This window comes from Bactrocera tryoni, chromosome 1, assembly GCF_016617805.1.
Source record: "Bactrocera tryoni isolate S06 chromosome 1, CSIRO_BtryS06_freeze2, whole genome shotgun sequence".
NCBI classification, from domain to species: Eukaryota; Metazoa; Arthropoda; class Insecta; order Diptera; family Tephritidae; genus Bactrocera; species Bactrocera tryoni.
In genome coordinates, this window is record NC_052499.1 from 5425589 (window position 1) to 5532454 (window position 106866).

The window sequence follows — 106866 nt, forward strand, 5'->3', positions numbered from 1 at the left end:
CCGCTCCACAATCCACACAATCATTTCAACCTGCCTATGTCTTCTTTACCCACCTACCTCCCTTGCTTTTAAAGCGCCGTTTTATATACACTTTGTATTTTAACTGAAATTTTATTAAAAAAAAAAAATTAATTGAATTTTAATTTATGATTTTAACATTTATTTTAACTAAACAATTTGAAAACAATACAACAATGTATTTTCCTTGCATACTGTAACTCGAGAAATTAATTGTTAATGAATGAATTTGTGCGCAATGAAGCATACACTATAGTTTTAATACAATTTTATATTTATTATTAGGTTATTTCGATATCGTTGGCGGCCTTATGGTTATGACGTACGTAATATATCTAGCCCTCAGCCACATCGAGGCAAAAGTTTTTCTTTATTATTTTAAGCTTTTATTATGCGGCTTTCTTGAATTTCTAAAAATCGTCTTTTGTAGAAAAATTACAAATTTGCTTATAACTTAGTTAAACCCAGCTGTTCTCATTGAAAATTGTACAAATTAATTTCAATGATTTTTAAATATTTGCTTTAATGCGCCAATTTTAAATGCGCCCATTCGCTTACAACACTGAAATGAGATATGTGAAGCAAACACGCATACGTACATACATATGTTTGTGAACACAAATGTGAGCGACTGTCGTCTTCCACTTACAATACTGCAATATTATAAATATTGCTTTTCTTTTTTTTTTTTATTTTAAACATATGTGCATTAATATTTTATACTTAAATAAATAAAAACAAACCTTACTTTTTGTGCTTTAGTAATTTTTACTAAAGAAAACTATTTGAGCGAATGTTTTCAACCAATTTTTAGTAATGTTTAAACTAAACTCGTTTGAAATTTCTTTTTGCAGCAACATTTCGAAAGAAGATTTTTTAAGTTTTAAAATATGTTTATTTTCACATTTTATTACAAACTTTGGTAATTATATATACATATTTCCTTGCATGCATTTAAGACTGTGTGACAATTTTTTTTATTCATTATGCATTGTAGTAAATATTATTATTTATGAAACACTTACACATATGCATGCATACTCGTATTTGAACACGCATACCGTGTACGGATTTCTATCGAAATTTTGTCTTGTAGTTAAGTTAATATTTTAGTTATCTTACTTTTTCAATAGTTTCTTCTTAATAAGTTAATAACAAAATATACTAAAGTCTCAAATACTAATGCCAACAAACTTATTGTTAATTAATATATACATATAAAACTATGCCTATGTAGTAATTTTTTTTATTATTTCTAAGAAAGAAGAAAAAATGTATTATCTTAAAATGTTTATATATCGAAACACAAGTGCATTTGCTTTAGTATCGTAAATTACAAAGCAAAGCTGTATGTTTTATCTTTTCTATAGCCCATCATAAAAACATATATATCTAAAGAAAATGAAACAAGTAGTGCATATAAAAATTATAAATGTGTTTTTAGAATGTTAAATAAATTTTGATTTTATGCAGAAAATAATTTTTTATGTTATTGTTTTATTTAAGCCGTTTGTTTGCTTATTCGAACCTTAGCAATACCCCCGGAGACAAATTAGCCTGTTTCATATATTTTTTTATATTTGTTTAATTGTAAAGTTTTGAGCTTCCCCAGCGCACTTTGGTTGTTAACAATTTTTAAATCAATTTGTTGATTTGGTTATAAAAATTTGTTACAATGCTCAGCCATTGCATAATAGAATATGCACATTAAAAAATATTTATTTGCTATAATAATCAAAGACTCATGCAAAACTCTAATAGCGCGAAGACATCCCAAGGTTTCAATTCATTATAGGAATTTGAAATTCATTCTTAATTTTTTTAAGCTTGCTGTTTACAATAACACCATTTTACAAACTGTTGTTTTTGTTATAATCTCTACGTTATATACATATGCGCAACATATAATAAACTCAAGAAAATGTGCCAAGCGGAGAAATACAAATACAAGTACGATGTAATTATGAAGAATTTTCTAATTAATAATAAAGAAATAAAATTTAAGAGAACTGGAATATGAAATATAAAACACAATCAAATATAACGTGGATGCATTAGCAATACTAAAAATCAATTTAGAAACGATTAAGCCCCTAAATAACACAAATAATTTGTAAATAAACACTTGGATTGTCAGCAAGAAAAAGGCAGATGTCAATTTGTGGTTGGTATCAGATGTTGTATAATATTTCAAACTGTGTAACTTTCAGTGTTGATATAAAGAGAGAGTAGACCACTTTTACTTTTTGAAATTTTTTTTATGAAACGTTTAAATCTTAAACCAATCTAAACCGATGCTACATTAAAGTTGAGTTGACTTCAAAGTATATTTCGTTAAATTTATATGGAGAAACTTTCAAAAATGCGGCAATGACAGCAATTAGGAGTATCAGGAGTACCTCGGAAAAAGTATAACTGCGGTGACACTTTTATAACATATGTACTTAACACGCGGTGTTACATCATCCGAATTCAAAACATCAGGTTCATTAATTAGCTAATAGGTTTTCCGAGAGGGTTTTTTAACTTTTCCGAAAGCATGAGGAATATTTTTGAAGTGAAAATGTAATTTTGTGTGAAAACCTCGGCTAATCTGATATTGTACAAGAATGTTATCAACAAATTTAAAAATAACTTTCCGGCGTTACCTTGTCAAATATGTGCAGGAATATTATACCATATCAGTGCAGTGGTTTTGAAGTTATGTAGAGCGAAATACTAGTAACTTCGTCAATTTTACTCCAACCAAACCTTTATAAATTCCTCTATGCTCCTCCACTTCTTTTGTGCCGAACTCAGGTCCGTAAATTATTTTTCTTAAATATTTGTCATTTTATCCTTCGTTTTTGATGGGTTTCAATCTGAATTTTTTTTTATCATATTAAAAATCTGCTCTAGTCCATATGCGTTCACTGCAAATCTTCGAAAGCTATCTTTTGAACTCATTGGGTCTTTAAGTAAAAATGTATGCGAATCTCTCTCCCTCTAAACAGCTTTAAAACTACATGTATAATCGAAGATGTTTTCTTAACGTTTCGCTGTGTTTATGTTTGCTGATTGAACAGAACAAAAATAACACAAATTCAGTGATGAGAAGCAAAAACAATTATGTATGCAATGTTTACAAAATTTAAAATATATAAAAATACACAAACTTTCTGAAACCAACTCATACTAAAAAACAATTAAATCATAATAACATACACATGCACATATCTGTATGTATAAATATATAAATAATATTTAAATATAATTGATTATAAATAATGCGAGTGCGCTGTACAAGAAAACCAAACCAAAGCAAATTACAAAACTTTTGGCGACAACCCTTTTGGATATGACGAAAAACAAAAACGACATACATGACTGCATACACACACATTAACCGTATGAAAACTGCAATTATTTAGCAAGAAGAGTGAAAAAACACAAAACAAAACCGCGTTTCGGACTCAAAATTCTAAAATTCAGGTATTACGAAAATAGTCTTGAACTATAAATCAAGGAAACATAATTATGTAATTTAAATGTAAGTGAAAGTGAATAAATAAATTAAAACTAGAACAAGAATTAAGCAAATATTTAGATACATCGTTTTACAAAAACCAAATATGTATTTTAACAAAATGTTTCCATGAAATAAAAACGATTAATATTAAGAATGAATTCATTACCAGCAAATAAAAATTATTGAAAAAAAAAAATATATATGGTTTGTTAAGTTCATAGGATTTGAAAAAAAAAGTAATAAAATTCAGCTACTTTCCTTGAGCTTTGGTAAATAATGACACTAAAGTCGGTTTAAAGGTTAAGGTGCATCGCTTTGGCTATTAAATAGTACACCCACGCCCACACATACACTTAACTTACTCAATAACTCAATGTTTGGAAACATGAACTGTTATACCACTTATGTATATTTATTTAAAATCACTCTCATATGCTGAAAAATCGTCGGCTTGTTGAAGACATCGCCACTTACCGGAAAATCCTTTAATTGTCTTGGAATATCCGTACTAGACTTACCCAGTTATTGGTCTCAAAATGACGCTCCGGTTTTTAGGGTTAAAAGGTTATTTTTAATTATTCAATACGTTAATCTTTTCATTTATCGAAACTGCTTGTAAGTTTTTTTGTAGGCAAACCCAAAACCAACAGACGGGATTTTAATAATGTACATTTCTGCTTTGTTGAAAACTCGATCTTTGTAAAGGTGGAATTGGAACCTAAAGTGTACTGATAACTGGGACATTGCCAGCCAGTTTCAATGTAGACAGTTTTCAAAGCTGCCGTTCACTAATGTTATTGAGAATGTTTTTATCGTTATTTGTTTTTTTTTTTATCAAAAGTTATTATCTGAAACGGAAAAAAATATCTATGAGCGCCTTCACTTGTCCTTATTCGCAATTGTAAAGTATTTTCTCTCGACAGAGTTGCGAATACATATTTTGAAATATAGTTAAATCTATTTTAGCTTTAATCAAATCCAGTTTAGTTGATTATTACATATACATACATATGTATATGTAAACACTCATACAAATGTATATATACTTTTAAAATATTGCACAAACGAAACTTAACAAATATACGTACATGAAAATAAAATAATTGCATAAATAATTGAAGATTGACGTAATGATGTGCATTTTAAAAATGAAAGCAGTAAGTGTGTTAGGAAGTGCATAACCTCACTTAAATTTACGAAAGCATAATACAAAAGAAAAAGTAAATAAATAAAATAATATACATGTGAAGGTATTGAAAACATAGATTATCTTCAATTGAACTTTAAATGAACACATAAACAAGAAGACAGACAAAAGAAAAACATATTGATTTAGAGTCAAGGTCATCTACATTTTTTAAATTTGTGATGTTTTGGCAAAAGCGCTATTATTTCTAAAAGAAATTAAAGAAACCAATTACTGAGAATATTACGTTCATGAACGAAACGAAAAATTGCCGAATGTGTTTGTCCCCAATTGCACCGAAATGTGTCTAAATTTGCAAACATCTTTCTTTAGATCTACAATAACATTGATACATACAAATATTGTATTTCCAAATTCAATATGAGTAAGACTACTGTCAAAGCAGAATTATTGCAATGAATGTAAATTGTGAAAAAAACAACAACAGTTATACATAATTACAAATATTGCATAGCATTATACATACATACATACATATATATGAAATAACTAATAAAAAAGAATGAAAATAAAAAAGAAAAATAATGAAAAAGTTTATATATATTATTACAAATACGAGATACTTAAATATAAAATTTATTCTAAAAAACAACGACTTTTAATTGCTTAGTATTTCATCTTCTCTTCTTCTTTACTGGTGGCGCCAAGCGGAGACTGGAGTCATGTGCAGAAGTTCACGCAAGTGAGGAAAGTTCTCTGATTGCCATTCACTTGGGAGTGGCCAGAAACGATTATTTTACTTATGACTCAAGCAATTCACGACCAAGTATCCTCTGGATAGCCAGAAAACATCCGTTTGAAGACGAGCTAAATTGAGAAGGCGAAACATCCGCTCCACAGGGTTGTGCGCTGGGTTTGGAACCCGCAACGTAAAAAACACCACCAATAAAAAATTTTTAATCACTTCTGCAAACAAAACTCGCGCATCATGTAGCCGTCAAAAATTCCCCTGTGTCTGACGGAGTGTTTTGAAAAAAGAATGAAGCTATTGCTCGTCTTTCTTTAGCGGGGAATAACCCCTATCAAGATTTTTTCTTACAATATCACAGCTCGTGTGCACATATTGAAACGATTAAGGCCGAGAGATGCATTCAATAGCAGGAAGCACAAGCATAATAGATCAGCGCAGACTTCAGTTCTGCTTATAGTAAAAGAATTCCACAACGCATTATGAGCTCAAATATTTAAAAGTAGATAACTCAACACAGGTAACACATGCAAAACTATTAACAATAATAAAGTAATTAGTATTGCCATAAATTCTGTTACAAGGTTTACAATGCGACGACAAAAGTACGTACAAAAAAGTATCGTTAGTTTTTATTATATGTAATTTGTATGCAGTGTCTACATACATACATACTTATCTAAAATAATCTTGTGAGTGAGGGAGTTGTGTACAGATAGTGGTGGTTGCAGCAAGTGGCAACGAATGAGACACTCCACTCTCGTGTGGTGCGCATGCCGAAACACGTCCCATCGTTCAATAGTGCAGTTAAACTGGGAAGCATGCAGCCTAATTGAGCTCCGTGGGATCGTATATGTTCCTTGTTGGTCACTCGGTTGGAGTGGCACCACCTTGCCTGAACTCGTTACACGGCCATTGAGCCTATTGTCGCATTACTGCGTTATTATCATATGGATCACTATGAGACTTAAGGACTGAGCAGGTCTTAAAATGGCTCCAACTATTGCATGAGTTACATCTAATCGAAGAGGAATTATGGTGGGTTTTTTTGCACAAACGCAGCAGAAAAATTCAACCGGGCACGGGTTGGACTCAATGCCAGCACGAGGAGGAGGAGGAGGATACGGAGCAACCCTGCCGCTAGATGTTGCTCTAATGGTGACAATGTTAAGATGTTACTCAACGATCCAAACGGGGTTAGTTCGTCGAAATCACAGCCCTTGAGGCAATTCCGATATCCTAGAACCGGCTGCCTTGGGAATTGGAATTACGGGGATATACATATGATGAAATCAGCTCAGTGTTTACTTTCGCTTATTAGCAATGGAAAGGGAGCTAAAGAAAATCGCATAGCGGTGATTACTTAACATAAGTATTTAACAAAGCGTGGGTGAAGTTCGTGATCTACTCAGGAATCTTAATTATGTCAAGAATGTCTGTTTACCGTACTATTAACCGATTCTCCCAAATGTCAATAATGGATAATAGAAAGAGAAGTGGTCGTCCTCGTGTAGATCGAACCAATTTAACTGTGGCGAGCGCATTCGCTGATATCCCATTAGGAAACTGAAATTGATTCGATATATTCTCCACATGAAAGCCTACCGTCGATCAATTGGTCATCTTTTGGCAACGCGCTTGAAACAAATTGAGCTCTGCCAGCGGCTTCTTCAGTGGCACGCGGTCAATAGTCATGAAAGTGTTTTTTGTACAGAAAAACATTTCACTGTGGTATAAGTTTTTAATAGCAAAACGAGAAAATCTACGCAGAAACTATCATAAAAGTAAACAATAGCATTCTATGGGTTTGATATGGTCACCATGCTCCTGCGGTAATGGTTTCCTGTAAAGGTCTAACGGTTCTCACTTCTGTAAAACTGGGGTTTAAACTGGGCCAAATTTTACCTGGAGAATGTTTAAGCGTTCTCTTCGATTGGATTTTCCAGCAAGATTTTGTGTCAGCACACAAGGCAAAAGGAATCAATATTTCTGGTTTCATAACTGCAGACAATTATCCGTCGAGAAGTCCCGATTTGAATCCATTAGACTACAAATTGTGGGCAAAGTTGGAGAACATGACCTGTCGAATACGCAACAGAGGCTCGAAATATCTTTAATTCGAATAACGTCCTCAATACCAATAGGAACTGCGCGAGCTGCTATTGCTGAATGGTTGAATCTTTTGAGGGCTTGTGTTAAACAAAAGGGACCATTTCGAATATAATTTAGTACATCGCTCATTTAATATATCAAAACATTATTAAATAAAATTAACTTTATTAAAATATATATTATAGTTTAATTTTTGTAACGATCTGAACTTGTAACAGAACTTTTGGCAGGACATACGAGTACTTAGTCCTGATTTCCATTTATTTAGCCATAATCAGGTACCTCATCGTTGACATTGCCCTCCACTGTATGCACATCCGTACGGTAGACATTTGGAGGGTCTGTAGTTGGGAAAGCAATACTAATATCTGCGCAATTAACAAAGGTTTCCTGCGGTCCACAACCCAAAGCGCCTGTACCATTTCCACAAGGACCCCAGTTATTGCCTGAAATAGTGATAAGGCGGATATTCAATTAGGTCTTGCGACTGATTATCCTCGCTTTTGAGCTTACCACCGGTATAAGTCCAACGCAGCACACAATGCTCGCAATTCAATTGTTCGGGCCAAACGAGGTCTGCAACAATCAAGCCTCCTGTGCTACCAATATAAAGACGATTAGAGCCATCTACAAAACGTAGTGAATACTTTGCGAAACAGTTTTCGGACTCGTCACCAAATTCACTCAGATTGCAAAGATCAAAATGGAAGTAGCCCAAGTGATTAGTGGTGATGCGCACACCCACACTAGCTGTATAGGAGTCACGATATTCTTTGGTTATCACACCCGAACCACCATAATGACCGCCGATTTCGTTTGCTCGCGGCATGGACATTGCATAATTATCACCGCAAAGTCCACATTTACCATCGTTTTCTTCCCATTGCACCTAGAAAGATCGATCCGAGTAGAAGTATGAAATTTCAGCACTAAGATCAGAATGTAACTTATGTATATTCTGCTCGTGATTTATGAAAGTATGGAGCAGTAGTTACCTGTTGCTTTGTAGCGGCAGAAAATATATCCCAAGTAATTAGTAGGGATGCTGCCAAGTTAACAGTCCTTGACCCAGTTCGTTCAGGTTACGTATACTCGACTGTTACCTGTCGTGGCCGCGGATCGCAACTATGCAATCAAATTCAAAATAGTTTTTTGTCCATGATGAATATTTATTTGTGATAGTCTAATTGGAATTATTCGACAAATGAAGGGTCTTGAAATGTCTTCTGAATCTATCTTTAAATTTTCTCTTAAATAAATTATGTGAAATACACAGATGTCTTACTAACGGGTGCTGTTAACATAACGTGTTTATGTAATTTTTCATAAACAACCATAAAACACCTGTGCGACAGGTCTTTCTCAAATATGGAAAAAGTAGTGTTATTCAAAATATCGGCAACTAAACGAAGTAAAAATTACACTAAACTACACCCCACCTTACTTGATTTCTTTCATATAAGCCACTTAGCTTAGAATAAACTATTTTCCTTACCGTCATACCACCGCAATTCAATCCATTATCATCATAGTTGGTGGGCGCTGAAGAATTGTAGCGCCAGCGGGAAGAACGACCCGGCGGATCCAACATCATGCCATGTCCAGACACCAAACCGTTATAAATGCATGCAAAGCTAACGAGCGCGAAGCTATGGAGAAACCTCTGTTTGTAGAAAGACATCAGCGTGAAGTTCACGCAACCTATTGAAGAAACAAAAGAACCCGCGAACTGAATGTTTACGCTTTGGAGAATTAAGACAATAGTTGTGGAAGAGTACTTCTGAGACATATTTATACATGACAATAATTTTTATGAGGCCAATCACATTATCAGTGGCCCTTTGGCTGTTAATGCTGATAAAAAGCAAACAGTCGCTTATCAAAGGCATTGTGCTGCAATCCACGCTCTAGCTGGCAAGCATTGTGATGACATACATATACATACATATGTAGTATGTATGAAGATTGGTATGTTAGCGCTTGCAGAAAACATGTACTGCATGTTTTGCTACACGTTCGCCAGGTTTGATGCGTCCTACGAAAACACGATTTACGCAATAATAGCCTGCTTCATTGGAAATACCAAGTTAATTTATGAAGTTTAAAATTCCTCGAATGCTTATGTCATAGGTCTGTTACCGCAAAAGAAAGTACGTTTAATTTTTATACCCTGAACAGATTTCAACACCCAGAAGGACCATCAGAGACCCTATGATGTATATACTATTATATAAATGATCACCGTGATGAGCTCAGCCGACTTAGCCATCCTCGAATGTACGCCAACTTGTTCTCCAGTTCTTGAGATAACGGTGAACGATTGTTCAAACCAGCGTATATATAGCACCAATCAAACAGATCGATCAAAATCGATGCTTTTTATCAACTTTTAACTTATTAAAATATAGCACTGTGAAGGGTATCAAAGCTTCGGTGCAATCGAAATCAACCTTTTACCTGTTTTCCAATAAAATTTATAACGCTATTTCAAATTTGTTTTGTTTTTATTGTAATTTATTTTTTAATCCGCTTTTGCCACTCCAAAGTACAATCGAACCATGCACTATTTAAGGGGTTAGGGGTTAAAAAAATTTTTTCATTTTGCATTTTCGTTAAGTGTAATATCTTAAAAATATTCCCTGAAAATTTCACGTTGATCCGATAATTAGTTTTTGAGTTATTCGACAAATAACAAAGAGAGCTCGGCACTTCAAAGCGCTAGTGTGAAACTTTAAACGCGTTTTTCTCAAAACTATGTTTTTTGAACCGGTGACAACTGTAACTCGAAAACCGTTCAGTAGATTTTAATGAAATTTATGCAGCTTTTAGAATACATAATAAACTCGGGCCTGATCGAAGGATTTTTATTTTTTTGAAAATTTCCATTTTTTAAGACAAATTAAATGTTGATTCTTTCGCAAAAATTTAGAAAAAAATTTCCTGAGGCCGCCATTTTGTTAATTTTGAAAAAAAAAATCCTTCGATAAGGCCCGAGTTTATCTATTTATAAAACTATTTTTTTTTGTCCGATTGATTTTAGATGAATCTCCAAGGACTGTAAAATAACATGATTGAATAGCAAAACAAAAATACTGAAAACTCTCATTTTTTCGTGCCTCTGACTACCCCTAACCCCTTATAGAGATTATAAAAAAGAGCAGCGACAATTTTTTATGGAATATAATTAACAAAAAAAAAACAAACATTAAGAATTAAAAAATACAAATTTCTCATTACTTTTCAGATAACTAAAAAGGAGCACATTACAAGATTATTTTAGATTAGATATAGAAAAGAAAAGCAGCGAAAATTTCTTAAAATTATAGTTAACAAAAAATCATTAAAAATTAAAATACAAATTTTTCATAATTTTTTTAAATAAGTAAAAAGGAGCACATTAAAAGATTATATTTAGGACACTTAACTAGATTTTTGGAAATATTAGATTGATAATATCGGGTGATTTTTTAAGAGCTTGATAACTTTTTTAAAAAAAAAAACGCATAAAATTTGCAAAATCTCATCGGTTCTTTATTTGAAACGTTAGATTGGTTCATGACATTTACTTTTTGAAGATAATTTACATTTAAATGTTGACCGCGGCTGCGTCTTAGGTGGTCCATTCGGAAAGTCCAATTTTGGGCAACTTTTTCGAGCATTTCGGCCGGAATAGCCCGAATTTCTTCGGAAATGTTGTCTTCCAAAGCTGGAATAGTTGCTGGCTTATTTCTGTAGACTTTAGAAATGGAAGAACTGAACTTGGTTGACATGTGGTTTCAACAAGATGGCGCTACATGCCACACAGCTCGCGATTCTATGGCCATTTTGAGGGAAAACTTGGAGAACAATTCATCTCAAGAAATGGACCCGTAAGTTGGCCACCAAGATCATGCGATTTAACGCCTTTAGACTATTTTTTGTGGGGCTACGTCAAGTCTAAAGTCTACAGAAATAAGCCAGCAACTATTCCAGCTTTGGAAGACAACATTTCCGAAGAAATTCGGGCTATTCCGGCCGAAATGCTCGAAAAAGTTGCCCAAAATTGGACTTTCCGAATGGACCACCTAAGACGCAGCCGCGGTCAACATTTAAATGAAATTATCTTCAAAAAGTAAATGTCATGAACCAATCTAACGTTTCAAATAAAGAACCGATGAGATTTTGCAAATTTTATGCGTTTTTTTAAAAAAAAGTTATCAAGCTCTTAAAAAATCACCCGATAGTAAAAAAGCGGAAAAAATCTTAGAAACTAAACTATGTTCAAAATTCAGCGATTTCTATAAAAGTTGTTACTGCATTACGTCAATGTCTATTTCTGGAAGCATTAAATTTGAAATCAATGCATGTCGTATTTTATCATTTATAAATATATCCATTTCCTTTGTCCAAGTATGTTTTTTCTGTCACGAGCTCATTTTTTCAAACCCTGCACGAAATTGGACACATCATACTCTTCATCATACTGCTGTTCTGACCATAGCTCTGGTAGAGATTCAATGATAGCATTCATAGACATCTGACCACCACCGCTCGTATTCAACATTGGAGCACCACTTGATCCAGTTTTATCATTAACATTTGCGTTGAACAAGTCAAATAACTGACCCGTGCCCATCGTCTCCAACGACGCATTCTCTGAACTAACCACTGTATTCGCGGTGAGTATTTTGAACTTCTGCAGACCCATTATTTTTTCTTCGAGCGTTTTTTCAGTTATCAAACGATACACATTCACTACCTTTTTCTGGCCAATGCGATGAGCACGGTCCATGGCCTGTAGATCCTTCATTGGATTCCAATCATGCTCAACAAATATTACTGTATCTGCGCCAGTCAAATTTAAGCCGAGGCCACCAACCTTGTGTTAAAGCAACATATGAATATATTTAGGGGAAAACGTGATTGATTTCTTGCTTACCTGAGTGGTTAGTAGTAGCACATCGATACTCGGATCGGTGTTGAAGTTGTTTACAATTTGTTGTCTTAGGGATGCTGGCACGCTGCCATCCAGGCGCAAGTACGTAACGGACGGCAAGTGTTTGCGCAGCAAGTCATTCTCGACAATATTTAACATAGCTTTCAATTGACAGAAAATTAGCGCACGATGCTGACTGACCGATTCCGTCTGTACACCAATGCCGCAATCGAGCAATAATTGCCTAACCGCATAAGAAATGGATAATATTTTATTACGTAAATAACAATAGCTAATAAATATTAAATACTCACTTCAGTGCCGGTAATTTCGCCGAGTGTTCAATGTCATCCAGTGAGCTTTGCTGCTTCTGCAACTCCAACGTTATCTTCCCGTACTCTGAATGCTTTGGCGTCAGCACCAGTTTCGGATGATTGCATACGTTTTGTAGATAACGCAAATCATGGAAAATGTGCGCCTTTTTACTAATGCTGTCACTATCGCCCAAACTCTGCAGGCAATCCTTCCAATGAGAATTCAAATGTGTGCGACTGAAGTCCTCATACAAACGTTCTTGCAATGGGCTCAATTCGCACAATAAGTCTTGGGTTATTTTCGGTGGTAAATCAGTCAATACATCCTCCTTCACGCGTCTCAATAGGAATGGCAACACCTGCCGGTGTAATGCCTCCATTGCAAGAACGCCAGCTTCCTGCTCTTTTGAGGAGCTCTTGGAATCGCGAGAAGCAAGTATTGGTCGGCTGTAGCGTGCAATAAACTGCTTCTCAGTGCCAAGAAAACCGGGCATGAGAAAGTCAAAGAGTGACCACAGCTCCAGTACATTGTTTTGTATGGGAGTACCCGAAAGTATCAAACGATGCTTAGCTTTGAGCATCTTAATTGCTTTTGAACTTTTGGTTTTGCCATTCTTTATGATGTGTCCTTCATCCAGTACGCAATAGTTCCAGTGTATGGTACTGAAGAAATCTATATCTTTGCGTATTGTATCATATGATGCCACAACCAAGTTACATGCACCAATTTGGCACCGCAATTTTTCACGCCCAATGGGCAATCCCACGTAATGTAGTGGCCGCAAAATGTTCGACTTATGTATAAATTTTTCGACTTCATATACCCAATGACCAGTGAGTGTGGGTGGACAAATCACCAAGCTTGGCAGTGATGTGGCTTTGTCTACTTGACGTTGATAGTGATCGCCGGCGAGTATGCAAATCGTTTGCAATGTTTTTCCAAGGCCCATGTCATCGCAGAGTATTCCATGCAAATTGTATTTGTTAAGGAACCATAACCAATTCACGCCCGCCTGTTGGTATGAACGAAGCTCCACCGAAATTGTTACCGGAACTTTGTAGTCGGGTATACTTTTTGGCGTGAAAAGATAATCGAGAAATTCGCGATCGCGTATCTTACGCTGCTGCAATTCTGCAGAAGGAATCTCGTTTTTAATACATTTGCTGCGCGAATCTAATGGCATCAGCTGAATGAGTGTAGCGAAACAATGGGTGGCGAGCAGGCGCACAGATTCATCTGGGTCACTCATGCAACCTGATAAACAAAACACATTATACAAAAAAAATTTCAAAAGAGAGAGGCGCTTACCCAACAATGGGACGACTAGAAGCACGGTATAAGGCACAATACACAGCTGCAGCTTGTCTACCACACGTTCAATTGCTTCAATCGCACCCTGGCGCTGGATTACATTCTCAATGTTAACCAGCATGCCAAGTAGTACATCCAGCACAAAGTGAATGGTGCGCACCAAATCAGCTACTGCGAGGCCTGCAATACAGCGTGCAACCATGTGACGTACCTAATTCCCAATTAATAGAAGTCAATAAATTGAGTAAATTAAGTTTCAACAAACACAACTTACCGCCTTCAAGGGATGCGTGATGAGAACACTGAAATGTGGAAGTAACGCGAACAGCCGCTTGAGCACTTCGTCTTTTGCTGAAGCATCGCTCGCAAAGTGTAAAAAGTGTGGCGCTGCAATTTCGATCAACTGCAGTGATGTGATGATATCATTTGTTTGGACTAAATCTAAGGGTACATTCGATAAAAGATCCATATTTGGATAATTGTTTATGAACTGTTCAATTTTAGTAAAGAGAATATGTTGGAAAACTGGTATCTTTGAGAAAATATCCATCTTAAAGCCTAGGCAAATCTTCGATATGGCACATGAGGCACCCATGCGCTGAATGCGATTATGCTTCACTTCCTGGGAGAATTATAATTGGGTAAAATACAAGTCAAACCACAGATTTAGTTTAAAAGGCACTTACTACCGCATTTACAGCATTGGTGCCATTTTCCGCTGTGACAAGCGCTTCATTTAGTGGCGGCCTGCCTGGTCCACGAGGAGCACTGGCAGCAACGCTACGGTTACCAGTACCACCAATTTGTATATTATTTTGTTGAAGACTTAAAGTTAAAATGCCATAATATACACAATTGTTTGTGACTGCTGCCGACTCAGGCAAGGGAGTTTGTTTCAATGTCAATGGGCTTAAAATCTAAGTCATGTGAAATGTATAAATGTACATTAGATTATGCGGAATTTTCACAATCAATTGGCGTTACTCACAATTTTCGGTGTAAACTGAGGATCGCTCCTCAGTAGCGTACATAAGTTAGTAAGTATTTTACTATTGGGACTAGGATTTCTATCACACACTTGATGCATTAGCTGTACTAGGAACTCCGCCGAAAGATTTTGCAACAACTCGCACTCTTCCCGTTTTATTGATTCCATGAGCGGTTTAACTATCGGATTAAGTTTCTCCGGCAGGCATTGCATACCTACAATGGCAGCAGCTAATGCCGCTTGTGCGCTTATGTTGTAGGCGCACTGCTCTGCTGTAGTCTGCGCAAAAGAGTTTTGTAAACCGCGCCTGCGCTCTTCGAGTGTTTCCAACAATTTCGGCTTTAGCGCATATTGATGCAAACCCTCTGTGAGAGTGGTGGCAATGGCTTCAATTTGATCCAATGTGAGGACGCGCGCATTGTTGAAATCGTTTATGACAATTTTATATTGTTTTAGTGTGGCAATGAGATCATGAGCCTCTTGATGAAGTCTAAGTGAAATAATTTTTTTGCTATCATACATAAACACTTCGTTTTACTATTTGTATTAATTAAAATACCTCGTAAATGAAATGGCTACTTCGTCATAATATACATACTCCATGACACATGTGAGGAGTTTTTCAGCCAGTTTGGGTGCAGCCATGTGCATTGATGGGTCCAGTTGCGCCCAGAAAGCAATGATTAGACCTATAACACAGTGTTTGTAAGAAATATAAATAAAATAAGAAAAAAACGTTAGCATAGGCTTTTCCCGAAGCAATAATAGCTTACATTTTTTATAGCAAAAAATTATATAAACCGATCTTTATATTGATGTTCATCGGTCAGTTTGTATAACAGCAATATGCTGAACAATTACTTCGGTTATTATACCGTTGCATCGCCAAATAATTTTTTTTTATAATAAAACGGACATGACTAAATCGACCCAGCGCGTCAGTTATATACATTTTATAGACATAAATTTTTATAAGTTATCCGACATTTCCTTCTGGGTGCTACAAGCTTCGTAGTAAACTTAATATACAAGCATAAATATTATTGAATCACCAATAAAGCTTACCACACACAATACGCTGCACTGCTGACCGTGAATTTAAATGACCTAACAGAACTTTGGTATAACAGTCCATCGGTGATTCCATATTAGCTGTGTACGCCACACCGGGAGCAGGTTGCACTAGATATTTGGAAAGTGCGCCCAGTACTCGAGCTGCTAGTACACGAGCTCGGATCACATTCCGTTCACGCACTTCCAGAGGTGTCCCTTCACTGCCACCAAGGAAATACCTTTGCGTTGCGGGTGTGGAGTCAGCACCTAAGTCGTCCGTAACGCGTTGTGTACGTCGACGGGGTGTTGCAGGCGAGTTTCCCTCAGCTGACATAGCTGCAAGACTTTGTGCTGCTGCTGTGGTATGTATTAGTATAGAGGAATCGAAGGCTAATCGCGCTGGCTGCATGGCTAAGCAAATCCACGACGACACGATAGGGCAGGCTGCATGAAGCAGTGCTCCCAAATCAGCGTTAAACAAGAGATTGTTCCATACTTTGCACGACATCTCTTGTATATCGGGCTGAGGTTCGACTAGAATACGTTCATAGATGAAACGTAGGGCATCCTGCAAAAGTTTCCACTGCCAATCGATGACACCCAAATTTAAATTCAATTTTTTCGAGTCGAAATTAATGGCAATTGTAGCGGTTTCATCACTTGAAGATCCCTTATTCGACGTAATTACACCATTGCCATTATTAATGGAAGCTGAACTTGCGGTGGGCACAACGATGGTCGTAGCTTCAAGCTTCTCTTTACTTAGATTGCTGGCAGTGAGTGTTTGAAGGGTAAGCAAAGTAGACTTGCGCACCGAACTGGTGCTGTGCGAAAGGAAGGGCCACAGTCGTGGTATCAAAGTAGACATTGGTTCCATTCTTTTGAAAATAAAGACAAATATAAAACATATAATGAAATCATAAATTAAGACCATGAAAAGCACTCACTGTATCCAAGAGCCGGCATTTGGCAAGCACAAAATCGCAGCTAGCAATCCCATGAAGCTGTTACACGCACTTGTTAATTCATCCTGATCTAATAGTAGATCCCACAGCATCTTCACAATCGACGACACCTGCACAGGATTCAGCAATTTCGGTAGCCAGGTGGCGATCGGTATTAAAGTCGACGCAGCAACAGCGCCTACATCGTCGACTACATCGAACAGCGCCAGCAGTATATTACTTATGGTTTGCGGCACGTAAATCGGCAATAGATCTTCACGTACCACAAAAACATATTTCAAGCCTAGCAGCCCACCGTGACGCACTTCCCATTCCTTTTGTTTTACCAATTTCATCAATAGTTGCACGATTTGATGCACCTGCTCGGCATGCATGTCTTTGACGATGGTACCCAAAACTTGTGCACATGTTTCGCGTACTGGGGCTACCACTTGGTCGGATACAAAATCGCCGAAGCGATCTAAGCAAAGTACGCAGAGCAAGCGCAAGGCTGCATCCTCCATCCAGAGATTATGATGCTGCTGTATTTCCTCGCGTGACATACCGATTGCCTTACCAGCACCGTTGGAGTGATTGTTAATTAGTTCACGCAATGCAGTAGCAGCGCCGTGACGTACCTCCCATCGTGGATTGAAGAGATCAACGTATAGGCGAGCACAAAAATTTTCCAAGGGCCAACTGACGGCATCCACCCACATGCCAGTCGCATCCGGAACGGGATCTAATAATGTATATAAAAAAATCATTATGTATCACAACAATATTTGCTCTATTTTGTTTAGCAACACCAACCATTCAAGGTGTAGAAAACCTCTTGTCGTTGCAGCGAATCAGCTTTCATTTTCTTGTGCTCCGGTTCATCGCTCACACTGGAACTATTCTTGCAGGTACCCAAACCGCTACTTGTACTGCTATTGCTGCGACTAAGACTATTAACGGTTGCGCTGGCACAACCGCCACTGGTTGTGATACTAATATTTTGTCGCGCTTTTCGTTTGGCTCGATTCATTTCTCGACAACTCAATTGTTGCCCATTGGAAGGAATTAGATGTGAATTGGGCTTTATGTTCAATATGTCTTCAACGGGCACCTACCGAAAACAAGAAAATATAATGATTTGACAGTGGACAGTGGAAAAAGATTTACTTTAAAATTTTATATACATATTTGCTTTTAAGAATCAACCAAAACAAAAAAAAAACAAGAAAAAAGATTAACTTCGGTTGTACCTAAGCTGGAATACCCTTTACAAATAAAAAATTTCTACTACCGATCTAAGCAATATATTTGGATATTGTAACATACATACCTTCTCATCATTGGCATTGTAAGAACTGCCATTATTAGAAGGCATGACATCCTCATCGGTAATCATGTCCATTAAATTAACGCCCAATTTAGACGCCTGTGTCAGACCTAGTTTCTCATTCAACAGTGCACGTTGGCGACTCAATCTCTCTGAAGCTGTGGCATTAGCATTTACCGCGCCTTCACTTGTCGACTTCGTCACATCACTTGCATTCAAATCGAATTCAATGCCCTCGGAGCCGATAAGACGTGCGCCTTTATGTAATATTTGCTCCAAATCAAATTCCGCAAAAGATAACAGGCGTTCACGCTGCTGCGCATCACGACTAGAGCTTTGTTCACTGGATGTTGTGGCGGTCGTGGCTACCGACTGGCAGCTGTCATCCTCACCACCGCCAGTGGTGGAGCCTAAAGCTGACTCGTCGTCTATATCCTTCTCTTTCTTAATGACCTCACGCTTTATGGTTGCATATAACTCCGGCTTCCAAGCGGGCACATTTTGCAAAATCGCTTCGACAGCTTGTGAGGCAGCTATACGCGTATCCCACGAAGTGCTGTGCAAATAGCCAATTAGACGGTTCAACAACGCATGCAGCTCGTGTGGGTATAACTTCTGCACTTCTCCGATTTGTTTCGCTGCAGCACGACGCGTCACCGCTGATGACCCAGACTCCAACAATATAAAGAGGCGATCCAGCCTACATTTGGTTATAAAAGAAATTGATTAAAAATACAAGTGACGATTTCAATATAAAGCAGAGAAATTATAGTGTAGTGAAACATACAGCACAGATAAATATATGTGACCTGGTCTACGAAAAGGGAGCTAACGTGCGAAAACTAGTTTTTTCCTGGGAAAAGCTGTAAAAAATAATCGTCAGTTTCTCGTTATCTCATTAATTGTTCTCCTTTTTTTTGACACCTAAGCCCCCTTTCCGTAGACCAGGTCACATATGATTAAATTAGGTATATTTTAGGTTAGTTCCATTTTCATATTTTATGTAATGTGTATACATACTTTCATATATATATACTTGTATGACGTACGTACTGATCTGAGCATGGTGTTACACGTCAGAAATATTCATATTTAAGTTTGCACAGTTGCTGGCTTTGTATGCGAATTTCTATTTTTGTATAGTATACAGTATGTTTTAAAAGCTGTTTCTGAGGAGTACTTACCGAGATGTCATTGTTCCCTCTTTTTTTTGTTTTTGTGAGGATTGTGCGGAGTCGCTAGCTTATTTCTGTATTACTGTTAATGTCACAGCAAAAACTACTCGATTTTATTGGTCTATACTTCGGCAAATAGCTTGTGTTGGTTCGTTATAGCGATAATTTCAAATTCCCCTAAGACGTTCTTTGGTTTTTGGCCAGCCTTTATATTATTTATTTTGTATTTATTTATGTGCATGTGCATATGTTTGTATATGTCTGCAGGGCAAAGTAAATATTCATGTTTATTCAGCTGCAGGAAAATGTATGTCCATACAATTGGTATATGCCAATTCGATTCGGCGGCGTTGATCGCAGATGACTTATTTTCTTATCCTCGTTCTTGTGTTATAATCTGCAATATAAGAAAAGTTTCTAAATTTCGAGTAAAGTCAATTTGAACAAAAACATTATAGTGAGATATTTAAAACATTCCTTAATGATGACTGTGGTCAAACACAAGAAAATTTCGTAGAATCTTTGAGTTACTTTAGAAGCTATTGTTATCAAAACGTTTAAAAGCCGCCGAATACATTCAAAAGCGAGAAAAATGTGTGCCATATGAATTGAATTAAAAGACGTTGAAAGACTATATCGTATGTCAGAAATGGTGCCTGCATGGTATTGTGACTGGTGATGAAAAATGGATGCATTGCGACAACCCTATACGTATAAAATTATATTTGAAACCTGGCTAACTAGCCATTTCAACGGCAAAAAAGAATATGCATGACGCAAAGTTAATACTCTGCATTCAGTGGAATCAAAAGGACGTGCTGTAATATGAGCTTTAACAATATATGTAGCATGATGAAACAATTGAATTCAAGCGAACATTGCCGAAAAATACTCTAAATTTGCGATAAGTCAAAGGACAATATTTTTATATTATCACAATGCTCCATCTCATTCTTCTAGACCCGTTAAAAATTATTTGGAAAATAACGGCTGAGAAGTTTTGCCTCACCCACCTTATAGCGTAGACCTTGCACCTTCGGACTACCATTTTAATTGTCGAAGCACTTTTGCCACTTTGATTGAAGAATCTTCAAAATATTCGTTCGATGTTTTAAGTGCTCAAAATGCAATGTTGAAGAGATATTCGCCTTCGGTGGTTGGTTCTCCTGAATCAGAGAAAGACATCTGGCAAAGAAATGGTTGTGTACCACTCAGAATTTACTGTTTTGCGTTGTTCCAGTGGCTCGGCTCATTTTGAAAAATGCTGTTCACTTTCGGGCTCTTACTTATAAATTCCCGTTTCATCACCTGTTGTGATAGATGTGTTTCGAAGCACAAATTGTGTGAGATCCAACTAAAAAAAATTTTTCTATATTGAAATGGTCATGTCAAGTCCCACTAATACCTATATTTATGTAAATTTTACGATAGGCCAATCTTGCAATACCATTTTGCACGAAATTCGTCTTGCAGTGACCAAAAAAGGGCAACAGAGCTCATATGTGAAAACAACTTGAGTATGAATAATCAAATCTAATCTAATGAATAACATCGAAAATATCTAATTTTACAATACAGTTGTGAATTCCCAGATTGTAACACTGGGGTCGCAAATCCCGAAATATAAAAGGCAACCTACATACATATGTATGTAATTTACAGTTCCTGATGCCGTAGCTGAGAATATACACGAAGACAATGGAGATCAAGATCGTAAATTGAAAGCGTACAAAATACAGCTTGTGCAAGAACTAAAGCCGTTCGACTTTTCCAAGCGAAGTTGCTTCGCTATATGGACTCTTGAAAAGTTCCATAAAGACGTTTTCGAGCCAAATTTTATTCCGCCATGAGGCCCATTTCTGGTTCAATGGGCATATAAACAAGCAATATTGCCGCATTTGGGACGAAGAACAAGCTGAAGATATTCAAGAATAATCAGTCCTTATGTCATCAAAAATGATGCCTGGAGAAATTGTCATAATAACCGACTATTTGATGCCTGAAATTGAAGCTCGTGATCTCGACGACATTTGGTTTCAACAAGACGGCGCTACTTCCCACACATCGCATCAATCAATGGATTTATTGAAAGAACATTTCGGTGAGCAGATAATTTCACGTTTTGGGCTGGTCGAGTGGCCACCAAGATCGTGTTATATCACATCGTTAGACTTTTTCCTGTGGGAATTCCGCTTTGATTCAGTCCTCGGAGCAAAACATCACGCGTGTCATTCGCCAGTTGCCAATCGAATTGCTCAAACGAGTCATCGAAAATTGGACTCAACGGATGGACCATCTTTAAAATAGTAATGAACCTCTAAATGGATCATCCTTTACCATGTTGCACACTTAATCACGTAATTTGAGCTGTTGAGTAGATTATCTCAAGGTCATAAAAAGTTACACGTATTAATCTCGTCACAGAGGAGATTCAAAGCTAATCTAATCTAATAGAAATCTCACTGTGCGACTATGATTTAGCGCCATCTGTTTGTCAGTAGGAAATCTGTAAAAGCTGATTTAGACACTGGTTGACACTGCCAAAGTGAAAATATTAAAAAAGAAAATTAAATTAAATTAAATTAAACAAGTAAAATTAAATTCGACCAACAAATAAAATTAAATTAAACAATCAAATAAAATTAAATTAAAGAAACATCAAGTAAATAAGTGAAAATTGCAGAAATTAACAAGTAAGGAAGGGCTAAGTTCGGGAGCAACCAGACATTTTATACTCTTGCAACTTGCAAGAATCAAAGCCGCGATAATACTTTAAGGTGTAAAACCAATCAGAGTAAAGTCAGCCGGATGTTCGAATATCCTGAAATTAGTTATCTAGGGGCTAAGCCAAGTTTTCAATCAAATTTATCTATTTTAGGCAAAAAGATACACTGTTATGAGTAAAACACGCTGTCTTATTTTCCTTGGAATACTCACATATTGGGCGATATATGGGTACAAGGTCACCGGAAGTTCGAAAATCTTTATAATAAGTACATGGGTGCCAAGGGAAGTATTGGTCCGGTTCAATCCATTTTTGGAAACCAGACATACCATTTTAAGAGAATTATCTCTTAATTTCTGTTATATACAATACCCCACAGTGTCTTCTTGATTTATGTATTGGAAACTGAACGAAACAAGTGAAATTTAAAATTGTGCTATGGGTGGTTGTTGTCCGATTTTGTCTATTTTCACAATTTTACATAAGAATGTAAGAAGAATGCCACGGACCAAATTTTGTCAGTTGGTCGGGTCCCGAGATATGGGATTCCCACACCTGCCCCCATAAGGCTCTCTCATACCATTTTGGTGGTAAACTTTAAGGCCTCTGGCATATTTGGTTATGGATTTATCACGCCCCTTGCGACTGCGATTCTCTGTACCAAATTTCAGCTTTATATCCTCATTTAGTGCTTAGTTTATATGTTTTCGGTTAATGGCGATTAATGGAGCAGTAGTGGTCCGATTACGCCCATCTACGAATTAGATTTTTTTGTACTAAGGAACCTACATACCAAGTTTCATCGAGATATCTCAATTTTTACCCAAGTTACAGCTTGCACGGACGGACGAACAGACAGACAGTCAACCGGAACCCTATATCTATCTAGCTTAGTTTAAGGAGATACGTACAACCGTTAGGTGAACAAAACTAGAATACTCTGTAGCAACTGGTTGCAAGAGTATAAAAAAGAGTAATGTGAAGTGTGGCAGCCGAAGCCCCTAGAAGCCGATAGAGTTGTGGCGAGAAACAATGGCACAGCTTCGATCATCGGCTAGTCAAAAACAACTGTTTTATAAATCTCCAACAGCAGTGTGAACAGCCTGGATTCGTGAATAGATTAAATGTTATATAATCACTTTAAATTTTTGGTGGGACCATGGAGTAAAGTTAAGGATTTATTATATCGCTTAGTAGACGTTTTGACGCGAATTCCTTTTAATTATCACAATATTTGATTGCGAAACGACAAGGCTGATTCGGAGATTTCCACAACATTTATTGATTAATGTTATTATCTTATTTACGTCCAAATGTACATACGTACGTAGAATGGAAACATAAAATAGGAATGAAAAACTTAGATTATTTTCGATTCCTCTGGCATATGTGCAATTATACATACAAATATATAGTAAATATGTATATGTAGCTTCACAGCTTCAGAGCACAAAACACAAACTAAAACCAAGTACCAATATGTTTTACTTATACATAGAAGTAGTAATCTTCTCCATTGCGTTATCAGCCGGAAATGCATGGTCTAGAAGTCGATTTATTTTTATTTTACTTGAATGGGCATATGAAAAGAAAACACAAAATATAATATAAATGCTAAAAATCGATCCAACAACATACATATTCAAAGGGATGTAAAAATACAGTGGAGTTAAAGAACTATGATTATATTGTTGGTGGAATAATATTTACTTTTTAAGGGTGGAGTGGGAGTAAAGCTTTTTTCCATTTTTTTTTTGTCTTAAATGAAAGCATTATCTAAATTTTTAAAATTTTAAGACCATTTCTGTACATTTCGAGGTAACGCCGGATACATAATTTTCCAATTTGTTAATATTTCCCAATTTTTTCTTAAAACGCTCCAGAGTAATTCCTCCCATTGTCATATTACAATGTGACACGAGTTTTTAAAACATGCTTCAAAAAAATATATGTACATATGTATATAAAAATGTTTTTTTTTGAAAGAAATTAAGCTTAAAATACGAGCAGCAGAAAAGATATCTGTATATAATTAATCAGGATAACTTCCTCCATCAGCAAAAACTCATATAAACCGCGGATTTGTCGATTCCTATTCAAAATACAAATTTTCGGTAAAAAAAAAACTGTGCATTAAAAGAAAATATCGACGATGCATAGAAACATGACAACATTCGGCAATGTATCAAATAAAAACGTGGATACGCCGAAAGATAACTTCTTTGTTTGCATGTTAAATAATAAATTAATTTTAAGTGTTAGTTTCTTTTGAAACTTCCAATCTAAATTTGTGATGATCCGTACAATTACTCAAGTTATCAGTTTTCTCAGAACAATCTGAAGAGTCGCCTTTGCTCCTTTTTATTCAGCATTCATACATACCCGCAGTGTCAACAAATGATGTGGTTTTAATTCGCAAGTGGTTATCAAATGTTGATGTTTCTACGTAAAAGCATTTATTAGTGTAAAATTCTTGTTAGAATATAATGTTAAAGGGAGAACTTGTAAAAATTATCAAAACGTACATATGTACATATGTATGTGCTACGTACAAAAATTTAAATTTAAGGCAGATGACTGAATGGCTTTATTGATGTGATAAGACATTTTTTCAATATTCATATTTTTCATATTCCAGATTCTCCAAATTAAGTAAATATTCATACATAGTTGTCGCTGCCTTTTGGGTTTTAAGATATTTTCATTTAAACTTTAAAAATTCCACTACCTAAAGTGCATATTTCTCCGATTTATAATGAATTTGATACTTATATTTTTTACTTTTATATCCACTAACATCCACTAACACTTTACTAATTAATTTCTACTCATTTATTTTATATTAAATTGTTTAAAAATTACTTTTACGCAATATTTTAACCCCGATGATGCTATTCTAAATCAAAGCCTATTAAAGATTCTCTAGAGTATTTCGGGCACTTATTTATAATTTAAATATTTTATTTATAAAAATTTGTAACACTAATTTGGCCGGTATTGTGCATTACGTAGTCAAAGTTCTCATTACTGGTGCATTTGACTGACACCGTGACGTCAGCGACTTACCTTGGTGATGCTCTCTTTTTCTCTATTTTGCTGTTAGCTGAGCGCGCTGCTTCCATTAACGTTCTAATTTCTTCACCTCGTTTTCACACAACTCTCCTGTATATTCCTTTGTTTTTCCGTTCTTATTTAACGCCTTTAATATATTAATGAAACCCGAAATTCATTATTCCTACAAGTACCTATTGGAAAGTACTTTATTGCTTTCTTATAACCCAATTTTGTATAAAATTTGCACATTCACTATTTCATTCTGCCCTATTCTCCAAATTGAAAATACAGTTCTGCCTGCTTCGCTGCCTCAGTTCGCTTCATTCGATTTTTCATTTATTCGTGGCTGCTCCACATCAACTTCTCACATTTATTTGCACTTTAAGCTATCAATAAATCACCTCAGATGCATATATTTTCCGCTTATAACTTCATATTATTATTTATAAATGCATATAATTATCAGCAATTACCATTTTCTCAACGCTTTAATTTAACATTTGGTTTTTCACTATACACATCCACTTTTTCACTATTTTTTTCCGATTTTTTTATTTTTCCTGGGAAAGCCATCTTGTCGAACGCTCAAATTTATACTGTCAGCGTTTCTTGATTGGATGGGCGATTTATTGCAGCCCAACGTCGTTGTTGCCGTCGTTTTGCGTGCTCTGCTACAAATCGCTGCTGTCAAACAACAGGGTTGATAAAAAAAACACATCTAATGTGAAAAAATCTCAACTTATACAAATAAATTACCATCGGATTTATCAACAAAAACAAATTATTTCAATATGTAATAATAAGTTATTAAAATTTAGTTTCTGCATAAGTGCAATCATCTAAACGATTTCTTTAGAGTTTAAAGGTACCGGGCAGTGCCAATGCGACTCTGTTTCGTTCTCTGTACTTGCTATCATTCGTAAGTTCTTCTTCTTCGGCTTGTATTTTGTGGTAGATTTTTTGTTGTCTCTTCTGTGCTTTGTCGTACAAGTCGTGAAAATTGTTAATTAAACTTAAATATCTGCATCCGTGAATTTATTGAGAGCTTTTTTTTGTGTATTATAAAATGAATACGTTAAGTCCGAAGAAGGACGGTAGTCCTAATGTGGAGTTCTTTCAATCTCCAGAGTCTCTACAAGGATTCGAAACAATCCGCCTATGGCTACAGAAAAATTGTAAAAAAGTAGGTACAACAACGCGAGTGATCAAAAATGGCGCTTCGTTTGCTCATGCATAGATATTGATTTAACTATATTCATTAATTTTTGTTCTAGTATTTGGCAAATAATACCGAAACAATTACAAGAGAATCGTTGGCGCAGTTATTAGTACAATTTCTACAATATGTGGAGGCGAAATTGGGTAAAAATGCACAGGAGCCGCCGGCAACACGCATTCCGGTAAGTGGCTTGGATACAGGGTGACCACAATCTCTTGCAACTAAAATATTTTTTTTTTATGTTTTTATTTATATCTTATAGATGCGCTTATTTATGGATTTTAAACCAGGTGGTGGGCTGTGCGTCATATTTAGCACAATGTTTCGATTTCGTGCTGAACAACGCGGCAAAAAATTTGATTTTTCGGTAGGTAAAAACCCACCGCGCAAAGATCCAAATATACAATTACTTATTGATATCGAACAAGCACTCGTCGAGGCAAATCTTTACCGCATTCATTACATATACATACGGCCGGAAGTAAACAAGGAATTGGCTCAGAAGTTAAGAGATATATTAAGTACTAGACGTGTAGAGATCGTAACCGACGAAGAAGAAGCTACACACATTATATACCCAGTTGTTGATCCACATCCTGACGAATATGCACGTCCCCTTTTCAAACGTGGTAATCATGTAATGTTACATTGGTATTACTTCCCGGAATCTTACGACTCATGGGCTATTAACTCATTTGATTTGCCGGAATATGTACCGGAAAACCCGGAACTACCAGCAGAATGCTGGCTTGTCTCAGCATCTTGGATTTTAGATCTAGAACAATATAACGAATGGATGGCTGAAGAAGACTATGAAGTAGATGAAACGGGCAAAAAGAAAACGCACAAACATCGTATGTCGGTTGATGATATAATGTCGTTGGGTACAGATGAGAAGAAACGAATGTCGGGAGGTAGTGCTGCAACCACCAAGCAAAAACGGCGCCGTTCACCTTCTCCAAATACATCAAAGCCTGGCAAACGCAAACGCTCACCTGCTGTACTACATAAAAAAGCTCGCAATGACGAGGATGATGAAGATTTGACTCGTGATATGGATGATCCACCGGCAGAGCCAAATGTGCAAGAGGTAGTGAAATCATCAACGCTACAATCAACTGCTAGTCCAGCACCGGGAGGAAAATCTCGTGCAGACAATGACATGATGCCGATTAAAGGTAACTTTATACCTTTAAATACTAAACTGAAATGTTAGATTCTCTACAAGAATAAGTATACATACATAAATGTACGCAAATTTCAGGCGGAACCATGACCGATTTGGATGACGAAATGACTGGAGGTAGTGCACTTCAAGCTCTATCTACAGGTGATGGTGAAAATTCTCAAACTGGTAAAACTAGTGATAATAGCAACACGCAAGAGTTTTCTTCCTCTGCTAAAGAAGATATGGAGGACAACGTAACTGAGCAGACACACCACATCATTGTACCCTCATACTCTGCATGGTTTGATTACAACTCAATTCATGTGATTGAAAAGCGCGCCATGTCGGAATTTTTCAATGGCAAAAATAAATCGAAAACCCCTGAAATTTTTATGGCCTATCGAAATTTTATGATTGACACCTACAGGTATTAAAAAAAAAAGACAAATAATTTGGGCATACACCGAATAAATTTTATTAATTTAGATTAAATCCTACCGAGTACTTAACCAGCACTGCATGTCGCAGAAATCTTGCTGGAGATGTTTGCGCTATTATGCGTGTACATGCCTTCCTAGAGCAATGGGGTCTCATTAACTATCAAATAGACGCAGAACTACGACCTACACCCATGGGACCACCGCCAACTTCTCATTTTCATATATTATCAGACACGCCTTCTGGTTTGCAATCTTTGAATCCACAAAAAACACAGCAGCCATCAGCAGCTAAAGCTTTGCTAGATTTGGATAAGCCAAAAATTAACAAAGATGGTAAAGAAGTCGCAATAGAAGGAGATAAACCGACGTTGCTGCCGGGTGGCATAAATATTAAAACTGAAGTTTTGGAGAATGGTACCAACACAGGCCAACAATTCGGACTGAAACTTGATCAATATGCAAAGAAGCCTGCGGCAATGAAGAATCGAACAGCAGCTAGTATGACCCGTGAATGGACAGATCAGGAAACATTGCTTTTACTCGAGGGCCTCGAAATGCATAAAGATGACTGGAATAAAGTTTGTGAACACGTAGGAACACGCACACAAGATGAGTGCATACTACATTTTCTTCGACTACCTATTGAGGACCCTTACTTGGAGGATGATGGAGGTTTTTTGGGCCCATTAGGTTGTCAACCCATACCATTTAGTAAATCCGGCAATCCTATTATGTCGACGGTGGCGTTTTTAGCTTCAGTCGTTGATCCTCGGGTAGCGGCAGCTGCTGCAAAGGCTGCCATGGAAGAATTCGCCGCCATAAAAGTATTCACATTAATAATCATTTAAGTAACCTGTTATAATATTTTCTTTTAGGATGAAGTACCCGCTACGATAATGGATAATCATATGAAAAACGTGGAGAAAGCGTCAGCTGGTGGAAAATTCAATCCATCTTTCGGATTATCCAACACCGGCATTGCCGGCACTGGGGCCGACAAAGAAGATGAGGAGGCTCATACAGTAGGAACTGGGGCTGCGACGATGCCAGTTAACACAGGTGCGGTAGATGAAGAAATGAAGGATGTTTCGAAAAAAGGTGACATACTTTTAGTTTTTGTTGTTTTTATATTATTTCATTTAATTTCTTCCAATTACTTTTCATTTTACAAATTTCACTCCAATCTTACGGTAAAAATTTGTTTTTCTATTTTTTCGGCTTTATGTTCACTCACCAATATCTGCATCACGCTCAACCCATTGCTCTTGTTTCTTATGATTTCTTTCGTGCTTCTTCAAAATCTTGCATGATCAATATGAACTTTTTACAATACAACATATTCAACAAAATTACAGACGAAAATAAAACACATTCAATCGAGGCTAATAAGACAGAGAAGCAAAATAATGAAACAGAATCTGAAAAGAAACCAGAAAATGATTCCAGAAGTACTATTATATTACATTTACAATATTCTATATATATACTACCCTCAATTTCACTTTCCGTTTCCTTTATAGATGGTACAGAGAGTAAAATTGAGGACACTAATGACACAGATACAACTTCAAAGGATCCTGATATCGTCAAGCAACAAATATTCAACGAGGCTAACGTTCAAACCGCTGCAGCCGCAGCATTGGCTTCAGCAGCTGTAAAAGCCAAACACTTAGCCGCCTTGGAAGAGCGTAAAATTAAATCTTTAGTCGCATTACTTGTGGAAACGCAAATGAAGAAATTGGAAATAAAATTACGACATTTTGAAGAGCTGGAAACAACAATGGAGCGTGAACGTGAGGGATTAGAGTATCAGCGCCAACAGCTTATAACCGAGCGCCAACAATTCCATTTGGAGCAATTGAAAGCTGCAGAATTTCGTGCACGTCAGCAAGCACACCATCGTCTACAATTAGAACAGCAATGGCAAGGAACTACTGGCGCAAACGCCGCAGGCAATGGTACACTTGCTGGTAATTCGAATGCAACACTCGGTGGTGCCAGTAATGCGCCGCCTACACAAGGCCACCCAATAGTGAGTGGGGCTAGCAGCGTGACCGTCGGAGGATCGCTAGCAACAAATATTAGTAGTGTTGGGTCTCAAAGCGCAACAGCTGCGGTTCAAGGTGGTAGCACACAAACATCTATTGGCAGCACCTCACAACCAGCTACTGCTGTGCCGCTGACTTTACCTGCAGCTATCGCGCCGTCTACCCAACAACAAACGCCAACTCCAATGGGTTTGTGAAACAAATAATCATTAGTAAATAAAACGTTAACCGACTTGAGTTTCTTAATCCACAGATACTACCACAAATGCTTCTGTAATCCCGACAACTGGCGTAGAGGGAGCTACAATCACGGGCCAGACAATTTTGTCACCGCCGAGCGGGTCAACAAGCGTGCCATCTGCAAATACACAGCCGGCAAATATACAACCAAGTGGTCTGTCGCAAGCAGTACAACCATCATAAACTATACACAATTTTTCCCATGAAATCCCGATAACACTATATAATCTACATTAAGTTATTGCTTACAAATACTATATAACATTATGTTCTAATCGTAAATGATTTTATGTGTTCTTTATGATTTTTAATTTTAAATAATATTTGATCAAGCATTCAATGTTTGCATCTAGAAATGATGAACTACAACATTTCGGTGGAAAAAACATACGCATAATGCTTTGATAGATATTCATCAGATAATCATACATATAATTTACTACTTAAACGAGGGCTAATAGTTGCAACTCCATTGGAATTTTGTGAAAACAAATAGAAGTCACATATATAATTATCATAAAATTATGATATCAAATAATCTCAATAAAAGTCATATGAACATGAAAATTTTAATTAGAATTTTTCCTAGACTTATTGCTCTCTGAAACAATAATTATACTCTAAAAAGGATATATCAATTATGCCTCGAAGTTTGTAACACCCAGAAGGAAACGGAGACCAATAAAAATACAGTTTTGGAAAAAATAATAGGGGACATCAGCTTTATTCCGATATTGTATGGCACAAATTTACGCATATAATAATAGGTTTTGCGTTGCAATAACCTAATTTTTTTAATTGAAATAAAAGATCAGATATTATTTCTTTTCTTATATTACAATCGTGGGTATTTTATTAAGAGCTGCAAAGAGGAAATTTGAATAAGCTTTTTTTATGAACGGATACTTAGTTTGGAGTCCTGGCTTCTGTAGTCGTCCTTATTGTCCTTGATTGTTCTTCTGATTCATTCCTGGTTCTGATCCTCAGGGAATTGAGCTGCTGCCACACAATTAATGTAGTAGAGTTGAACTGAACTGACTGCCCTGATTTATTGTCATGTCTTGTCTTTTATACTTAAGCTGATAAGCTGATCGTCGGTGAGCATCAAATTAAATATTTGTAATTTGACTTTTAATAAGTGTCCAATTAATTTTGGTTCAGATTTCTTTGAAGTTAGAAAAGGTCAATTTCCAATGAGTGTCAAATTCTATTGCGTAAGTATTTAAGTATGTAAACAGATGTACTATCGCTTTAGTGGCTGATCGTATGTAATCGTCTGAGTGTCCAATTATATTTGTTTATCAGCTCATTATGTTCGTCTGTAGGTTCATGCGTATACTATCAGTTCGTTGTGAAATTATGTTTGCCTGTATGTTCGTGCGTATGTATCAGCTCTGGAATATCGGGTTGATTGTTGTTGCTACTGCTGGGGATATAGCGACTGTTGTAGCTGTGGTACCTGAAGTGGCTGAATGTGTAACAATATTCGTCCAACAGTATTGAATTTAACTATAAACTAATGTTATCAAATAGTACTTTAAATAACCATCCATTATACTGTAATAGTCTTTGCATCGCGCTAAAAAATAATGATATTAGGTGCACGTGCTACGTTTGAACTGGAAAAAATAATTTGGTTATTTATTAGTTTGCACAGAAAAATAGTAAGATCGCAACGAAAATTTCTGAAATTAAGTACATTCTATTGTTTTGATAAAATTAACTGTATTGTATAAAAATAAAATATTTTTATATAGAGTGCCGCAAACATTGTACGGAAAGTGAAAAAATCGTTACAAAATTAAGAAAATCTGGAAAAAACCTAAAATAGCGGACATAATGGAATGGTCCAAATAATGGATATTAATGTCTTCAAAACACGCGTCAAAAGTGAAAATAGAGGGCGGAAACTCAAAATAACGGCACAGTATGACCATTTGCTGGTAAGGTAATCAAAAAAGGATTAATTTTTATCGTAGAACAAAAAATGCAAAATGTTTCAGTAACCAGTCGCAGAGTTAGAACCCTTCGGGAAGCTGATCTAAAAGGAAGAACTGCAGAAAAGTTCTGTTTTTAAGCAAATAAAATGCAAAAAGAGGAATTGAATTTATTCTCAGTGGTCGGATGAAACGAAACTTAATTTATCTGAATCCGATGGCAACACTATTGTACAACGCAATTAAATGATGAAAATTATATCCTCATATGGAATTTTTTTTTATTTGGCGAGGTATTTTGACGAAATTTGACATGGATTATTGTTAAAACACTATGATATCCTTAAAAATTGTTATGATCAGACCCCTAAAGCTGACATATACATATGTATGTGGTCCTATTAAAGTGGTATACCCTTCAGTTATAGAACTGATGAAAATGTTAACGACAAAAAGTCAGACTTAATGTACATATGTAAGTGCATGTGCATATGTGGCGCAACATTTTTTTCCTTCACCAAATTATAACAATTCCAGTTGTAAATTGGAAGGGGGGGTTATAATTAACGGTCTATTAAAAAAGTATACAAATTAAATTATTTAATTTTAAGAAATTCACAAACACTTCTAACTATCTGATACGATAATCTCAGGAAAGCAGCTCTATGAAAACACATCGTCATGGATAATATACATACATACTTATATACATACATATGAAATAGTCAATACATATGCATACGGTAATCAGCTCATATACATTTGTATAAATAAATGCGAATAGAGAGTTCGTGCTTCTATTTTGAACCGGTCGCCGAATGTTGTCATATACATTCTGTTCTGAACAGTCGCATTTTTAACCTCATTGTTAACTATTGTCCATTCTCGACTATAAATTCATCCAGCTGTTTCCACTTGAGAAGGGCTTGTCGTAATTACTTTTTAAATCATCTTATATACTTCTGTAGTGGAATATGTCGTCAACTGAAGGCAAAGTATGTAAATTATTGTGAAATTCGCGTGCATACATCTACATACATATATGTATAAAGATTGTACATATGTATATAAGTATGTGTTATAACGTAAATTTGATAATTTCAAGGTTATCACTTGTAAAGCTGCTATTGCTTGGGAAGCTAAAAAACCGCTTGTCATTGAAGATGTGGAAGTAGCACCACCCAAATCGCACGAAGTGCGAATTAAGATCGTCGCTTCCGGAGTGTGTCACACCGATGCGTACACTTTAGGCGGATTTGACCCAGAAGGAGGTTAGTAGAGCACTAATAGTTATTAGAATTGAACGTCATAGTTTTTTCGTTTTACTAGTACACACGTTTTTTTTTAAATAACTATTAAAATAAGCTTTCCTACTTTCCTTTAGTGTTTCCGGTTATACTCGGGCATGAAGGTGCTGGCATTGTAGAGAGCGTTGGCGAAGGTGTGACTGCATTCAAGGCGGGCGATCATGTTATTCCGGTATACATTCCGCAATGTAACGAGTGTAAATTCTGTCGAAGCAACAAAACAAATCTCTGCCAGAAGATACGAATTACACAAGGACAAGGTTTGTTACCAGACGGAACATCGCGTTTCACATGTAAGGGAAAGAAGGTATTTCACTTTATGGGCACCTCTACGTTCTCACAATACACTGTGGTCGCAGATATTTCACTTTGCAAGGTGTGTCAAGAAATTTAACCAAAATTCCATCCAATAATAATTTTATCCATAATTAGGTTGATAAAGAGGCACCACTTGATAAGATTGGACTTCTGGGTTGTGGTATTCCTACAGGATATGGTGCAGCTATTAACACTGCCAAAGTGGAACCAGGTAGCATTTGTGGAATATGGGGTCTAGGCGCTGTTGGGTTAGCAACTGCTATGGGTTGCCGAAAAGCTGGTGCATCTAAAATTTACGGCATCGATTTGAACGCCGATAAATTCGAAGTTGCGAAAAAATTCGGTGTAACGGACTTTATCAATCCCAAAGATGTGGCCGATAAAGGACTAATACAAAATTATATAATAGACCTTCTAGACGGTGGTTTTGATTATTCTTTTGAATGCATTGGAAACGTAAACACCATGCGTGCTGCTTTGGAGGCGACACACAAAGGTTGGGGCACATCTGTTGTTATTGGTGTTGCAGCTGCTGGCCAAGAAATCAGTACACGTCCATTCCAGTTAGTTGTTGGTCGGACGTGGAAGGGTACAGCTTTTGGCGGTTGGAAAAGTGTCTCTGATGTGCCAAAATTGGTACAAGAATATTTGAGTAAAGAATTGTTAGTTGATGAATTTATCACGCACACTATGGACTTGGAAGCCATCAACGAAGCATTTGATTTGATGCACGCCGGAAAGAGCATCCGTTCAATTGTAAGATTGTAAAACAATTAAGAGAAAATGTGTAAAAAAAGAGAAATAACAGCATCAAGAATATAATCGTTTAACTTTTTTATGTTTAATTGCGTTGTATATCTTACTACTTTTTAAATTAACAATAGAAGAAACAAGTTACAATTTTGATGAGATTTACTTTGCATATATATATGTATACATATATATATATATATGTTCTTACATTTTTGTAAATATTATATTATATATATATATATATATATACATATGTGAATAACTCTATTTTATGACTATTTAAAACAATAGTATAGCAAAATTCAGCATCAGTCCATTTGTTATATTATATTCTGTATAATTAATGCAATAATTTTCAATGGTAGCAGGGGCTTAAAATGCTTCTTGCATTCTACGCTGGTGCACTTGCTGTCCCTCATTTCTACTTTGTGGTTTACTGCCTAGCAGTTCTTCCTTGCTACTGCTCCGACTGTCACTGCTACCGCCAATATCATCTATTTCCGAGGCATTCGATTTGTCATCCAGAAAGCTTAAATCCTCATCATCCCTAAAGCCGCTCTTTGACTCAATAGCTTTACTAGCTTTGCCTTGTAAAGTTTCAGTTATGCGCCCGTATTTTTTACGCAAATTATGCAACCAAGTTGTGTCAGACCAGTGATACCAACTGAGTAGGAATATCACCAAAATGAAGAACAAATTGGTACTTATTGCTGTTAAAGAATTTAAATGGTAAGTTATGTGAACAGATCAAATTCAATTCAAAAATATATATCTTACCAATTACAGCTGACAGTATTGGCCAATTGTACATTATATATCTCAGCCCAGTGAAATCAGCGACAATATGTAATGAAACTGTGTAAAATTGTATTTTTTGTGATTGAATTTCTACGTAGACGTCAGTAATTGGGTGTTGTCGCTCTTCTAAATAATTCGCAAATACTTCTACAGGCACACGTTGAAATTCTTCTTTTAATCCGAGCACAAACAATGGACTGAGTGCCCATGTGCTAATTGTACGTATAAGTGGGGAGCGGTAGCGCATCATAGTTGAGCGACAGGATTGGCCACGTAGTAGAGCATTGGTGTCGCGCATTTCGCCGCACACCATAAACATACCTAGTTCTAAGTTCTGAGGTGATTCTGGCATTTCAATCTGCACCACTACACGATATGCTTGGCCTACCATCAATAGTTGTTGTTTCTTTGTAAGCGAAACATGTGCGTGTGGGAATGTACATGGTGTCGTAGAATCCAAGCAAGACCTGATAAATATTTAAATAACTTAAGCTTAATGATTGAATATTATGCTTACTTACTTGAATTGCATGTGAACTGGTCTTGTATGTGATATAGCCGGCATATACGTATAATAGAAGGCTACATACATGAATACTGCTATCCAAATTATTAATACCACCGCAAATGCAATTAATCCCAAACGTAGAACTAATTCTTTCATTGTGCCAACCTTTTCATCAGCTCTGCTCTTAATACCATCGTATACATTGTATCCTACCTTGAGTGCCGGACGTATAAATAAACGCCGCCCTAAACCCGAAGGATCAAGGAGGAAAACAATGAATCGCAATATAAAATTCATTTCGTATATAAATGGTTCTAGTGTGAAACTATTGTTTCTTGTTGAGTATAGATCCGTATGTAAACTTTTCGCACAACGGCTGATGTACAAACTAATCCAGCTCAATTGTAGGCAACGCGGAAATCTCTCTTTTTTACTTTCTGTTTTATGTGGGCGCAATACATTTGAGGTAGATTAGATTTTGGTAAGTTTAATTGTTTCGATTATCAAATTTATTTTGCTTTATCAGCTAGTATGGACAGAGTACAAATGAGATCTTTCTCTTTGCAACTCTCCTTCGCCTAGTTTTAAAGGCTTTTTACACTTGAGCATTATGACTCAATTTGTTCAATATCTCAGTTGTTGGTTTTGTACATGTATTCCAAAGGTCGTTTGCAAAGTGCAATATGTTTCGTTTATGAAGGTATATATGAATGATAATTAACTGTAATATAATTTTATCTGACAATGCTAATCGAAAAAAACCATTAAAACTGACATTATTTTGTTGATAATATAGCACTTATTAATAAAAAACAACTTCAAGTTTTTACGCCAATCTTCTGGGTTCGAACCAATATGTTTACTTTTCACCAGAGATAAACAGGGAGTTCTTGTTTAGCGTTAAGTGCTGAACACATAGAGAGCGACTGACTGCAAGCGACATCTGTCAAATATTAAAATACGCATGTTCGTACGGACACAGTTATTTAGACAGCTGTACGACTACACGACTGCAGGCCGTCAGTTGTCGTTCTCGCTAACTTGAAAATATTCTTATATTTGTCAACGACAGGAGGAGTGATGCCACTAATATGTAAAAAGCATAAAATAGCTCTGCAAAATGGACAGCTGTGTTGTCTTGTGTACATGCCGGCCATTGTTATGTCGCTGCCTTCTTACAAACGTTCATGCAGAAGGATTCACGACGCCATTTACAGTTCACTGTCGTGCTGCCATGTCGTGTGGCGCTCTATGTGTTCAGCACTTTATCATACAGAATTGAAAAATACAATTATTCATAGGTTCAATACTTTTTTAAAGAAAAACACAGAAACTTCAAATTTAATGGGGAATGTTTATTATCATTCGAAAGATCATTCTTTGGCATATATGTTTTTATGTTCTCTGGATAGACGTTCTCTGTTCTGCTAAGATAATTCCGGATACTGTCAAACTGTATGAATTTTTCCGGCAGACGTCTCTGTAAGCATTATCAACTGTCATTCCTTTAATTTTGATTTTGATTCTTTAAATTGTGTTATTTTAGTTGGATTGTTATTTATTTGCGATTTTAATATTTTTACGACAGTTTAATGTCTTTCCACTATCCACGTAGAGTAAAAGATTTACCTGCTTTAGAACCGGACTCTGACGAAGAAGATGTTAATCAGGAGTATTGAGAATATTTGCAAAATTTGAATATGAAAATTAATTAAAATCTTTTATTAGTCCTAAAAATGAGGATGAACTTCAAAAAAGTGGATCGAAAAATCATTTAGCAGTGATAGAAGCACCCCCAAAAGTATTTGGAGCTTTTAGCAACATGCGAATGTTGTGAGTAATAAGAAAAATTTATTATTTTATATTTTAATCTATCATATTTAGCCCCAAGCGTTGCTCAGAATTACCCACCCTCGATTCAGATGAGTCCGAAGAAGAAGAAAACCCCAAAACTGATAATCTTAATTGTGCTATATTAAATGATTCCTTTATCATGAGTCCTGCGGATAACTCTGTACTTAAAACACCTGGCCCGCCATCAGGCGTAAAGAAGAAGCGTGCTGTTGGCAATCTGTCATTTCTTACAGATTTTAATAAATTGGCAATAAACACTGAAGGCAAAGAAAATATAAATAAAAGTGAAGATTTAATAACAGCGGTGGTAGAAACTATACAACCAAATGCCGCCAGTACCGCAAGAAAGCCACATTTAAGCCGAGCAATCACTTCGTGCCCTCTGCAAAGTATACAGGAAGACAAAGTGGCAAACGATAACCATACCGGAGATATTATCCGCAAAAGTAATGAAAACTGTTCTGGAGCTGTTTTGCAACGTTTTAATTCTGATCCTACGCCACAGAAAAATGCCAAGTATTCAGATTTAGAAACACCACTTCGGCAAAATAACAACACAGCACTGATTCCTGCAATAGCAACTACAAATGACGGTATTGCTGATTCGCAATTCGCCACACCACAAATTCGATCATTCTCAGTTCAGCGGAGGCCACGAGGCTTGTGTTCGACGCAGTCTCAAAAAGAGCGTACGGCAATTGCTAATGAGTTTCGCTCTCAGAAGGTTCTATTTCAAACGCCAATGGCTATAACGCGCGCACCCGTCGTGTGTTTACCTAATGATAGTATTACTTTATCCCTTTGTGATTCCATAAATGGTGCTGAAACTACTCCCAAAACTACAGAAAATATACAACAGAATACTGACAAAAATGTTGTAGTTAAGCAAGAGTTAATTGTTAAATCAAAGAAGTCACTGGAGAATGTTTTTTCAAAATCAGATAAACTGGAGGAACCAGATAGAAAGAAACCACCTAACATGAAGAGTTCAGCATCGAAAGAAAAAGAGGATAATTTGCACATTAATAATTCGGATTATACAATCATTAAAAAAATCGGTTGTGGAGGCTCCAGTTCCGTTTATTTGGCGAAAAGAAATTCGGATGGTACTGAATGTGCATTAAAGGTAATTTAACAATTAAAAAAGCTGCACAGTTATTCATCTTAATATTGTTTTTAGGTTGTTGATTTGCGCGGTGATCCAGTTGTTGTTGATGGCTATTTAAATGAAACAAAATTATTGGCAAAACTTCAAGGAAACATCTGTGTGGTAGCACTCTATGAATAGTGAGTACAGATAAAAACAACAAACCCACTAATTCTTAGACAAATTTTTACTTTTTTTTGCAACAGCCAACTATTGCGCAATGAGTCAAGACTCTTTCTCGTCATGGAAAAGGGAGACTCGGATCTGCATAAAATTTTACAGACATATACTACAAATCTGCCACTATATGTACTTATGAATTTTTGGTATCAAATTTTGCAAGCGGTTAATTACATTCACCAAAATGGTGAGATGCAATATAATATAAAAATTAAGATATTTTTCATATATTTACCATCGTACAGGCGTCATACATTCTGACTTGAAGCCAGCTAATTTTTTAATGATAAATGGTCGTTTGAAATTAATAGATTTTGGTATTGCCAGCAATATTGCACTGGACTCAACGAGTATAATCAAATTTTCTCAAGCAGGAACATTTAATTATATTAGTCCCGAAGCTCTTACCGACACATCAACGGGATCTAGCCCGATGCGCAGTAATCAACCAAAAATAAAGGTTGCTGGCAATATAGCGACATCAGCTTATTAAACCATCTTTCTTGTTTTCAGATATCAACAAAATCCGATGTTTGGTCGCTTGGATGCATACTATACTTATTACTTTATAAGCGCACTCCATTCTCGCATATCAAAAATATCTATGCCAAAATAAATGCTATTACAAGTCCTACAACAAACATCGAATATCCTACAATTCCTTTATATTATCCAGCAATGCTTGTGCACGTAAGCAATATGTTTTCGTAAAAATTAAAAGAAATTAAAGTTTAGTACTTAAAATTAGTTGAATTTATAATAACTTTTTGTTCTTTTTTTGGTAGTGTTACATGTAAAATGTTTTTGGCAAAACAATAGTTGCGGGTCGAAGATTGTTATTATTTAAAACAATTTCGAAATAATATAGTTGTTATTATCTTATTGAATTTATTCCCCAAAAAGTTAAAAATATATATAAAAATTATTTATTGCTTTTATCTCTTTCAGATGGCAAAAAATTGCTTACAACATAATCCCAAAAAGCGTCCATCTTGCGCTGAACTACTACAGTATCCATTTAATATGGTTATACCGATACAAAATTTAGCGGTACCAACTATGATTAAAGAGAAAAATTAAAACTCAATATACATATATATATAGCGTAGAGATTAAAATCAAGGTTTAGTTTATATTATATGCTTCGTTTATGTAGGCCACACATCTGTAAACTACAAATGCTTCTTCATTTACATATATACTATTTATAAATATAAGAACAGAGAAATAATAAATATTTTTCAAAATATACGTGCTAACGAGTAAAACATAATTGAAAATGTAATCTAGCACCTCATATAGCGATTAAAAGGTAGATTGCAAGAACGCCGACCTTGGTCTTCGGTTTGTCAAAACTACGTGTTTGGCTAATAGAGGATAAAGCGGGTGTATATCACATGTTAGTTTACATAATTAAATAAAAATTGAACAGCAAGCGATTGTACTTTAATAAGTCGCCCATGTACTATCATGTATTGACATGAAGACTTCTTTGTTGTTTTTAAATTCTGCGGCACAACGAATTTCTATCGCCTTTACGAAAATCAGAAATGGCACTGATATTCTGATTCCAGAATTTTTTTTCAAAATTTCACTTTCGGTCGAAAAAACGTGGCAGCAGAAGAAAATACCTGTGGCCACACACCCAAAATGCTGCGGCAAATACTAGGGTATGCAGTTCTTTTAAAATTAGCCACATTAAAATGAAAGTCGATTTATTCGTTATAATTTAAATATGTTTATTTTTGTTTATCATAATATATCATTCTTCCATAAATTCCTCAAACTGTACTCCTACAATTTTCTTATTACTTTATCTGCCATCAAGAAAAATTTAACCATTACTTTATGTTTAAATATAATCCAACACTGATTCATCCAATCGCGTGCAAAAACGTGGTTATTTATTAACGCTGGTAATACTGCCTAAATAACTTGCATTTCTCATTTATTTATTTCACTAAACCCATTCAAAGGAAGCAGCAATATAATACTTAAACCGCTTCACTTTTCTAATCGAAATTATATCGGTTGATTTATTTTCAGTTTTAACATTCTCTGTTTACCTACATTGTGTTTGCATACATATTACTCCTTTATTTAATATCGATATTTTTTACTTTTTATTATTATTAATCTTTTTTTTTGTTGTGGCGAACGCTTTTTTTGCATTTCATATGTATTATTTTGGTTATAATTGCCAATTATTTTGTAATAAAAATAAATGTGATTTTAATCAAATAGTTATGTAATGTGTATAGTTAATTATGCTTTTAAATCGAGACAAGCAATATTATTGTTTGTATAGTAGCAGTTTGTTATCTTTACTTGTCCCTTTTGTGTTTGATTATGAATAAATAAAAAACGGAATGCTGAAGCTGCTTGAAACAGATATGTCTGTAAAATTAATATACCCTTTTTAAAAAATATTACATGGGAATATGTAAATAGTATTTTCTCAAACATTTAACAGAAAATCAGAATAAAGTAAAATGCTTGGCATAGATATAAATTAAAATTTTATGACTTCAGTCATTCGAATTATGAAGCTTAAAATATCAATTAATGAAATAACAGCGGAAAAGGATAATTCATTTTTAGCAGTTACTTATTTGAAGCTCAAGTCAGCATTAGTCCTTTCAATTTGTGACTACAGAAACAAGCTGTTCGTACTCCTATTTCATTTAATTTTCATTTACACATATTCGTAATGATTTTTGTTCATATTATTACTGCTTAGATTAGAGAAAGTATCCCACATACAGTTTCTTTAGTTAGTATTTGTAATACTCGTACGCTCAGCTTAATTGTATCTGCTTTCTTTAAGTATTTTATATAAAAATAGATTCATTTCATTTATGTATGCTTAAGTAAATGTTGCTGTTGCTAAGGATACGCTTGCATAAGCCTTACTATGCGCGTTTCTTATTCATTTGTTCATTTATCGGTCAGTCGTTGAAGTCTGTAATATCTTTGCAAAACTAGTTTTTTGTTGTCTAGTGTTTTCGTATTTACTCAACAATGCAAATAATTTCTTTAGTTCGGCAAGATAAAATAGTCAGTTCAAATAAAGTATACATTTAAAATATTTGCATTGTAATTATTCCAAGTATGCATTGCCATTGTTAAAACTTCTTATAATTTGGCGAATAGAAATATAAAAGTTTTCCAAAATTTTTAATATCAGTTCACTTCGCATGTAAATGAAACGATTATGTATATATGTATATGTAAGAATTATCTAAACAACACATCTTCTTATCCTTAATGCATTCAGAAGAATTGCTAATTGTAATTGTTATTTGCGCAAAAAGAAAAAGAGAATGGAAAAGCACTCAATGAATGCATGGGAGAAAAACTTGTAATAAATATGGAATAATAAAAATAAATTTATTTAAATGATATAATTTAAAATGTGTTTGTATCATTTTAACTAAAAGTAACTTGTATTTTAGGAAAACATTCGAAATCAAAAATATTGTAATATTAATAGAAAAATCATATCTTTCAATCTTTATATTAGCTGCAACAAAGAAGAACGTTACTTTGCTTTATAATGGTTAATTACTTTAGTTAGTTTACTTGAACCGTAACTATGGTTAAGCCAACATCAGCTTTATTTTCTCGATCTGCGCATTGTTTTCTCGAACCGACATTTCCAAAACAAGAGAGAGATTCTATTATTTTCTTATGTATTGCATTGTATTCGATACTTCAATATCAATTTGAATTATGATACAATTAAATTGTTTGGCGCTAAGGTCAAGTTGGATTTTGATATTAAAAATTAATAGTGACACACATGGAATAGAATTTGTTATTAAGAATTATACGTAATGTAAATATGTTTATTAACTCATTCTCATATTTATACATTTTTACTAAATTGTACAGCATTAAAACTGTAACTACGGATACACAAGAGAAAACTCGTTTTCTTTAACAAAAATTATGATTTTTTCACATACAAGGTATTGCCACATGAGCATTATAAATGTACTGACAACTTTAAGTCATTTAAACTTGTGTAGTTGTGTAGTATTGTTGTTGATTATAAATTCAAATGTGTGAAAATTTAGAATGCATTCTTCGAATTCCAATGAAATTTGCACAATTGCTTGTAATAAACTATTTTAATGTACTATTGTAATGTTTACAGTTCATTATATCTTTATTCACGATCTTTTGTGACGTATAAATTAACATTATTTGGTTATGTGTATGTATTTATGTATTCATGTATTTGTATGTATAAATGCAAAGACTTTTTGTGGAACACAAACAGCATAATGCTATTCAGCTATGCAGCGCATTAATAGATTTTTCTTTTTCTTTCCTACATCCATCCTATTATCGGCTTTGCTAGCTTGCTATTTTTTTATATAATGCTTGCATTTCATAATTACTAGCTTTACCCATTTTATATTAGCAATTCAGTGTAATTGGCTGTTTTAATTTGCTTTAATCTTTATATATTCTACTTTTGTTGCTTCCGCTTTCAATCATCAAACATTGCACAGTTTTAGGCTTATACTAAACTCTATATTTTTTTGCTATTTTTGTTTTACATTTATTCACGCATAATTGGTTTGTTTTTTAATTTAACTTTATGTTTTTAATATCTTTTACTTTTTATCTCCTACTGTACTGTAACATAATTTTAGAATGATTCATGTTGCTGCTGTTTGTTATTAGCTACTATTTCATCGCTTATTGTGCAAATTAATGCTTACGTACGAACATTCTTGTTTGCTGATAATATGCAAGTATTTTCTAATAGTTTCACTTTTGTAAGCTTCTGTAAGAAATATGCATGCATTTGGCATATTGTATTATGCCACTCATTATAATCCACTTCTATGGTTACTGGCCGCTTTTCTATGTAAGTAGTTGGCTGTTGTATCATATATTGTTTACTCATTGTTGTATTTGGAAGGCATTACATCTTAATTGCATTTTTCTAACGCTAAACGAACTCCAATGATGCGACATTAAATGTCCTGTAAATAATTAAATTTAGTCGTTTTCTTTTATTTCAATAACTCAATAATATATATAATTATACAATATATCATAAATAATTAAATAACTCACCTGCGCTCCATTTGAGTGCTGCAATCTAGAAATTTCCTCATCCTTTGCTAATAAAATGCTTTGCCATTTCTCGTGCTCTTGCAGTGCATGCCCTTCAAGAGCTGACAATGTGTTGCTCTGTAAATCAATTCAAAGAAAGTTGTTATTTTCAAAAAGATACAAAATTTGGTTAATAATTATCTATATCTAAAGTAGTAGTTTGCAAAATGTTTTAGAAACAAGAACAAGTTAACTTCAGTTGCAAATTCGCTGCTAAGGTTATCATTTTAATGGATAATTTTATATATGATTTCAGTTTAAACGATAAAATTTGATTATATAAATTATCGAAATTAATATCTCTACCAATGATTTTAAATTCATCTTCGAACATTTCTCTTCGTATTATATAACAACACTATGTATACATATACACCTAGCAAACTGGAATTTGGTGAAACAATATTTCCATGAAGCTTGATTTTATAATAGATAATTGAAGCCTCAACTGAAATATCGGGAGTAAAACTTGAAACACAAAGATTTTTTGACTTACAGTCTTCTTAACGAGCTTAGTTAACTCATCCACCTTGGCGCGCAGTTGAGTATTTTGCAGACGCAGTTCAACTGCATCCACATCGTTGCCATTACCGCTGCTTCCACCATCACCACTACTGTTGCTACTAATACGATTATTGCTATTGATTAAGTTATCATTATGTGAGTTGTTGTTTGTGTGGCTTGAAGAGGTGTGATTACTGTTGCTGCTGTTGGTATTAGATTGTGTTGATTTGTTACTACTGCTGCTAGCCGCTTTATTGACTGCAGCTAATTTTATTTGTGAGGCCAAAACCTGTTCCACCCACTGCTCAAAGGATACACTAAGCGCGGTGCTTTCACAAGCTTTAACTGCTTCTGGATAGAGACGCTGGAATATTTCACGCATATGTTTCTCGTCATTTGCGGAAACGGTTGGGGAATTGGCTGTGGCGGAAGATTGTTTTTGTGAAGCTGCGAAAAGCTGCTGCTGTTGCTGAAAATAAAAATTAAACGATTAAAGATTTAGACAAGAAACATTATAATTAAGCTTCTGGGATTAAAGAAAATATTGTTCAAATATTTTTTTTTTTTTATTTTGGATTGAAACATGCACTTACAACTAAGCTTGCATTTGCGCTCTTAGACGCTTTACTTTGTCTAGCTGTTGTTTCACAACTTTGTAAAGCTTCAACCAACTTCCAGTTTTTCTTACGCAAATCCTAAAGCGAAATATGGAAACATATTAGTACAAGAATAAAAGAACAAATGTGGAAAACCGAAATTATTTATGAAACTGTGTAGTATGCATTTAGAACTACGTGAATAATAAAATTAAAACTGGAAGTTATTTTAAGTCTTAAAAATGATTTGAACAAATTTCGCTAAATTACTATGAACGCTTAGATCCATAATACTGTTATACCGTATTAATAATGTTTATTCAATTAAGCGATTCGTTTTTGATTTCTTTTGAAATGTGGGCATCAAGCCGTGATAATTCAATGCTTATTATATAATCGGATTTTATACGAATCATTTTCAAAAATATGTGAGATAGTTCGCAATAATGTTTTATTAGTAATTAGGGGAGAAATAATAGCTGGGTGAGCTACTTTTTGTAGAATTACGAATTATGTAGAATTGGACTTGTGCACTTATAAATTATCTGGACTTATCATATATTGTAACTTACATCGTTCTTTTCTTTTTGTTCTTGGAGCTGTTGTAGTAACTCCTTTTCACGTAGGTTCAGTTTGTCCACAGTCTGCTCGACCTGCTGCAGTTGCTGGTGCTTACTACCGATGTCTTGCTGGAGTGACTGAACCAACTTCTGTAAATCATTATGTGTTTGTGCATTAAGTTGTGTTTGCGCTTCTAAACCGCTGAATTGTTTTAATAATGAGGCATGCTTAGTATTAAATTCGGCCAATTGTTGCTCTTTCTCAGCCAATTGTAACTTGAGTACATCGTATGTTGCCTGCAAACCAGATTGTTCCTTAGATTGTTCCGCAGCATGATTGTTTATGCCGGCCAGTTGTTGTAGCAACTCGTTATTTTTAGCTTGCAAGGCTTCGAGCTGATTCTGCTTCTCCGCCAAAGCCGTGTTTCGTGCCTCAAGATCTTGCCGGACCTGCGTCAAATCAGCTTTGATTGATTCGTGTGCATTTTGTAAGTTATGTACTTCCAACTGGCGTTCAGCGTTTTCGATTTCAAGTGTTTTCGATTTTTCGAGTTCTACAATTCGGTTATTCGAGATTTGTTCGAGCTCTTCACGTTGCTGTTCGAGGAGACTTATTTGTTGTTTTAACTCTTCATTCGCCTGATTACAGGCGTTAACCAAGCAGGTCAGATCGTTAATACACTTATCCTTGTGCGTCGATTCACATTGTAAGCGTTGCAATTGTGCGAACAAGTCTTGGGAACCGTTTTGTTTTTCAATTAAAAGTTTGGCTTGGAATTGTTTACGCTCCTGCGCGAACTTGTCGTTGAGTGCTTGCATGTCCTGAGTGAGTAAAGCAATCTGTTGGTCTTTGGAATTAATCGCTTCAACGTAATTTTTGACAGTAGCATTCAATTGGGCACGTTCTGCATTAATTTCTGTACGTAAATCACGCAATTTTGCTTGAATACCTATCGATGCTTCTTGTTCTTCGGCTAACGCTTTCTCCTTCTCTTCCAATTGGCGTTTTAATTTCTGGCATATATCATCAGACCATTCCGAATGAGTTGCAGGCGTATCCTGTTGCTTATTCAACAAATAATCGATAAGTATTTGTATCTCGGAACGATTAAGCTCGGCGCGACGGAAGAGATTCATGAGTAATGAAACGCCAATAGTATCTGAATCAGAAAGTTTATCGAGTGCAAGTACAAGATCTTTGGTAGCAGCAGTCTCTTTGTTCTGCTTCTTATTTTGTTGTTTTGTTTTATTGTTTCCACTGGCATTATTAGCAACATGTGCCTTTGGTGAGCCTTGACGTACTTTCTCATCCTGCTGTTTAAGCTCCTTTGCAACTTGCGGTTGTATAACAGGTTCGGCTACTGGTGGTTGCTGCTGTTCACTAGCGGGCAAAATTGGCTTTTCCACTGCTACATTTTTATCCTTTTTACCATTCTTTTCTTTTTTGTTATTATCCTTCTTATCGTGTTTCTTTAACTCAACTGTATCTTTAGGTTGTTTCGTTTCGAAAGAATTTGCTTGTTCTTCAATAACCAAATTCTCACGCACCACAACTGGTTCATTCTTATTCACCAAAATTCCCGAAGTCTTGCTCTTCTTCTCCTTCTTTGATTTCTGTTTTGAATTTTCTTTTTCACGCTCAATGATACTGGCGCGTCGCACGGCTTCTGGAGTGGCACCAACAATCACTTCTGGATCTGGATCGAATTCAACATGAGATTTGGACAAACCCTGCGGCTCATCATCTACAGATGTTGGTTCGGATTGGGCATCGGAATCCTCTTGCTCGGTGTTGTCTTTTTGCTGTTCACGTTGTAATTTTTTTTTCTCACGCTTCAGATCCTTCTTTGTTGTTTGTTGTTTTTTTGGTTTCTTTGCAGCCACTTTGCTCTGGGCGTAGATTTTGTCAGTGAACGCCTTCTTTTCGGCAACGATATCTTCGAATGTTTTACGACGGAAAATGCTATTAATGAAGAGAAGCGAGCAGAGAGAGGCGAGGAAGATGCAGGTAATTACAACCAATAAGTGAAAGTCCATCATTGCATAATTTTATCAAATGAACCTGCGCAAAAATAGCAGATAGAAACAGAAATTACCAAAATATGCGTCATAATTATTATATATTTATTTAAGAATATCAAAATAAGTAAAATAAAAATAAATAAGATTATAAGAGAAATAAAATAATATTATTCAACAAAACTCTGCGCGATTAGGATTAGCTTGCCTGCAGAGTGAACGCTCACATCTAAGCCGATTCCAAAGCGGATTTCGATCAGCGTTGATCGATTTTAGGTACCGCAGAGAAATGCGAAGTTCAGCGCAGAATTCCGAGCGTACTTTGCTATTATAAAGTTTTTTTTTGTATATTTGTAAGAGTTTCTTTTAGCCGCAAAGGATTTGGTTCGAATATATTTAAAACAAGAAATATAAATAATTAAGGAATGTTTTGTGCGTAAAACAAAAAATTGGCCGTAAAAGATACAGGTATTTTATAAACACCAAAGAATTAGAGAATTCCCGTTATAAGTTTTCCTTTGAAAATATTAATAGCGGGTATTCTAAATATTGTTCTACCAAATCCATGGTTATTCCTTGAACTACATGTGCAACAAGGCTTCGGGGTCTACTTTACGGTGGCTGTGCATTTCCGTCTGAAAACGTACAGTTTTGATGCTGATTACTCGCTTTCGTCGACTTTTTGCCCGACTATATTTGCTATATTTCGACTTTTCGATTTCGAAGTAAAGTTACTTCTTATCTACCCATATATGAATATATACTTGTATAAATATATACGTAAACTTATGAAGTTTTATTTCATTCGCCTCAGAAAAACAACTTAATTGGAGACGCGATGGAAAAATATGCGATTAATATAGAAATGCAATTCCCAGAAATGCTTATCACTAAATGCACATGCAGAAGTAAACGAAATTCTTATCAATGAAATGACATTTTCACGCTCAATAAAGCTTTAATACAGCCATTTACTCGCCTGCTACAATGAAATATTCGCTTTTAAGGTGAAAATAATATATTTTACAAATATTTAGTATGTACATATGAATAAAGAATTCAATGCCAAAAACCTGTGATAAGTAGTTGAAGACATGGACATTTCGATATGACGTGTACTTTGGAAATTAAAACAAGCAATACGATTATGTACAATGGCAAAATTTGGCAACTAAAAGCTAAATATGTTTTTTGCTTCAATGCGTACAGACTGTATATAGATGATAGCCAATTGGTTTACACAGAATATATGTACATATGTATATAATACGCATATATCGTATACCTATGTACATACATATATGCATATACTATATAGTATACACATGTATGTAGACAACAACCTTCTTTACGGATCGACGTCCAAGGTTACTTTCGGGTACAATTCTTCCCTTATCTTAACATTTGCTGTTTAGTCAAGCTTTTCTCATGAAAGTACATATACAAATGTATATATATATGTACATATACAGAGTACATACAAAAAGAGTAATTTCGATTTATTGTACCAATTGGTAATCTCGGTAAATAATTTATACATACATATATATTTTTTGTTGTACATGATTGACATATTTCATAAAATAATGTTGGCAATCGTATGCAGAACAAATATTTTTCACCTCCAAAAAGTTATCGTTTACAGTACTTTTTTGTATTCACATTCATTTCTTGACCATAATAATTGCAAATGTATCTTATTTTTCAATTGATTTGATTCTGCAGATAATACACATACTCACCTTTATAAAATTAATTCTTGTCAAGTAAATACAACGGTTTAAGTTTCACAAATTATTTTCGGTAAAATCAATTTGAAAACGAAAAAATAATAGTGTAATTTTTTAAAATGATTCTCCAGTAGATATAAATTATTTCATATATTAGGCCCGGTATTAAGAATGTAAAAATAACTAAGCAAATACCTATTTATTTATTATTTTATTACCCAGCTTTATCGGAAAAGATTATTTGTTAAAACTTGACTTTATTCCAAATGAGCATTGGCAACCAAACACACAAGAATTTTAATTTATATTCTACTTTCATCATCATCTGGTTTCATTTGACATGTACATACATACCTATACATACATATATACCAAAATTCATAAGTTATATCAATTGACTTTTGTAAGCATTTAAATAGAAGAGAAGTCTATTGTTACTATTTATACAAAACCCGATGAGGACGGAAAACTCATTGAAAATACAAATCACATTCAGTACCATCCGTATTTATTTACATATCCAATGTAAGTATATTTGCGCAAATAAGTATACAAGAGTGGATCTACTAAAATATGCCTTCCCACATGTACATACATATGCATTTGGAGATTGCGTCAACCATCTGTTTCGTCAAAATATTACTGACAACACTTGCCTCCAGTGGGTTCTTCCAAGTTCTTAGAGCCGGTTTGCATCAGCAGTTTAATTTAAAATTGATATCTTTTGATGAGTCAGTTCACAAACCATTCAAATGATCACAGAATTTGAAATTATTTTACGATTCTTTCGCTAAACCAGCTTAACATTTTCTATTTCATTTTTCCTTTCTGAGAAATCAGTTTGAATCATGATAGATTACGCGAGGCTGGTTTCGGAAATGCTTAACTCTTGTAGTGACGCCTTTGCACTTTTGTAGCTATAAAAACGTGTGTGTGAAGCACACGTACATACATAAGTATATACACAGAAAGACATAAAGCCATGATTGAACTCTTCCAAAAATACCAAAGCTAGATATTTAACAAACCTTATACATACGTATGGAAATGAATAGGGGAAAAATAAAAATATTTATTTCCTTGCTCAGGTTACCAATTCATTTAAGTTGTTCAAAGGGTTAAAATTTTCATTAGAATTAATTTTAAACTTAAGACGCTAAAACTTTTTTGATCATATGATAAATTTAAAATTGGAGAAACTTTTAAGAAGGAGACATAATTTGTACGAAGTACATTTTATCTTTCTCTCAGATGTAATACACATACATACATACATATATATTTTATATGTTTACAATATAAATATATATGCATATTATAATATCTCCTTTAAAACTACTGCCGCCGTGGAGGATTTTTAACTTTAAATAAAACTAAATAGCTGTAGACTGCAAAATTAGACTGCCCGAATGTTGGGATTCCGAAACGAATTTTGATATAAATATAAATTTAATTTCTCTTTAATCGCATATTGGTGTATTAAATTATTTCTTTTTACATGTTAATATTTTTATTGAAAAATGTATATACAATCCATATGCACAAGTTCACCTATTTTGCATGGTATCGCAAGTATATTCCATCTAATATGCAAGGTTTTGAAGATCCGGCATTAAAAATATCGCCGATTAAAGCTTACGTCTCAAACGTATACACATACATATGCACATGCATACATTATATATGTGTGCATGTACCTAAATTTGCACGCTTTAACAGTAATCGTGCTTATATTAGTAGGCCGGATGGGCGACTCGGTCTAATGAATTGGATTTGGGTTGAACAAAAGAGAAGGAGAAGGAGGGGAAAGTGATCGTTTATTCGACTGTTTGCCGGCCGGTAGATTGTACTCGTACATATTAATGTACATTTAAATGTTACTATTGCTGTGGCATATAAAGTAATATAAACAACGATAAAGCGAAATGAAAAATCAACGAGAAAAAACGAAAAAAACAAATATGTATACGTACATGTACATACCTACATATTTTGTAGCATTGTGTAAAAGCCGATAGAGGTCATTAACCGGAAGAGTTTGATTGGGGAACGCCGTCTTAAACACGGCCTGATACTTATTACGGAAAATGCCCAAAAATTTAGAACAATTTATGTAAATGGAAAAAAATTTGTATATTTTCATGGTTATATCAAGTAATATAAATTAAAAAAGTTGAAACTTTATATTAATATAAAAAACTTACTTTGAATTTCAAGACGGATTGGTAACAAGAAAAAGCGAAAATAAAATGTCTGACTCTACAGGTAAAGCATTCTCAATATTACTTACAGTTAAATTTAAAATTCTACTAAATGATGCCAATAAAATAGGAAGTATACAGACTCCAATCTAAGACCTTTAAAAAAGTTGAGTTTACCTTTTAAATGAAATGAACTGACATTCAAAACACATAAGTATGTAAAAGGTTCCAGAGTAAACAAGACTTAAAATAAAACAGAACAAATGGTTTTTTTTTCGGTAAAATCAATTTATATATTTTATTCAAAATAGTCTCCTTTTGCTGCAATACAGCTTTTTGCACGGTCCAAAAGCATGTCGAACGAGTGTTTTTGCTCGTTGGCCCGTATGGTCGCCAGTATGTCGGTGCAAGCCTTTTGAATGGGCTCTACGCCACCATAACGCTTTCTTTTCATGGCAAATGCATTTTTCCGAAAATAAAGAAGTCGCACGAAGCCATACCAGGTGGATACGGGGAGTGATTAATGGTTAAAATGTAAATTTTGGTCAAATAATCGGTCACAAGCGTCGATCGATAAGAGCACTTTTTGGTCGTCAGTCAATTTGTGCGGAACTAACCGTGCGCACACCTTTCGTAAGCCCAATCATCGCCATAAACTTGTTTCATCAAATGAAACGTTACGGTAAAGTTTTATAAATTTTAAAACAAAATTTAATGTTGGCTCTTTGTTCGAAGCTCATTTTCGCACCGATAACACAAACATACTCACACTTAAACTCACTTCCAATCCATGAAATGTCATGAAATGCTCACTATAAAATAGATAAAGATAGCAGATTCTAACGCATCAGTCCACATATAGATGACGCCACTAGGGGCGCTATATTCACAAAATCCTGTTTACTTTGGAACGCTCCTTGTATGTATGCACATTAAAATTCTCACTTTCTAGTTGCTGTATTTTAAACGCTTAATTGACACATTTCATGGCGCAAGTGGCAAGTTCACTTAATACAAATATGACAGACATTAAGGCATTAAAAAAACATTATAGTAAATTGGACAGAAGGGATAAGAGGAACTCTATTAGTAAAAAATTATTTTGAAAGGCCGTCTTCTTAGACAGCGTTTTTTTTTTAAATACGAATTATAATTTTATATACAATGTATATACATACATATACATATATTCTCTATAGGAATTTCAATCCTATATGCACCTCAACACAATACACCAATTGTCATGTACTGGATTGGTCTTCATTCATAACAAAAAAGATATCAATATACATACATATGTGACCTGGTCTACGAAAAGGGAGCTAACGTACGAAAACTAGTTTTCTGGGAAACAGCTGTTAAATCTCATCTCTCTCATCTTCCATCCGAATCAACTAAAAAGTGAAAATTGATTTTTTGACACCTAAGCCCACTTTCCGTAGACCAGGTCACATATAGTAATTATAAACAAATATATTTTGTATTATCTTATTAATATAAACTCGCAACCTATTGACTACAGACTTCAATTCACTTTTTTCAGATGAATTTGTTACACCATCAATAACTAACTTTACTTTTTCCGATCAGTGCTGAATATGTAAGTATAATTACTACTCGGCACATCAACGCTCCAACCAACTTTGTTTTTGTTGTAATATTGTAAGTAATAAGACACGATATGTACGGTAAATTCTTCTTATTCTAATTGGAATATATCAGGTCAGTTTTTATAGTCATAAAACTCAAATAAAAATGAGTGTGTGAATATGTGAATATTTGAGCAAAAAAATTAGAATGTAATTTCTAGTATACGAATGTAATGAAGTAGATAAAAAAAAAGTAAATACGTAGATGGATGGGCACACAATTTTGGCAGAGAAATACATCGCACAATGTTTTCCTTTTATTTTGGCAAACAAGGGAATTATGTTAATAATCTGCTAATTAATGAATCCGAGACATTAGTAATACCAAAAATTAAGGTACATATGTGAACCCAAAATGTCTGTCAAAATGGCATTAAACTAAAGTACTCTTATTTTGAAGTTTTTAAGTCATCTAACCACTTTTTCTCTCACTGCTTCACCTTATTTTAATGCTGAGCAAAAAACCTAGAATGACAAGATTTTCTGTCCCGATCGCTCATAAAATTTACATCAATGCAGTTAATCATAGGTCACAAATACTAAAAAAAAGGTAAGTGGATATTTCTTAGGTCGCTTTGAAAAGGTCCAAATTCATGTTGGTTTTTAATACATTTAGCTGTCTATCGACCACGCCCTTCTAAATTCAACGGATTTTATAAACTTTTCTGATCACTTGCCTATATAAAATATGTAGCACTTTTGCAAAGGAGTGATGCATTCCAATCCCTAATTAAACCGACCATTATTTTACTAAAAGTTTCTTCAAGGTAATGACTAAAAATATCATTCATATTTTTGCACCTTTCGCTACAAACTTCTTAAGAAAATATAATAATGAATTTTTATGATTTCTGCGTAAATAATTATGTCAAATATATTGTGTGATCTCTTATTACTTAGAATTAATTAATTAGCATTGCAAATTTTCACAATATTTTTTGGTAAAAACAGAAATGAGCCAATATAATGCAATGCACATCAAGGTCTTTGCATATTTATCGAAATTCAATTAAAGTATCAGTTATGAGTAATGCATACCTCAACAAATATTAATAATTTCACATTTAGAACCTAAAACATTGAATTCTATTGTTGCCTGACACCAAAAATGCAACGTAGGCAGCAAATTTCTTTTTCTTGTTTCTTTTTTTTTTCTTTTGGCACTTTCCACGCCAGCACCGCCATTGCTGGTCGCAGAAAAAGTCGGGACAATGTGAATGAAAAAATGAAATTTGCCGACTTGAGAAAGACCCTATTGTTCTTGCACAATTATCTTTTTCGTATGGTATTAATTGAAGAGACTTATGTTTATAATAAAACTTACAATTTATATTATGCCTTCAAACTTTTGCAATTAATTAATTAAACACTTTATATTTAAAGAGCACAAGTATTCAAATTCCGAAATCCTTCTACTCCACTTGTTCGTCGTCTTCGCTTCAATCAAAAAATGCAAAATTTCTACTGTCACATCAGACAACGTTGCCAGAGTCAAAATATGTTATAAATAAAACGAATATGGGGAAAATGAGATGCTGTGATAATTATTTTTAATATATGTAAATTAATAATAAAAAATAATAAATGTAAATAATTTATTATCTGTGATAATTAAGACGAATTCAAATAAGAAAAAGAGCGTACCAGAAAATGTTTTGAACCTCGAAAGAGTTGCATTGTTAAAAATATATTTATCTAACCAATAAGACAATCTTTCCAATAAGTATGTCCTCCTTAGGAACAGATCTAATAGGACCGCGATATACATACATATATGAAATGTTTACCAACTTAATAGTGCTGGAATTGTCACTCCTTAATTTTTAAATGGAGTTTAACGTTAAATTATTATGTCTGCAAATAGAGAGATCGAGCTACAATCATTGTTGACAGTCAGCTGTTAAGTTATTTCTGCTCATTTACGCTATAAAAAGTAAAGATTCTTAAATAAAAGAATAAATAGCAAAACCAAAAAATATGATAGAGATTAAAGCAAAATTTGTACGAGCAGATTCTGCAATATATGCTTCAGGAGAGCGGGTAGAATGTCTGATCGAATTTGGCCATCGTGGCAATGGCAACAGGTATTTATAAGAGCTTTGGTGAAAATATTTCAATTATATACATCTAGTACAAAATTTATAGAGAGGAGAACTTGGCTTGGGCCTCCGCGCAACTCCATTGCTATCGAAAAACCAACTATAACATCACTTTAGGAGACAAAATAAATGAGTTAGCAGAACTAGTTGGTAAAACAGCTTTAGATGCAGCTGCACAAGCTAATGGTGATATATTAATTGCCACTAAGCCAAAGATATTATTTTGCGATTTAAAATTATTGCCAAGTGAAACGAAAATCTGTAAGTAAATATATGAACTTGTACAAATTAAACCAAGATATAATTAAATTCTATTTAATTTTTTATTCAGATTTTTTCAATGAAATTTTACCTCGTAATGGTCCGCCTACATATCGGGGTCACGACATTAAATACTTTTACAGGATTACAATAGCCACACAAAGAGTTAAATCTAAAGTGCAAATGCTTAGTGTGCCTATACGGGTATTACCTATACCTATAATTGCTCGGCCTGATGAGATGCATTGCACTGAAGAAACAAATGACGAGCTAGCGCCTACTAATCCCTTCCTTGAAAAAAGAGAAATATCCGAGTTGGAAATTTCATGGCATCACCTTAAGGTAATATAAAAATATTCATAACTACTGTAAATTCTATAAAAGTTTGTTATTTATGTAGAATGTAACTGCCCGCCGAGCGCCTAAATATTATCGCATATCTAACAAGCGTGGATTCGTTGGTCGGTTTTGCTTGTTTAAACCGTCGTACAAAATTGGTGAAGATATAGTGGGAAGCCTTGACTTTAGCAATTGCAAAGTACGTTGTGTCCAATTTTCAGTGAAACTGCAGGCACAAGAAATATCACTTCAAAGTAATGCCGATCAGGCAAATAATGAGTTCAATGATGCATCCTCTGTAAATTCCCTGGACTTGGCAAGTATTGCTAGTGGAACAGCAGTAGATAATTTACATAAATCGAAGACATCTGGGAGCGCACGAAATATTGCCGACGAGGAACCTATAGGAAAGATTAGCACATTGGCAACCATTCATCAAATGTGCTATGCTATGTTGAAGACTTCTGTGATTATACCTATACCATTACATGTAACACCCTCATTCCGTACTGATTTTGTCGAGCTACGATGGCGTTTACATTTTGAATTTGTCACAAGTACAATGATGGACTTTGGTAAACCCAATCCAATAGAGGGTGAGCTTAAAGCTCCTGCCGAAATACCTGTAGAAACAATGGTGTGGAATTTGCCAATTGCTGCAATATACGCTGCTAACCCCCTTCAAATATATTCACCCAGCCAAACACATAGTCTATTGATTAAGTGAACAATATATATTTCTATGATCAGAGCATAATGTACACACATACCTACGTTAAGATATGTAGTGCACACTTTTAAATATATTAATTGCAATCAATTAGAAAGTAAAATAAGGTGATGAGAAGTTTAAAATATATATTAAAAATAAACTTAATTTGAAGATATTTGGAAGTTAATTAATATTTTCTAACTCCGAGTTAATTTCCATAGAAATATATTAAATTTTTATCGCCCTACTTTTCCGAGTTTAGTATCTGTTTTGGGATTCGCAGTCAAATCCTGGACAGCAACAATTGTTTCATTGATTTTTGTTTGTAACTCACGTAAACTTTGTATTTGTAATAGGCGCAAAATGCGTACTGGATAATCTAGTGCAGAGTCATCGGAGACTACATCATTGCCTTTTTCAAAGGGGAAAGGAGTCCCAGATATAGCCTGTCGATTCTTAGCGGAAGGTGAAAGTCGTTCATGTACTACACGTGCAATTGCTTCTAATAGAATAAGATGGTTCGGATGTTGTGGTATTTTCAGTTTAGTTGCCAATGCGCGAACACCCGCAATGAAATCTTTATGGTTAACTGCAATTAAAATAAAATCCAATATTTCATCAAATAAGTACTCTGTATAAACGTAGAAACTTACAGTCCATATTGTCAAAGAAATTTTCAGCTTTTATGCTAGGGGCTATTGATTTGTTCTGCTGCTTACTAACTTCAATCGAGTTGATATCCTTGTAACTCTCAGGAGCATCCAGGAATTCCAAACGAATGGCATAGCCAAGGAGCCAAGTAATTTCTTCCAATGGTGTAACAAATTGTGGCATACTAAGGTCATATTTGTAATTTTCATACGCTTGCTCCCATATCTCAAGCTCGTCGACCTTCCGAAGGTCCTCGCGATCTTCAATTTTATATTGGCGTATTTTTTGGTCTTCCAACCAGAGTATGGTGCTTGCAAACACCTTTCGATCTATAAAATAAAATCAAGAATATATGCACACTTTAAAGTTAAATTGGACCTACCATTAACATCAACACTACCAGGTGCTGGATGTTCTAGAGCTTCTAATTTTAGCTTTAACATATTTTAATTAGCTCAGAAATGTTTTAGAAAAGTTATTTTGTGCAATTGAAAACTGTCAAAATATTGATAGCTTTTAACCTAGTAAATACCCACTATTTTGTACTTATTATTTTTCTATCGAACACATTTGATTAAATATATAATTTTCTTGCAAAACTAATTTCAGCAAAAAATGAAATGTTTTAACGAATCAGAAGTTTTAAAAGAAACTAGTCAAAATTCGAGTATTTACATTTTTCTTGTTCACTTACTTAACTTGGGTTAAATATCGATGCTGGTAAAAATATCGATATATGCAAAAAAAATTCGACTTTCTGACATTTGCTGTAATTGTAATTGATTTGACAGTTGTAAATAAACTAAACAACGTGCAGAATTTAAGAATAGAAAATGGCTTTATCCAACATAAAGAAACGAAATATTTCGAAATGTAAGATCAAACTTTATATGAATACAAACACATTTTATCAAACATTTTATTTTAAAACTAGCTCTACCTAAAAAACAAGTTCCAGACGATTCCGAAGTTGAAAATTCTAGTGGGGAAGATGCCGAGAATGATGCAGAAGGAAATATCGGCTGGGCTGATTGTATAGCCAAAGTACTAAGCACGTCCAAGCCGAAAACTAAGAAAACATTGGTATTATCCCGTGCCAGAAAACTAAAACCGGTTGATAAGTTGAAATCAAAAACTTTGAATTATGGTTTTGAAGTTGAAGGTGAAGACAAAACTGATGTGAAACCCATAAAAGAAGAAATTGATGAGCAAATAAAACATCGTAAGAATGTGCCGCTAGAATTGCGTGTAAAACCTTCCTGGAAAGATATAGAACGGGAACGCACATTGCGAAAAGTTGCAACTAGAGGTGTTGTCCAGTTATTTAATGCAGTTCGAATACAGCAAAAAGACATCCAACAACAATTGGATGCCGCAGGCCCATTAGATAGTCGAAAAGATGCAGTTTTAAACAATATAAACAAAAGAAAATTCTTAGATGTTCTTATGAGTGGCAATCGCGCGAAGTCGGAAGCTGTTGACAATCCTGTAAAAAGTGAGAATATGAAGAACGTTGATAGCAGTGATGATGAAGATCATATGCCGTCCACTACACAAAATAAGCGAAAGTCGGAGTGGAGTGTACTTCGAGAAGATTTTATGACAAATAAAAAAATTAAGCATTGGGATGAAGATGACGACGAAAATACCGACAAAGCACCAGGAAATTCCGATGGGGAAGAAGATAGTGGTGACGAATAATAAAATTGTATTTTAACAATGATTTTTTTTATTATAAAGTGTAGAAATATTAGGCAACATTACTAAAAATTTTTATTAGTATATGTTCAGCATACACAAATACGTACACCCATCTTTTTGTTATACGTAAGTAAGGAACTTTATAAATTAACTTAGCACTTAAAACTATTGTGACATTTAGGCCTCGGAGCTGTTTGATTTCAAAAGGCTTGCGTTTGATAGTCTGGCCAAACCTAGGGACACCACACCTGTAAAATGGGAGTAAAAATTTGAATAAGGTCTCAAGAATAAACTTTTATTTTGTTTGTATTAACTTACTTCCCGAAATCAATCGCATTGTATTCATTTCAATTTTTTTACGATTTTTAGATTGTGAGAAAATATATGCTCCCATGGCAATTAGTCCGAAACCACTTATTAAACGGCAAGCTAAACAATCTTTTTGATTATCACTGGACGTCATTGAATAGCCTCATTTAATCCATACAGTGTTATCAGTAATACAAATTTTCAGTACTTTGATACAGTCAGAACCAGAGAAAGCCGAATATGCATTTAAAAGATGACAGTCACAAAAACTAAATTGAAAACGAACGGATCTAATCAGCTGATAAATTTCGTTATTTAGAGATATATATAAACTTGAATGAAAATAAACATGTCGATAACAAATATTATTTTTTCTATAATGTATAATGCTATAGTAACCAATAAAAAAATTTTAACTTTGAATCACAATAGTTATGGAATTTATTGCAAATTGTTTTATTTTTTATTATTGTATTTTATATTTTGGCGTCCTTCAATTTTCTATTTCGTTTAAATTCTACACCGTACACGTATCAGCTGTTTTCACTACTACGCCATTATTCACTAAAAACACCGCCGTTATTCAATAGTGTTGGAAATTTTTCCTTTGTACACTATACGTAAATTTAACATAGCAGCTCATAAGTCCATAAAGAATTATTTAAAACGCCTTGGAATGAATTCTGAAGAGAATATGGCATCCGGAAGTAGTACTGAGGGAGAGGTATGTTGTAGAGTTTGCCTGCAACTTGAGGAGTTAATGATCCATATTTACGACGGTGGTGTTATTGAAGACTTTCAAACAGACCTAATCACATTACTGGAACGCTGTGGAGGAATCAAAGTATACTGAATTCATTATTGAAATAAATTGTATTATATATATTTGTATTTAGGTAGAACAATCAGACAGTCTTCCAAAATTTCTATGCAAGGAATGTACGACTGAATTATTGGTGGCTGCGAAGTTTCGTGAGAAATGTGAACGGACACAACAATTACTAAAAGCTGCTCCTCAAAAGAAATCAGAATACGTAGAAAGTGAAGAACCTTCCACTGATACTGAAGCTACATATGATACACAGTTTCTAAGCGATCGTAATATCATAGAAATTCATCCAGATAGTTTTGTGGAAACAAATTTAAATGAAGAAAACATTGATGTGAAGTGTACAGCAAACACACAGCTTGATAGTGCAATTGCGCTCGAAAGCGGGGAACCCATTGATCTTAATTTAAACGGTATTGATATAATAGAAGAAACCAATGAAGAATGGCAAGTAATGGAATATTTTGAAAATAATAGCTGTGAAGGAAAACAAAAACAAGAAATTTATTCGCCTAATAGTATATACCTGATGAATGATATCAATAGCACAGCAAATGTTGCCTCACAAATAAATGTAAGCTTTGTACAATCGGTTATGAAAATAAAGTTTTAAAATATGTATGTCTTTTTTTAGGCCGAAAAAAAATTCACATGCGATTCCTGTGGAGCAGTTTTCCTACAGGCAGCTAATCTTCAAAGACATTTGGAAAAAGTGCACTTCCTACTACAACCATATCGCTGTCCCAATTGTAGTCACACTTTTACTATAGAGCAAACTTATATAAATCATAGTATTAGTTGTATAAAATCCAATGATCAAACTGCTCCAGCAATTAACATTAATATCCCAATTAAAACATTTCCAACGTCATCCCAACGAGAATGTGTATACTGTGGCAAACAAATGCAGTCCAACTTCGCTCTCAATATGCACCTACGTACACATACCGGGGAACGTCCTTACAAATGTGACCACTGTCCGAAGGCTTTCAAAACTCAATCAGCTTATACAATGCACATGAAACGTCACGCTCGAAAGCCTGACTATTCATGTTCATTGTGCCATAAGACTTTCTATGAGACCAGCAATTTGACGGTGCACATGCGTACGCACACTGGAGAAAAACCACATTCTTGCACTTTTTGTCAAAAACGGTTTTCACGAGTTTTCCTTTTACAATTACATATGCGCACTCATACCGGTGAAAAACCATATCAATGCAAGATTTGTAACCGTAGTTTCGCGCAGCTATGTGATTTAAAGAATCACGAGCGTATACATACTGGCGAAAGAAATTATAAATGTACTACATGTGGAAAGACATTTATAAAAAAGTACTCACTTAGGGCGCATATGGATCGGCATGCCATCCTACAGAGTGAAGAGGGAACTGTGTCCGATGAAAAAAATATCGAAGTAGAAAATGCCAAAAATACCCAAGCCGAAGATGAATCCATAAAATATATGCTTGACAATAGCATGCTGCAAGGTGATAGTTACTTTCTATCGAAAGTTCCTGAAGATAGTTTTTGTAGCCTATCTTATGAAGAGGTGCCCCAACTGAATGAACCCAATACAGACCTTGTTTGGAGTGATTTTATAGTTGAGCATATATGAAATATATGCTTATATCTATGTATATTTATACTACTTAGAGAAATATACGAAATACAGATATACATACTTATATATTCCAACATATATACACACAAATTGGTTTTTATTTTACCAAGGATAATGACAAAAAACAGTATGACCTCGATGACAATTTATCTAATCCTTAACGGTGATTAAGCACCCGTTGTAACAACAAGTGTCGCAGTCTATTCCCACTACACTGATTGCGATTCCGAAATATTTCCGACCAAAATCTATCGGCAATATTACAAAAAATTATGTGAGGAATAGTTTTGACCGATCAATTAAAAATAAGTAAATTTTTTTTAGAGAACCTGCAACATAAATTTATTGTTGAATACTTTCGTTAAATTTGTTTATACAATAACATATGCCGTTTTATACAGTGGATTATTTAATACATACAATAAATCTTAAAACACAGTTAAATGTACAAAATAATAATGGGCACTCCTTTATACATTAACAATAAATAATTTACAAAAAGGAAACACACACTTGTTTTTATGATATCGTATTGTTCGTGCCTCAAGTGGATTCAAATCGAATTTCAAAGTAATAGTAAGTAAATTGAAATACATACACATTTTTTTATATGTACATATAGGTGTTATTTGATGCTGATATTTATGTACAAGTCGCCTACATAAAACTATTGGAATTCGTTTGAATCGGACTTGAACAGCCGACTAAGGTAAGCTTAGCTTAATTAAATTAGCAAATGTTAAACTTAAGACAACAACAGTATATAGAACTGCAACTACATCCAAGACGGTGTTCGGTTAGATGACAACAGAGTCGATAATGTTTGTAGCAGAATTTCGGTTTGTCCCCAATGAGAGAATCGATAGTCGTAATTTCATCATTTCTTGTTTTTCGTATATTGTTGAATTAATTTTTTTCTGTTGAGCAGTACATTCAATTCATTACCCAGGCCTATTGGCACGCATTTAAATAATGAAAATTAAATACTTTGCTCATCAAATATTTATCTAATGTGGAATGAGTTGGGTAATTTATGGCTTATTTCGAATTTCTGTGAACCATTGTGCTCTTTTATGTAGGTAAACTTTAATTTTACTAATCAAAATATGTACATCTAATACGATTTGATATTAAGTATAATCCAAAAACAAAGAATGAGTGAAAGACTCATTGTTTTTGACTGGAATTTGTATTTAGGCATCTATATGTTAATGGTACTTTTCTTTGAGCTGTGCTGTGTCTTTTAATTGCTCGTACCAACCTCCTTCATTGCATTTTTAACTTAGTCTTTCTTATCACCCATTTTAACTTTGGACGTCATGTAAATGCCTACAATCAAGCCGAAAAGTCCAATGGCTGAACCGAAAATTTCCACAATTAAAATTTTCACAAAAAGCGCTGAATTAGCTGCATCTGCAAGAGCAGCTCCGGAACCAACAACGCCAACAGCAATACCACAGAACAAGTTCACCAAACCGACTGCTAACCCTGCACCAAACATTACGTATCCTCCAAACCAATTATTATTCATTACAGTTTGACTCTCTAGTGCTGCCGACATTGTAAACGATTCCAACAGACCGGATAAAACGATAGCAGTGATCAGTCCGTAAATGGCTACAGCCTCACAAAAGATAACCGAAATTAAATTCTTTGTCTTTATTCTTGGAGCTTTTACACCACCGCCCACAATGCTGGTGCCCGTTGTATGAATGCCCAGAGCAGCTCCTACCACAGATAATGCCACCGACAAACCAATTCCAAGACATGCCCACATATAAGGTGAAGTGGATGCCAGGAACCAACCAACACTTACACGTTCACCTTTGCCAGTAAGAACGAATTGGAAGATGAGCACTATGCTAGTGGCCAAAAACAGCCACCAGAATGTGTGGAGAACAACGCTGCGTATCTGGGCCATTCTGCAAAGTTTTCACGGTTTATCTGCAATAAGTTATTTTTATATAAATTTTTTTTACTTAACTACGCAGAAAGCTAATGAAAATTTGTAAAAAATACTTGCAAAAAAACTCACAAAATATCAAGACTATTTTAGTGACAGGTGACCGAGAAAAACTTTACTCATCACATGACAGACGAACAATGCCGCCCTCTATTGGTTAAAAATTGTACTTTTCTGATTAATGTGGCCTTGCAACTCTATGCAGGGTTGCATCTTCTTATGATAAACTTTATAATAACAAATAATTTGTATGCACAATAATTTCTAACATTTTTTAAATGATACTTCTGAAATTAGAAAATTTTACCTTTATTTTTATTTTTGTATAATTAGTATAAACGCAAACATGTGGTTATAAGTTACAATAAATATGGTCATAAGTCGCAAAAGAATATCAACTTAATGTCACACAACAGCTATAAGCATATAAAAAATTTCTTATTATGGTAGGGAAAAAGATAATTGTATAAGTAAACATAAAATATAACGAAAATGTCCCACAAAATAAATAGCAATTAAGATATTGGTTGTGCATTCATTGATAATATTAAAAGTGATGCCAAGCCATTTCAGAAGTTTTAAAGGCAATGTAACAATTTTTAGTACATAATTCTTTTGCTGACTTTTAAGCAAAAATATTTGTTGTAAACATTTTGTATTCATTCAATAACCAACAATAACATATAACAATAAATAGGTTAATTGTTGACAGAGAACGTATAATATAATAATATTATACATTCTCTGTTGTTGATTCCATTGTATATTTTATGTCTTCCTGGGCGTGTTCTAAATGAAAGGAGCAGGCCCCCAAACATACAACGCCAACTTTCATAAAATATAGCTTTTTTGCTTTCAATTACTCAACTAAAATCCAAATATTTAACATTCGGGAGGTGGCGGGATCTAGGAACCATTTAAACCGGTTTTTTATATAGTGTAGTATTTTATTTTATCCGTATTTTGAATTAGCGGCATCTTGATTAGTCGGAATTTAAAATTTCGAGATTTTGATTGTCGGTATTAAACACCTCCACTAACACTTCACTAAATCGGATTTACAAATTTGCTTTGTATTAAATAGATTACAACTAACTCTTAATTCCATTCCATTCTATTCTAAAATTTACCCATATATTTAAATGTCAAACATAATCAGTGTTTTCCAGGGAATTTCATGATCAATTAAATTTCACACTTCATTCCTTTCAGAAATAATTGTTTGTCTACTTCTGTACTTAAAGTATGGCAATTAGAAACAAGTAGGCATCGCATTCTCCTAGTGTAAATATAGTTGAAATTTTACTTTTATAAATAAAAACAAAGAATGTTTACAAATTTACACTAGTTATACAGATTAATTGAATCCAGTATTGATACTCATTTAGTCAAAACCCTTTAGTCTCAATTACTTTAACCCTTTGTTGATGATTTCTTGACCTTACATCTCGTAATTAAAATAACCACAGTATTTTACTTATAAAAGGAAACGAATTAGTTTATTCTACCATCAAAGCTAGTAAATACATTTAGTATTGTTGCAAAGAGAGGTAAAATATTTACGCATCATCACCCTTGGTTGCACGTGTATAGATCACTTGGGAATGGTGCTGCACGACCTGTTTAATCAGACCTACAAGATATACAAACTAATGAAAGCAATATTCATTGAAAACCTCAAATCCTCTCCTTACCTTTGTCACGCAATTCCACCAGCGCTCTTTTGGCAAGTGAACCACGAATTTTCAAACGTTCAGATACCACTGAAGGAGTGATAAGTTTGTATTGTGGCACTTCTTTGTATAGTTTTTCATAGGTGGCTTTGTCGAAGAGAATTTGGTTATTCAACTTATCCCTGACTTTGCCTTTGGACCACTTCTTCTTCTTGGCCTTACCGCCACCACTTCCTTCCTTCTTTTTTTGTGTCTTTTGAGGCTGTTTAGCCGACGATTTCGCGTCCTTCTTTGGTGGCTGTAAATTACAATTTCACGTTACTGTTTGTTTCATTTGAGGTTATTTCACGGCCAATAAGTTTTGTTTCCTTTACCACGAAACCATTGTGCTCAATATAACCATGTGCCGAACTAAACTCGCATATTTTATTAAATTTCTTCAAAAACGGTAAGTTCAAACCATCACAAAATTAGTAAGGTGAATTTTTGCTAAGGCATTGTTAAATTTTCACACAGTTGAATAGTTTGGCACAGAAACAAAACTTTTTTTTGGCAGAAAACAGCAGCTATCGACTCACCATCGTGAGAAACCCAAAGCAAAAAGATGGAGACCGGAAATTGTCAGTGCTACCATAACACCATTTTCATTCAACACTACTCGTTCACAATTGAATTACTGATAAATTAACCCAGAGCTGTTACATTTACAATTTTGGAAAGGAACGGTATCGTATTTGTGTGCCAAGAAATTTGGCTTAAAACCGTTTCAAAGCAATTTTTATTTTAGTAATATATAATATGTTTTTTCGATATATCATATTTAAATAACTCACCAAATATTTTCTATTCGCTAGACATAACATATTGCTAATTTGTTCACTTTTTGTTTAGAATATATTTTTTTTATTATCTATAATTTTTGCTAGTTAACACATAACCAGTAAACTATCAAACGATATAGTAATTTTTTCCCAAATTGCAACATCAAAATAGGAGTATAATTAATAAATTAAATTTGAATAATAATTTTAACAATTTTTTGCCGTTATAAGCTTTTTTGTGAACTTATTCTAAAGAAGAGTATGAACGATCTATCAAATTTAAACGTCACCATATAAAACAAAACGTCACTACAAAACGAAAGCTCCGATAAATTAATTTTGATAACTCGACTAAGTAAAATAAATTAAGGCCTTAATTTCGTCTGTATTAGTCTATGTTAGATTAAAAATAGTATTAGTGCATAAACTTTAATTAAGTTTTAAATACAAACGGTTCTAATATAATTCTATAATCCTAAAGAGACGCTTTGGAGAGTGTCAAAAGAGAGAAAGATCAAAAAGAGCCGCTGAAAGCAACAAATATAATATACAAAAGTTTAAACAAGCCTAAAGCAGATCTACCCGTTCGTAAGCATCAATAAAAACACGTATGCAAGTCAACCAACAGCAACATTATTTAGACAGTGGAATGAGTTTTATGATATATTCTTTTAGTTGTAATTGCAGCACAGTCTAATCATTAGATAAACGCATATATCAGTTGAGATTACAATGATACCGTTAACGCACAAGGATCGTAGCAATTTTAGCTATCGGATTAAGGAGAAGTTAAACAGTTGGAAGCGTCTTATATTTTCGGATCGCAATTCGAGAAATCTTTTTCTATTTCTGTTACTTAATTTAAGTTTTGCGTTCGTGGAACTATTTTATGGCATATGGACGAATAGTTTAGGTAAGCTGTTTATTATATTAAGATCTGTATTTATAGCAAAATTTTTTGAGAAAGATTACTAAGAATTAATCTTATCTGCCCTCACTTGCTTTTATATTGTTATATCGATAGAACGGTATATAGTACTTTGCATTCACGTGCTCATAATATCATATACCTATGTGTATATGTTTATTGATAACCCTTAGTTTCAGCTAAAGTTGAACTATATTTAAATAGTTTTTATCTATAATTTTATAATTACAGGACTTATATCGGACTCATTCCATATGTTTTTTGACTGTACCGGTCTATTGGCTGGATTAGCTGCTTCAGTGATTACTAAGTGGAAAGCAAATGATAAGTTCTCTTATGGTTATGTGCGCGCTGAAGTTTTAGCAGGCTTTGTTAACAGTCTATTTTTACTGTTCATCGCTTTCTTCATTTTATCTGAGGGTGTTGAACGGTTGATTGAACCCCCAGAGGTAAAACACGAACGACTGTTTGTAGTATCAGTGCTAGGACTGCTAGTGAATCTCGTTGGTATATATGCGTTTCAACACGGTCATGGTCATTCCCATGGAGGGGGCGGTGGACATGGTCACTCTCATGGCGGTGGTGGTCATGGGCATTCTCATGTTATAAACAATCATATTGATTTAAATAATCACAATCAACAGACGATCACTATGGATGTCGGTAAGTATATACATCAACTATATTTTAACAAGATTTTTCATTCAATTTTATTTTCATAGGGCATGGTCATAGTCATGACGGAGGACACGGACATTCGCACGCTATCACCGATGATATCTCTGGGAGCAATTCACAAATTATGCGTGGTGTTTTTCTGCATATTTTAGCTGATACCCTGGGCTCTGTGGGTGTTATCGTTTCTGCGGTGCTAATGCAAATGTTTGGTTGGATGATTGCTGACCCCATATGCTCTATATTCATAGCATTACTTATCGCTATGAGTGTGTTGGGCCTTATAAAAGAATCCATACTAATTTTAATGCAACGACAACCATCCGCTCTGGATCGTGCGCTGCCGCAGTGCTATCAAAAGGTAACTGGGTTGGCAGGAGTTTACGCTGTGCAAGATCCTCACTTCTGGACATTATGTTCAGACGTGTATGTGGGTGCAATTAAATTAGAGGTTTCCAAAAACGTAGATCCCAAATATGTAGTGACGCACGCGCGCATGATATTTGAGTCCATTGGTGTTAAACAGATATATATACAGTTAGATTACGTATGATAATGACCGTCTAAAAAGGAATGCATCTAACTAATATACGTTTTTATATCCTGAATCAATTAAATTGGGATTAAGCATATGAGAACGAAACTTGTTTATATTTCAATACTTAAAGTAAGCTCTATGAATTCTCTCAACTAAATTTTTAGTTCTACTATTAATTTATTAAGTGTGGGATATTTATAGATTATGTAGATAAATTTACTAAAGAGATTTATCTTTAAAATCATGTTTTCTACTAATTTATTTCATAATATGGCTTTGTAACAGCATTGTTATGTGTAGTAATACATATTTATTTTATTAACATTTTGTGAATGTACGAAATAACGAAATTGAGTAATTACGAAAATCTTGAATAATCCTTTATTAAGGATATAATATAAAGAATTATTTTAGTGCAATCATTCCATTACAAGAATTAATCGAAAACCGATCAATATTTTAACTACGAGTGATCAAATCATTGAATAACGTTTAAACACAGGAGTTATTAAGCCGCGTATTTGTAAAAATACATGTAGATAACTGTCTTAAATAATAACAAAATCATCATTTAAGTTTGATGAAGCTTAGCAAATAGATAATTACAAGTGTGTATATTAAATGATATAATGTACGTATTATAAATACATATGTATGTATATGCAAGATGAAAATAAAATTTATACTAAAAGTCGTCAAAATACAGTTAATTTGTAAACTAACATAAGAAGTTGAGTTAAAAATGGAGGAAGTGATAACATAAAGCAGAAAGGAGTGAAATGATACCTATATGGATATGCAGGGGCGTAAACAGAAAACCATTAATTGTTGTTGAAAATATTAAAAAAAATGTCTGCTCTAAGAATTCAGAACCTGGGAAGAATTGCCTCCTCTGTCGGTCATCTTGTATGTATTTTAATTATAAAGATACATATGTATCAAATGAAACACAATTCCTAAATCGATCATACATAGTCTACATACCATACACTTCTATTTTAAAGCGCTGAGAAGAAGCTCATACCGATAATTTTCGTACACATATACTTATATGTGTACATATTTGCAAATCATTTTTCCTACATGGCAATAATTACAGTATGAGTTTATTTTGCGATATACATATGTACGCAACAGATTGGTGTAGTGATTCAGCTGTGCATATATTTACTCGACGTCGTATATTACAAAGAATACGAATACAAGTAAATAACAAATACAAGCACACACCCTGAATTGTTGTTGCGCCACACTTTCTTCTACGCCAATGACCTTTCTTGGTTGTTGTTGTACTGAAAAATTAGCACAGGTAGAGGATTCTTAAAATTAAAAGTTATTGATTATCACTCGAATATATCCCTTCCGGGAAGCGAAGATGTAACATTTTAGCACTAACGCCATTTTGTTTGCATTGATATTGCTGTAACGGCGATGCGAATTGCCGACGCCAGAAATTTTTGCCAACTACCTAATTACCCTGTTGAGGTTATGTGCACACATATTTGAGAAAAATGAAAGGCCGTTTGATTGTTTATGGTTTTCTTTAATTTGTCCGTAACGTTATTTTGCGTATTTTTTATATATTTTTTCAAAATAGCAGTTTCGTTTTTTCATCTTTGTTGCATCTTCTTACTTAAACAAATTAATAAAGAACCAATATTTGTATAAAAATTACTCGAGTATACGCTGCAAATTGTTTTCATCATTTACTACTACCGGTGCACTTAGCAGATCGTGCAGTAAAGCAGCAAATATGGAGAAGTGTTATTAATATTTCGTAAAAAAATTAAAATACATAATTGTTTTTAGTTACACTGAAGAGCATTACGATTTTACAGTTTATAATATTCAAAATTTGACCAAAAATATAAGTGTTACATCTTAAATTCGTGTTTGATCTGAACAATATGTCAAGGAAATCTTTACAATTTCAACTAAACGGTATTTACTAAACAAAAAATAATTATTTTATATGGTGTGATTCTTTTGTTATGTGCATTTTAGCACTTCTCCTCTTCGAGTCCATGCTTGAAGAACATGAGAACGGGTGTACTCACACCGTCGAGTTCACGGTATTCACACATGGCTACCATACCATCGCAGTCCATGGATTCGCCAGTGAAGAACTGCAATTCTTTGAATCGGCCAAGAATTTCCTTCATTACGTTATTCATGTTGGTTTTGAAAACATTAACCTGGTCTGGCGAGTTTTGCTCCAATTTGGCCAAAACCTTCTTCATGTAGTCCTTGAGGTAGAGTGTAAACGACTTTTTGTCTCCGAATGCAAAACACTCCTGTAAACGGTGATTCAAGACAACGTCGACGCCGGTTTCGACAGCGGAATCGGTGCCCTCATCGGCTTCCTCAGCCGATGGGTTGAAGCCTTCGATATTAATTTCGCCCTGGGCACGGCTAACCAATTTACCGTAAACTTCGTAAATAACCTCATCAACCAGCTTCATTTTATAGGTATCAGCAAACATTTCGTCGCCGGTGATGATATCCTTGTAGATTTTCATTTTTACGGTAGGTTTTTTAGGTCTGAAAACTAAGAAAATTCGAGACTCCCGACTTTTACACGAAATTAGTCACACAGAGCCACGCGCTCACGTCTACAGCAAACAACAAAAAGAAAGATTGAAGATTGACATGCAGTGCTGCCACGCGAAATCCGTCAAGGTAATAGAATAGAATACGAAAAAAGCGGAATTTCAGAAACACTGTCAGAGATGCATTTAAGAATCTTACAATACATTTAATTCACAATAGTTGTTTGCTCATGACAATTCTGTTCTAAATTGCTAACGAATTATATACAAATTATTGGTTATTGGCATAAATTGGGAGGTCCGGAAAACGTAAAGATACGATCGGAAAAGTTTGTTCACATTTACGGTCAATTCACATGGAAATTTTGCTTCGATTTGCGTCAGACATTTCTTCTGAGAGAAAGGTTCGATATAGCCTTTTTTATATAAAAAGTTTTCGACGCGAAGCAAGCCAAATGTTGGGCAACTTTCATCTTTTTACGCTTTGCCAGCAACAGTCGTTAATTTTATTAGAGAGAAACACTGAAAGCAAATTGTTTATTGGGGCAAATCTTTTGTTTTCTGCGCTGCGTTAATTCTATATAGACTGTCAAAGCGAGGAAAGTTGTATGTGACTGGGCCTTTACTTATCAACATAGCTGAGAAGTTTTTTAACACTATAAGCTGTTATAGAAAATTTTGAATTCTTTTAAGCCGTTTTGCGTTTGAACAAACGAATTTCTTGTTGTAAGTATGAATATACGTTATTATTTTATAATTAAAATATATATGTATGTATCTATAAAAATATAATGATTAATTTTTCATTTTTAGAAATATGCTAGCTCGAAATAGTACATATTCTAACTTGTACCGAACTTTACGGACAATACCATGTCAGCAAATAAAACTAAAAATAGTTCAACCTAGAGAAAAAGAAACTCATGGTGCAAAAAATCGTCGTCTTGGCAGATTTTTCTCACCAAATTTAACAATTTATAAACCACAATTGACTTCGATTATGTCTATATCAAATCGCGCAAGCTCAATTTTGCTGAGCCTTTATACATGGGGTCTAGGTGTAGGCGCTTTGATATCTTCGCACGACAACGCCCATTTTGTTACGATGCTTGATGGCTTACAATTGGGCGCAACTTCTTTATTTATACTTAAATTTTTGATCGCTTTTCCATTTACTTACCATTTATGCGCTAGTACCCGTGTGTTGATATGGGAAACCGGATGCTTCCTCTCATTGAAAGGAATTTACGGTACTGGTTATGTAGCACTAATGACTACTATCTTAACAACCTTTTTCTTAGCATCTCTGTAAACAATTTTGGAGATTTAAATATAAAATATAACGAAGTTTCATTTGAAGCGTGTTCAACTGTTAATTTTTCAGAATGACATTTTATAATTGTTTCTATTCTGGTATTTACATTTAATTAGCGGTCTCTCATTTCAATGCCATGAGTTCTTTCACCATTGCGAATGGTGTTATCATTTCGATAAGAACAAGCACAAAACAATTTGACAGCAAAACCAAAGTGGACAAATAAGTATATACTAGAAAAGGTTGGAGCAAAGTAGCTAATATGTAAGTGTTGCGGATAAAAGTTGGTATTAATAATATATTAATTTAACTATATAGGTATGCCATAACACGTTCACTTATTCGATCACCTGCTTTACGTCAGGGTATTCAACGGATGCAAGTCGCTGCACCGGCTCGCCAAGTGACTTTAAAAGTTGTACCAGCAGCAGAGGCAATTCAGACAGAAACGTTTGATGAGAAAAATATACGTCTTGGACGTGAATTGTCTCCACATTTGACTATCTATAAGCCACAGCTAACATCGATGTTATCAATTACTCATCGAGGCACAGGTTTTGCATTGACTGGATACGCCTGGGCTTTAGGTTTAGGAGCCTTGATGTCTTCGCATGACATTTCACACTACGTTACCATTATTGAAGGCTTGCACTTGGGTTCTGCAACATTGGTTGCGCTTAAGTTCGCTTTAGCATTTCCATTAGCGTTTCATTCTTGCTGTGGTGTCCGCCATTTGTTGTGGGACACTGGTCGTTTTCTGAAAATTACTGAAGTCTATTTAACTGGTTACGTAACACTTGGCATTAGCTTCGTGCTGTCAGCTATTTTAGCTTGTTTGTAAACATATGATTGGTTGGAAAAATTTATGCAATTGGAATGCTTATGTTGGTTTTTCATTACGGTGCTTCGAGTTGACGTAAATGCACTGAAAAAATTTGAGTGCTAACTGTCGCGAAATAAATGTTCATACATACGAAAGAAATATAAAAAAATGTTATTGATACCCAAAACCGTTATGTATTCGTTATGCAATATATATTGAGTACGAACATCTGAAATTAGTAAAGTAATGCAGTTCTTAATGCTTTGCGGGGTTCACATTTTAGTGAAATATTATTACAGTCTTAAAAAAATTATACGTAAATTTTTTAACAGTTATATTCAAGGACCCGTGCAAATTTAAATAAGAATATTTTGTGCCTTAAGAAAGGTTTGAAAATTACCACTTCTGTTATAAACCAAGTATAATGAATTCTGTGTAGAAATGCCTTCCGGAGTGTAAAACCCGTACAAAAAATATTATTTTTCAAAAATAAAAATTTTCAAGTAATAAATAATCAAGAATCCCCTGACATAAGCCACTTTCTTTCACAGACGAGGAGGTTCATTGTTTCATCAACAGGGTCAAGTTGTCAAAATCTAATGGCTTTATGCCGTCTGTTGATGCTGGAGTGTGTGCTGTGGAGTAAAGTATCTTACCCAGATTCTCAATTTATCACTCTCACATATGTACTCGTTTATTTTAAATTTTTCCATCCATTCAAGGGATATTCCTCATGCTTGCATGATATTGACGTCGGTATTGCAATCGATGGCATGCGCTTAAAGTGAATGCTATATCCATGATATTTTTGCTCTTTAACTGCAAGTACTAGACCTCAATATTTTTGTTGACACAAAAATTCTGCCAGTCAAGAATCTAAAAATTTAAGATGTTTCCTTTGATAGTCCGTATTCATTTAATCTGCATAAGACCATTACTAAGATACAGAGCCGCAATAAGATCCTCAAGGCGTTTGTATCTGAGGTAAGGCAAAGAAATGTTGCGGGCAGCTTACAAATGAATTGGCCGGCCGGTCATAAACTATGCAGCATTAATATGATAGCCTCTGCTGCATCAAGGCGTTGTTATTAATGTGGTTTTAACGGTTATTCACTGGAGTCGGTGAAGGTGTTCATAGCTCAGCTGTGAAAGGCGGTCAGTGCTTGTCGGTCGATCATACAAGGTAGTTGAAAAAATGACTTGTCAGAGCACCTCACTCAGAAAAACAAATTACTGCATGTCTCTTGAAGTTCCCCGTATGCTTCTGATTAAGGTGCATAACTTACTCCGCTTCAGGCAGTTTATGTTAGGATACTTTAACAAAGATCATCGTTGCAGTCATCTGCTTGTAGCGAAATCGTTTCCAGAGAACATTAAGATACTTTTCCCACAATATGTTGATGAGATACAGCAGTATATCGACCTATTTTCGGTACAGCACGCTCACACTCAGCTGTGAAGTTTTTAGCACGTTTGTTTATATCCTACTAATAAATGGAGTCATCGAAGTCTAAACACTTCTCTTCGAAGATCGTGAGCACGAGTTGCCGGGTGAAGCCACAGTAAGCCTTGCGCACCAAACCAGCTCATCTAACACTCATTTCCCAATGTTCGGATACCGTCGAAGCAGACCGCTTTCAGTAATCCTCTTTGCATGCCCTACCAACCCCACTCATCTAATACCATTTTCCCCAATGGTCCGACCCCGTCGAAACAGCACGTTTCCTGGGCCTCCCGTTAGATGACGTCGATGACAACAGAGATAACCCTTACCATCCTAACGGGGATTGATAACCGTTAAAACAACAACAACAACCGCTTTCAGTAAGAAATATTGTGGAAATTTTAGCATTTCCAATATTTCATGCAAATTTCACAACAATAAAGAAATACATACATATGTATTAATAAATATACATACTTACATACATGTATAGATATGTGTATACATATAAACATAGATATTTCCAAGAAAGAAGGTAGTAAAATTTCGAATGACAGCGTCGACTGATATGAAAGTAAGTAATGGAGTATGATGAATGATAATAACGGTGTGTTGAAAACAAGCATGGAAGGCTTGAACAATTTAGGCGTAGTTTGTTGACTGCACATTGGTTGTCAACGAAAAATGGTAGCTGATGCTGCAAAAACACGTTAATACACACTTAATACACAAATGCATACAAGTGTGATCTTGTTACATACATATGTACATAGTATGTATGTATATGAATGAGGGTCGGTGGCATATGGTTTGGAAAATGTATCGCTATTCCGAGCATACATATGTATGTTATATTCGAGTGGAGTGGTGAGCAAAACGATGTAAGGGATGTTGCCGACTAAAATTCCAAAGTAACATTTATGAAAACATACATATACACATGAGTAAATGTATGTTATACATACTTACATATGTATATACTATATAATAAAATTCTGACATAAAGTGCACATGTGTGATTGCAGCCGTTACTTACTTTGTCGCTTCCACCAATTCTGACGGTGCGGTTGGTGTTGCTGCCTTTCCACTCGGTTGTCAGTTAGTTCGCGTTGAGTGGCTACCGGTTTGTTGTTGCTAGTGCATGTATGCATGTGTATGCATGTTTGTGTAACTTGTTTTCGTTGATGGCATCGTCACTTTTGGCAATGGTGATGGGTCGATGGTGTCTGGACATGACCTCAATTGAAGTTGTTCATGTCATTCAACGTGTTTGCTGTTTTTTATTTTTACAAGTTTGTACGAAAATATCGTTCTATGTAAGTTTTCGCAGCTGGGTCATTCTAAGCACGTGTATATAGTATGTGTGTGTACTCATCATATGTAAGCACCATATGCATGCCCTACTAAATGTTCCCTCTAACTCTATGTGTGGGTGTACATCTGGGTGTAAAACCACATATTACTTATCACTTATGCATATGTATAGCATTTAAAAATTACCCTGAAAACAAGTGGTAAAAATGAACTATGCTTGGAAGCAGATCTGGTTTACTTATATAGAGCCAGCTTTCCCTAAAGTCACCTTGTGCCTTCTAAATCACATCACATCGAGGTGCTAGAGTCTTCTAAGCATTGGCCAGGCACGGTGCCTTCTTTACTTATATAGAGCCAGCTGACAGCCAGCTGACAGTCAGCTTCCCCTAAAGTCACCTTGTACCTTCCAAATAACATCACATCGAGTAAAGTAAGAGTTCTATTATAATTAATTCATTTAAATAATTTTTTAAGATTAGTTTATAAATACTACTAATTATTATTACTAGAAAAAAACATGATCTAATAAAGCCATAATAATTGATTTAGGGTAAGTAGAGTAAAAATAGTACGACTTTGTTTACAATTTTAAAATTCTTTAATTATTTTTCTAAATCTATGTTGTCCTCTCAAATACACCACCTTGTCCCCAATGCTATCGAAACAGTTGCGATTTCAGTCAATTTTTGAAATAGCCTTCAATGCGCGTGGCGTTTCTCGTTTAATGACTTCAATTGACCCAAAACGGTTTCCTCGGAGCGGGCGAATACGGCGATATTCGGTTGATTGATCGTCTGTTTTTGAGTCGTTAGCATAGATCAAAGACTCATCGCTAGTACTAATTTGTTTTATGGCATCCTGGTAGTCGGAAAGCGTTGTTTCACAGACGTAAACGCGACGCTGTTTTTCGAAAAAAGTGGGTGGTTTTGGAACCAATTGTGTTTTTACTATTTTTAGCCCCAAATGATCTTTCAAAATTGATTTCACTGATCCTTCCGATATTCCAACGATGCCAGTAAGGCCTCTGACTGTCGATACTCAAGCACTCATTCCTTTATTTTATTGAACGGGGTGATCATCAGTTGATGTTCATGATCGTCCTGGACGAAAACACTTGCTCGCACAAAAAATTATCATCGAAGGTCTTTTCACGTATTCTGAACGTTTCGGCACTAAAAATTTGATTCCGCACTCAAAACTTAATGGAACTTCTTTGTTGAATAATTCCACTCATCGTAAAAATTGCAGAATGCACTTTATGTATTTCAGAAAGACAAGTCTATTCTAAACACTAATGATTATTTTGATGTGGCATTTGGCACAGATGTCACTGACAGTCGCGCAGAAATTTAATGTAAAGGGTCTGACTATTTTTCGCCTACATGTTGACTAAACGATGTAGTTGGGTAGGTTTGGTGGTCAAGCCCTTTGATATCACAATATTCATGTAACTATATTTTTTTGTAAGTTTAGACTCACTTTGGTCACTAGTGCATGTTAGAACGTAGTGTGGTCTTGTCCTAGTGCATGATGTGGGCCTGGTGTTTGGTATGTACTCGTACGTGTGCATTCACAAACACATTTGCGCTGAAGCTCATACATTTTTGAGTTGAAGCAACCAGTCGCTCGTGTCACTATTATCGACATGTTGCTAACATGAATTATATAGTAAAATCAAATTTAGGAAAAGAGTTTTTTGGAGGCATAAAAATATAAACTTTTAAAAATCATCAAATATTAAAACAAGTTTTTCCTTGGTAAGCCAGAACAAGAGATATTTCCGTTACACCTTTTAGAACACCAATGACAGTTACTGTACACATTGAAATGACACACCTGGAAATGAAAAATGCAATTTCAAATATAATATTAGAAGCTGGGAAAGCTTTTGTTAATATACACAGAATATTTACGTATGATCCCTGGCAGCCAATGACGCTTATCTTAGCAAGATTTCAAGCAACTAGGTGAAATTCGTTTTCGCATTGTAAATGCCAATAGTGGAACACACAGAGAAGACGATGAAATCGTATCAGGCAATGAATTCGATGTTTCATTATCCAACTGTGAGAAAGTTTCAACAACAATAATAACGAAAAAAAAAAATAGTGAGCATTCATTAACATTTTTGCAGTGTTGATCTGCCGATTGCAACTTAAGTCCATTTATATAAATTTCCGCGGCATCAGTGCAAGTATTTCGGTGTTAAAAAAATCCAGCTCAAAGAAAATTTGCTTTTTTATCTCTATCCCTCAAGTTTATTCGTCACTGAACTTATATGGCTGCGATATTTGGTAAAACCCGATTCTCAAGAATTGCTTCATATGCTTCTAATCAAATGTATAAACTCTTTTGGACTTTTACATAGTTGTCATATACTGCAGCTGCTGGTCTCAGAAGCTATTGAGGTGGGCGATTTTTAGAGTATCAAAAGAATCACAATGATTTGGGCTATCTTGCTCTTTTTGAAAATGTACTGGTAAATACCTACCAATATAGTATGTATGTAAGCCTATCAGTAAAACGATGATGCCTTGCTGTATTCCGGTACTTTGTTGATTTTTTTTCATTTTCGAAGTAACATTTTGATTATTACCAATTTTGACGAATGCGATAAATATGTTGGACGTCGTAATGATGAGCCTTGTCGCTTTAATGTAACGACACATTGTAGTTATCCTTCGAGGTATTTTACGTATGAGTTACTTTTCATATACATACATACATCTTTATATGAATAATATTTTGTTTGGAGCACAAGTATTCGAATATGTTTGAATGTTTTTTGGCGTCAGAAGAAAAGTATTGCAAAATTTTATCATTGAAAATACTGCTCGCATGTCAATCTTTCCATATTTAAAGCATATGCTGACTGCAGGATTATGACCATTGATTATTATTATTTTTTTTTAAATAGTGGGCGGATAAATAGATTTTTGTATGTTTGCAATCGAAAAAATTGGGCCTGACTAACTACTGGAGAATAAAAATTTTCGTTAAATCTTAGATACTACTGTGATCAAATTGAAAGGTGAATTTTGTCCATTTCATCTCCTTCAAAGTAATTCCCTCCCCTGCAATACACTAATGCCAACAAATTTTTCAGTCATCATCAGAGCCCTCTTTGATTCAGCTTTTCTTTCCTTAATTTAGTCAAAACGGTGTCCTCGGAGTGGTCTTGTGAGTTTGCTGAATAGCCAGAAGTTACACGAAGGTAAATCAGGCGAATGCGGTGGTTGCGGCACGATATTAGTTGAAAATGTGGCGAAATAACCACGAATAACCAATGCAGTATGAGATGGTGTATTATCGTACTTCTATGTTCAATAAATTCAGACATAGTAAAAATCGAAGAATTCACTTTTAGAGTGTCACAAAACGACGTGCAATTTAGCATAGATGTCACTAACAGTACTACCAACTTACAGAAAAAATTTACCGATTCGAAAAACACGCGAAGTATAAATTAAAAATTCACCTTTTAATTTGGTCCCAGTAGTACATAAAAGAATTTTTTTCGAGTACTCAAATTAAAAATATGAATTAACGACAACAAAAATCAGAATGAGAAAAATTTAATGGTCGGAGTACGATTTTACTGGAACCAAATATTATTGCATTTTGTGCCATGTTCGACATAAAAAGGTAAATAAGACTACATGAATGTTCTTCCTTCGGTCTATAACAGATTAGTAGTTCGTGAAAACTTCCTTTTCAATACCTGTATTGATTATCGAAATTCGAATAACAGTTGACAATTATGCTAATTGAGAAAAAAAGTTGAATTTGGAATTTCAATGTTAATTTGAGATATTTGTGGTGAGCTGTAAATGGGAAATTCAATTACAATACAGTTCTACAATCAACGCATCGACAGCTTTCTCATACTCAATATTTAATGAGGGTATAATCCATGTGGTCCTTTCTGTGATTTTTTCCAAAACCAAAAAGCACCGTGCCCAAAACAGAACTACGAGTCCAATTCGGCTGATATTTCCGAAAATCAGAGTTCCACCTGAACTTTCTTGCTTACTCGTATCATTATGCATTTGTAAGCAATCTTATATATATAGTTTATTGACTTTTTATTTCGACTTTATTCTACATATTTTTTGATTACCAGTGATTCGAAATGAGAAGAGAAATCCAAATTGTAGGTGTTTTTTACGTTTAACTACTCCTCAGAGTCATAAATATGCCAACCACATACTCTAGTCTATGTGAGTAGAACAGATGATGTTATGTAAATATGTACAAACATATTAATAAAGTTATAAAGTCGATGGCATGAAGATGAGGAAATTATTAAAGGCTCTTAGGATTATAGCAAAGAATCTGAGCAAAAAATACGCCTATTTAAATGACTACATTTTTTTAAAGCACCAATAAATTTGTTTTATTTGATAAGTACCGGATCTGCTGCTTTGTACTGCACTTAAAAGATGGGTAAGTGTATGCTTTACAATGTAAAATCTTGGCTAATGTTAAAGACATTGGCAGCTCTACCTCAATGAGCGGTTACTGTCTTATGTTTAGCAATGAAGCATCGTAAAAATTTCAATTATCCTAAATGATTAACTTCATTTATTACCAGTACTTGGCATTGTCTGCTGGCTGCTGGCTGCTGCTGCTATCCTTCTTGACAGTTTATGACTTGATTCTATTATTTATTGCCGAAGCACGCGTACACGTTCATGTAGACATTCCAGCGTGCGCTTTCACTTGAGCTACTGCTGCTTGTGGCAGTAGCCCAAAATTTCTACAACGGCAATTTCAATTATAATTATGTGCAAATCATAAAATTGTTAGATAAAAGTTACTTTACAAGCGGCTCATCAGCCACTACGCAGCGTTATCCGCCCGCTGTTTGTGAGCCAAAGGAATAGGGGCATTCTTGGTCGTATAATTGAGGAGCAGCAGTCTTGATGTAATAGTCGGTAGGCATGTATGGTCGTAGGCCTCTGACAAAGGCCGTGAGCCAACGCCATCGATGTGTGTGTGGGCTTGGGAAATTATTAATAAATGAAGCGGAAATTTTTTTCTGCGTCTGTGCCAGCAGCAGCCTATGTGGGCAAGCGCTCCTTTAGCTGTTTATATAGTCTTATGGAAGACACATGAGAATCTTCGCTAATATGTATTAACAACAGTATTTATGTGTTTTTTTGTTTGTTTGTATAACCACTAATGCACACTTTTCATTCCATATACGACGCTTTGGGTTTTACACTTTTTAAATATGAAATATTTTTTCGTTAATGGATTTTTAATTTTATTTTGTTTACCTAATGGAGTCTGGTCGCCATTATTTTATAAAAGTTAATATGTATGCAGGTAGTTGTAAAAAGAAAATAATGAAAATTAAAAGGTTTGTTCGGAAGAATCCTATTGAAAGGGAGTGAGAAAAACTTGGAATATTGTTCTAAGCATAAGCAAAAAGGTAAGAAATGACTGAATTCGTTTGGGATGTTAAAATGTGTGCTGTCACAAAATCAAAATTCTCTTGTGCATTGTGAATACCATAACTTGGTGGTCATCACCTTTTGAGAAAACATACTTCGTCCTTTTCGGAGTGGGTTGAATTTTAACTGTTTCAACTGTTCTTTGATCTCTGACTTGTACCAGTAAATCCATGTTTCGTCGACGGTTAGATAACTGTTTACTTACATGCCCATAGATTATCCACTTATGTATATTGTTCAGAAATATGTATAAATTATTGTGGAAATTGTATTAATGTAGTTGTTTAGGGGCATTATATTTTATTTTATGCTCCCGTCCCGCAGTTTATAGCTGCAACGTCATGCAATATGCAACAATGGTCGAAACATATTTGTATGTTTTTTAGTATTACTTGTACTTCGTTTTCACGCCTTTAAGGTGCTTTGTTCTTTTCGTATTTTTTGCTTCAGCTTCGCTTTTTTATATTGTTGTACCCAAAAGCACGCAGCACATATTCTGGTACTAGCGGTGGCCATATCTCGGACATGCCGTCAACAATCACATCCCACGGAAGCCATAAACTACCAATATACAACTGTTAGTAGAGGCTACTATCATGGAAAGTACTGAAAAATACAGTCATCCTTGTTACCGCATTAAAATTAAATATTAAACTTAACAACACCCAGATACTCGCATAGTTGCCATTTTTCCCGCAGTTTTGCTTTGTTTTCATCAAATGGCGGCTATTATATGCACATCACGGAAATACTCTTGCATAAATATTCGATTAGAGTACACATGGACCTGTGGAAATAATGTGAGGATAAAATACTGGTCCCGGGCTCTTTTTTATTTTAGTTGAAATAAATCACTTTTTTCCAAAATTTAGTCCGACATAACAATCTGGTTTCACTTTATTGTTTCATAGGTTAAAAGCTTAGCTTTATATCCGTTTGTGCATGCAACATAAGTGGAATAAGGCGTAGTTTTTGGAATATATCGAATGTTCGTGGCAAGAAGAAAGCTTTGCATTGTTTTACTGCATACGTTTACTAAATCATCAGTATTTGTTCTTTCAACCTTTACACACTTAACACTTAAGAAGTGCTCAAGTTTTTCGCTGCGATACGTAATGTTTTTGAGGTGAATCATTGCAATTTGCCACCTTGGCAACGTCTGTGAAAACAAGCAATTATCATATAAAGACTTCACATAGAAGCTTCGCAAGCCGACAGCCGACAGCCAGCAACATGCAACTCAGCGCGACAACGTCGCGGTCGAAGCTTTAATCAAAATTTTACGCTTCCTTGGCTTCTGTTATCGACACATTAACCACCTGACTGGCTGGCAGGTCTGCTGTCTGCGTGTGCGTTGTGCAGCGGTGCATAAGATTAACTACCAGTACTATGAGTACTCTGTGCTCGTACTATGTCTGTACGTGCGTGCAAAAAATAAATGCAATAAATGGTAAAGATATCGATATTCAATTTATGTGATTAACCGAACTTATCTATAAAAAGTCGAATATACTATATGTATTTACCTGTTCACGTATAAAGATAAGCGTACGGATATGGTTAAATTACCTCAACTCGTTACAGATATCATTAACAAATATGCTACACAAACAATTGTGACAAAATGCTAACTTTCATTACTGGCATTTAGGTGGTCAATAGCCGTTTAAATAGTATACTTAACGCGGTAATTGGGTACACTTTTTTCTCGAAACTGTGTTTTAGAATCCGGTTGACAAGATTTCTCGAGAACTACTCAACCGATCTTCATTAAATTTTACACAGATAAGTTAAGATTCAATTCTTAAAGACTTGGACGAGGGACTTTTTTCGATTACAACGAAAATGTTTCCAAACTTTCAGTGAAATTTAAATTTTTTTGTAAAAATGTCTGCCAAAAATCCAATTTTCAGTTTTTTTTCCTTTGTCCAAGCTCTAAGTTAAGGTTTCAACTAAAACACGCATTTTTTTACTTTAGTTGATCCTGTAAGGAGTTATTCTGGGTTAGCGGAAATGGCGCCGCAATGGCCGAGTTTAAAATACTTTTTATCCAAAAATTTAAAAATTTCTTTGTAAATAGTTAATGTTTATAACAATAAACAATCCTAATAAAATATTTTTATTTTTACCGAAGAAAAAAATTGTTGAAAAAATGCTGTTATTTACCCGAAGAGACCCATGTAACCCCTTAATGGAACTTCTTTGTTGAATAATTTAACTCATCGTAAAAATCGCCGAATGCACTTTATGTACTTCAGACAGACAAGCGTATACGAAACACTAATGATTATTTTTATGTATGACTTGGAACAGATCTTACTATTTTTTTTCCAACTGTGGCATATAAGAAGGTATTTGAATTAAAAAAAACCACTTATTTCTTAGCTTTAGTTATTAAATACTCTCGGTTTGCTTTGCAATTATTTACCCTTATCCATTAAAATATTCAGCACAATATATATGTTCGTTTGCATTTAAGCTGATTGTCCCTTCAAATTCTATGCAGCTAATACCCCAACCTTTGCTTTAATTATGCACGAATTAGTTGGTCAATTTGGTTAGGTTTAAGTGAAGTTAACGCACATACAAACCCGTTTGTAGGAGGGCATATATGCTTGTAGTTATCTCAGCTTAAACTTGTTGCATAAATTAAGGCGCACTCACCCCGAAACCCCGCTATGCTTTGTACTGAAGCATGCAAGCATCTGTGTGTGCATTTGTGAATAATGGCATGCCACCCTATTCATATTTAGCGTTAATTAGCATTCCATAATTGTATGTGCTTAGCTCCGGAACTAGTCTTGTGTGTGAATAGTTTGCAATTAGTGCAATCCGTTTGCATTTGTATGTACATGTGTTAGTGCAATGCCAACCAACGCCAATTCATAGCCTATGAGTGTCAATCGGCATTGTTGATTAGTCGTTGAAATGAGGTTTGTGTGCTTATCGCCGAAATTGTCTAATAAATAGTTGTTCACGATAGAGAAAGTGCGATAAACTTCATAAGCCACTTTATTTTTCATATACATATGTACATACATACAAGTATATACATTTATTATGGCAGTTTTTAATGACAGTGTTTTTGAAGAGTAGATCATTTTAAGTATTCTAAAAGTTGTTGCGAACCAAACCATGTCAGATATGTATGCTAAATTGTTGGAGGCTTGTCTGCTTTTTATAATTCAGTATACAATGCAAAGCGGTAGATATGTCCTGTAACTATGTATATAAACCAAAACAAAAACTATTAAAATACAATTATTTTTATAATTTTACAATATATTGACCCACAATAATATATTATTTCTTTGCTGTTCGGACGTCTGCGATTGCGATTATTCAACAGTTACACTCTTTTCTCCATTCTTTAGAAAGGAAAATTTGTCTCTTCATAAGTAAAAATAGCTACGAACGTCAGTACTGAAACCATTTACAACCGTCGAACCTTCTGGCCGATTTTTTCGTTCAGTTTACCCGCTTTTTAAACTCTTCCAATCAATTTAGCGAATAAACAGTTCCGTTGTTTTAGAATTCCATGATCTCATATATAGACAGTGCTTTTACTTTCTTCTATAAAATAAAATCCAATAGTTTCTTTGGCAGTAGAATGAGCATGTAACTCTTTTCGTCTGAACAATAGGTGGGAGATGTTCTTAGAGAGCAGGTGACACTAACTCTAACTAACTAAAATAAATGTATTTGTAAATAGCACTGGATGAAATTTCCATATGTCATAGGGTTTTCGGATCCCAGACTTGGCAGCTCTCTATGTACGGGACTGCATCACGAAAGCCTAATTAAATATTGGTTACATAGATCCAGAAAACTGCTTGTCTCGAGGTGGAAACTTTTTGGTAACATGGGTTAACTTTAAGGCACTAATGTTGTGAATTTACGTGCTAAAAACGTTATTCAGGAAAAGCTCGCAACTAAAACTCACATCGGAGGAACTAAAGTTTATTGCACCACATAACTAAAATAAATATATTTGTACGATACAATAATAATAATAAAATCGGCTCTCATAAAAAATATAAAACACATATGTGCATATATATACATACATATATACTAAGTTGACAAGTGACCATATTGTAGCTGCAAATAATAGTCTGAATGCCTGGACAGTCAAACATCTACTCCATTTTATCTATACGCATGGTGACACACGTAGCTTAAATTTTCTCATACCCAGTCACATACGTCCACACACACGAATACACGCATAGACTTTGTTGAAGTTCGAAAATCAGTAGCAGTTATCTTGAGCTGCTCGCCTGACTTTCAGTCGGACTGTCCTCCTAGCAAACTTATCGTTTGTCGCGTTTACCGCATAGTTAACGTACGCACCGTTCTCCTCCACCAGCTCATTGCTTCTTGTCATCGACTTAATTAAACGGAAACTGATTTAATTGCATATTTGATGAGTTGCCTTCGGTGTGTTTGTGTTGCTTAATTTTGTGTGCCATTATGTGTTGATATTTGCCATTGTTGTTGCTGGCTTTTAGCTGTTCCTTCAATATACAAGCTGCGCTTCTCCTACGCTCCTCCGCTCCTCATTTCCTTTGCCCTTATTGCCTATTTTGTTGTTTATTATTATAGCCGCTGTCGTTGTAGTTGCTCCGGCTGCCGTGTATTGCCTTTATGTTAGTTGTTACAATATTTATGAGGTGAAAGCGGCGGCAAGTGTAAACGCGCACATTCACACACACACACAATACATCACATGAGACTCAGAGGAGTTGGCTCCGAACCGTGTAGCTCGGGCTCGGGTAGTTTTGGGTGGCTTAAAATAACTCATTTCATTGCAGCGCGTTCCGCTAACAGCCGCACAAGCTAACATACAAACACACATTCGATTCGCTGTTGTAAGGTAGTTAAGTTGGTGGAGGTGTTGTGGATGTTGTGCTAATGTTAAATACTAACCGAATTGTTGTCATAAACTTAACTTAAGCTTAAGATAAATTGCGATGAATACTAAAATGCCATGTTATTCGGCTAGCAATGCTTTATTATTGTTGTAGCTGTTATTGTGCGTTAATTTCATGGGTATTTTGTTTATTCGCCGCTCACTCATTTCATTTATGGCTTTTTGGCATTCAATTTTCAAGGGCGTACTGTACTGAAAGGGGGAAAGTGGCTCAAAGGAGGTTCTGACCACATCTTCTTCTTCTTTACTGGCGTAGAAACCGTTTATGCGGTTATAGCCCATTTAAACACAGCGCGCCAGTCGTTTCTTCTTTTGACAAAGTGGTGCCAATTGGAGATTCCAAGCGGAGTCAGGTCCTTCCCCACCTGGTTCTTCCAACGGAGTGGATATCTTCCTTTTCATCTGCTTACTCCGGCGGGTACTGCGTCGAATACTTTCAGACCATTTGGACGACATGACCTAGCCAGCGTAGGTTGAATTCGTTCACCGCCAGACCCATTTGCTTCGCTGCCTTATTCATTCTGGAGAAAGCAGAACTAACGGCGCGGATGTTAAGGCCAATGATATCAATATCATCAGCATACGCCAGCAGCTGTACACTCTGATAGAAGATTGTACCTTCTCGGTTTAGTTCTGCAGCTCCAATTATTTTCTACAGAAGAAGGTTGAAGATGTCACACGAAAGAGAGTCTCTTTGTCTGAAACCTCCTTTGGTATCGAACGGCTCGGAGACGTGCTTCCCGATTCTGACGGAGCTTTCAGTGTTGCTTAACGTTAGTTTACACAGTTAGTTTTGCGGGGATACCAAATTCAGACATCGCGGCATAAAGGCAGCTCCTTTTTGTGTTGTCAAAAGCAGTTTTTTTCGATTCTCTTTTCACGGGTATTTTCCAAGACTTGACGCGTGGTGAATATCTGGTCAGTTGTTGATTTTCCAGGCCTAAAGCCACACTGATAAGGGCCAACCAGTTTGTTGACGGTGGGCTTCAATTTTTCACACAATACGCTCGATAGAACCTTATACGCGATGTTGAGGTGGCTTATTCCACGGTAGTTGGCGCAGATTGTGGGGTCTTTTTGTGGATTAGGCAGAGCACACTTAAATTCCAATCGTTGGGCAAACTTTCGTCCGACCATATTTTACAAAGAAGCTGATGCATGCTCCTTATCGGTCCCCGCCGTTTTGTTGTTCTTCAGACGGGTAATTGCTATTCGAACTTCTTCATGGTCGGGCAATGGAACGACATAACACACTATAGGCGGTGCTATTAGCAAAATTTCAAAACAATACAAGACAAGTCGTAAAAACGAGTAAAAAATTTTCTTTTTACTTTCTTTGTGTTTTAGAATAGGCACCAACTTGTTGAAAAAAAAAGTTAGGTTAGAAGGTCATAATCGTAGCAAAACTGATCCACTAAAGAAAAAGTTCCTCTATGATAAAAATAATTAAAGCAATGGTTGTCAGATTTCTGTACTGAATGTGATTGTGAAGTTATTATTCATTACTAAAATAATTCCACACGATTGGCCGAGTAGTGTTCCTTTGGAACTAAAAAAAATTGAATAATGTAGGCTTAACCCCCTTCATTCGACGTCACTGCTACTTTCGACATTTGTACATTTGTATATTACTACAATTTTATTTGTTGTTCTTGCTTTTATTTAAAGTTTCGTTTCTGTTTGTTTTGCTTGTTTCAACAGTATTTTAACATTTTAATGTTTATTTTGTGTTTATTATGTTTATTTAGCTTTTATTTTTGTAGTCCCCTCCAGAACGTTCTCGACAGCAGTCTGTTTTATTTTTCTGCAGATTTTATTTCCGATACTCTCATAAATAGGGAATTTTATGATTGTGTTAATTTGTAATGCAATAAAGTAGGTTTTGATTTCGAAATTAATGTCAATTCACATTAAGTAGGTGAACATGTAAATGAAATCCATGGCTTGGTTGGTGGAGAAAATGTTATAAAGCGGCTTGTGTTTGAGTATATCATCTGATCGAAATAACAGACGTTCTCAACAAATCTTGTGCATGAACTAACACATTTTGGTTAATTTTTTGGTTATGGGGTATGAAGCGTGTCCATGCAAGACTCGTACCAAAGTTGACTTGAATCTTTTCAAAAACGACGTCGAGTAGAGGGCACAAAAGATATACCTGACAACATGGTTAAGGACCCTAGATACATAAAAAGCATCTTTACTCTTGACGAAAACTGGGTTTGTGAATATGATCACATTGCTGTTCACCAACCTACCGCATGGCACTCCAAAAATGAAAAAGTGACTGCCTTTAGTTTCCTAGCCGAGGCTTACTAAGTACCATATATGAAATATTGGATCAAATGTTGTCCTGCTTGTGCTGACTGAGGAGTCTATTTTGAAGGCGATAATAAAGATTAGTGTTAAAATACGTGAAAGTTTAGTTTTTTTTGTCAGTCTGAGTATCAGATAGTAAGATATTTTAAATTGAAATGTATACTGGCGGTGTAGATAGTTATCAAACTAATTTAAAAAGAAAATAATCCTATTTTATTTACTAAAATATCAAATTGCATCTCAATAGTTGTCAGATAATGAGTACGATTCCTATATTCTTTTGAAAAATCGGTAATAATATCGTATAATTGCGTTCATACACGCTTGAACAACCAATTCGTTTTGAACACATACACTATTACTCGCTTATTAGGTGGCAAAAGCGTTTAAAGGAAATTAAACACCAAAGTAAATTGCCAGTAAGAAAAATAAATACAATTTGAAATGAATGCTTTAGTCTCAATCAATTGGATGAACCGGCTTGAAGCAAACGTATTTATGCCCGTAATAAAACGCTGAGATTTATGTATTTTTTATTGACCGTAAAGCATAATTGAGCAGTATAAATGTGTTTTCAGTGAATATATTGTTAAATGAATAAATTCAAGTTGCGAAAAAATCACGTGACAAAGTAACCACTGCAATTCCTTGCGACTTAATAGCAACACCGTTCCCTTTTCTGAAGGAAGACGAATATAGTAAAGTTATGTACAGGGAATCTATGTGCTTCTCTAACAGACTGCTATTTACACTATAAATTTGAGTCAATGAACAATTATTCAACAGTAATATCCTCATCATATAATTTTTCTTTCACCACTTTTCGATTTCCTCATAATTTTTCGCGTTCTATTTATTTAACAATAAGTTGTTTACCCTGCCATTTATTTTAAGCCCTCAAGTTGTTCTCATGGCACATTCGAATGCAAAAGTATAGAAAGCGCGTATCACTTGCGGAATTAAAAGGAAAGCGCAGCTGAGAAGGCTGTGGAAAAAACAGCAAAGCGCAGAGAAAATAAAATCAACGAAAATATTGCTCATCTAAACGAGTAATGACCACAGCAGCAAATTGCACTGCCACGTTACTGCGTTGCTGACATTTATGTCCTTTTGCCTGCCGCGTACATGACAACCATCCGTTTCCTTCGTCTATAGAATTTACGCAGCATACGGGTACTCCACCTCTACGATTTCCATAGTTTTTGCCAGCGTAAGCTAGCCAATGCAGCTTTTTGTTTAACTTCGCTTTCCACCTCGTCTATACGCTGATACACATGCATCTGACTTATGCGGAAAAAATGAGCAAATATAACCACTAAAAAGCAGGAAACACAGAAAAAGTGCAGAAGACGTGCAAACTTTAACCACTGTGATGTGTGTCGGCAAAGGCAGCAAAATTAAAAATAGTTTTTATGAAGGCTTAAATTCCAATCATTACTTCGTGTTCGCTGCCTCTTTGATGGCATTCTGGCATCATCACATTTCAGTCTACAGAATTTCTCTCTCTCTTTTTAATGTTGAACAGCAGCGCTTCATTGCATTTACTTAGAGTCATCTGCAAACAAAGCATAATGTAGTATGTTGGTGCAGTGTAGGTACTACATAGCGTATACGTAACCTCTCAGGCGTGGAAAGTTAGCGGCATCGGTCAACTGTGTGTGCCTATGTGTGTGTATGTGAGTGTGTATATTTGAGGTTTCATGTTCTTAGTGTCACTTAATATTTTTTCTCTTTTAGTATTACAACTATTTTTCAAACACACACACACACACATCATATACTCTCAACTACATTTACACTTGCGCTTATAGCCATAACATTGTTGTTAGCATAAAATCCATTGAAGCGAGCCGCTAGCACGCTGTGAATGAACTTTTGAAATATTTTCTTTTAATTGCTTTTGATGGTTGCCGTGGCTGTCATTTGCGCGCAAGTGTCTAGTTTCATACTTTTTATGGTTACTGTGGGTGTTGTTTCTTGCAAAAACAAAACAATACAAAAAATCGCATAAAAAAAGGGTAATAAAGCAGATATGAGAAATGATGTCAATGTAAAGCGACTCACATAACCGACAGGTGTTTAAACATTTTAATTGGAAATATTGATGAGTAGCTTAAAAAAAGTAGTGAGAGAGGAATAGGTTCATGAACTCGTTTTAAAAATCGATAAATATATGTAAACTGACTGGAAAAGACACTATTTTTTAAGCTACTGAAATATCTAGAGGACTTATACCAAGTATCAAATGTCCTTAAAATGTTTATCAAATAAAGCTTTTATCTGTTTTTTTCTTACTATTTTAGAAATTTCTACGGTAAGATTTTCTTAGTAAACACATACATACTGCTTTCGCTTTAGTTTTCAATTATGTTCAACGCTCCTAAAATTTATAGCGATTAACATCCACGGGGACATCACGTGTCTAGATTGTAAAATAAACGAGTTTAAGGGTTTTTATTTATAAATTATTGTGAGGTCAGTGAGAATTTTTTTTAATCGATTGGGAAAAGTTTGTTGGAGAATATGGTTGTAACTATAAAAATAAAATAGTTTTTTGTTTGACACCTGAGTTTCTCCACCCTGTGTTTTATTATTCTCTTCTCATTTTCTTTAAATACATACATTAAAAATTATAGATTTGTAAATTGCACAATATTGAATTAACACTTTCTGCTAGAGGAATTCCCCATTTATAGTATGACCAATGGCGCATATCGCTTAAGACTATCTATTAAAAGATTTTCACCATTTTTGCTTCGTCCATTATTCGCGCAATTTTTATATTCTACGTCGGGTAAAGCCAGTCAAGAGTAAATGGAAAGCATCAACGTTCCGTGTACAGCAAACAGTGGTGTGTAGCAACAACGGTCGGGTTCAATTCATTATTATTGGTGATTTTGTTGCCGCAATTGCCAGCTTTGCTTGATTGCTGCATTAAAATGCCGACTGCAATATTCATGGGAATTCTACACTTTTTTGTTGTTGCCGCTTGCTTGGTTGAATGGTATAAAGCACGAATGAAGACGAAGCATGAAGGAAATGTGGTTGAGAGAATTGGAGAACAGTGGCTGATTACCAGCTGACGGCCTGGTCATTGAAATTTCTAATTATGCAGCAGTAAAGGGGGATCACGGTGCACATACAAAAAGGGGTGCCTTCACACACATACTCAAATATATATATATACATATATATATGCGTACATATTGTATAAGGCAATGATCCTGTTGTCTGAACTACAGCCATTGTTGCTCATACTGCTTTTTTGTAGTGCATGTGCCAAGATATATATGTATTTGTTACAGTAGAATATTCTATATGCTGGGAAATAGCATTATCTTGAAATTTTCCAATTTTAATTACAAAACTTTTAATTTTCTTTGAGATAAGCGCGCACACCGCCAGTAAAGCACCAGCACTGACAACAACTGCAGTTGCAAGAAACAAAAACAAAAGCAGCTATCGTCATCTCAACCGACATTGGGCGAATTAAATATCACTGCACAAAACTACATATGCACATCAATATATACTATATACATATACATACGTAGATGTACACACATACAACCACTATGTTCGAATGCCAACACAGTTTGAAGCTAACTAACGATCATAACATAATTGTCAGCCTCACTTTGCTATTCCGGTCGCTTGGCTCACCATCAACTCGTAGAACTGGTGAAAAGTAGTCTATGCTATGGCAAAGACACTTTGTCCATCTATAGTCTGCTGCTGTCCATACATGTTCATGTGTGCGTGCAATTGGTTGACCGCGTTGTTCCTTGCAATTAAAACTATAATTATGATTGCAATAAAGGAAAAATGTGTCTAATGTTATTAAGTTTTTAATTGCCAACGTTCGACAGCATGTGTCCACAATAATTTGATTGTGTGTGCACTTTGAGGGTGTGCACATTAGTGTGGTCCTACAAAAATAGTTTACAAGTTTTGTTGCATTAAAAAGTAACTAATTTGTTGTGGTAAAGCTTTTTACAGAAACACACAACAGAAATATTAATTACATAAGGAGAAGTCGTGAGGTAAAGTTTGCGCTGAAGTTCTTAAGGTATGCTAAAAGACTTCTGTGATAGTTAGACTGTTCTACTTGTATAGTCACAACAAATAGCTGAATTCTGATGCATTTTATGAGTTTAGTTTTTCAGAAATGCACTCTTAAATCTATAGAGGATGCTTTGGGTAATAGTTGAAGGCATCGCTTCGTCGAGTTTTAGATTGAATGCTGAATCTTTTTTTATTCGTTAATTGAACTTTACACCTTTAGGTATTTCCTTGGCTTTGATTCTTGCAAGTAGCAAAATAATAAAATGTTCGGCTGTCCCCCAACTTGAACCTTCTTTACTTGTTTTAAATAAAATATGAAAATAATATGGTTGGTCTTCGAGTTCTTTTCATTATCTGGAATTATGCTGTGGTACTATTTTTTTCTCACCACTTTTCTATTTTCTTTATATTACTTCTTACCTTCCTTTCAGCACATTTTGTGGCCGTTGAACTAGCTACCAACAACTTTGGTGCTTTATACTTGAATTATTTCTCATATGATTGTGAGTTCTCAAAGGAATCTTCTTGGTCGTAAACTTGGTGCGGTTTTAAACTTTCTTATTTCCCTATTTGACTTTCATTGTAGCAAAGCCAGATTTTTGTGGTTATTTGATACGAGTTTAAAATACAGTGTGTAATTTCGAAAGTGTATGGGTTTGGAAATTTTGTATTTCGATGGTATTAAAACGGGAGTCAAAACATATTGACTGAAGAAAGTTTTATATAAAAAGTACACCTAATCCTTCACTGGCGCTATAACCGTGTAAGCGGTTTCTGCGATAATTAGCTAGTTAACAACAGCACGCCAGTCGTCTCTTTTTTTCGCAAGGTAGCGCCATTTGGAGATTCCAAGCGAAGCCAGGTCCTTCTTCACCTGGTTCTTCTAACGGAGTGGAGGTCTTCCTCTTCCTCTGGCTCCTCTGGAGGTTGCTGCGTCGAATACTTACAGAGTTGGAGTATTTTCCTCCTCGGACGACATGGCCTAGCCAGCGTTGCCGCTGTCTTTTAATTCGCTGAACTACAAGGTGAGTTCCAAAGTGAACAGGAGTTTTTGAATCCAGCGCCGCCAGGTGGCGCTATCTATACTTCGACTAGTGCGTTAGAATCTATTTTTATTATCGATTGTTCAGTGAGAATTTCATGACAGTTCATTAATTGGAAGTGAAGTTATTGCGTTTTAAGTGTCAGTATGTTTGAGCTTCGAACAAAGATCCAACATTAAATTTTGTTTTAAAATTGGTAACACTTTTACCGAAACGTTTCAATTGATGAAACAAGTTTATGGCGATGATTGCCTATCCCGTACCAGAGTGCACAAGTGGTTTCAACGTTTTCAAAATGGTCGTGAGACGGTCAACACATGGGCCAATCAAAATCCGTGATCACCGGAAATTCCATCTAAAATGTGCGTGAATTCATCAAAACTCAGCCGAAATCATCATTAAAATTCATGGAAGTGGAATTGAACATCTCCAAAACATCGATTTATCGCATGTTGACCGAACATTTGGGCTTACGAAAGGTGTGTGCATGGTTTGTTTCGCACAAATTGACTGACGACCAAAAATTGATAATGCGCCGTCTCATTGATCGACGCTTGTGACCGATTATTTGACCAAAAATCACATTTTAACCATTAACCACTTTCCGTATTCACCTGATATGGCACCGTGCGAGTTCTTCCTTTTCGAAAAAATGAATTTGCCCATGAAAGGAAAGCGTTATGCAGATGTAGAGGCCATTCAATTGGTTTGCACCGGCATGCTGGCGGCCATACCGGCCAACGAGCTAAAACACTTCTTCGACATGCTTTTGGACCGTGCAAAAAGCTGTATTGAAGCAGAAGGAGACTATTTTGAATAAAATAAATTGATTTTGCCGAAAAAACCATTTGTTCTGTTTTTTTTTAAGTCCTGTTTACTTTGGAACGCACCTTATATGTCAATGTCGTCATATATCTCATACAGCTCATCGTTCCATGGAATGCGATATTCGCCGTGGCCAACGCGCAAAGGAGCATAACTGTTTCGCAGAACTTTTCTCTCGAAAACTCGCAACATCCACTCATCAGATGTTGTCATCGTCCATGCATCATATGGCAGAACGGGAATAATGAGTGAGTTTGTTTTTGTTCGTCGAGAGAGGAGTTTACTTCTCAATTGCCTACTTAGTCCGAACTAGCACCTGTTGGCAAGAGATATATTATATGTTAGATATGTGATATGTTGGTGTTGATGCTGGTTCCCAGATAGACGAAATTATTTACAACTTCGCAGTCATGACTGTCAACAGTGACGTGCGTGCCTGGTCACGAGTTTGACGACGCCGGGAGGAGGGAGTCATGTGTAGAAGTTCATGCAAGTGAGGAAAGTTCTCTGATCGCCATTCACTGGGGAGTGGTCAGAAGTGTTTCTTTTACATATGGCTCAAGCAGCTCTCGACTTCCGGACTTTGACCAAGTATCAAGTATATTAGCGTAAAAACATCCGTTTGAAGGCGAGCTAAAGTGAGAAGGCGAAACATCCCCTCAACAGGGTCTGGGTTTGGGATTCGCCACGTAAAAAATGCCCCCAATGAAAAGGAACAAACAGCCTCGTAAAAAGTACACCGGAGAATTAAATTTTATGAGATTTATTCTGTACAGAAGTATGTAACTATTGAAAATTATGTTGTTAGTTAGTACTTGAGATCGAACGGTCTTGCATAATGGCAGTGTGCAGTAATCTAATCGCCAAACCATGGTGGCGGGTTAACAGTAAAGTGCTAATTTTAGTAGTTCCATCATTATAATGACTCTATCTTCGTAGATTAGGATGTATTCGATGTATTTTAAAGTGATCTCTAAACTTGAGTCTTGATTCTAAGCAACTTCATTTCATATTAGATCGCATAACAACAACTAAAAATTTTAAACAGAAATATCGTTGATGTCAGAAATCTACTAAGATGTTCGATCTTACTGTTGATTCGGAAAAAAAACTTCTTGTGCAAAACGAAAAGAAAGAGTAATTTATTCTTGCTATTTAATTTTGATTTAACAATTAAATACCTTTATAACCAAAATATCTTATCGATATCCTTAAATAAGCACATGAAAATGTAAAGGACGAAAACGTTCCTCTGTAAGGCATTGCACTTGACTGGTCAATGATTTTCTCACAGCTTTGTGTTATTCATTTTAATAGATCGAATGCCTCACCTGCCACATCTTTGTGTGAGTTTTTCAACTTTGCTGGACGGTGCTCATGCTTACCTTTGTACCATTTTGAGCTGCGGCAAGACAAATATACACCGAAAAAGTAATTTAAAAATAAAAAAATCATTTATTTTATTTAATTTTTTTTTGCTTTGTTTTAACGTGCTTTCATCGATGCGCTTCCTTTGGTTATTCTTGGTATTTATTTTTGTGCCATTTGCCTCGGACGCCGGCTACGCCATATTTGTTTCAAGTTTGACACGCTGCACACTTCCGGTCATCAAGTTACTTATCCACTTGTACGTATATATGTGCATATATATTCACTTCAGGTCAATTGGTTCTCCCTCGCTACGGATTTCTTATTTGCTTTGGCATGTGCACTTGACTGGCTTGCTTACTTGTGCGCTGGCTGAAACTTTGTATTTTTCTCTGCCGTAGCACTTAGCGTTTGCCTGCACACCAAATTGATGTTTGCCTCGTGTTTTTTACAGTTTTCAGCCACACTCATTCCTCATGCCTCGGCAGTGGCGCCGGCTCCGGCTTCATCGTACTCGTATCAATGAAATTTTGAGGTTTTTATTACTTTACAAATACTTTTTCGCCAATAATAATGGCTTTTATGCCTGACTGCCCTCAAGCTGCAGACAGGTAGATGGGTGTAGTACATCTGCAGGCGCATTGCGGATACACGAAGAAAATGTACCATGTGTATGTGTGTGTAGATCGCTTTTTGTGCTATGCACTTCTTGGCATTCTCTCTGTGTGCCTTTGCCAAAGTATTTATTTGACTCCCGTAATTGTTATCCTCACAATATTTAACGGTGGAGTTTACCCTCCTCCTGAATAGGGAATCCTTTGCACACAGTTACAATGTTTCATATTAAACTTTCAGTTATAAATTAAATCGAATTTGGCAGATAAGTTTCATGGAAGAGGAAATATTTAAGGCAATAAATGTGTAACTTTGTACCAGTTTGTTGTTAATTGAACTAATTTGGAGTTTTTAGTACCTTTATTTGTTTTGCTTTCAAATTAACTTTCTGTTATAATTAAAATGAAATTTTGGCCTACGTTTCGGCGGTCTTACGTAAAAGATCCAGGAACTTAACTACTTCGATTCAAAATATGTCTACAGTTAGGCGCATTAAATCAATAACCATCATTCGTACTAGTACGAAAAGATAATACACATGAAGCTAAATTTCCTTCAAGTCAATTGTATTATGGCTCCTTTTGTTTTGTATTTTTTTTTTTAATATTCTAGAACAGACAAGAATTAGACAATTTGTCAAAAATTAATTTATATTTAAACATAAAATAAAATTACTATAGATTTTACCTAAATAATTAATTAAATTCCTCTCTTGATTTTAATAAAGCAACAAGTGAGTGTATGTACATATAAGTCATGCACGCATTTCATATTTTTTTCGAAAAATTCCATAAGATCACGGCGACATTACATTAAGGTTTTGGGCAAAGCATGGCTTAAGCAAATATTACATATGCCTGGATAAAGAGAGGCTGACAGTCTGACGCATCACATTACATCAAATAAAAGGAAATTATTCAGCATGATTTGCATATCAGCTTTTTATCAAAGACCAACTCATAAAGCGAAAGGGATGTGTACACACATTTTCATTAACCTTATCACTGCCAGAAGCCATAAGCAATCACATCACATTTGTCCGTTACAATTTCGGGAATGTATGCAGATACGGCACACATGTGAAGGTATATGGATTTGAAATATATGCGCCGCTACATATTGCATGTCATCGTTTGTTAAAGCTTGTTGAATTTTGCATACGCATAGGCGCTTAACATATGCCATACAGTGTGAGGTAATCAGAGTCGGATGACTAGCAACTGTTGTTGTAATACATACATAAGCCCAAATTTGTAGTTGGATGCTGAACATGTCACACATGAGGTTAGTAAAAATATAATACAACTTCTAATAATGAGAAACTGTGTTGCAAACAACTTGAGATCTTCTTAGATGGATCCATGAAAAGTCATAGTACAACTAAATTCGTGTACTCACTCATAATCATAAAAAACTGATTGAAAAATTAATAATTCTATTGTCATTTAAACTTAAGTAGGGTAGTCGAAAAAGTCTTTTCGTATTCCTAACTAAAATTCAACTTTTTTTATATTTATAATGTACTTTAATGAACCAAATATGTACCATTTTGGTCGACCACTTTTTGTAATTTTTTTGCCAGAGACATTATGCCATCAGTGTAAAACGTGTCTAGTTTCTCGGCGAAAACTGCGACAAGTAATTTTCACAGTCTTCTCTTGAAGCCAACTTTACTCCATTAAGTGAGTTTGCATTGACGAAAACAAATTGTACTCCGATGGTGCAAGGTCAGGGCTATATGGTGAATGCTTCAAAACTTCCCAGTTTTTGTCGAGTCATCAAAAATGTGTGTGGTCTAGCGTTGCCCTTTCTGTTGATCAGTTCTGGCAATTTTTTTCGACAGTAAAATGTAGAATAAATCGTTTGACTAGGCTGGAGCAACTCATAGTGGATGATTCCCTTCCAATCCCACTAAACACTCAGCATAACCTTTCGAGGCGTCAATCCTGGCTTTGCGACAATTTATTGAGCTTCACCAATATCGTAATTAATGATGGATTTTGAAGTGAACAGCAATTCCTACAGGTACAAGTTCTAACGCACGTCGATTTTTAATAAGATGGCTTTGATTTTCTTTTCTGCAGCAAGTGTTGTGGCTAAATCATAAAAATGAAAATTTGAAATAAAGTCATAAAAGTTTTATGATTTATTTACATAAAAATGTGTGCATATATTAATTTGTATATTGTACATAAATATATGCGTATTTTGGCGTTTGCAGCAAGAGTCTATTACACTCTAACTCTGCGTTCTGTCGAGTATAGAAATTTTGAGATTTCCGATAAAAAAATAAATAAATACATAATTGTTATATTTACTTATGTTGGGACTTGCATCTGTTGGAAGTAATGTGCAGAAGTGGAAATAAAAATGTATGTATATAAGTATTCTCTATATTCTATGAATTGGAATTGCTCATGAGTCATGACTGAGTAAATTGTTGCTTACTAGAAATCAAAGTTCGATAGAAATCATTTTTTCGGAGAAACTTTTGGCTCACATATTTTTGCTAGGTTATTGGTCAAACGTCTCCTCACAACTTGTGGTGTACATCTGAAATAACGCTATATATAAAGAGTCCTAAAAGCTTTAAACATTACAAATACGCTCAAAGGTTTATTTTTGCTGCTGAGAAAGTACAACTTTTGGCTATTTGTTTGTTGTTGCGGGACTGTTTGCTTTGAATTTAAAAAATACACCAAAAAACTTCAATTTTGATTTGAAATGTGAGGTCTACAGCTGCATATATCATGGCACACCGGTCTTAAAAATGTATAAAGGCATATCTTACTGTTAGTTGGTACTCTTGTGCCTCTTTACGCAAAACCTCTTTTGAGCTGCCGGATCTTTTTTAACATGCTGAACCCTCAATCTACTATAAGTTAAGTTATAAGTGTATGGATTCTTCGCCAAAAAGCTTTAAATTGCCGTTAAAGAGCCGAAACAATTATAAATAAATATCTCTACTTCAAGTCTCGCTTAAGAAGTTAAAATTTCTGACGCCGTGACATTTCACTTTGGTAGCTCGTTCAGTGGAGCTTGCTTATGGTAGCCAACAATGCAATCTTCCTCCAAGCTAGCAAACCACTTTCATATTCAGTAACACGATATTTTAGTGCTTTTGCTTTGGCAATTTTAGTGACCTCTTACCATAAAAATGCAAACGTCCAACCGTGCTTGTTTGTTTGTATGTGTGTTAACAAGAGCGCTGGTGTGATTTTTATTGCGTTATGCTGGTAATGAATGTGAAATGGTTGTGCCGCGATCCTTCTCCACGCTCTCACTTTACTTAGAGGTATATGAATGGCACGTGGTCCTCTTGTTCCTGCGTTGCGCTCCGTTGCTCTGTTGCTTTGGTAACTTGTGACAAATTGTTGCGATGATGTTTTTTATTGCCTAACCTATCTGACAAAATGCCCCCGACTTATATATGTATACATACATACATCGATACACACGTTCATTGCTTATGCAAACGTGAGCAGATGTGTTGAAAGCACAGACGCGCACACACAAACACACGTATACACATATATACACTCACACAGTCGCTCCTTGTTTTGTGAATATTTGTTGCAAGAACATTTGTTGATGTAGCACATCTCGCTTTCGTTTTCAGCAACAGCTATTCGCTTAGTGCGATGATTCCCAAAGTGTGAGTTGCGGACAATTTTCCATTTGCGTTAACTGCTACCGTTTGCTCTATTTGGTTTTTGTTTTATAGTTGTTGTTATTCGTCTGGTGCACAAGTTGGCAGCTCATAAAAATGTTTCATATATCCTAAATGAATTTCCTTTTCAGCCATATACATACAAATGCCGAGTTGTGTTTGTATAGGGTGTTCAATAGGAATTTCCATTTAATTGAATACATTTCTAAAAAAAACTCAATGTGGGGGAAAAGATATACCGCGTTGTTTAGCAAATTATTCATTTATTTCGGTAGTGATCACTCGGTAGCACAGTAAAACACAGTCTTTAGCGCTGTTAGGGCCGGTGACTGCGAATGACCAATTTATGGCAAAAACTTTTTGAGAAATACTCTTCTATGTCCAAAAACAAATTGCTTCAAAATCTAAAAACTAATTTTATTTTATAGTGTGTTTTTTTAAGTATTATTTCATGTTTTAATACCACCGAACGAAAAGTAGTTTTTTCCAAATAAACTTAACCGTCTTAAAAGTCATATCGTTGTTGCATGCGGCTAAATATTTATTATTAGAAAATTGCTTCACTGATCGCAGTAGCAGTGGTCCAGTTCTAATAACTGATTATTGACATTCTCCCTTATCATGCAGAAGTTTTGGAAGACACACAGAAAATCACACAATCCTTTATATGTGAATTGAAAATATCTTTTTTACAGTCCAGCTATATATGTAATTGCTAGCATACTAAAACTGAAATCAAGCAATACACCCTGTATACATCTTCAACATACCCAGATTCTTGTCGTTTCGCTCTTGTCACATTTGCTGCTTTCATCAGCGGATTGCTGGAACGTGCTTTAGTTAACTACTTCTACATAAATGCATATATATTGGGTAGTCGAAAAAGTATTTTCGGATTTTGTGAATAGATGTCGTTGCAGTCATATTTCTCCAGTGTTACCAATCACTGTGTCACACCTTATAGTGTTGGAAAGGTGTGATTTTAAGCTTTATTCAACCAAAAAAATTAAGTTCGGGGAAGTTGAAAAAAAAATTACAGCTGTTCAAAAATGAATGAAAATAATGAAGAAATTCGCTATATTTAGAAATTTTTGTTTTAAAAAAGGAAGAATGCCACACAAGACACCCATGAAATGTGTGAAGTTTACGGAGATGATGCTGTAACAGTTCGTGTAGAACAACAATGGTTCGCTCACTTCCGTTCTGGAAATTTCAATGTGAAAGATGCACCTCGCTCTGGTCGATTTATCGTTGAAAAAGTCGATGAAATTATGGAAAAGATTGACCTGGACCGTCACATAAGCAGCCATGATATCGCTAAGGAACTTAACATTCATCAACATACGTTTTTGAACCATTTAAAAAAGGCTGGCTATAAAAAGAAGCTCGATGTTATGGTACCAATTGTCTGTGAAAAATTTAATAGATCGTATTAACACCAGCGATTCTTTGAGGAAACGAATTGAAATCGAACCATTTATGAAGCGAATGGTAACAGGAGACGAAAAGTGGATCAAATACGACAATAATATGCGAAAAAGATTATGGTTTGTGAAACACAACAAATGGTCGGAAAGCCAGGATTGACGCCTCGAAAGGTTATGCTAAGTTTTTCGTTGAATTGAAAAGGAATTATCCACAATGAGCTGCTCCAGCCTGATCGAATGATTGATTCTACTTTTTACTGTCAACAACTGATGAGAGTGAAGCAAGCAATCGGAAAAAACGGCCAGAACTGATAAACAGAAAGGGCTTCGTCTTCCATCAAAACAACGCTAGATCACACACATCTTTGATGAAACTGGGAGAGCTTGGTTGGGAAGTTTCGATGCATCCACCATATACCCTGACCTTGCACCATCGTACTACCATTTGTTTCGTTCAGTGCAGAACTCACTTTATGAAGTAAAGTTGGTTTCAAGCGAAGCCTGTGAAAATTACTTGTCGCAGTTTTTCGCCGAGAAACCAGAAAAGTTTTACACTGACGGAATAATGTCTCTAGCGGAAAAATGGCAAAAAGTGGTCGATCAAAAGGGTACATACAAGTATTTGGTTCATTAGTTGAAGTTTGATTAGAAATACGAAAAGACTTTTTCGACTATGCAATATATTTTGTTTTTCGCAAATATCAATAATTAGTGTGAAAATTTACAATGTAAATGGTTCGCAACCGTTAACCTTTGTGCAAAACCTCATGAAAATCTTACTCACTCGCAGGCATAATGCAAATGCTTTCATACGAGTACATTGCTACAGTTGAGTTGTTTTAAAATCGAATAGGTTTTTATTTCACTACCCGTTCGCGGCATTTCCATTTGCTTATATAAGTTGCCATATTTTAAATTGGCGATTGCTGCAACGCCATATTACGGGCACGCCGACGCGTCGTGACCCACTTGTGGCAACCTGCCACACTTCGCGCCACTTTGCTGCGCAACATCATGTCACCACTTGTGTCTGACAACAACACGCCTTGAAAACACATAAATAATCTTGTTGCTTTCAGCCGTTGAAATGTTAAATAAAAATGAAATGTTAAATAAGAACGGTTGTTGTTGTGCTTTTTACACTTGCGCCCTTTTTTCCCCGCTTTGTACCGTTCTTACGACAAAGGCACATACTTGCATATCTACCATACTTACCCATGTAACTGTGGCTATCGGAGACAAGTTTCGCTGACTTATTATTCGAATACGATTTTGAAAGAAAAAACGGAAAAATAAAATACTGGAAGTGGCGTTAATGCGCTGCTTGCGGCAATTGCGTGCAAGGAGTGTGGGGTACTTTGCCCGAAATCCTACTTTAAATTTCGACCCACACCCACATCGGCGCGTATTTGCTTTGTGTTTATTCACGCGTTTCGCTGGTTTCGTTGCTGCTACTCGTAAATATTATTGTCACACTTTTTTCCGAGAACTTTTTATAGTTGTTGCTTCGGTTGTCTACGTTGTTTGCGCTCAGAGGTGTTGTTAAAATTTACAATGTCCTTTTATATTTTTATTTCAACTGTAATTTGTGTTACTAGACTTTGTGTTAACGTTGACATTCAAATGCCGTTTCATTTTCTAACACACATATACAAGTATATGTACATATAGCACACTGTTATTTGCCTGTAAGCTTTCCTATTGCTTTCGAAGCTTTAGCACGACATTTAGTAAGTACACATTTGTACTTGTGTGTGCGTGCGTTTTTACTGCCCCTAAAGGAAATCTCGTTAATTCATTGACAGTTAAGATTCTTTATATTGGCTTTACCAATGCTTTCGCATTATCCGCCTCCATAGACTTGCTGCATTCTATATTATTATAAAATCTGCAATTATTTTATGTTTTAAAAACAAAAACGAATTAATTTTAAAATTAAACGAGTTAAGTTTAGGGATTTATAAGAAAAATGCACCAACACGATGGAAATGGCTGGCCATTAGAGTTCAAAAAGCTATGGTATGATTCCATGAAAACAGTATCCTGTCAGAAGTAATGTTTGTGTACTGCTTTTCGGGATCAAAAAAGCCGTATATGATTCTACAAAATCGAACGTATATATATGAAAGGCATATATTCTATCCTCTCTTGAAATTAAAAAAAAAAACATTTACCGCGGATTCCATTTAAAATCAATAAAAGTATATAAAGCTAGCGCTGCAATAGCTAGAGGATATCAAAAAGAACATCTTAAGAGCAATAAAAGCAATAGTGTACGAGTATAACGCCAAAGAAACTCTAGTCAATAACAAAAATTGCTGCAAGATACTGTAAGAATAATCGAGGTCTGTTCGTGCACAGTGTATAATTTTCGTAAATTTCGTAACAAATTCAGCTAAATCTGTATTTGGTGGTTATATAGTATATAGTGCATATGGTATACTCTTGCAAAAGATATTTTGATTTACTCTTTGAACGTGAGGTGAATTAGCAAAAAACTTGGTTAGCGCTAAGAACACTTCCAAACCTTTATAACACCTCATCACAAGTATTAAATTGAAAACTGTTGTTGGCGTTGATGCAAATTTTCTCAAAATGGTTAAAAAAAAACAAATTAAATTCGATTTTATTGTATTTCTTCGGTCCTGATCTCTAGTAGATATTTCAGATCTCAACATGATTTTTAAATCTGAAAGAAAATAGATGGACCTACATAAGTGTTCTTAATGACTCTTAATTTTAGAAGAAAAATTAAAATTAAAACTGTTGAAAGGAGCATCGCTTTTTTGTAATCATTTATTAAGGCTAATTAGGATTACTGACCGATTTCGAGTGAATGAGAAACAACTATATACAGCAGCTTCATACAATGGAACAAAAGCATTTTTTTGAAAAATGTTTTTTACTTCTTTACCATTTTAGATATCTTATGTATTTAATTCCGTTCATACCGTTTCGACTCATGTTGCCTGTTGCACTGTGCCTCGCCGCTTTTCACACTCCACTATGAGTACTTTAGTTCTGCTTGCTCTCTCCTATTTCGCCATCTTACCATTTTCTTGTATTCTGTATTTTTTTTTTGTGTCTACTAACGTTACTACATTTAACGCCCACTCTGTCGACCAACCCTCCAAAAAGGGACGACTATTTAAAAAATTTATGACGGATTTTATGCTGGCGGGTATTTCCGGTTTATTATGATTATGTTTTCTTTTACATTCCCAAACAAGGGAATTACATATTTTTGAAGATGGTATTTCTCAAAATTCCATGTCTTGCTTACAATACGCTCGCTGTAAAGTTAACTACTATCCCTCTCATTGGGTTGCACAAGAAATTTATTCGCCGCTTTATGTACTTCTCTGTGTTATTTCATAGGAACCCGAAAAGTGTAGAAGTTGAAGTTTGAAATGCTGAGGAAAATGCGAAATTAGTAAAGTAAAGGTTAACATTAAGTCATATTATGCTTTTAAGTATATTTTTGAGGTCATGAAGTATGAATTGTTAACTGAAGCGGATTAAGGTAGCTGAAAGTGATTGGGGTGAAGTTTATGAAATTAATTTCAACGCATACGAGTGACAAATATATGCTTTTATGTATTTTAATTTAGCTAAATTGTGTGTCGGTATATTATAAATTAGTTATAATATTTGATGTTGTTCAAATTATTTCGAGAATATATAATATTGATAATGGTTTGAGAATCTGCAAATTTTGTATGCCGAGTTTTCTTCGTTGTTAGTGGTGTATGAAAAATATACATATATTAAACTATGAAATCGGCCTCCTTAAAGCTTGATAGGTTTACAATTTTAACCTATCGAGGACAATACAGTTTAGGAGAGTGTTGTTTCTCAGTTTCGCATGATTTCTTAGACCAGTACCATTTCATCTTTTCTATCATTCATATAATTTATCTAAAAGTACAATTTGACAAGCCAGCTTACATAAAAATATCTATTTAATTTCCGTAAACCACCAATTTGAGCTACATTTAATGTTACACATTAAACTAAAGGACCACATGCTGGTATAACTTTTATACTTAAGTAATGTCATTGCTGCAAGGTTTTCAGTTTTGCAAAATCTTCGCATATTAAGGAACTACCAGAACTACATCAAGTTGCTTAAGCCGATTGTGTACGGAAATTTGATTGTTGGTTTGCAATCTTTTTCGTGTAGAAACGAACAAATATTTGTTATACGAATGTGTTCTGCCGTTAGCTGGATATTTCGAAGATTTTCGGATCCTGCAAGAAAGGTCCTTCACAATACAAGCTGTTTAGACAACCGTAAACCAGCCGAATTATCAAAAACTATTGTATATTCGGTAATATCTTTATATTTAAGGTATAGACAGCATTCGTTCAATAATTGCGGTATTAAATTGGCTTTTGATTTCATAACCTTCTTCAATCAAATCTTAAATTGTTTCTGTGCTCATAAAAATCAGACGCTTTGAGCAAGCTTAATATTTATATAGCCAATTAGCCTGGAGTATTGAATCTGTTTATTCGTTAAGAATACTTATTCTTTCGAAATACCTAAAAATATTATTTTGAAAGGCTCATGAGCTAACATTTAGCAATCTTTTTCCCTTTTGTTTAAATCTTAGCTTAGTTAAAGAACATAAAATCTTTACAGTCCACAAATCCACAATTTTGTGAGGAAATCTTTGAAAGCCAATAAGCAAATCTTTGGCGTAGAAATACCGTTATGCGCACTTAACGCCATCAAATTGTCGAACGAGTGGTAGAAACGATGAGCTCACACAGGTATGTGTGTGAAATTTGCATACAACCAGAAATTGCAATGAAAATCTGCTATTGTGTGTGGAAGTATAAGTGCAGGAAGAACACAGCAAAATTAGGAACATTTGAGTATAATGTCTACACATAAATTTAATACGTTTAATATTTACTCT

At 35.0% G+C, this 106866-nt stretch overlaps 17 protein-coding genes across 26 annotated transcripts; 8 read left to right on the top strand and 9 right to left on the bottom strand.

The window, feature by feature from the left end:
• Nucleotides 1–7723: 7723 nt before the first annotated feature.
• Nucleotides 7724–9282, bottom strand: LOC120766923. The gene is made up of 3 exons (XM_040092668.1): nt 9029–9282; nt 8047–8422; nt 7724–7979 (listed from the first exon to the last, which is right to left on the bottom strand). Exons 1-3 carry the CDS (start codon nt 9212–9214, stop codon nt 7798–7800), a joined length of 744 nt encoding a protein of 247 aa, XP_039948602.1. The 5' UTR covers nt 9215–9282; the 3' UTR covers nt 7724–7797.
• A 2437-nt stretch (nt 9283–11719) lies between these two features.
• LOC120769980 (TATA-binding protein-associated factor 172) lies at nt 11720–25918 on the bottom strand. 3 transcript variants are annotated; one of them, XM_040097059.1, is made up of 15 exons: nt 25814–25908; nt 25353–25531; nt 19571–19958; nt 18390–19086; nt 17873–18170; nt 17063–17801; nt 16128–16993; nt 15622–15751; nt 15063–15552; nt 14761–14991; nt 14349–14696; nt 14072–14285; nt 12763–14017; nt 12452–12692; nt 11945–12391 (listed from the first exon to the last, which is right to left on the bottom strand). In XM_040097059.1, exons 3-15 carry the CDS (start codon nt 19579–19581, stop codon nt 11945–11947), a joined length of 5967 nt encoding a protein of 1988 aa, XP_039952993.1. In that variant the 5' UTR covers nt 19582–19958; nt 25353–25531; nt 25814–25908. The 3 variants fall into 3 exon arrangements, with proteins under 3 accessions (XP_039953001.1, XP_039952993.1, XP_039953010.1); XM_040097067.1 differs by having other exon boundaries at nt 11720–12391; nt 25353–25918; XM_040097076.1 differs by lacking the exon at nt 25353–25531.
• A 396-nt stretch (nt 25919–26314) lies between these two features.
• LOC120766997 (SWI/SNF complex subunit SMARCC2) lies at nt 26315–31034 on the top strand. Of its 4 annotated transcripts, none has more exons than XM_040092804.1 (9): nt 26315–26523; nt 26615–26740; nt 26822–27737; nt 27824–28154; nt 28214–28991; nt 29043–29265; nt 29523–29615; nt 29688–30404; nt 30469–31034. In XM_040092804.1, exons 1-9 carry the CDS (start codon nt 26407–26409, stop codon nt 30636–30638), a joined length of 3471 nt encoding a protein of 1156 aa, XP_039948738.1. In that variant the 5' UTR covers nt 26315–26406; the 3' UTR covers nt 30639–31034. The 4 variants fall into 4 exon arrangements, with proteins under 4 accessions (XP_039948738.1, XP_039948739.1, XP_039948740.1 ...); XM_040092805.1 differs by having other exon boundaries at nt 29043–29226; XM_040092806.1 differs by lacking the exon at nt 29523–29615.
• Nucleotides 31035–33198: 2164 nt separating this feature from the next.
• Nucleotides 33199–34847, top strand: LOC120766998 (alcohol dehydrogenase class-3). The gene is made up of 4 exons (XM_040092808.1): nt 33199–33387; nt 33498–33663; nt 33777–34075; nt 34132–34847. The coding sequence occupies exons 1-4, from the start codon at nt 33367–33369 to the stop codon at nt 34783–34785; spliced, it is 1140 nt and encodes a 379-aa protein (XP_039948742.1). The 5' UTR covers nt 33199–33366; the 3' UTR covers nt 34786–34847.
• Nucleotides 34848–35042: 195 nt separating this feature from the next.
• LOC120766999 (seipin) lies at nt 35043–36960 on the bottom strand. The gene is made up of 3 exons (XM_040092809.1): nt 36090–36960; nt 35548–36035; nt 35043–35480 (listed from the first exon to the last, which is right to left on the bottom strand). The coding sequence occupies exons 1-3, from the start codon at nt 36371–36373 to the stop codon at nt 35143–35145; spliced, it is 1110 nt and encodes a 369-aa protein (XP_039948743.1). The 5' UTR covers nt 36374–36960; the 3' UTR covers nt 35043–35142.
• Nucleotides 36961–37637: 677 nt separating this feature from the next.
• LOC120769140 (dual specificity protein kinase TTK) lies at nt 37638–40452 on the top strand. Its single transcript, XM_040096016.1, has 8 exons — nt 37638–37748; nt 37805–37909; nt 37961–39056; nt 39111–39217; nt 39284–39444; nt 39503–39717; nt 39771–39947; nt 40206–40452. The coding sequence occupies exons 1-8, from the start codon at nt 37669–37671 to the stop codon at nt 40335–40337; spliced, it is 2073 nt and encodes a 690-aa protein (XP_039951950.1). The 5' UTR covers nt 37638–37668; the 3' UTR covers nt 40338–40452.
• An 866-nt stretch (nt 40453–41318) lies between these two features.
• On the bottom strand, nt 41319–55093 carry LOC120769126 (ribosome-binding protein 1). 3 transcript variants are annotated; one of them, XM_040095993.1, is made up of 6 exons: nt 54974–55093; nt 46063–48112; nt 45488–45589; nt 44887–45363; nt 44352–44468; nt 41319–44257 (listed from the first exon to the last, which is right to left on the bottom strand). In XM_040095993.1, the coding sequence occupies exons 2-6, from the start codon at nt 48088–48090 to the stop codon at nt 44249–44251; spliced, it is 2733 nt and encodes a 910-aa protein (XP_039951927.1). In that variant the 5' UTR covers nt 48091–48112; nt 54974–55093; the 3' UTR covers nt 41319–44248. The 3 variants fall into 3 exon arrangements, with proteins under 3 accessions (XP_039951927.1, XP_039951931.1, XP_039951938.1); XM_040095997.1 differs by lacking the exon at nt 54974–55093 and adding an exon at nt 54688–54704; XM_040096004.1 differs by lacking the exon at nt 45488–45589.
• On the top strand, nt 52012–57225 carry LOC120769149 (RAB6A-GEF complex partner protein 2). 2 transcript variants are annotated; one of them, XM_040096037.1, is made up of 6 exons: nt 52012–52064; nt 53544–53600; nt 55388–55733; nt 55795–56009; nt 56080–56351; nt 56410–57225. In XM_040096037.1, the coding sequence occupies exons 3-6, from the start codon at nt 55627–55629 to the stop codon at nt 57073–57075; spliced, it is 1260 nt and encodes a 419-aa protein (XP_039951971.1). In that variant the 5' UTR covers nt 52012–52064; nt 53544–53600; nt 55388–55626; the 3' UTR covers nt 57076–57225. The 2 variants fall into 2 exon arrangements, with proteins under 2 accessions (XP_039951971.1, XP_039951962.1); XM_040096028.1 differs by lacking the exons at nt 52012–52064; nt 53544–53600 and having other exon boundaries at nt 55306–55733.
• Nucleotides 57062–58305, bottom strand: LOC120769161 (RNA transcription, translation and transport factor protein). The gene is made up of 3 exons (XM_040096047.1): nt 58094–58305; nt 57714–58040; nt 57062–57649 (listed from the first exon to the last, which is right to left on the bottom strand). Exons 1-3 carry the CDS (start codon nt 58152–58154, stop codon nt 57297–57299), a joined length of 741 nt encoding a protein of 246 aa, XP_039951981.1. The 5' UTR covers nt 58155–58305; the 3' UTR covers nt 57062–57296.
• Nucleotides 58306–58474: 169 nt separating this feature from the next.
• On the top strand, nt 58475–59849 carry LOC120769180 (RRP15-like protein). Its single transcript, XM_040096070.1, has 3 exons — nt 58475–58584; nt 58646–59690; nt 59782–59849. The coding sequence occupies exons 1-2, from the start codon at nt 58545–58547 to the stop codon at nt 59410–59412; spliced, it is 807 nt and encodes a 268-aa protein (XP_039952004.1). The 5' UTR covers nt 58475–58544; the 3' UTR covers nt 59413–59690; nt 59782–59849.
• Nucleotides 59462–59977, bottom strand: LOC120769196. The gene is made up of 2 exons (XM_040096094.1): nt 59731–59977; nt 59462–59660 (listed from the first exon to the last, which is right to left on the bottom strand). Exons 1-2 carry the CDS (start codon nt 59873–59875, stop codon nt 59590–59592), a joined length of 216 nt encoding a protein of 71 aa, XP_039952028.1. The 5' UTR covers nt 59876–59977; the 3' UTR covers nt 59462–59589.
• A 324-nt stretch (nt 59978–60301) lies between these two features.
• LOC120769170 (zinc finger protein 620-like) lies at nt 60302–62252 on the top strand (the record flags this gene model as incomplete). Its single annotated transcript, XM_040096058.1, has 3 exons — nt 60302–60565; nt 60618–61124; nt 61185–62252. Coding segments are annotated over 3 exons (1755 nt in total), but the record flags the coding sequence as incomplete, so codon positions are not given.
• A 283-nt stretch (nt 62253–62535) lies between these two features.
• LOC120769188 (V-type proton ATPase 21 kDa proteolipid subunit) lies at nt 62536–64301 on the bottom strand. Its single transcript, XM_040096083.1, has 2 exons — nt 64210–64301; nt 62536–64118 (listed from the first exon to the last, which is right to left on the bottom strand). Exon 2 carries the CDS (start codon nt 64093–64095, stop codon nt 63457–63459), a length of 639 nt encoding a protein of 212 aa, XP_039952017.1. The 5' UTR covers nt 64096–64118; nt 64210–64301; the 3' UTR covers nt 62536–63456.
• A 1307-nt stretch (nt 64302–65608) lies between these two features.
• LOC120766501 (40S ribosomal protein S25) lies at nt 65609–66448 on the bottom strand. Its single transcript, XM_040092056.1, has 3 exons — nt 66389–66448; nt 65832–66108; nt 65609–65770 (listed from the first exon to the last, which is right to left on the bottom strand). Exons 1-3 carry the CDS (start codon nt 66389–66391, stop codon nt 65697–65699), a joined length of 354 nt encoding a protein of 117 aa, XP_039947990.1. The 5' UTR covers nt 66392–66448; the 3' UTR covers nt 65609–65696.
• A 489-nt stretch (nt 66449–66937) lies between these two features.
• On the top strand, nt 66938–69451 carry LOC120774820 (zinc transporter 7). Of its 2 annotated transcripts, none has more exons than XM_040104629.1 (4): nt 66938–67239; nt 67307–67544; nt 67791–68222; nt 68282–69451. In XM_040104629.1, exons 2-4 carry the CDS (start codon nt 67364–67366, stop codon nt 68785–68787), a joined length of 1119 nt encoding a protein of 372 aa, XP_039960563.1. In that variant the 5' UTR covers nt 66938–67239; nt 67307–67363; the 3' UTR covers nt 68788–69451. The 2 variants fall into 2 exon arrangements, with proteins under 2 accessions (XP_039960563.1, XP_039960572.1); XM_040104638.1 differs by having other exon boundaries at nt 66938–67219.
• A 926-nt stretch (nt 69452–70377) lies between these two features.
• Nucleotides 70378–71406, bottom strand: LOC120774833 (translationally-controlled tumor protein homolog). Its single transcript, XM_040104650.1, has one exon. It carries the CDS (start codon nt 71289–71291, stop codon nt 70773–70775), a length of 519 nt encoding a protein of 172 aa, XP_039960584.1. The 5' UTR covers nt 71292–71406; the 3' UTR covers nt 70378–70772.
• A 1386-nt stretch (nt 71407–72792) lies between these two features.
• Nucleotides 72793–73702, top strand: LOC120766482 (succinate dehydrogenase cytochrome b560 subunit, mitochondrial). The gene is made up of 2 exons (XM_040092024.1): nt 72793–72900; nt 72955–73702. Coding segments are annotated over exons 1-2 (525 nt in total). The 5' UTR covers nt 72793–72898; the 3' UTR covers nt 73478–73702.
• Nucleotides 73703–106866: the final 33164 nt, after the last annotated feature.

What these genes read in the sequence shown, in the direction of transcription:
- LOC120766923 (XM_040092668.1), bottom strand. Translation starts at nt 9,214, where the DNA reads ATGTCTTTCTACAAACAGAGGTTTCTCCATAGCTTCGCGCTCGTTAGC. An exon ending in TGAATTGCGGTGGTATGACG is followed by an intron (nt 8,423 to 9,028) that starts GTAAGGAAAATA and finishes CGATCTTTCTAG; the next exon opens with GTGCAATGGGAAGAAAACGA. An exon ending in GCGTTGGACTTATACCGGTG is followed by an intron (nt 7,980 to 8,046) that starts GTAAGCTCAAAA and finishes TCACTATTTCAG; the next exon opens with GCAATAACTGGGGTCCTTGT.
- LOC120769980 (XM_040097067.1), bottom strand. An exon ending in GGTTTTCTACACCTTGAATG is followed by an intron (nt 17,802 to 17,872) that starts GTTGGTGTTGCT and finishes ATACATTATTAG; the next exon opens with ATCCCGTTCCGGATGCGACT. An exon ending in AATGCCGGCTCTTGGATACA is followed by an intron (nt 16,994 to 17,062) that starts GTGAGTGCTTTT and finishes TATTTTCAAAAG; the next exon opens with AATGGAACCAATGTCTACTT.
- LOC120766997 (XM_040092804.1), top strand. Translation starts at nt 26,407, where the DNA reads ATGAATACGTTAAGTCCGAAGAAGGACGGTAGTCCTAATGTGGAGTTC. An exon ending in TACAGAAAAATTGTAAAAAA is followed by an intron (nt 26,524 to 26,614) that starts GTAGGTACAACA and finishes TTTTTGTTCTAG; the next exon opens with TATTTGGCAAATAATACCGA. An exon ending in CGCCGGCAACACGCATTCCG is followed by an intron (nt 26,741 to 26,821) that starts GTAAGTGGCTTG and finishes TATATCTTATAG; the next exon opens with ATGCGCTTATTTATGGATTT.
- LOC120766998 (XM_040092808.1), top strand. Translation starts at nt 33,367, where the DNA reads ATGTCGTCAACTGAAGGCAAA. An exon ending in TGTCGTCAACTGAAGGCAAA is followed by an intron (nt 33,388 to 33,497) that starts GTATGTAAATTA and finishes GATAATTTCAAG; the next exon opens with GTTATCACTTGTAAAGCTGC. An exon ending in CGGATTTGACCCAGAAGGAG is followed by an intron (nt 33,664 to 33,776) that starts GTTAGTAGAGCA and finishes ACTTTCCTTTAG; the next exon opens with TGTTTCCGGTTATACTCGGG.
- LOC120766999 (XM_040092809.1), bottom strand. Translation starts at nt 36,373, where the DNA reads ATGAATTTTATATTGCGATTCATTGTTTTCCTCCTTGATCCTTCGGGT. An exon ending in CCAGTTCACATGCAATTCAA is followed by an intron (nt 36,036 to 36,089) that starts GTAAGTAAGCAT and finishes AATATTTATCAG; the next exon opens with GTCTTGCTTGGATTCTACGA. An exon ending in AATACTGTCAGCTGTAATTG is followed by an intron (nt 35,481 to 35,547) that starts GTAAGATATATA and finishes ATTCTTTAACAG; the next exon opens with CAATAAGTACCAATTTGTTC.
- LOC120769140 (XM_040096016.1), top strand. Translation starts at nt 37,669, where the DNA reads ATGTCTTTCCACTATCCACGTAGAGTAAAAGATTTACCTGCTTTAGAA. An exon ending in GAAGAAGATGTTAATCAGGA is followed by an intron (nt 37,749 to 37,804) that starts GTATTGAGAATA and finishes ATCTTTTATTAG; the next exon opens with TCCTAAAAATGAGGATGAAC. An exon ending in TTTAGCAACATGCGAATGTT is followed by an intron (nt 37,910 to 37,960) that starts GTGAGTAATAAG and finishes TATCATATTTAG; the next exon opens with CCCCAAGCGTTGCTCAGAAT.
- LOC120769126 (XM_040095993.1), bottom strand. Translation starts at nt 48,090, where the DNA reads ATGATGGACTTTCACTTATTGGTTGTAATTACCTGCATCTTCCTCGCC. An exon ending in GCGCAAATGCAAGCTTAGTT is followed by an intron (nt 45,364 to 45,487) that starts GTAAGTGCATGT and finishes TTTTATTTTCAG; the next exon opens with CAACAGCAGCAGCTTTTCGC. An exon ending in CTAAGCTCGTTAAGAAGACT is followed by an intron (nt 44,469 to 44,886) that starts GTAAGTCAAAAA and finishes ATTGATTTACAG; the next exon opens with AGCAACACATTGTCAGCTCT.
- LOC120769149 (XM_040096037.1), top strand. Translation starts at nt 55,627, where the DNA reads ATGATAGAGATTAAAGCAAAATTTGTACGAGCAGATTCTGCAATATAT. An exon ending in GCCAAGTGAAACGAAAATCT is followed by an intron (nt 56,010 to 56,079) that starts GTAAGTAAATAT and finishes TTTTTTATTCAG; the next exon opens with ATTTTTTCAATGAAATTTTA. An exon ending in TTTCATGGCATCACCTTAAG is followed by an intron (nt 56,352 to 56,409) that starts GTAATATAAAAA and finishes TTATTTATGTAG; the next exon opens with AATGTAACTGCCCGCCGAGC.
- LOC120769161 (XM_040096047.1), bottom strand. Translation starts at nt 58,154, where the DNA reads ATGTTAAAGCTAAAATTAGAAGCTCTAGAACATCCAGCACCTGGTAGT. An exon ending in TGGTAGTGTTGATGTTAATG is followed by an intron (nt 58,041 to 58,093) that starts GTAGGTCCAATT and finishes TTTATTTTATAG; the next exon opens with ATCGAAAGGTGTTTGCAAGC. An exon ending in TTTCTTTGACAATATGGACT is followed by an intron (nt 57,650 to 57,713) that starts GTAAGTTTCTAC and finishes TTTTAATTGCAG; the next exon opens with TTAACCATAAAGATTTCATT.
- LOC120769180 (XM_040096070.1), top strand. Translation starts at nt 58,545, where the DNA reads ATGGCTTTATCCAACATAAAGAAACGAAATATTTCGAAAT. An exon ending in GAAACGAAATATTTCGAAAT is followed by an intron (nt 58,585 to 58,645) that starts GTAAGATCAAAC and finishes TTTTAAAACTAG; the next exon opens with CTCTACCTAAAAAACAAGTT.
- LOC120769196 (XM_040096094.1), bottom strand. Translation starts at nt 59,875, where the DNA reads ATGACGTCCAGTGATAATCAAAAAGATTGTTTAGCTTGCCGTTTAATA. An exon ending in AATGCGATTGATTTCGGGAA is followed by an intron (nt 59,661 to 59,730) that starts GTAAGTTAATAC and finishes CCCATTTTACAG; the next exon opens with GTGTGGTGTCCCTAGGTTTG.
- LOC120769188 (XM_040096083.1), bottom strand. Translation starts at nt 64,095, where the DNA reads ATGGCCCAGATACGCAGCGTTGTTCTCCACACATTCTGGTGGCTGTTT.
- LOC120766501 (XM_040092056.1), bottom strand. An exon ending in GGTGGAATTGCGTGACAAAG is followed by an intron (nt 65,771 to 65,831) that starts GTAAGGAGAGGA and finishes TATATCTTGTAG; the next exon opens with GTCTGATTAAACAGGTCGTG.
- LOC120774820 (XM_040104629.1), top strand. Translation starts at nt 67,364, where the DNA reads ATGATACCGTTAACGCACAAGGATCGTAGCAATTTTAGCTATCGGATT. An exon ending in CATATGGACGAATAGTTTAG is followed by an intron (nt 67,545 to 67,790) that starts GTAAGCTGTTTA and finishes TTATAATTACAG; the next exon opens with GACTTATATCGGACTCATTC. An exon ending in GACGATCACTATGGATGTCG is followed by an intron (nt 68,223 to 68,281) that starts GTAAGTATATAC and finishes TTATTTTCATAG; the next exon opens with GGCATGGTCATAGTCATGAC.
- LOC120774833 (XM_040104650.1), bottom strand. Translation starts at nt 71,291, where the DNA reads ATGAAAATCTACAAGGATATCATCACCGGCGACGAAATGTTTGCTGAT.